Genomic DNA, 144,179 nt, shown 5'->3' on the forward strand with positions numbered 1-144,179 from the left:
TTAGAAGGGGAGGGGAGATGTAGGCCCCTTAAGGGAGAGTAAATGCTTATTAGGAAAGATGAATGGGCCCTGAGAAGTATAGGTAAAAGATATGATAGTTAGTGACAAAGTTGGTCAGGGTGTGGACTTCTAGTCCCCTCTCCTATGATAAGAGTCAATCTTCCCTGGTTGAAGAAACTCCCAGGGAGGGGATTGGTAACAACTGACTTCTTTTAGGGGATCTGTTTTCAGGCAGATAAGAGAGATCAGAGACAGCCTCTCCCCCATTTGCTGTCTTTTAAGTGCCTCCAGCTCAAGACAATCAATACACCACAGAGACATATTTTGTGGTGGCAATTTCTGAACACCTGCAGTCATATTTTTGGGTGACACATTCTGCTATCCTTCAACACCCAAGTTTGAGACTGCAGTTTATCAGTTCTTCCCCAACTGGTCCCTATGGTTGAGGTTTTTCTTCACTTCTACAGAACACTTGTATTAATAGTAGGACCTGCATTAGCTGCTGAGCAGCAGCTCTGTGTTCAATCTCATTACCCATTTCTACTCATGGAACATTTAACACTGGAGTGTCATAGTTGGGTGTGTAGCCTTGGATACTTGCAGACACAATTTGCTGCACTGAATTTAATTTGGTAAATAATACAGCAAGCACCCAGTGAAGTCTACTATTTGCCTGGCACTGGCTTAGCCATGGTGAATAAGCCCTGAAGAATAGGATAATAATCATCATTATATCCCCTTCATCTATTTTGATAGAAGAAACTGAACCTTTTCCGAAAAAAGTAACTAACATATTTATTTAGCTCTATTTTAAGGGCAAGGTGCTCAGGAAGGTATAATCAAGTCTTTTACCTTTTAGAGATTTATCATGTTGTAGGCAAGATGATATATATGGAAATTAATAGACAACTGAATTGATAACAACAGTTTATCCTGGCAGCGTGTTTCTTCTTCCTTTTTCCAAAAAAGAAGAAATAGAAGCTCAATCTCTTCTTTGTTTTCCTTCCAGAGCTGATCCTGCAGTGGGCCCTGTTTCCACCACTCCCTCCATGGCTTGATATTTCACAGTTCCTTTATAAATTTAGGGACTTATGTTAATATTATAAAGATTTTCCTCATCATTAATATCCCTGGCATATAATCGTGCCTGATGCAAAGAATACGCTTGATACTTTTTTTTTAAGTGAATGAAGAATTAAAAACAAGATAACAGACCCATAAGGGAGTCACTTATGCTAAGCTCCACATCACCAAACTGAGACTTAATTATAGTTTTGGCTTTCCTAGAAATGACATCTTAAACCAGGAATCAGGAATTACCTGATTAACAGTAATTAGATAATGCACTTGAAAACCCCTGTCATGCCCTAAAGGAAAGTGACTTTGCCATAACCAATCTATCTTTTTTGTCTAATATAACATCTTTGTTCTCTCTTCCTTCTTTCTATGAAAATCTTTCATTTTGTACAGCTCCTAGGAGCGGCTTTCTATCTGCTAAATTGAGCGCTTCCCAATTTATGAAGTATTGAATAAAGCCAGTGAGATTAAATTTTGAATTTTTGCATTTTAGTAGAAGGTAACAAACTTTTAAAAAGAGATTTACAAAACATAAGAAATAAGATGTAGCTGGGGTGCCTGGGTAGCTCAGTGTATTGAGTATCCAACTTTGGCTCAGGTCATGATCTCAAGGCTGGTGAGTTCTGTGCTCACCAGAGTCCTTGAACTCTGTGCTGACAGTGCAAAGCCTGCTTGGGATTCTCTCTCCTTTTGTCTCTGTCCCTCCCCTGCTTCTGCTCTCTCTCTCTCTCTCCCTTCCTCTTTCTCTCTCTCAAAAAAAAAAAAAAAAAAAAAACATTAAAAAATGGAGATTTTATAGGGAGGCAAGAAAATTACTGGCAAAAGAGAAGATTGTTTCAGACAAGACCACCTTCCTTTATGGGGAAAGAAGGAGATCTTATTATAGGGCAGATTAATATTTTGATGGGATGGTTTCTAACACTACTATCAAAAGACTTTAGAAGAAGCAATGTGAAAGTAAGTCCTGACCTATAAACCTGTAGCTCTATTTCTATTTCAATATCCATAGTCAGTAGTTAAAGGATTATGATTCTTTACCAAAAATGACACAGACTCCAGCCCAGGCTCACTTCCTGGATATTAAAACTGGTCAGATCTTCCAAAGTTCTTACATCCCAAGAAATAAACAAAATAGGAAAAAAAAAATGCAAATTTTGAGATACCCAGACTGGATTCAAAGGTTTACTCTTTCAACTAAATAGTGTAAGGATACAGTACTCACATTATAGGATTATTGTAAGGGTAGGAGAGATGAAATGAAATATATTTTATTTTCACAGCTCAATTACTTGTGTTAAATTCATTTCATGTGTTTTATCGTCCTCTTTTGGACACTGGAGGGCAATACTTTTTGATTAATTCAGAAAAAAAAGAATGTGTCATTTGCTGACTTATGTGTCCTGGTGTGCTGGCTTTCCACATGCATTGTTTTGTATTTTACTAATCTTGTGAGAAGGTAATTTGGTGTCCATTTGATAGATGGATACTGAGTTTCAGGGCGCATTAGGTAAATTGTCCTGAGTTATATAGTGAACACATGGCAGAGATGATTGAATCAAATGTTTTACCTGTTGTGTGTGGGTGCTCAAAAAGGCATCGACATACATACAAAAAGGCCCAGTCCCTATCTTTAGTCTTCACTCTAAAAATCTTTACTCTTTGATTGTATGCCTAGAAGTATATTCACCCACTAGACCCAAGCTCAGGGATCAGCATGAAGAGATAACAGAGGTAGAACAATAAACCGACCATAGACTTAAAGGAAGAATTTGCATTTATGAAGATTTTGAGGCTAAATTTCCACTTTATCTTCAAACTCTCTTCCTTGATTGTCTTGTTAACTAAACTGAAAATCTAGAAGGTGTGTGTGTGTGTGTCTGTGTGTGTGTGTGTGTGTGTGTGTGTGTGTGTGTTTAATGCACCTATTGGGCAATAAAGTATATTCTAGAATTGAGAACCTATTTTAAACTTGTGACTAAAAATGTTAATCTGTTAAATGTCAAACTCTGCCTTCAGACTAGAAACTCACAATGCAATTGATCACCGGGCGTGGCCTCAAAAGCCAAGTTTCCTTTATTTTGAGACTTGGGAAAGAATTTCTCTCCCGTCCTTATTAGTGTATTCCAGAGCCCAAACCAAGAAGAAATGCGAATTTTGGAATTTAGCTCCAGAGCAAACTCATTGGTATGACTTACACACCAACAAGGTTACTCTATTTACTCAGTAGGATCATTATAGGATATAGTTTTTTTGCCCAAAGTTCTAAGGAGTTGGAAGGCAAAGAAGTGTTTAGAGTTTAGTGTTTAGAGCGGCTTAGAGGACAAAGTCCTAAATAAGCCCCTCCTGTTTGAAAGAGAGAGCAAGAGCCGCCTGTTGCTTAGGTGTTTGTCAGTGACTGGAGATTTACTATCAGTTTAGAAAAAGGGGGAGGAACTAAAGTTAGCTCACAAATTCCCCACAGGTTTTTGTCTATGCAGAAGTGCCCGGAGTTTCTCACCCTGAGTTCTGACCTGTAAATCTGCAAGGAAATCTTGAGAGTTTTTCTTCTTCCTTTTCTTTCTTTCTTTCTTTTTTTTAAAGGAGGCAGGGAGCTGTGGATCCATCCCATCATCGGAATCCTAGCTGGTAAGCACAGAGACACAGATAATACACTCTACACAAATATATAGTCAGTGATTTTTTTCTAAAGGAAAGTTCTTTCTGCTAGAATCCTTGCTACACTGTGTTAGTGGTTTCTTCTGCCAGGCTCTTTCTTCTCTTTTTATTTCTCCAAATTATCTTTATAAAAATGACACAGTCCCCTAATGCCCTCCCCTCCTTTAAAATTTTCGCTTAAATAAAGAGATCTTTACCAATGTAGTGAAAAAGAACTGTTGTCAATAGTACTGTGCAATTCATTTACTAAAAGATAATTACATTTGACTAATTAAAGTACTTCTGCAGTTACTTGAGTTGAAGTGGTAAGATTAGATAAAAATTCACATCTTTAAAGAAGCATGAAGTCCTCTGTTTTCTGGTAATTCTAGTTGTCTTGTGGTGCCATTAGTCATATTAAATATTTATTTGGGGAAGTGAAAACGTCTATTTCATGAGCAGGGTTTCTTCCCCTTTCATTTTATGAAATATTTTCCTAAGAATGGAGAGTTGGTACACTTTTTTTTTAATCGGTAAGAAAGTTTTGTTTTGTTTCTTTCTTTCCTGCTTTTCTTTTGAGAGGGGTGGGGTGTTTTTTTAGGTAATAGCATTGGAGCAAATGCATTGATCTTATTAATGTGAAATTCAGCATGTAACTCATATAATCCTTGATATGAAACATGCAGTTGTGACAATGATGTCACTCATTTCTCAAACAATGATGTGTTTAAAGAACGTTGCTCTGTGCACATATGTTAAGTAATACTTTCTTTCTCAATTAAACGCTATGAACTTTCTTTATAATTTGCTTTGTCAGCTTCTAAACTTTGAACTCATGTGTTTAATTGGCTCATTTCAGGCATGAAACCTGAAGTTGTATAAAGATTAACCACTGAGTATTCAATAGTCATTTATTTAACTATTTGACCTTAGTCCCATGGGTGACTGGAGGATCCTGAATTCCATGATTCCTTAAAAGCAGTCCATTTTTTTTTATTTAAAAAAATTTTAAATGTTTTATTTATTCTTGAAAGCAGAGAGAGACAGAGCATGAGTGGGGAGGGGCAGAGAGAGACCCAGAATTGGAAGCAGGCTCCAGGCTCTGAGCTGTCAGCACAGAGCCCAACGCATGGCTCGAACCCACGGACTTCGAGATCATGACCTGAGCTAAAGTCAGACACCTAACTGACTGAGCCACCGAGAATCCCCAAAACAATCATTTTTTATTAAAGTTTTAGCCTTGAAGTTGTAGCTGTCCAAATAAAATTGGCAAAATGCAATTTTCAAAATTTCAAAAGCTAAAGTGAGGGTAAAATGGCAATTTTCATCATAGGGTATTAATACTTAAACATACCATGAGCACATCTTGTATCTCTTTATAAAGAAATTTACCTACTTAATTTCATTCACTCTTAATCATGATCTTCTGAAGAAAGTAAACTTAAATTAGTTTTATATAGCATTGCAGAACAGAAAAGTTAGGTGACTTGCCCAAGACCAAATGCATATACATCTCCACTTTCTTAATAACATCATTATTAAAAATGTGACATATACAATTTGGGGTTTTTAAATTGGATTGAATTTTTTTATTTCACAATAAGGGCATATTTATTTGAAAATGATAAACCTACACAAGGCATAAAATTATGGCTTGTGAAGCACTAATTGTCTTAGATGGCAGGATGAGTGCAGAATGAAGCAGCAACTGTTATGAGTTAATAAACCGCTTCCTTGGAGTGAGGGCACTGTGGTATTGTGGGCACTGAGGACTGTATTAACTTCTGGTGGTGGCTGTGCCTGTTGGCAGGGTGAAACCAGGTGTGTTCTCCCAGAAAGATTATTTTGCCAGCAGGTATCTCACTGTCAGTGCAGGTGGGGTTGTGACATTTGGGCTGTGACAGGCCCAGAAGAGGAACCAGCTGCTTTAACCTCTGCCTGGCTGGGACTGGACTGGAAGGACTGATTAAAAAGAGTAGATAGATTCATTGCCTGCAGTATTTTGCAGACTGAGTACAAAGCTGGAAAAAATAATGAAGGGGGGAAAAAAGAATGAGCGAAAGAAACATTTTTTAAAAGTCATAAAACAAGATGAAAGGAAAAATAAATTTAGAGGGCCAGGAATCCTGCTCTGTACATTCTACCTGCATGCCATCCCAAAGACAAGCACGATTGACTAAGTTCCTCAAGTGAAGTACAGTCCCAAACAGTGAACTAGAGAGTCCTCATACCTTTTTCTTTCTTCTCTATTGATTCCAGAGTTTGGTCTGGAAATGGGAGAGTTATTCTGATCCCTCAGAATTGTCACAAGGATTAAATAAGAAACAAATATAAACTAGCTAATGAATGAATATGAATATCTTTTTTGTTTTAAACAAAGAAAGTTGGATTTTACTGGGAATATAATGGTAGCAAACTAATCTGTCAATTTATTTAGGTAACCCAGTTAGAGTTTACAGTCAACTCCAATGAACCATCAAAGCGTTGACTTATGGAACCTGGGTGGCTCAGTCGGTTAAGCATCCGACTTCTGCTCAGGTCATGGTCTCACAGCTCGAGAGTTTGAACCCTGTGTGGGACTCTGTGCTGACAGCTCAGAGCCTGGAGCCTGCTTTAGATTCTGTGTCTCCCTCTCTCTCTGCCCCTGCCCCACTCATGCTCAGTCTCTCTGTCTCTCAAAAAAAAAAAAAATAAAAATAAATTAAAATAAATAAAAATAAAAGAGTGCTCACTCTCCAAAGACATTCTTAAATGTAAGACAAGCTCTCTTGATTCTTAGTCTCATTGAAAATGTTTTTAATTTCCATGTGATTGTAATAAGAATGGTATCCTCTGTGAACAGTCATTAATCATGTGAAATAATTCAAGCTATTTTGTGCATCTTTGTTCAACTGTCATTTTAGGGGAACACTCTATCTAAAAGCCACTGGTCAGGAATGGAATGGATGCAAAGATGAACAAGATTCAGGCCCCTAGGTAGAATACAGTTCAGTAGTGTAGACTAGCAACTCAATCAAGCCACTGTAAGTAATAGGTTTATAGTAAAGACACCCTTGATAGGCAGAAAGTAGCTCGTGGGATTCTCAGAACAGCCAAGTAGGTGGCCTTCCAGGCCTTACACATAATTTGCTGGATGGAAGGATTCAGTGACTCTCCAGACTGGTTTTTCCTGGACCTTTCAGGAGACATAGCTATTCCATCACCTGCTGTTGCATAATTAAGTTGATTCTTACTTGCTGCTGAAATCACTTCATGCTTTAGCAACCAGTGGCTCTGTTTAACTTTGAAAAAATGAGTCACTCATGACAAGACTCCTACACCCAACCATTTTATCATTGCTTTCTATGGTTTTTTAAAGTTTTTGCTCCTGTTTCTAACTGAATAAATGACTGTATGTCATAGCTATGATTCCTGAAAGAATTTGATTCGATGCTCACCTAAACACAATCATGAATGACTGTTTGGCTAAGGCATTCACAAGTCTCTTGCAGATCATTGACACAACAGGTGATTGTCTCAAGTGGGTCGTGTCCATTAGGGGTCTAATCAAGTGTGACCAAGCAGTTGATACTGTCAAGTGGTAGAGGCACAGTCATCTCCATTCAAAAGGCAGGTTATTTCATCAGAAGGTAATAGGTAGGAACCCACGCAGAATCAAGTTGTAGGCACGGCAACTTGTTTAAGCTTTCCCAAACATATATGCATCTAAATAAATATAGTATCTGACAAGATGCATTATTTATCAATTAGGATGTGCTTCTAAGTGTTACAGGTATCCAGACGAGGAAAACTTACTTTTAGCTGAGGTCTTATAGGATAAAACAAGTAACATTTGAGCTAGGGCTTTGAAGGTGACTAGGATGTGAATGTGTATAAAGGGAAATAGGACATTTTAGGCAAAGGGAATGACATGAGAATGACATGAAAAGTCACATAGAAAACTTCATGAAAAAGACAATAATTTAGTATGGTCACATACTGAAAGAACAATCAACACCAATGTTGAAATCATTGACTTTTGTACAAGCATGGATTGGAGCAATTGGTAATCATTATTGGCATCAAAGCTAAAAACATATTCAGATCAAGATCAGTATCTTTCTTTGAGAATATACAGAACAGCTTATCAAGGAGACCACTGGCAATTGACAAAAGAAGAGCTCAAATAAACAAGCAGAAGAATTTAAGTTTAGAGAATAAGAAGTATGCTTGTTTTACTGGCATTGTACAATATTCAGACATGCAACTGTTTATTGCCTAATACTGGTTGTGTTGGTTGGGGTGGGAGAAGTAAGGGTGGTGAATTAAAGACAGATGATTGAATTGAGATTTGAGAGCTTCCTCTCTGTTAGTTTTAGTTAGTTCTTAGGATTTCTAGGCTTTAAGTATAGTCTATGAGTTGAAAAATATCAAGCTTATATCTTGTGATCTAATTTTCTTCTAAGCTATAGAATGCAACATCCAATGGCCAGTTTGATATTTCTACCTCAAACTTTATGTGTCCTACATAGAACTTTGATTTTCCTTCTCAAAATTTTTCTTCCCCGGGTATTTCTTATTTCACCACTTCCAACATATTTGCCCAGATCCCACACCAGAGAAAATCTATTTGCTTTTCCTCCAAAATATATAATGAATTCACACTTTTCTCTATTTTTCTCTTTTTCACATTTAATCCACCATCACTTTTTCTCTGAACTACTAAAATAGCCTTAATTTGCTTCTCTTTTTTAACTCTTCTAATTCATCAGAGAGCAGAAAAAGTGATTTTTATTTCATGCAAAATTACATCATGTCATTTTCCTACTCAAGATTCTCTGACAATTTCCCATTAAACTTAGAAAAATACCCAAACTCCTTTCTAGCTTCAAAGTTCTTCATAATTAACTTCTGCCTCTGCCTCTGCCTCTTTTATCTCATAGTCTCTCCTTCTGACTACTTCCCTTAGTGCATTAGCTGAACAGGCCAAGACCATCTCCACCACAGGATCTGTGTACTTGTTGTCATCTTCTCTGGTTCTTGGTCCTCACATATTTGACTCCATAAAATGTTCCACATATGCACATATGTCCCTGCCTCTGAGAGATGCACTTACCTGACCCTCTCCCTGAGAAGCCATTCCATACCCCAGTGACTCTCTATCCCATTACTCTGTTCTGTTTACTTGTAGCTGTTGAAACGATCTCAAATTACATTTTTTAAAATTATTTTTTCATTGTCCACTAATTAATTACTTATACACCATCTTTTACACTGTTATTCTATCAGTGCTTGGAACTACATGGCTGGTATTCAACAAGTACTTGTTGGAAAGTAAATAAATGGAGGAATGTATACGTGGAGCCACAAAAGTATAAATTTGTAAATCCAGATAGCCTGAGAAAATGTTTTTTTCTCTAATACCATAGTTGCTCAATTTCAAAAAAAACTAAAACTTTGTGAAATATGAATAAATAAATATAAAGAAAACTTGGGTAAAGTTTAAGAATACGTAGTTAAATTTCCACTGTTATTTTTTCCCTTCCAGAAAATTGAGCTTTTTTTCCAAAATTGTGCGAAATTTAAATGATGATTACACAGACCAGGATATAGTTTCACAAAATACCACAGGGCCCTGTTTCATTCTAAGATGGAACATATAGTTGTGAGAGAAAAGTTTCTCATTATGGCAGCAGAAACAACTCTTTGGTCTTCCTATGGCAAAAGTCAATATTTCGTAAGGTAAACTTACCTTTGGTTTCCATACAACACCCAGTGCTCATCCCAAAAGGTGCCCTCCTTAATACCCATCCCCCACCCTCCCCTCCCTCCCACCCCCATCAACCCTCAGTTTGTTCTCAGTTTTTAAGAGTCTCTTATGCTTTTGCTCTCTCCCACTCTAACCTCTTTTTTTTTTTTTCCTTCCCCTCCCCCATGGGTTTCTGTTAAGTTTCTCAGGATCCACATAAGAGTGAAACCATATGGTATCTGTCTTTCTCTGTATGGCTTATTTCACTTAGCATCACACTCTCCAGTTCCATCCACGTTGCTACAAAGGGCCATATTTCATTCTTTCTCATTGCCATGTAGTACTCCATTGTGTATATAAACCACAATTTCTTTATCCATTCATCAGTTGATGGACATTTAGGCTCTTTCCATAATTTGGCTATTGTTGAGAGTGCTGCTATAAACATTGGGGTACAAGTGCCCCTATGCATCAGTACTCCTGTATCCCTTGGGTAAATTCCTAGCAGTGCTACTGCCGGGTCATAGGGTAGGTCTATTTTTAATTTTCTGAGGAACCTCCACACTGTTTTCCAGAGCGGCTGCACCAGTTTGCATTCCCACCAACAGTGCAAGAGGGTTCCCATTTCTCCACATCCTCTCCAGCATCTATAGTCTCCTGATTTGTTCATTTTGGCCACTCTGACTGGCATGAGGTGATATCTGAGTGTGGTTTTGATTTGTATTTCCCTGATAAGGAGCGACATTGAGCATCTTTTCATGTGCCTGTTGGCCATCCGGATGTCTTCTTTAGAGAAGTGTCTATTCATGTTTTCTGCCCATTTCTTCACTGGGTTATTTGTTTTTCGGGTGTGGAGTTTGGTGAGCTCTTTATAGATTTTGGATACTAGCCCTTTGTCCAATATGTCATTTGCAAATATCTTTTCCCATTCCGTTGGTTGCCTTTTAGTTTTGTTGGTTGTTTCCTTTGCTGTGCAGAAGCTTTTTATCTTCATAAGGTCCCGGTAGTTCATTTTTGCTTTTAATTCCCTTGCCTTTGGGGATGTGTCGAGTAAGAGATTGCTACGGCTGAGGTCAGAGAGGTCTTTTCCTGCTTTCTCCTCTAGGGTTTTGATGGTTTCCTGTCTCACATTCAGGTCCTTTATCCATTTTGAGTTTATTTTTGTGAGTGGTGTGAGAAAGTGGTCTAGTTTCAACCTTCTGCATGTTGCTGTCCAGTTCTCCCAGCACCATTTGTTAAAGAGACTGTCTTTTTTCCATTGGATGTTCTTTCCTGCTTTGTCAAAGATGAGTTGGCCATACGTTTGTGGGTCTAGTTCTGGGGTTTCTATTCTATTCCATTGGTCTATGTGTCTGTTTTTGTGCCAAAACTTACCTTTTTCATTCACAATAAAGACTTTGTTAAGATTTTATTGTATATATGTCCCTAATTTTAAAATTATGATCCAAGGGGCACCTGGGTGGCTCAGTCAGTTGAGTGTCTGACTTTGGCTCAGGTCATGATCCTACAGTTTGTGAGTTTGAGCCCCATGTCGGGCACTGTGCTGACAACTCGGAGCCTGGAGCCTGCTTTGGGTTCTGTGTCTCCATCTTTCTCTGCCCTTCCCCCTTAACTCATGCTCTGTCTCTCTTTCTTTCACAAATAAGTAAATATTTTAAAAAGGTAAAACACAATTTTTTTTAATGTCTATTTATTTATTTTGAGAGAGAAGGAGACAGAGTGGGTGCAGGGGAGGGACAGAGAGAGAGAAGGAGAGAGAGAATCCCAAACAGGCTCTGAGCTGCCAGCACAAAGCCCAATGCAGGGCTTAGTCTTACCAACCATGAGATCATGACCTGACTCCTAATCAAGAGTCCATTGCTTAACCGACTGAGCCACCTTGTTGCCCCACAAAAGCATCTTTACTGTTACCCCCAGTAAGACATCTAGAGGAAAAGGTGGTAAAATTATGTATGTTTGAAAGCCACTAATTTGGACCATTATCCAGAAAATAAAAATGGAAAGAGCTAACATTTATTGAGAGCATACTCTGTCCTGACCACCATTACCTAATTTGTTCCTTTCAACATCCCTAAGTTATTATCATTTTCTTTATTTCATACATGAGAAAAACTCAAGCATGAGGTTTAATGCTGTTTGGTTAATAAAGTTATTCTAAGGTTGGAAAAATAAGAATCTTATTTAAGACAAGATTCTTGGGATGCCTGGGTGGTTCAGACGGTTAAGTGACTGACTTTTGATTTCTGCTCAGGTCATGATCTCACGGTTTTGTGGTTTTATGAGTTTGAGCCCAGCATGGGGCTCTGCATGCTGACTGTGCTTGGGACCTGCTTGGGATTCTCTCTCTCCCTATCTGCCCCACCCCTGCTCACACTCTCTCTGTCTCTCTCAAAAGAAATAAACTTAAAAGAAAAATAAAAGACACGGGGTGCCTGGGTGGCTCAGTTGGTTAAGCATCCGACTTGGGCTCAGGTCATGATCTCATGGTTTGTGGGTTTGAGCCCCACATCGGGCTCTGGGCTGGCAGTTCAGAGCCTGGAGCCTCCTTTGGATTCTGTGTCTCCCTCTATGCCTCTCCCCTCCTCATGCTCTGTCTCTCTCTCTCTCTCTCTCTCAAAAATAAATAAACATTAGGGGTGCCTGGGTGGCTCAGTTGGTTGAGTGTCCGACTTGGGCTCAGGTCATGATCTCACAGTTTGTGAGTTTGAGCCCCACGTTGGGCTCTGTGCTGACAGCTCAGAGCCTGGAGCCTGCTTCAGATTCTGTGTCTCCCCCTCTTTCTGCCCCTTCCCTGCTCATGCTCTGTCTCTCTCTCTGTCAAAAATAAACATTAAAAAAACTAAAATAAATAAATAAACATTAAAAAATTTTTAAAAAAGGAAAGACACAACATTCTTGCCCTAAAAGGCTCATTTTCTACAGAAAAAAAATGATGGTGGCTAAATTATTTTTAATTATTTTTCTTCACTTTTAGAGAACTTGTAATGGAGGCTTCACCTCTTGAGTTACCAGCTGACACATTTCAACGCATCACATCTGAACTTAGATGTCACCTGACAGATGAGAGGGTTGCCCTCCACCTTGATAAGGAAGATAAGCTGAGGCACTTCAGAGAGTATTTTCATATCCCCAAAATGCAGGATCTACCTGCAGGTAAGAACACTGAAAAGAATTCTATTTTTCTTAATTAATTTATTAATTTATTTTTGCTACTACATGAGTTTATCATAAACCTTTGAAATCGTTGTTCTCTTACATAATAGAGCCATTGTAATTATGTCTGAAAAACAGAAAGTTCCTGGTGCTACTAAATCAGCCTGTCAGCCAACCTTAGCCTCAGATTCTTTATGTTCCTTTTCTTCTCCTGAATAAAATACTTGCAGCGTTTTTATACTGTCATCTATTTCTCTGAACAATAGAGTGACTGATTGAAAATTATAGGCAGACGCATTTACTTGTTCTCTAAGCACTTAGAGCTCAAAACAATTTCTTTTCTATACAGTATTAGAATATCTCTTATTTGTGGCACCTAGTTAATGATAGCATGATATTTCTCTTAGAGGAAATATTATTTTGTGATTTGGGCATATTAAGAAGATATTATGTGAATAACCATCTTTGTATGCTGTGAGTAAAGATGGCATGTATAAGAATTACCAAAAATAAGGAAACAATCAGTGACTAAGAAATACATATTGCATTTTTTTTTCTTTTAAATAATATGGTAAGCTGATTCTGTTCTTGGTTTGGGGATGTCCTATTTTAAAAAAATAGGTAGCACAAGTATAAAAATATGAAATTTTTAAAATATTTGACTTTGCTCCATTTTACATCAATGAAAAAAGATTTGTCAAAATAAATATAGGTTTTATTTTCCTTTTCCTAGATGGTTTTTGAGACATTGTTAGAGAAAAGGGTCAAAATTATTTTTACTTAGCTGATGTTGCACTTAGTGTTCAATGTTGTTCTAAAGACCATACCCCAAAATAACACATGCACACATGCATGCACACACACACTCATGCACAAACATATGCACCAAGAAAAAGGAAGAAAGCAAGCAAGGAAGGCATACAAGACATAAATATTGGAAAGACCTGTCTAAATCTCTCTAAATTATTCCTGTTTGGAACATAATTGTTCCTGAATCTCTGAGAGGATACTGGATAGTTCCATAAGATATATTGGTTTTTCAGAGATACAAGACAAAGTTTTTATGACCTACCTATCAAAGTACCAAAATGACTTCCACATTTACATTTGTATTTCCTCCAGAAACAAAAGCACTTGTGTCATGGACATCTTTGCTTATTTGATAATCAAAAATTGTTCCTTCCTTGTTTGAATTTGCAAATCTTGGAACAGTGTTTGAAATTTGTATAAACTCCTTGGCCATTTGCTTTTCTTAAAAAGTTGTAATTTTTTCTTCACGTATAAAGTTTATTGCTTCTAGATATTTTATTTTTCAATTGATTTTAATTTTTTAAGTCTTAGTTATATTAACAACTTGTTCTAAAGAGTTTTAAATTAAAATTTTTTTTAATGTTTATTTATTTTTGAGAGAGAGAGAGTGTGAGCGGCGTGGGGGGGGTAAGGCAGAGAGAGAGGGAAACAGCGATCTGAGGCAGGCTCTCAGCTATCCGCACAGAGCCTAATGAGGGGCTCCAACTCACGAACCATGAGATCATGACCTGAGCTGAAGTCGGACGGTTAACCGACTAGGACACCCAGGCACCCCTGTAAGGAATTTTAAATGAATTTGCCTAGTCCATGTAGCTGTATGATATAACCAGAAATGGATTCCAAATTTTGGGACTCCTTCTCCAGTTGTCTTGACTCAAAGCTATTACTTTTTCAAAGATTACTCTAAGGGAACCTGACTGGCTCAGTCAGTAGAGCATGGGACTTTTGATCTCAGGGTCATGAGCTCAAGCTTCATGTTGGGCATAGAGCTTACTTAAAAAAGAAACTACTGTATTGAGTTGGAATTTATATACCATAGAATCCACTTTGTTTTATGCTCTGCAAGATACCCCCAGGATTTGCTTATCTTATAACTGAGAGTTGGTACCTTTTGACTATTTTTACCTATTTTGCCTACCCCACACCTGACGCCTTTGGCAACCACCACCAATCTGTCTCTGTATCTATCAGTTCATTTTTATTTATTTATTTATTTATTTATTTATTTATTTATTTATTCATTCATTCATTCATTCAATTCTTCATATCAGTGATATCATACAATATTTTCTTTCTTTGTCTGACTTATATCATTTAGTATTTTAAGTGCACAGTTTGGGGCACCTGGGTGGTTCAGTCGGTTAAGTGTCTGCCTTTGGCTCAGGTCATGATCTCATGGTCCATGGGTTCAAGTCCCACATCAGTCTCTATATGCTGACAGCTCAAAGCCTGGAGCCTGCTTCAGATTCTGTGTCTCCCTCTCTCTCTCTGCCCCTCCCTTGCTTCTGTCTCTCTCTCTCATTCTCTCTCTCAAAAAGTAAATAAACATTAAAAAAATGTTTTTAAGTGCATAGTTCAATAGATGCTTATAGTTTGATGATCATCACCACAACCTGAGTCTTTACTCCCTTTTTACATCCCCAGCTCCAAGTGGCCAGTAATCTACCAAACCTGTTACTATTTTGCTCTATATAGATCATTAAATCAGAAAATGCCCTTGCAAGTAACTTGTGTTTGAGAGTAGTTTTACACAAAGAGTTGCTTAAAAATGATAAGGAAGAGAATTTAGATGATACATACCTTATTTAACACTTCCTGAAACTCACAATTTCCATTCCCTAGGGTCCAGGGAACTGCAAAATGGGGTAGGAGGCAGGAAGCTTTTATAGGACAAAGAATAAAGAACAAGGAAGAGAAAAATAGAAAATGTCTGATTTGGTGGGGCCACATAGTAAAACTTGTTTGGGGCAAGAAGGAATAAGGAAATAAGTATAGAGTCCAGAGTTGGCTTGGCATTAGGATTGGCTGACAGTATGTACTGCCTTCCTGGTCAAGCAGAACATTAATAGGGACTAGGAAAGTCACCAAAGTTTCCATGCTGATGTATCATCCTGGGCAGAAGCAGCTCCGTCTTGGACCTAGAAAGTTATTTCAATGGTATTCCTATCACTGTTTCTTTCATCCTCAAATAGTCCCCTCTTTCAATTTTATCATATGTTCAGGAAAGATGAGAAAATTGTCATTCAACTTTAATAAGTTAAATTGAATGCTCTCCAAACAAGATCTACCATTACTATGACTTTGTGATATTATCCTGTTAGATACAATTGGCATAGAAAACTGCCATGCTTGAGTTTGTCTCCAGGGGTTCCATGTAATATAATAGAGCCTCTTCAGTTCAACTATTGTTACGCTCAGAAGTTAGTGACAAGTATGAGGTATCAGTGAATGAAATATGGGAAAGTATGCTTTTTAGCATAACGTATAATCCTTTATTTAATAGTAGCTAACATGTTAAATAAAGGCTTTATCCAGCTATATTTATGACTATAGGATTCTAATGATTTATATATCTAATTTCTATAAGAAAAAAAGTAAGAATATTTCTTAGTTAAAAATTTGATTTCGTAGACATTTTGAATTTCTCATTGTACTTGCATTATGCAATTTTGTGGACTTGTAATCTTTTTAAAAAATTTTTGTACGTTTATTTATTTTTACCAGAGAGAGAGAGAGAGAGAGAGAGAGAGAGAGCGAGAGAGAGAGAATCAGAGCATGAGCAGGGGAGGGGCAGAGAGAGAGGGAGACACAAAAACCTAAGCATGGTCCAGGCTCTGAGCTGTCAGCACAGAGCCCGATGCAGGGCTCGAACTCACCAACCACAAGATCATGACCTGAGCGGAAACCAAGAGTCGGATGCTTTACTGCCTGAGCGACCGAGGCACCCTATGGACCTACTTGTAATTTTGTCTTTCCTTTTGTATTAGACTAATTGTTCCCTGAAAGCAAGGGCTATGTTATTTCTCTTTGTATGAATGGGAGTCATCTAGGCAGACCCTAAGGTGGAGGTGGCCAGTGAGGTCTTATCCCTCAGAAAGAACAGCATTTGTAAACACACAAGCAAGAGAAAGCATAGTTGCTGAAGAATTAGAAAATTTGCGTGTGTGTGTGTGTGTGTGTGTGTTTGCATGTGTGTCTTTCTTTCTTTCTTTCTTTCTTTCTTTCTTTTTCTTTTTTTTTTTTAACTGCCCAGTAATGTTTGAATTTCTGCTGAGTTTATTCATAGCTGTGGAAAATGTTTAAGCTTGGAACCACAAAATTGTATATTAATGTTACTAATATCATTTCATCAAGACTGCAGACTCATATTGAAGAAGGCAAAAGTAGAATTAAGGAAATGAGGTAGAATATTTTTTCAGAAATCCAAAAGGAACTGTAAAAATCAAAGTAAATGCATTGGAGGTGAAAAAAGGGAAGAGATTCAAGAAATATTTTAAATACTGATTGAACAAACCTGAGTTAATTATTCAATGAATAAACTGTTAACTGGGAGAAATAACTCCGGTGTTAGATGCATTCACATTTGAGATTGTTATATCTTATTGAATTGATACATTATCATTATGTAATGTTCTACTTTATCCCTGGTAATTTCTTTACTCTGTAGTCTTCCTTGTCTGATATTAATATACTAATGTAGGTTCATTTTGATCAGTGTTTCCTTAGCATATCTTTTTCCACCTACCCATATCATTGCAATTGAAAAATAGACTGTCTACTTATAGATAGAACAGAGTTGGGTCTCTTTTTAAATTCACTCTGGCAATGAATTTTCATTGGCATATTCAGACTCTTTATGTGTAATGTAATTATTGACAGGTGTAGATTTAGATCTACCATTTTATTATTTGTTTTGTGTCAATTTTCCTTTATTTCTTTCCCCCTTTCTTGCCTTTGCTTTGATGATATCTATATTTTTTTGGTATCACATTAAGTTACATATTAAGTTTTGTATTATATCTTTTTGTGTAGTTTTTGTTGGTTTGATTTACTGGTTGCTCTAGAGATTAAAAATATATAATATAAAATATACATTATATGTAATATATTAATTAATAGTTATTAATATATATTAAATATCTATTTAAACTCATTACTTGATTTAGAAACAATATTTTATCACTTCAAACAGGATGTAGAAAATTAAAATTATATAATTAGCTCTCTTTCTCATCTTTTTTTTTTTAATTTTTTTTTAACATTTATTTATTTTTGAGACACAGAGAGACAGAGAATGAACAGGAGAGGGGCAGAGAGAGAGGGAGACACAGAATCTGAAACAGGCTCCAGGCTCTGAGCTGTTAGCACAGAGCCCGATGCGGGGCTCGAACTCACGGACCGTGAGATCATGACCTGAGCCAAAGTCGGACGCTTAACCAACCAAGCCACCCAGGCGCCCCAGTCTCTTTCTCATCTTTTTATGTCATAGTTGTTATATATATCTTACATCTACAAACTCTGAAAACCCAAACAGATACTGTTTTCATTTTTTCTTTTCAATATGTATAACTGTATATCACGTATATTTAAAAATATTAAAGAAGAGTCTTTTACATTTACCTAGATATCTTCTACTTATGTTGCTCTTCCTTCATTCCTAATGTCCAAACTTCCCTCTAGAATTATTTCTTCTCACCCAAAAGAACTTCCCTTAGTATTTCTTTTAGACAGATCTACAGCTAAAGGTTTTTCTTCATTTTCCTTCCCCTGAAAATGTCTTTATTATGCCTCCATTTCCGAAGAATATTTTTGCCAGACATAGAATTCTGTGCTGACAATTATTTTCTTTCAGTCACTTCTTAAAAATTTTGGTCCATTGGTTTCTGTCCTCCACGTTATTTGATGAGAAATTGTCAGCATTAGAATTATCGGTCCCCAATAGACATAGGACCGATGTCTGTGGTTGCTTTAAAGATTTTTCTTTGTCTTAAATTATCAGCGGTTTGATTATAATGTGTCTGGGCATGCATTTATTTATTTATTTTTTTTAATATATGAAATTTATTGTCAAATTCGTTTCCATACAACACCCAATGCTCATCCCAAAAGATGCCCTCTTCAATACCCATCACCTACCCTCCCCTCCCTCCCACCCCCCATCAACCCTCAGTTTGTTCTCAGTTTTTAAGAGTCTCTTATTCTAACCTCTAACCTCTTTGGGGCATGCATTTATTTGAGTTTATCCTCCTTGGAGTTCACTGAGATTTTTAAGTATGCAAGTTTAAATTTTTGACCAATTTGAGGAATTTTTAACCATTATTTCTTAAAACATTTTTGCATCCCATTCTTCTTCCTTTTCTTCTGATATTCCAATAATACAAATATTATACCTTTTGGTATTGGCTTACATATTCTTGAGGTTGTATTCATTTTCTTACAATTTCTTTTTTTCCCCCCTCTGATGTACAAATTGGATAATTTCTTTGATCTGTCTACAAGTTCAAGAACTCTTTCTTTGTCATGTTCATTCTGCTCTCAAGTCCATTTTGGAATTTCTCAAAAATTTCATGTATTGTATTTTGCAGTTCTAAAGTTTCAGTTTGTTTCTTTTTAAAATATTTTACTTCTCTGCTGAAACTTTTTATTTTTTTTATATTCATTTCAAAAGTACTTTCCCTTACATCTTGGAGTATAGTTATAATAGCTACCTTATGGTCTTTGTCTGATAATTCCAATATCTGTGTTGTTTTGGGTTTGATGTCCATTGATTTTCTTTTCCATTAAGATATGTTGAGACGGTTCTGGTTCATCTTGTGTTGAGTAAATTTATATTGTGTTCTAGACATTTTGGTATTACCCTATAAGTCTTTGTCATTTTAAATTCTATCAAGAATGTTGATATTGTTCATTTCCTTTGGTTTGCTTTAGCAAGCAATCTACTCAGATAAGTTGTTTGCAAGTTCCTACTCACCTTCTGTGGATGGTAGTTCCAATGGTAATTCAGTTTTCAAAGGCTTTGCAGTATTATTTGGATCTTTCCTGTATATATGACACTCAAACACCAATTTAGAATCTAGGTTCAATTCTCAAATTTTGTTGAATCACTTAGACTTAGATCCATTCAGGCACAGTACATGGGTGAGCTCAAAAGTTCATGTACAAAGGTATATGATCATTTTCTTAAGCTCTCTCTTTGCAATAGGCCTAACAATTTCTTGCTTCCCAGGGTCCATCTTCCTTTTCCTCTGGCTAGAAAATGGGCATTTTAATTGATCCTTTTTGTTATGCATATGACTATGCTTGCTTCTGGGCACCAGAAGCAAGAGGACAGGGAGAAAACAAAACAACTAGAGTTATCCCACATTCTTAGAACCATCCTTCCTCTAGTTAGAGAGAAGGGTTTCCTTTCTCAGTGATTTGGGTTCCTGTGCAACTACTGTTATTATAACTGCTGCCACTGTCACAGAATTGACTAGTGGTTACTGTGGAAGAGAACAGAAATAAATGAAAGAAAAAAGAGAAAAGCCAATGTTATGCCCAGAATTCGTGATCCCCAAAGACCACCAGGGAGCCGAGTCCGATGCAAAAGCAAAAGAGCCTTTATTCGAGCTAGCTCCAGCTCAATCCCCTACCTGCACCGACGCAGCGATGAGATACCAGGGAGAGAGCGAGTTTCAAAAGGACAAAGGTTTTATTGGGGCCTAGGGGCAGTTGGTGAGGTAATGGCTATGGCCTCAGCCAATTGGCTAGGGAAGGGTCCGAGTCCTGTTAGGCAGGTGGGGGGGGGGTTACTCAAGAGGAGGAGGTGTGGTCAAGGTGAAGGACACAAAACAAGATGGAGTCGGCCGGCATAGGCCCGCCCTTTCACCAACAAGATTTCTACCACTCTCACTCTCTCTGTCTCTCTGGCCCTTAGTGATTCTCTTTGTAACTCTTCAGAAATAGGGATAGTGGGCTCTCTTGGAGTTCTTATAGTTCACACTCACTACAAAACTTGGAGTTTCTGGCTCTCTTTGAAAGCAAACCCTGAGAGATTCCTCAGAAGTAGAAAGAAAATGAGAAACTCAATGCCAATTTGGTGGCATTTCAAATTCTGGTTTTCTTCCCCAGTATACTTACTATCATTTATTTTTCAAACTCCTCAGATTCTAAAATGCTACTCAATGTATTTTACTTACATTCAGTGTGTCAGGATGTACTTTCCAATGTCAAATTGTGTCTTAGATTTTTCTAAAATATAGAAGGCCAGAAGTATTTTTCTGTAGTACAAGAAAAAAAAAACATTAAATCTAAAGTATACTTTGAGGAAAAAAACATTTATTCTAAAACTTTTTTGAAGATTATGTTAGCAAACTAGTTTTTTTAATGTTTTTTTTTTTAATTTTATTTTAGAAAGGCAGAGAGTGAGTGGGGGAAGGGCAGAGAGAGAGAGGGAGATAACAGAATCTGAAGCAGGTTCCATGCTTCAAGCTGTCAGCACAGAGCCGGATGTGGGACTGAAACCCATGAACCATGAGATCATGACCTGAGCCAAAGTCCAAAGTTCAACAAACTGCACCACCCAGGCACCCAGAGCAAGCTAGTTTTTCATTCTGATGACCAGAAGCAGAACTGGTCCTTGGGAATTTTGAGAGGCAGTACCCTAGGTGTCATGTAATAAGAGGGATCAGTCTTGGCCCCCCATTGGTTTTCACCTGGAGATTATTTGTTTTTTGATAAAATTTCGATCTAGTTCCTCAGAGGACTATCATCTCAGAGACTTATAGACTTAAGCATCAATTTCAGTTCAGCAGTATTCCAAATTGCCAAGATTGGATTCAGTACTGCCAACAACTATAACAACCCGAACCCAGTCATATTAGTACCACAAGTATTTAGACTGAGACAATTTTACAATTAGATAGTTCTTATCCAATAAATTCATATCATCTGCTTACAATCTTATTGGTATTACCAGGGTTCCAAATAATCAAAACACGAATGAAACAAACACAGCTTGAATCCCTATGCTTTCCATTAATGATTATAATACAATCAGCAATAATTTCGTGTTCACTAATCTGCAAAAACATTGTATCTCTTTGAGGAGGGTCTTTTTAAAAATTGTTCTTTCTTTCCTTTTTTCTTTTCTTTTTCTTCCTGAATTTGAGAACAGAATTCCTTCTTTAAAATAAATAAAAACTTAGCTCAGATTTGTCAAATAAACAGTCATAGTAGGTTAAAGTTTTTGTAATGCCTGAAGTTCCAAAACCTCCCACAAAAGACCACCAGAGTCGTAAGTCAAAGCCAAGCGGCAAGGGTCGTTTATTGCAGGTTCCAACCTGGTCCTCTGTACACTCGTTGTCGCCGGTGACGCAAGAGGCCACGATCAGGGTTGGTACAGCGTTTTTACAGACAGAGACAAATAGCACAGGGGAGGTTTCAAATTATGAGGGGCCTGATTAGTTGATTTTAAAGTAAGGACATTTGTTGTTCTCTGATTGGGCGTCCTTTGTCCTTTGGCGGGAAGGCTTTGTCCGTTACTTGTGGAGGGAGGAAAAAGGGGGAAGGGGGAAGGGGGGAAGGGGGAAGGGGAGGAATGTGTTGAGCAAGCAGGTTTACAGAAGCGAGAAATGCCGGTTAGTTCATGTACAATCACTCATTCCATTACATATCAGACTACATTTAGGAAGTTTTACAACCCATTCTACTACACAGCGGGTTACATTCAGGAAAGGCCTCACAATGCTCGTGGCAAACAGCAAGCAAAACAGACTTTTCAGCAATTGTATTTCTTATCAAAGATCCATAATAAGCAGAAAAGAGAACCTAGCTTTAAACTAAGGCAGGGCTGTCATAATGCCCATAAACCTACCTATCTAATGTCCCTTTGCTAGGTAAAGGGTTTCATTTTTTCATACACATATGGAGGAAACAAACTCTTAAATATAAAGTCTTTCAAAACAAATAAACAAATCTATTTCTGGTGCGTGTTAACTTTCACAGAGATGTTTCTTTCTTTTTTTTTCCCATTACTGCAGACAAAAAGAAAAATTTATGATGAAAATCTATCAGTCACAGGAGCCAACCTAGGAGTTCAAGAGAAAAGCATCAATTAAAACTAGCTATATTTAAAAAGAGTGAAATTTATTATTTGAAAAAATTAGGGCAGAATATGTTACCAAACTAGTATTTTATTCCAATCAATAAGTATCTAATAATATTCTGATAATAAACATTAACATTATACAGAATTAACTAACAAAATTTGCAATGCTGAAAGGAAATATTTAGATTTACTTCACACACTGACACTCTCAGTTTATGTCGGTTTACATGCATATAGTATCCCCTGGTATACATAACAAAGATACACACTGTCACCTTAGAAACAAAACCATTAACGCTTAACTTCCTTTTTATATAAAATTTACTTTAGAAAATATTCTTTACAAAAACTAGTCATTTTTTAAATCTTTGGAATTTATTTCTGTTTTTCAGTTACTTCTAGGTTTCCTCTTTAATTTATAATAAGGAAAATATTAAAATTCCTTTATAATTAACCTTGCTTTAGAATGATTTCACATGTATTTTACTTTAAGTGGACTAATAAAATTGTAAATTATAATAATGACATACTACATTAAGTTAAAAGTTAGGTATCTTCTGTGACCTGAAGAAATCAGTTAAACTTGGGAAATCTCAGTTTTGGTTTTGTTTTGTTTTTAACATGGGGGCTAATGCCAGGACTTTTGAAATGTGGCCATATAATGAATTATTTGGAAAGATTTTAAAATAGTGTCTACCTCCAGGCCCCATACAGACCAATTAAATTGGAGTCTCTGTATCAAGCTTAGGCGTTGTATTTTTGTAAAGTTCCTGATGTGATAAATTAGTACATAAATCCAAATAAAATATATAAAGATCATAAATGTCTAGTTTTATATTTGTCTTTTAAAAATTATCATTTCATGAATAGATTATCTTAACTAGTTTAAAAAGTATTATACCTATGTATATATGGTTGTAAGATAATAATACTTCATTTCTTTCAAAGAGAACAGCTAGTACTGTTATCCGACAGTATATTTACAATTAGATCAATATTTGGCCAACTTTGATAACATTAACTGGATGCTCCAAACATACTGAGTATTTGTTGAAAGGCATTGCAATAGGAAATTCATTTATGAATTTCTCCTCTCCAATGCATCCCCCCTCTCTGACCTACCATAGCTACTGTTTCTCGTAGTTGGTTACAGGCTAGTGAACAGGGGAGGGCCATGGTTGTACAGTACATATGTATGAAGGTGGGAGGTGGTTCTTCCCAAACTTAGGTCCTAATAGTCCTTCTCCCATTGCTAGCTTTATTCTCCCTTTTCTCCAAGAATACAAACCATTATGGCAGTGCTGAGAGAAAGAGAGAGAGAGAGAGAGAGAGAGAGAGAGAGAGGGAGAGAGAAGAAAATGCATCTGTAATACCTACAAGTGTGAGACCTGTAGGAGATATCACACAGGGAGATGAATGCATCTTAAGTAAAACTTGTTTGAAGGGCAGCGGTGTGAGAAAAATAAAGTGAGTTTATAATTATTCTACAGAATCCAACTAGGAAAATAAGCTAGTTCCCAAGGTTCATTAGACTTAAGAGGAATGAGAGATCACTATGAGAAGGAGGATCTTTTATTTGGTGCAATTAAAAAGTCATTCTAGGGGGCGCCTGGGTGGCTTAGTCAGTTAAGTGTCTGACTTCAGCTCAGGCCATGATCTCACAGTCCGTGAGTTCAAGCCCCTCACCGAGCTCTGTGCTGACAGCTCCGAGCCTGGAGCCTGCTTCTGATTCTGTATCTCCCTCTCTTTGCCCCTCCCCTGCTCGCACTCTGTCTTTGTCTCTCTCTCTCTCTCTCTCTCTCTCTCTCAAAAATAAACAAACATTAAAAATTTTTTTTAAAAAAAAGTCATTCTTGGAGCACTTAGCTGGTTCAGTCAGTTAAGTGTCCAGCTTGTGATTTCGGCTCATGGTTCCTGACATTGGAATTCGCTCTCTCCCTCTCTCTGCCCCTCTTCTGCTTGTACTTTCTCTCTTTCTCTTTGTCTCTCTCTCTCTCTCTGTCTCTCTCTAAATAAGTAAATACATATTGTTTTCCCTAAAAAAAGTCATCCTTATTAATATCCTCCCAATGGTCTGGATTACTGTACTTATTTGAATACTTAGTTGAAATTTGAGCCATGGTACATCAATTAAAATATATAGCAAGGGATATAATTTGCAGTCTCACACTGGAGGTACAAAAATGGTATAGGTTTTCATTTTTGAAAATGGTATAGTTTTTCATTTTTCACTTTTTGAAAATGGAATCAAATTTGACACCTACAAGATTTGATGGAAAATCTTGGTTCCTTTATTTGGGAATTTGCCTTCGCTCTTCCTAGGGGTCCAGAAATTTGTGGAGGCCTCTTGCTATTCCTAGGAACAGGTCTATGGTGAACTGTCTTCATCCCCCTTGCCCCGCATCTATGGCCATTTGAGAGCAAGTGGCTTCACTGGCAGCAGCCTCTCCTTTCCATCAATCTGGGGACACCTGGGGACTAGACCAAGTTTCTGTCATGCCTGGGATCTTTAGTGGAGCCACTTGCAGAGGATACATTCCTTCCTTCTCTCAGTCTTATGGAAAGCAGTTTCACCAAGTTGGTTCACCTGCTTTTCCTTCAACCCTTGGAGGCCTTGTCCTTTTTCTGTTAGCACCCTATGCTGCTGTAGGAAAGGAAGAATATCTTTTTCCTTTACCCTTTTAAGTTCGAGGCCAAAGCCCTGTAACAAAAGACAAATTAACACAATAAAAGCATACATTTTTTTTAATTACAAGTTTTACATGACAGAGGAGACTTCAACAGGAAATGCAGATCTGAAGAAGCAGTTAAACCTGAGTTTTTAATGCTAGGTTTGATGAAGACTGAAAGGTCATGGGGGAATGTGACAAGATAATGAAGGGTATGAGCTAAGAGTAGTAAACTGGGGGAACAGTAAGGCCTATTTCTTTTAATTCCTCTCAGTGTCTTGGAGATAAAGATATATAGGGAGGGCACCTCTCACAGGAGGGTTTTATGACCTCCTTAGGGGAAAGTCAGAAGGTCTTTCCATTTCTCAAATTCTCTCAGCTGAAAATATTTAGTATGCCCAGGTGCCATATTTTGGTGTAAAATGCGCAGTTTTGAATCCCATCACTGCCAAGAACACCAGTGTTTAATAACAAACATGTTTAACATTTTTCTGGCACAAGAGAAGCCTAGGCCCCAAGGATTAAAGTTCTGCTTGTCTTTCATGTTGCACAGATCCAATGCGACTCAGGTGGAGAGTGGTAGGCAATCTATTGTTGTGGGTTTTTATAAAATATATTTCCTGGATATTCTATTCTGCCACATTACACAATGCCAATTGAATTCTCAAAGCCATTTGATGTGTTTTGAGACTTTTTAAACAACCAACTCAACAAAGATGGGGAAAGGAGATGGGGAAGCTACTTTTGTCTGGCAGGGGACAAGATAATTTCGTTTATAATTCTGTTTTTCTCTCACATTGAGCACACTAAACATGACTGTCTAGATATGAGCAGCCCACTATTTATTTGTGTGTAAAAGCATCAGCAATGAAAGAACAAGACAAGACAATGGGAACAGAGATATGCGTGATTGGCTACTCATGCTGGGTCATTGCTGAGGCCGACCTGCATGGAACACGTTGAGTCTTCAGACATGAATTGGTTTGCTAGTGAAACTGCATTTGTTGCAGTCAAAGGAGAGTTGTAAGATAGACAAATCACTAAAATTCTGATTTATTTGAATGAGACATAGATACAGAGAACAATCTTTGCATATGTATATATAAATATATGCATATAGATATATAGAGTGACAAAATGTATAAATCTAATATATCTACTTCAGGTATGTAAGTACTCCTTTAATTTTTTTTAATTTGTCTTATCTACAACACCAGTTATTGAAGAGGGTGAGTACTTGCTTAGACTCTGGTAAATTTCTAGTATGACTAGATGGGCTGATATACTTCCTATAAAAATTCTGCTTCTAACATTTTTTCTTTGCCTTCGTCCATTTATGATCGGGTATAGTTGCTAATTTAGACTTCCTTGTGGAGCACAATAAATATGAGAGCTCTCAATAAAATCTATACGTTTAAATTATATTTTAAAATATAAATGTAAAAGAATAATTATTTTCCTGAGAATGTGATATTATCTTTGGGAAGAATTATAAGTTATTTATTATCCTTATTGGAGTTAATTACATTAATTATTAGTACTGGATTAACAATGCCAAATGGAAGAAAGTTAATTAATTGAATACGCATTTTTTTCATTTCTTTCTGTTTCAGTTGATTTATCTTTAGTGAATAAGGATGAAAATGCCATCTATTTCTTGGGCAATTCTCTTGGCCTGCAACCAAAAATGGTTAAAGCATATCTGGAAGAAGAACTAGATAAGTGGGCCAAAATGTAAGTATTATTTCAAAAGCTATCATTTGACATCTCACACAAGGACTTTATTTTTTTTTCTACAAATTTTTATTTAAATTTCAGTTGGTTACCATGCAGTGTAATACGGGTTTCTGGTGTTGAATTTAGTGATTCATCACTTACATATATATAACACCCAGTGCTCATCACAAGTGCCCTCCTTAATCCCCATCACCTATTTAACCCACTCCCCTGTCCCCCTCCCCTCCAGTAACCGGCAGTTTGTTCTTTACAGTCAAGAGTTTGTTTCTTGGTTTGCCTCTTTTTTCCCCCCTACTATGTTAATCTATTTTATTGCTTTTTTTTAAGATTTTTTTTTTATGGTTTATTTATTTTTGAGACAGAGAGAGACAGATCATGAACGGGGGAGGGTCAGAGAGAGAGAGGGAGACACAGAATCGAAACAGGCTCCAGGCTCTGAGCTGTTAGCACAGAGCCCGACGCGGGGCTTGAACTCACGAACCGCAAGATCATGACCTGAGCCGAAGTCAGATGCTTAACTGACTGAGCCACCCAGGCGCCCCTCTATTTTATTTCTTTTTTTTAAAAAATTTTTTTTTCCAACGTTTATTTATTTTTTGGGACAGAGAGAGACAGAGCATGAACGGGGGAGGGGCAGAGAGAGAGGGAGACAGAATCGGAAACAGGCTCCAGGCTCTGAGCCATCAGCCCAGAGCCCGACGCGGGGCTTGAACTCACGGACTGCGAGATCGTGACCTGGCTGAAGTCGGACGCTTAACCGACTGCGCCACCCAGGCGCCCCTATTTCTTAAATTCTACATATGAGCGAAATCATATGGAATTCTTTGACTGACTTACTTCGTTTAGCATAATATATTCAAGTTCCATCCACATTGTTGCAAATGACAAAAATTCCTCCTTTTTATAGACGAGTAGATTTCCATTGCATCTATATCCTCTTCATTATAGATGGACAGTTGGGTTGTTGCCATAATTTGGCTATCGTTAATAATGCTGCTATAAACATCAGGGTGCATGTATCTCTTCGAATTAGTAAGAGCTTTAAAAATCACACTAGGTTATCTAATATTTAGAAAGGTATACAATAGACTCCAGGAAGTTTAGGATACAGAGGGACCTTAGGAATCATGTCATTCAATACTCTTATTTTATTAATGACATAACTAAGGATCAGTAAATAAGGTCAGATGACAAGTTAGTGGCAGAGTCAAGAATAACACTTTTACAATATTAGAAAAAAAGTCCCTCTCCCAAGTTGATATATCTAAATCATATGTAATCATTTTATTTTATTTTGTGACTAATTAAAGGAGTTAATATTTAGAATTCAATTCAGTATTTTCATGAGTCATTCCAGCTAAATTCTATCACACTGATTTTTATAAATAAGAAAGTAAAAATTATCGAGAGGGAGAAAATAGTGGAGCAGAAGGTACTGCTATCCCCAAACTGAGCGTGCTTACTAAAAAGATACTCTGGGCTTAGTTAAGTAGGTTTGCTCCAACCATGTGGGAATCTGAAATCATATCTTTTTTTTCCCCCTCCATCTCTTCTGTTCTATTTTTACTCTTCTGCCTATGAAACCCTTCATACCTTCTGCTTCCCTGGATGCTTACCTTTCTTAATCTCAACCTTCTCAATCATGCAGATGATCTCTTCTCCCCAACTGCCCATTGCATTAATAATCACTGCTCTGGGATAAGTAGTTTAGAGGTATCTATTTTCATTGGCTTCATATTCTCAGCCATATTATAAATTCCTTTAGGGAAATAACTTAATCCTATGTGCTTCTTATCCTTCCTCAGTAGTTACTAATAAAGCTGAAACTGAAAATACTTTAAAAATACTTTTAGCTATAAAAAATGTAACATTCTTTTTACAGCTTATTTATTTAGTTTTGAGAGAGAGAGAGCACGAGTGGGGCAGGGACAGAGAAAGGGAGAGAGAGAATCCCAAATGGGCTCCACACTGTCAGTGCGGAGCTGATGCGGGGCTTGAACCCATGTACCATATCATGACCTGAGCTAAAGTTGGACACTTAACTAACTGAGCCACCCAGGAGCCCCCCAAATTTTAATATTATTTTTAAATTGTTTAATATTTACACTATTAAAAACAAGACCTGTGAAAAGGTGCTCAATATCACTCATCGTCAGGGAAATGCAAATTAAAACCACAGTGAGATATCACCTCTTACCTGTCAGAGTGGCTTGAATAAAAAACATAAGAAATAACAAGTGTTGGCAATGATGTGGAGAAAAAGGACCCTTCACGCACTGCTAGTGGGAATGCAAACTGTTGCAGCCACTGTGGAAAACAGTGCAAGGGTTCCTCAAAAAATTTAAACTAGAATTACTGTATGATCCAGTAATTCCACTATTGAATATTTGCCCAAACAAAACAAAAACACTAGTTTGAAAAGATGTGTGCATCCCTATGTTTATTGCAGCGTTGCGTACAATAGCCAAGATACGGAAGCAACTCATGTGTCCATCCATAGATAAATGGATAAAGATAAAGATGATGTTTATATATATATATATATATATATATATATATATAGTCCATTTTTAATATTTTTCTTCATTTTTAAAAAAATTCAAGTATAAATAACATATGGAGTTCATTAGTTTCAGGTATACAATATAGTGATTCAACAATTCTATATTTTAGTCAGTGCTCATCACTATAAATGTGCTCTTAATCCTCCTCACGTATTTCAGTCATCCCCCCACCATCTCCCTCTGGTAACCATCAGTTTTTTTCTCTTTAGTTAAGAGTTTGGTTTTTTGGGTCTCTTTTATTTTCCTTTGTTCATTTGTTTCTTAAATTCCACAACTGATTGAAATCGTGTGGTATTTGTCTTTCTCTGACTGACTTATTTTACTCAGCATTGTACTGTCTAGAGCCACCCACATTGTTGTAAAGAACAAGATTTCATTCTTTTTTAGGATGATGAATCATCCTAAGCGATTCAGTGAATCGCTTTTTTGTTGAGTACTTTTGCGTGCCCATGAAAGAAACTTTTCCTGTTAATCTATCTCATATCAATCAACCTGCAGGCCCTCAACCAAAAGGATGTAAACTAATAGAGGAAAAGTTTTCATCCCAACAGAAACTTAGCTGGAAAAGTCCAGAGTAAAATTTTAAGCTAAACATTTAGGACCAAAGAAATAATGAACACTTTTGAGATCAAAGATGGGCAGTGAGATAGGATAGAACACGATTTTGATCATGGCCCTCAAACACCACTGACATCCACAGGGCAACAGGGACCCTGATGTTGACTGGGCCACCACAATTTAAAGCAAAAAGACCAGGACCACCTGGATGGCTCAGTCGCTTGAGCGTCTGACTCTTGGATTTGGCTCAAGTCATGATCTTGCAGTTTGTGGGTTTGAGCTCCACAACAGGCTCTGCACTGATAGCATGCAGCCTGCTTGGGCTTTTCTCTGCCCCTCCCCTGCTCCTTCTCTCTCTCTCACTCTCTCAAAATAAACAAAATAATTTAAAAAATAATAAAGCAAGAAGGCTAAATAAAACAAAACAAAGACAAAATAAAACAAACTAGCTACCTCATCTTTTACTCAGAAGTCTTTTTAAAATTTAGTTGACATTGCTTGAAGCATTAATAATGCACCTCCTTTCTGAATCATCTGTCTAATGAAAAATAGGTAGAAGGGCTTAAGAATATGTAATTTTCCATTGTCACAAGGTAAAATATAAAATTTAAAATCAACAACAATAGAAGGGTGTTATGACATAAAGACACTTCCCTGGAATACAACTTTAAAGTCTTGAAAACAATCAACCAGTCTCCTAGTAAAGTACGGTAATCATAGCAGATGAACAGGACAGCAGGGCAGAATCTTTTTTAAATTCCTAAAGGATAAAAATGCACAGCCTTGCTGAATGAATATCCAGGGGGCAAGGACACTCTAAAGTTCAAATCCAATCTAATTCTCTGCTCTCTTTTATATTAGGGCCAAAAATGAATATTAACCATTTTTATTAACTATGACCCTCATTTTTTAAATACTAAACCCTGCTAGTGCAAAATGCTTCCAAATGTGGTGATATTTACTTTTCAATTTATGCATACAAGTTATGCAGATAAAGTTATACAGGCTTAATAAATTATGTAAGCCTCTATGATTTTTGCATTGAGTTGTGAATTTATATTCTTAACCACTGAAATTAAGAACTTTGCAATGTTATGGGGTGCCTGGGTGGCTCAGTAGGTTAAGCGTCTGACTCTTGGTTTCAGCTCAGATAGTGATCTCTTGGGTTTGTGAGTTCGAGCCCCACATTGGGCTCTGTGCTGGCAGCACGGAGCCTGTTTGGGATTCTCTCTCTCTACCTGTCTCTCTGCCCCTTATACACTCACACTGTCTCTGTCTCTATCAAAATAAATAAATAAACTTAAGAAAAAAAAAAGAACTTTGCAGTGTTATCTAATGCCTGTGGTACTAGCACAGGCAGTGTTAAAATAAACTTGAAACAGAGGCACTGTTACCAATATGAAGGACCAGTGGCATGAAAACTGAAGAAAGAAGAAGACAGAGTTTCCATGAGAGCCAAATGTCTTGCTCAGAATTCTTATCTGATTTGGTTTCGTTTTCCTGCATTTTTTTCCCTGACTTTCAGGTTTGGCTTCCCTTCATATCTATTTTGAGATTCTAATAATCAGAATATATTTTTTAAATATTTCTAATCATTTTCAGAATGTTCTCCCTAAGTCTAGTGTTTCTTAGGCTGCTGTTTGTTCACATGCTTTTAATTTAAGTAATCTTCTTGCCACTATGGTGGGCTGTTGGTCTATTCACTTGTCTGGCTTCTGCTTGTGTTTTTGTACTAAATACCCCCACATATGTTTGGTTTGCCTCTAGGTCCAGGGCCTCCCATTATTGTGGTGAGTTTTTCTGATTATCTGTTTCTCTTCACCTTCTCCAACCCCACTTCAGCCCTACTTCTTAGCTGATAACCAAATCAGGCCAGTGCCTTCCTCTCTTCTTGACCAGTGGAAGACTTCAAGAAGGACTGAGTCAAAGAGAGCTACACAGTTCCTAAATAATGCAAAGTGAAATTAGTTTCTTAACAGGAAAAAATATATTAAAAAATTATAATCTTAGCAGTAACTAAAAATTACAGTACTTAGCCTAAGTGAAATATTGCTCTGGGATATTGATACCAAGTCTGACTGGCCATTTATGACATATAAGGTAGGAAATGCCACTTGGCTTATGGCTATTATTGTCCGTATCTCTATCTTTTACATCCTATCACAGACTTAGTACCTACCTATCTACAAAATAAACCATCGCTGGCGATAAGGCAGACTGATTTTTATAATTCATAGGGCTACCATCTTTGATTAATTCAGCTAAAGGAAAGTCAAGAATAGAGGCACACTTAGAAATATTTTTGGACCAGGGTGCCTGGGTGGCTCAGTCGGTTAAGCATCCGACTTCGGCTCAGGTCCGACTTCGGCTCAGGTCATGATCTTGCGGTCGGTAGGTTCGAGCCCCGCGTCGGGCTCTGTGCTGACAGCTCAGAGCCTGGAGCCTGTTTCAGATTCTGTGTCTCCCTCTTTCTCTGACCCTCCCCTGTTCGTGCTCTCTCTCTGTCTCAAAAATAAATAAATGTTAAAAAAATTTTTTTTTAAAGAAATATTTTTGGACCTAACTGATTTCTTCTAAAATTTTAAGTTATTCAAGACAAAACAATGAAAATAATGCACTTACCTCTGTGGATTTTGTTTAACTTCTCATTATGGCTATTTTCAACTGCATGCGATTTTTAAAGTAGATTAATAACACTTTACTTGGGAGAATTATTTCTGCTTTGTGAAATGACAGCATTTAGATATTTTCAATATTCTGAAATAGAAAATTTTTATGATTATTTGACTCATTTCACATATGATAATTTATTATCAGAAATGGGGCTATAACCATAAGAAACAGCATTAATATGCTTGAATACTGTGGATTGGCCAGAATTTTTTTAGAAATTTAAAATGACATATTTATGTATTATGGATTTACTAATGGCCCAGATTAAAGGAGAGTAACATGGGTTAATAATCATAGTGGGAAAGTTTGGCTACACGAGAAAGATATATCCGTCCCAAAGAGCACACTGTAAGTTGAGAAATGTATATTAGGTCTCTAAGATATAATCACAATACTTTAGGTTTTTTTTCATTGTCATATCTACTAGGTATATGGTTTTCTTTCTTTTTCATAGGTGCAAAGACTTGACCCAGTTTGTATCTTTACGGGGATTCTTCTAAGACCTGTGACATTTTAGGTCGACTTATTTAAGAAAATGGCCCACTGAATTTCACATTAGGAACAAACCGCCTAGTGTTCAGACAATGCATGACTTGACATGGCAATGTGTACAGGGAGGGTGCTGGTGACACACGTGGGAGAGGCATGCTCCTGCTGACACTACAGTTTCATTCAATTCAAGTGTTTCTGTAAAAAAAAAAAAAAAAGTGTATTCTAGGAGAGAAAAATGCTCCCTCTACCCCCTACGTTCAACAACTGATCTATAAAATAAACTGACAACACACAGATTAATAAGAAATAATAATTAATATTTATTAATTGTTAATATTATATGCATGAGAGCATGGCAGGAAAAAAAGTGAAAACCAAAAAAAAATTGGTGACATTTGAGAGCTTATATATCATTTTAAGAGGGGAAGAGGAGGAAAATGTAGGCCACATAGAGGAGAATAAATTATTTTTAGGAAGGATGTAAAGCACTTAGAAGAATAGATGGGAGACCTGAGAGTTTGTGACAAAGTCATCTAGGTGTGGTGTTGACTTGTAGGCTCCTCTCTGGAAAAAGAGTCAATCTTCCCTGGTTGATGAAATTCCTGGGGAAGGATTGATGATAGTTGAGTTCCCTTGGAGGACCTGTCTTCAGGCAGATGGGGGAGTTCAGAGGAATCTAGTCCCTGCACCTGCTGTTCATCAGGTGCCTTCAGCTCAAGGTATTCTTTATGCCAAAGAGGCAAATTTTAGTGTGGCATAGTCTGCCAGCCTTCAGCATGAATAAGAAAGTACATGGAATTACATGTTACAAAGATTTTCCTGACATCTGTGTTGGCCAATCATTAATGTCTTATTTATTTACTCATGGGCGGGGCTGGGAGGAGCTTTAAAAAGCTGGGCTAATTTTTATTTTGTAGGATGGTTAAAGCATGGTCCTATTTCAAAGAGGATCCACTATTAACTTCCTAATAGGCTTTTATGTCCTGAGATCTAATTTCGTGAGCAGATAGCACTCCATAGACATCTCAGAGAGCACCTCACTCAGGGAGAATGATTTATGCCTCAATGGGGAGTGAACTGTTTGCCACGCTCTTTTCCTTTCCAGCACTTGTAAAAGAACATTCCAACTGTGCTGCAAGTATTTTAGGCAGTTTTGAATGAGAGCAATACCATCGTTTTCTCTGATACATATGTTTAAACTTGCACTGTAATCTACATCAACTCTTTATAAAGACAGGCCACTTTAGTTGGAGTTTATTGGGGTAACAACTTCCTAAATACATTTCACTACCCCAGGCTAGTAGACTGACAAAATGAAGAAGCAGACTCTGTGTGTGATATTTTAAAGGGGGGGAGATGGCAAATGCATTGCAAGAAGAAACATACTCTTAAAGATTATTGCCACGGTGTCTACCAGAGTGAGAAGTAGGTGGCATAATATTCTGAGATATAAATTCTCTGAGGCAGAACATAGAATTTTACTACCTAAATGTAATAAGATGTATTGTGCTATCAGCAAGGCCACGGAGCTCTGTGTGATTAAAATAAAAAAGGATCCAAATATCTGCCTTTAACTACCATTTAATGATAATGATTTTTGTCTTTAGCATTTATATTGGAAGTCAAGAAGAGGCAAGCTGCAGGCTACCTAATAATAATATGAATAATAATAGCTAGCAATTGCCCTTCTCTTCCTCCTCAGTTCTTACAGTCTCTGTTTATCCTCAAAGAAAGTCCTCTTCCCTCATGTCAGTTTATACGGTAATCAAAATATTAGTTTAAAAACTGCATTGTAACCCACATGCCCAAGAAGGGAGTTGTAGCATTAGATTTACGTTAGGGAATAGTCAGAAAAAAGGTGTTACATGTTATTCCATTGCAATCCTTTAAGGTACATATTGCCACCCATTTACTTTTGCTTTTACAGGCCTTATCAGCTTCTAATACATATAGTGTCATAACCAGTGGTGACCTGGAATTGGCTGTGACCAGGCAATAAAAACCAGTCATTAAATATTCAGGAATATTGTGGATGCCAAGAAATGGACCACAGGGAATATTCACACCGTCAAATCAACAAAAGCTAAAAACAGGGGTCCTTTCCTCTTGTTACCTCACTGCTCTCTCAGGGAGAAAAAAAAATTCCCCATATCCTTCTGAATTCTTAGCTGAGACCCCTATAATAAAAGATCAGCAAGAGAAAAAAACCCCACATTTATTAGCATGTATACCTTAGGTACACATGGGAGACACGTGCGGGGGAAAAGAGCTCCTCGCAATGACTTAGAATTCAGGCTTAAATCCTATCTTAATAGGGAAAGAGGAGGAGGATAAGAGGAGAGGCCACAGAGGAGAGAATAAGTGATTTTCAGGAAAGACGAAAGAGCCCTTAGGAGAATAGATAAAAGATAGAATAGATTGTGACAAAGCCCAACTGGATGTGGTGTTGACTTCTAGTCCCCTTTCCTGTGACAAGAGTCAATCTTTTCTGGTTGATGAAACTCCCAGGGAGGGGATTGATGACAGCTGAATTCCTTTTGGGGATCTGTCTTCAGGCAGATAAGGGAGTTCAGGGACAACCTCTCCCTGTATTAGCAGTTTTTTTTTAAGCCTGCAGCTCAAGATAATCAATACACCACAGCGACATGTTTCGGGGTGACATATTCTGCCCCCCTTCACCTCTGACAGCAGGTTTACCACGTCACCACTGCCAGCTCACTGGATTTCAAGTATAGATCCAGGCACAGACCGCACTACACAAAACATACATGCTTATGCCTTTCCTACAACTTTATGCAGTCTTTAGATTCCTAAAGAATTAAGGACAGTCTAATTCAGAGTTCCCTAAGGCACAAGTTTGAAACAGCACATGAAGTCACTCCCCACCTTGATTCTTTTTCAATTCTTTTCTGCGTATTTCAAAAGTATTTGCCTTCCTCATGTAATGGAAACTTCTTGAAAGTTAAAGTTCTCTTAGGCATTTTGTGTTTTGTCATTTTGCCTAACGGGGATATTTACTTACTAGAAGAATAAAATTGAGCTATAATATGGTAGATGTAATTGCTAGAAAACAGGTCAAGATACAGTGTTTGCTTTGATTATTGCCAAGTTTATTTATCTACTTAAAATGTCATCATGAGTGTAGTCATGTTATATAAACTCTTATTTAGTTTACAGATTGTACCTGTATTTAAAAACTGAATTCGTAATCATTTTAATCTTTAGCCTCAAAAAATAGTAGCTATGTTTTAGTGTAGATACTACTTACTATATACTTACAGGTATACAAGTAGAATGTTCAAATAGTCTTGAAATTTTCAAAATAAAGAAGAAAAAGGAACATCTTAGATGCTAAAATAGAGAAAAAAAATGGAATAGTACATGGGCAGTCTCAAGTACCCTCCAAGAAACTAGTAATGTTTATGTCCCTTTCCAATTTCAGGGGAGCCTACGGTCATGAGATAGGGAAACGTCCTTGGATTACAGGAGATGAGACTATTTTAGGCCTTATGAATGACATTGTAGGTAAGTACAAAATGGATTTTTCCCAAAAGAATCATAAAGGCATTACCATTTAGATATAAACCTGGATTATAAAGTAAAAATCTTATTGAAGAACATCCTGATTTTCTATTTTAACCCAATAACGTAAAGAATGAGGATACCTTTGAGACCTGGTGGCTATAGAGAACATAACTGGGTTATTTAGTACAGAAGTAAAATAGTTTATTATTTTTTCTTGTGTATTTTAACAGTAACATTTACTCTCTAATAAAAAACACATGCATTGTATTTATTTGTAATTAAATAAATCTCATAAAAATCAACTTAAATTTTCTAATACTTCATTATACTTGATAAAGTAAACACTAACCTTTACATGCTAAAATCCTAAAATGCCAAGCAGGGTTTGGCTTGTTTCAGTTTGATCCATGGTGATAAATTTCAAGTTAAGCTGAGAATTATTAGAAATAATACGGTTGATGCTGTTCTTTGGTTTATGTGTTTCCTAAAATGAGTTGTATGTACTCTAGGTAATATTCAAGGAAAGTTTTAGATGGTGAATATGTTGACATTTTGAAAAAAGTTATTTAATTGGGGGGGGGGGATGCCTGGGTGGGTCAGTCAGCTGAGCATCTGACTTTAGCTCAGGTCATCTCCTGATTCACAAATTTGAGCCCCTCATCAGGCTCTGTGCTGACAGCTCAGAGCCTGGAGCCTGCTTCAGATTCTGTGTCTCCCTCTCTCTCTGCCCTTGCCCTGTTCATGCTCTGTCTCTTTCTCTCTCAAAAATAAATAAAATTTTTAAAAAATTAAAAAAAATATTTAATTGGGTTAAATATTCAGCATTGCTTGAAATCTTGTATGATATTTACGGCATTGAACAAAAAATTAATGATATTTAAACAATTGGAGTGCTATTATTTGGAACTATTTGGAGGAAACCTCAAACTTCCATACTGCCTTTTCAAACCTCACTCCTCTACAGACAAGTATAAAAATATCTTTATTGCCTCATTCCAATTGTATCTTGGTCAGTGATCAGAAAACCAAAGCAATGTGAGCTGGGACAAAGTAGAATTAGAGTGAAGAAAGTAAGACTTACACCTGAAAGAATTATGGCAATTGGCACACCATGTAAACCTGAGGAATAGTTTGTCTGTTCAAAAAATAATTATTGAGCCTCTGCTGATGTCTGTCAGGATTTGTGATAGGCACTGAGGACAAATGGTGAGTAAGTAAAAGAGTGAGTAAGAATACTCAACACCCTTATCCCATGAGGTGTCCTCATGGGACTCCCATTAAAGGAAGATACCAAAAAAAAAAAAAAAGTAAAATTAATATATATATACATAATCTATACATAACACAAATAAATACAAAACAAAACAAAACAAACATTGGGACTAGTGCTTCAAAACAGAGGTAATTTCCAGTTAAAGATAGAGGACTGAACATGCATTTAAGTGTTCTTTTTACTGAATTCTCACTAAAAACTTGTAATGAAATTAAAAAAAAATAATAAAAAAGTGTAAACCCTGAAGAACAAATAGAATAGCAAAGGAGATTATAGCAACATTTTGGGAGTTGGATAGCAGGTGGACAAATGGTAACTGCTTTTGCAAAATAAAATTAAATTAACCAAATCTTAATCTCTCAATGACAAAAAATGGAAAGCCACCTGCTTTACACTGCAGAGCCTTCAAATGTTTGGGAATTACAATAAGCATCTCTAAAAGTGTGAGTAAAATAGGATGAAAACAGAGAGATGTGTCGTAAGTCTGTTTAAAATTCAGTTAGAGTGCCAGCTCCCTTTGCCCACTCCATGCTGTCAGGTGAGTCCTCCCTCCCCCCCCACCCCCCAGGACTGCTGGGTGAGTCTCTGGCGAAGGGAAAAGCAGGTTCCAAAGGGAGGATATGTATACTATATTACTCTGCTCAGGCTGCCATAACAAAATACCATAGACTGGGTGGTTTAAACAACAGACATTTTCTCACAGTTCAAGACAGAGACCAGAAGTCCAAGATCCAAGCATTGGTTTCTGGTTGGACTCTCTTCCTGGCTTGTGTGTGGCTGCCTTTTGTGTCCTCCTCAGTTGGCCCTTCCTCTGTGCACACTCATTGAGAAAGAGATCTCTGGTGTCTCTCTTCTTGTAGGGACATCAGTCCTGTTGGATTAAGACCTCACCTTTATGAGTTCATTTAAACTTTATTACCTCCTTTAGGCCCTGTCTCCAAATACAGTCACACTGGAGGTTAAGGCCTGAACATAGGAATTTCAGCAGGACACAGTTTAGTCTATAACAAATTCCTTGGTGAAAACAAAAGAGTTAAATAAATGTTTACCTGCCTCTGTTCTAACTTAGCATCCATTATCTATGCAGGAAACTACTAACGTCTTCTCTGTGATATTTGGACAACCTAAAGATTCTGACATGAGTTTTCCCAATACAGTGGCTCAATAGGGTCACCTTACAGCAAACCCCATCACATGCACAGTGGAAAAGACACTCAAGTGTGATGTAGCCCAAATTACCAGACTTCTAAGGAAAATCTATTTTTAGTTTTGTGTTAAATAGTGTTACATATTCATAAAGTTGAAAACAAATAGAAGGGTTGCAAGCAAAAGCAAGTGCTATTTCCTGCTAGCCATTGTTGAGTAATCATTATACCATATACATTTCTGTTTTTTGTGGTTATATTATAGGATCAGAATATTGACTTCTCATTTAAAATAACAGATTTAAGTACAAACTGAAAGGGATCCCTTCTATTCCTAACACATAGAAATGATAGGAAAAACATTAGATTTACAGACTTATAGCAGCACTAAAAAAAAAAAAAATCAATAGAAATCTCTATAGACCAGAAATACCTCCACTGCTCAACAAAGTAGCAGTTGGAAGCCTGGAAACACAGTTTGGAGGCAGCACAAGGAGACAGGCTGAGTGTGCAGGGCTTGAATCCAGACCTTTGCAAGGAGCCCTGGGGTGAATCTGCATAGCTCTCAATGCCTGAGGCTGGGACCCATGGGCAGAATATTGGTCAGCCAGGGCAGGTATGAAAACCTAACATCTCCTACCAGACCAATCAGGTCCTTGAGAACACAGAGCACTTGATCAGGTGTCAGCATTATCCAGAGGAGTGTATATTCTGATGGAGGAAAGTCCTTGATTATATTTAAGGATGTGTTAAATCGTTGTTCAATAATGCTTCCATATGGGTTCATTTTTTTTAGAAGCTAATTATATTCATTCAAATGTCTAACATAGAAATAAAAAAAAACCTGAAGAAATCCTGGATTAATTTGACCTGAGCATATATGTTTTCTTTAGCTGTGGATTGTTTTTTTCTTTACGAGGTTTGCTTTCAGAACATACACTGCATTCTAATCCTGTTGTTTTGTGCTTAATATTTATCATCCTCTAAAGACAAGTTAGGATATTTATATACAGGCCAGGCAAGTGGGAAGGTAATATTATTTTGTGAGATTTATTTATGAAGCCAATAAACCCTGCAAAAAGATTTCCTTTGACCATTTAAAAGTTTATAGCTCTGTTGAAACTTATTAAATATGCAAGTATTTTGTTGCCCAGCAAATGCATCACAGCAATCACTGAAATTTTAAACGAGCCACCTCTCATTATAATTACTAAGGAAAATGAAAAAAAAAAGCCCACTAACTAGTCAGATTTATTTAGACAAGTAAAAGGATTGAATGTATTAAAAAATTAAATATATATATTTATCAACTCTACTTTTATGGATTTTTCTGTGTCTTTGAAATACCATACAAAGTTATCACACATATGGGACAAACTTCTTTGTTTTTTGTGGTTTTGTTCTTAATGTTGTATTAACTGAATTATAGACAGTTGATCCTAATGATATGGGTTGTAAAAGATAACAATTACTTCTTGAAATGAGCACAGTCACGTTTGTAGACATGGAACTCAAGAAACATTATGTATTTTGTTTATAGATATATGATTGTTAGTATATATCATAAGTAACTATTATATATAGTAAGTATATATATTAAATGATTTACATAAGGTAGATAGTCTTATTGAAGTCTCAAGCCTCATATGACAAATACGTTGTAAAATTTCTTTTGAAATGTCAGTGAATGAAGGTGATCTTTAGTTTAATTGTGATTTTATTACATGTCTGTTTTGTTCTCTACAATTTGTGTTTTATCAGGAGAAATATTTCTACTATTTCTTATTGACCAAAGGAATATGAATTGACTGTGTCTACAAATGTGTATTATAAATGATATTTTTAAAACTTGGTACTTTTTTTTTTTCAACGTTTTTATTTATTTATGGGACAGAGACAGAGCATGAACGGGGGAGGGGCAGAGAGAGAGGGAGACACAGAATCGGAAACAGGCTCCAGGCTCCGAGCCATCAGCCCAGAGCCTGACACGGGGCTCGAACTCACGGACCGTGAGATCGTGACCTGGCTGAAGTCGGACGCTTAACCGACTGCGCCACCCAGGCGCCCTGGTACTTTTTTAAAAAAAGTTTTAGTCACTATTATCCTTCAATTTTCTTTACTTTTTTCAGTTGTATATATTAGAGAAATGGTTCTTAAGACAAGTTGAAAAATGAATAAGTTCACACTGTTTGTTTTATTAGGAATAGATCATTTTAGAAAATGTTTTTACATATATTTGTATTTATCTTGTTTGTTGCAAATCCCACCCAGGTTCCCTTTTTGCCTGGATTCCTAGGAAATTCTGAGGAAATTTGACTGAATTGGAAGTAACAAAAACATTTAACAGTTTTTGTTTGTTTCTCATCTGCATATATTGTACTCTAATGCTATTTTTTATAATGCTCCCTCACTTTGTAACCAAAGAAACCTCAAACCCTGGTTGGAAGTAGATGTTGTATAAATCATGAAATAATTAAAATAATTATATGGTAAGCACAGTAAAGAGCAGCGGAAGTCAAATTTATTTTTGCTAGTTGCCAGCTACCTAAATGTGTTATGAGCAAACAGACAAGTTGTATAGTTGGGGCAATGATAGAATCTTCCAGGTTCTTAAAACCACAGCCTTTATTTCACCATAAAATTTCCCTAAAAGAAGTAGCAGGAGGGTAATAAAAATTATTACGTGTACAAATTGATAGAGTAGTTGGAGAGGAGGAGGAGACAATTAGCACCTACATTTTTTCATAGACATAGAAAAGAATTCCAATTTCAGATGAGCAGAAAAACTATTAATAAAACATTTTATATGGAGCCAACAATTTTGCAAAACATGGAGTAAATTCCCCTTATAATTAATGTCATATTATCAAGATGCTAGAAATAGAATTGCTGAAGAATATTATTAGTATTATTATTAAGCCTACTCTTCCCTGGGTGCATAAAAATTACAAAGGGCTAGATACATGCATTTCAGCTTATAAAAATGTTGTAATGTGGACATAAATTTGCTTTATGAAACTCATGGTTGACCCTCTGAGAAGCAATAATCCCTGGAAGCTGTCTCCAGTTACAAATCCTTAACCATGCACTAGCTACCTACAGAGGCGGCAGGAATTTACTACTTGAAACACAGAATGGAAAGTTCTGAGAGTTAGCCTAACTACAAACCTTATAAATAAGCAAATCCACAATAACATTTGCATCTGCTTAAAAAATTATACAGAACATGGATGGCAGGTAGGAGATCCATCATGAATCCTCTTATTAAACACTAACCAGCTGGGGGCCCTATCATCTTCTCTTGGCAAAATATTTGAAATTAAACTAAAATTAGAAACATGCAGGGAAATGTTGGTAATGAACATCAGCCTCCTATATTTGACTTACAGGGAGTTGATAATGTATGTAGACAATGCTTCCCAATGTAACCTTGAAACTTTCTTTTTTTCTAAGAGAGGGTGATCTTCTAAAGTAAAGATTTTCAAATCTTGATAAGCTTTCAGGAAGTTTAAAAATGTTTTTACCCTGCAATGCGGATAGTTCTTGATGTGTCAACATTAATTCAAAAAAAGCTCTTAGGAAAAAGAAAAAGAACAAGGAAAACCATCTTGAAAGAATTTCAGTTTGTTTAATTTTTAACATTTTCTTATGGCATGATGATGATACTGAAATATCTTAGAAGAACAACTGTTGGTTTCAGAAATGCAGTTTTAATCAAAAGATAGGTCAAATAGGTAAATTTTCCTTTAAAAACATGCTAAAAAAGTCTGATTTGTGGTCCTTTGATGTTAAGAACCCTTGATTCTTCAGTGCTTTTAGGTTATATTTGAAATAAACATTTCCATTAATGTTCTGAAACTTTAATATTTGCACCATCCTCACATATTCCTGCATACATATGCACACACATTAAATAGACTGTCTCCTTCACAAAGTTCACTAGCAGGTGAGGAGATCTTTTTTGTGGAGTACTTGGTTGAATTTGGAGTGTTCTAAGATGAGATAATTTTTGTGCATCCTGACAGATAAATTATTCAAGACAGTGAGGGATTATTTACAAAGAATTGATCCAACCATTAGTATGCCATTGAAAGTGGGGGCTAGGGTGGGCTGGAAGCAGGGTCAAGTGTATGTCTACATTAATTGTGCCTAGCACAAACGGTTCATTACATTCTTTACAAAAAAAAAAAATTAGGTTATCCACAATGAACACTGTATTGTTTAGAGGACTAAAATTTTCAAGAAATCTACAGTCATTTTAATCAGAGTGTAATTGTTAAGCAAAAATAGGATGTCTAAACTTCATCCGAAAGTCTCCCTCCCTTCCTGCCTCTTCTATTTCTTTGTTTTCATTTTGTGGTAACTAACTTATTGAATTCTTTTTTCTTCTCATTACATTCTTTCAGATGCTTCTGTATCTATGAAATCTCCTCTCTCTTTATATTACTTTTCCTTCCTTTTCTCCTTTCACTTTTCCTGCCAAAATATTTTTTGAAATAAATGGTTTTCAGAAATGATGCATGTAATTAGCTTCAGAGAATTAAAGATAATATCACGTTAGATATCTTAGATAATGTTTTGTTTTAGAAATAACAGTAAAAAACCATACCATAATGCAAAGAAACAAATATAGTAAAGCTGGCAGCATTTATCTTACATATTTCCAAAGGATTTTCATATTGTAGGAGAAGACATATGCCACTATATGCAACATAAGGTTATCATATTCATATCTATCTTGTATGTCTAGGACAAATTTTATTTACTGCTAGGAATGTAGAATGAGATTGGTCTCACTGACTTCAGATGCTGTTCACCTTAACAAATGACCAGGGATATTTCTCTAACCAATTGTTTACCAACCTTGCACATCAAATGATCAAATGGAGACATCTATCTGCTAAATGCAACATAAAGTTTTTCTTGACTAGATGACTGTGTTGAAATATAAATTTCTAAGTTATAAACTTATTTCTAGTGGCCTCTCCTCAAGTGAATTTATCCTAAAATCTATCTATAAATTAGATTAATTATTGTACTTATTGTCTCTTCTTTTAAAATGGAACTCTAACAGAAATATCTCTTTGGATATGAAATATGGGATTTGTATTGTACATGTTCTCTAACATCTGATACAGCTTTACAAACATTAAGGCACCCATTTTTGTCAGTGGTGGTTAAGTAGATTTTTCCTATTCCACAGGTCTAATTGCTTTTAAGAGACATCATAAGAACTAAAAATAAGGAAGTATTATTATTGTTGTTGTATTACTCTGAGTTCTTCAGTATCCAATATATGTTTTGTCTCTAGGTCTATTTCTAGCACTCAAACCCTCCTTACTAAGAATGAGATCAGATTATGATTGTGTAGTGGATATATTAATTTTGCATGTGTTCTCCACCAGATGATACCTATCTATATTAATTATCTTGTATCTCGGTGTGTATGAATAAATCCCAGAGCTATTTAGGTCTTTGTATTTTGCTTCCTAGCTCTTTTGTCTTATAAACTACTATATGTCTCACTGCAATAACAGTGAATTATGTTTGGCAAACTAGCTGTCTTTATTAAAGGTGAGTTTTAATTGGACATTTGAAACAACCAGCTTTAAACCTGTGATTGGCCTTGATTTCTTTCGAGATACACTTACCACAAAAATGTACTCTGTGGGAATTTGGTAAACTACCTGATAATAGGATAAATCATTTTTAGTTTACAGGAAAAAGCAAATGCTTCATTATTTTGTTGCTATTATTTACTATATCAAAAAGTATAATTTTAGCTAGCTATGTGCATGTGAGTCCAGATATCATTTGGCAAAATGAGTCAAGCGGGAAAACTTCCATTTCTTTGTGATGACACATCAAATATGTCCTTATCTCTAAAAGCATTAAGCATGAAGGAGCAAAGCCTTCCTACTTTGTTTTTCCAAGTAACTTTAGCATGAATACAAAAATCTAAATTATGATATGTTTACTCTGCAGGAGCCAATGAGAAAGAAATAGCCCTAATGAATGGTTTGACTGTTAATTTACATCTTCTACTGGTAAGTTTCCTTTCCCACCAATGTTTAGTATACACTCATTTGTAGAATCTGACATTTTTCTATCTTTAATTCATGAGCATCTGGTGGTTTACTTATTTAAAAATAAGTTGTGAGGTTATTTTCATTTTTACCAGGAAATGCTGGACTGTGATAGAAAGGCTTCTTCATAATCATGGGAGAGTTGACTCTTGCTAAGAGCTTTAAAATGATGAACAGTTCTTATCTCAGAACATAAGGAATAAAAGTCACAGTGGGTTAAAAGCAAAACTGCTTGCAAGCACACAAAACAATGATGTGCAAATGCCAGCAAACACTGAGGTTTTCAGAAAGAGTTTTCCAGTATGCTGGACATTAGCAGGGTGGGATTATGGATCAGTTATGTTTTTGTATATTAATTTTGGAGGAGTAGGTTAAAAAAGAATTAAAAAATAAAACTAGCTTGGAGTGGGGCGCCTGGGTGGCGCAGTCGGTTAAGCGTCCGACTTCAGCCAGGTCACGATCTCGCGGTGCATGAGTTCGAGCCCCGCGTCAGGCTCTGGGCTGATGGCTCAGCCCGGAGCCTGTTTCCGATTCTGTGTCTCCCTCTCTCTCTGCCCCTCCCCCGTTCATGCTCTGTCTCTCTCTGTCCCCAAAATAAATAAACGTTGAAAAAAAATTAAAAAAAAAAAAAAAACTAGCTTGGAGAAAAGGGATCTAATACCTTAAATGAGTTACTGTATTTAAAGTGTTTCATAATGCCTAAGTACTTAATAAATATGTATACCTTAAGATGTCAAATATATTCTTGATTTGGAATATGGTGCCTATAGTAACTGCTTGATGCTTTGAAAAATATTTTCATTTTTAAGCAAGTTTTTGGAAACATGTCTATGTAACCAAGGTACACAATGACTATATTAATATTTTATTTTAATGAAATGAAGAAATGATTATGAAATATCCCCAGAGGGACATGTTCATGAATTATGTTAAACATGATGGTAAATAGCATAGTTTTAAGTCAGACGCCCTGGGGTTTGATTCTTAGCTAAGTAACTTAATGTCTGTTTGACCTTGGACAAGATTTTAGTGATTTCTAAATCTTCATTTTCTCCTTTGTGAAAATGAGAACAAGAGTACCTACCTTGCAGGTATACACGGAGGGTGAAATGTGATATGTGAAAATTGCTTTAGCACTTGGCCAATGATTAACACTGAGTTAACAGCAGCAATCATTCCATTGCTATTGTTGTTATTGTTATCTTCTAGGAACTGTGGGCGGGAAAGAAAGGCCCCCTGAACAAATAAGCCACTTCTCCCTGGTGCCTCCAAAATGCCAAATGTCTCATGTCAGGCCTGAGGTACTTTTAGTTGGACCTAAAATAAAATCTTATAAAATCATAAAGCAGTGGAAATATTATGTACCAGAAACCAAATCAACAGCCTAAGATAAATCAATATCAATAAGATTTATATAGAACATGATATTTCAGCCTCATGATAGAGAAATCACCATTAAAAGCACTAGGAAGATAATTTATCAATTAAAATTTAAGTAAAGTTTGAGAATTTGTTTTTATCTGATTCACATTGTCTCCCAAATTTGCTTTTCCATTGATAAATGTAATGAACCAATACCTTTATCTTTTTTGTAATTCATTGGAAATAAGGCTAATTGGCAGAGGTACCCTTGATAGACATGCAGACGTGTAATTAAGTAATGCTGGAGATGTGTAATTAAGTAATGTGGTATACAATGAACACAGGTATAAATTGTGCATTAATGCTTTTCTCAATAAATCCATTTCATTGCAGCTATCATTTTTTAAGCCTACACCAAAACGGTATAAGATTCTTTTGGAAGCGAAAGCCTTCCCTTCAGATCATGTAAGGATTCTTCAAATTATATTTATATTCTTTCTACTCTTCCTAGAGGAGCACACCATTTGCCTGCTTTGAATGTTTATTCACTAATCTCTTCCAAGTAACCTTACAATAAAAACATCTGTCAAGTGCTTTTGATTAGGCATTTTTAAAATATAGACTGTAGTTTTTTTTTTTTTCCTCCTGTTCAAGTAAAACATGTGTTAGGGGAGGAAAGGATTGAATAGGAACATTGATTTATTAGTCTTTTTAAAAACATTGAGTGAACTGCTGGTTTAAATCAAGTGCAGTTATAAATGTTTTATTAACTCTTGTTGCTGTTTTATTTTATGAAATCAAATCAATACATACCCCAGTGCTTAACCCTTCAGCTACATAGAATAAGGGTATAAACTTTTATTTGTCGATAGCATGCTAGCATAATTATTGCTGCTTTATTATTGAAAAAAATATTTATTAAAGATTAAAAGTTTTTTTTGTTGTTCATTAAATCTTGCTACTTTAAGAAATTTGATTGTTCCAGACAGAGACACAACTAAAAGTGTATTGCGTGTTTCAGATTTAGTGCTAGACAAATTTGATTTCTGTCTTTCTGTTATCACTGCTAACTATTCTAACCCACATCTTGTAATTTTAAGTCATTTAATCATATTAATAGCCATTACTTCACTAAAAAGGATGAAAACCCTAATATTAATTATTGCTTAATAATTATATATTATTGACATTATTAATCAAATTAATAGCCATTACTTCACTAAAAAGGATGAAAACCCTAATATTGAGAAAAATTCAGGATCCCTGTAATTTCCTGTTCCCATTCATATCCTGTAGGCTCAGGGAAGGGAAATTTCTGATCTTCTTTCCTTTTATTAGTTACTCTTTTTAGGGTAAAGCCTTTCTTTTTAGGGTAAGCCCTTTTTATACTCTAGTTCAAACATAGCAAGTCCACAGTACTCACTCTGGTTATTTTGTAAGCTCCATTTTTGACTTGTTAGGTGACAAGACATCTTCTAAAAATCACTTGGAACACCCTAAAGTCTAGATGAAAAATGTAGTGCTTCAAGGAATGTTCATATTCCTGTGTATAAACTATATTAAGCAGTTCTTCTCTGATGTGTTCTGTTTAGTCACTTTTAACCTTGACCTTAAAGTTAATATAATAGTGTGCTTTTATTGTCATTTTATTATCTCTTTTTGGAGTTATTTTAATGTATTTCTGTGCATTGGACTTGATTTAATAAATCATTCTTCTTTTCCAGTATGCTGTTGAGTCACAGCTTCAACTACATGGACTTAACATTGAGAAGAGTATGCGGATTGTAAAGCCAAGAGAGGTATGAGAGAAAGATAAATAAATATTCATTATGCTTTTTATTTGGGATTGATTTTTTTTCTTCAGTTTCCTCAGAAGTTTATTATCTTCATTACTTTAATAGAACTTTCAAGAAAATATAAAAGACCTATACTTCTGTTACTGTTAGCTAATTTTGCTTACAATGGAGAATTAACTAAGAGGTGTATTTATTTTCATGTTTCAAGGGATAGTCATGTTACAAGCAAACTATTTTCCTTTGAATACCACTAGAGTCTCTCATATTCTTCAGTGAGATGGAAAGGATGGCAAATTACATATATCATTTTCAGTTTCAAGCGCCATAGCTTATGGATGCCTTTAAAATTATATTGTTGAAATATCTCTTTTTACTCTAAGTATCAGATGTTGTCCTTTGTGCTTGACTCAAAGCAGGTGTAGAGAGGGATATGGTTTAGTGGAAAGGACTTGGGCTTTTCAGCCTGGCTAATACACTCCACAGAAATCCCAGACCCATCAACTTATTGGGCAAGGGACTTTGAGATAGTTACTTTATCTCTCTGCAATACCTTCATATTTAAACAGGTAACAAAGGAAATACCTAATCAGGTTTGACATATGTTTACGATCTAAAATACTGTGTACTTTACATTAATAGAGATGTATGTAAGGCTAAGTTGCACAGACTTTGACATATGAACCTTGTAGCTTGTGTAATTTGGCATCAAGAGATCTACACAGAATAAATTGTAGGTCTCACAAATGATGCTCCCAGGCTATTAAGCCAATGTTGAACAATTATTTCTTTCAATTCAGAATACTTTGAGAAATTAAAATCTACTCCATTTAGTTCTATTTGCCAACATGCAATAAATTAATGGAATGGAAAGTTCTCATACCTGTGACAGCATATCTATTTCATACCTCATATAAAAATTGCTAATTTCTACTAAAAATGAATATAGCCACTAATTTACCAGACGTTTTAATGTTAAGAGAGACAAGTGTTGTGGAACCTCATGAGTTAATCATAATCTTGGGAACATTCTTTAGCATTACGAGATTAGAGAAATTCAACATCAGAGAGAACCACATTCTGCCATTAAAAATATATTTCTTATTTGCTTTATACTGAATCCTCAAATATATAGATTGTTAATATATAATACTTCTATTAATCTTCTTTTTGAAATTATGGTGGACAAATATATTGGATTCTTCCCAGAAAAAGGTTTTGGATTACCATGCTATTAATTTTACTTAGAATTTTTCTTACAATTACTGAAATCATTCTTTTTACATATAAAGTATACATCAGTTAACAATTTAGAGATTTCAGCATCGATACCATTTTTATAGATTTCAATTTTGTAAACAAGTTCCAACCTTCTAGTAGAAATTAAAGTGTGTGCTGTATTTGTGATATATATGTGCCTAACATGGGACATAGTAATGGACAAATAGCAACAGTTACCAAAAATTAAAATAACTGAAGGAAAATTTATGAATACCTTAAGGAGTTTCCCTCAGATATTAATGGAGTTAATTATACTTTGACTTCAAAACTATGTCAGATTTAGCACAGTAGAAAATTCATAAAAACTTTATGAATGATTAAGAATGATTAGGACAAGTAGATACTTTGTATTTATTTAGCTGATTTCTTTTTGCTCAAGTTGTTTGCAAGACCAAATCTAAATTAATTAGCCATTTTCTCTAAGTAAGCAATAATTAGTCTTAGCTGGGGATAAGTAGGGAAAACTAACCTTGATAATATTGACTTTTATTGATATTTCCCTTGATTTTTGGATCTTGATCCTTAGATCAATGTGGAGGAGAGTTTCTCCTTAAAGTAACAGAAAATATTGATTAGGTTATATTCAGATGAAAGATCTATAAGGATTTTTTATCCTGGAAAAAATTGTGATAGGTTGATAAATGAAATAATAATTTTCAAGAAATTTTCGCCATTTAATATTTCATGGACTTCTAGTACTTTCTGATACTTTACTGGATGGGAAGGAGGAGAAAACAATTCGTAGGTATGGAGATACTGAAGATTAATTGAAAAACTGAAGAAAAAACTCAAGTGAGTAGGGTTTTGCAAAGACTTTACTTTATAAACATTTTTTTTACTATTTTATTATCATTTCTTATAACAAAAAACCATACCAAAATTCTGCTCTCTTGTCAGATTTTTGACGACCATTAATCTGAAAAAAAAATTGTCTTTGATTGTTCTTAGGTGGGAAAAGTTCAAGGTGAATTTTATTTTTTTTTATGTTTATTTGTTTTGAGAAAGAGCCTGCATACTCACACATGTAGGAGAGGGGTAGAGAGAGAGAGGGAGAGAGAGAGAGAATCTGAAGAATGCTCCACACTCAGTGCAGAACCTATCATGGGGCTTGATCCCAGGACCATGAGATCATGACCTGAGCCAAAGTCAAGAGTCTGACGCTTAACTGATTGAGCCACCAGGTGCTCCATCAAAGTGAATTTTAGATTGGAAAATTTAAAGTGATAAATTTATTATTGTGGATTTGGTGTAATTTGTGTCTAACTTGACTTTAGGGGGAAGAAACATTGAGAACAGAGGATATCCTTGAAGTAATTGAGAAGGAAGGAGACTCAATTGCAGTGATCCTGTTCAGTGGGGTACATTTTTACACTGGACAGCTCTTTAATATACCTGCCATCACAAAAGCTGGACAAGCAAAGGTATGCACATCATTTTCTCCTTCCCACATTGCCCAAAAAAATCACTCTACTGAGAAGTATGCTTACTGCACATTGTAGTGAAATCTTTTTGTTTGCACCCATGTAAAATTATTTCAACAGTTAAAAGCAAAACAAAACAACACAGTCTTACATTTAAAAAAAAATCTGTAGTCTTTTGCTTGAGGCATCTCTTTTTAAACCTCTTTTTGTCACTTCTATGGCCTCACTTCCTTACTACCTTCTGCTCTCCTAAAGTTTGCCTCTAATCAGTAAGACAGGTGAGGTTTCTGCATGCAGGTGATGTCATTTGTACTGAGTTATGCCATCACCAGGCACCAGACAGAATACTTCAGAAAATAACTGCATATGCCAGGATTGTTCAAAACACAACGCTACTACTTTGTCATGCTATAACTCATTCTAAATATAACTCAGTTCTCACTTAACCCTAGGTGCTCAAAGAAAGGGAGATGCAGAATAAAAATTAACCGTCGATTTTTACACAGTGTACTTTTAAAAAGCCACTTTGTTCTTAAGAATGTTGAGAAATTATTGGGGCGCCTGGGTGGCGCAGTCGGTTGAGCGTCCGACTTCAGCCAGGTCACGATCAAGCGGTCCGTGGGTTCGAGCCCCGCGTCAGGCTCTGGGCTGATGGCTCAGAGCCTGGAGCCTGTTTCCGATTCTGTGTCTCCCTCTCTCTCTGCCCCTCCCCCGTTCATGCTCTGTCTCTCTCTGTCCCAAAAATAAATAAATGTTGAAAAAAAAAAAAATTAAAAAAAAAAAAAAAAAAAAAAGAATGTTGAGAAATTATTATCCTGCCAATAACGAGAATTTTTCCATACGTATTACTAAATCACACTTAAATTGCTTACTATTTTGAAGCTGCATCTTTTTATATAAGTGTTTATAAAAAAGTGTTTTTAGTGTTTGTTTGCCTGAAAAAGGAAATCAGAGGATCAATGTTCAACAGTTACAATTTGTATTTAAAATCCTTACATAACAGTTCTATGTGATTCAACGATGAAATTATGCATTTAAAAAGGTGACAATCGAATTTTCTTCTGAACATTAACAAGTTATGGGATTAATATATGTGTGAGGTCTAGTTAATATATTCAGTTATTGAAGCTAATGAATAGAACTAATGAAAAGAAATTTAGCACCGTTATCCGCTGTCTCTAGGAATTTCCAACCACGGCTTCCAACTGGTTTGATGGATAACTGTGAAGGTGGTGCATTACGAAAGATATAAAGATAATGTCTTCTTAATTTAGGCTTTAAATGTTAAACACCAAAATAAAGAGAGGTCAATAAAAAATTATATTTTTCAGTGCTATGCGAGTAACCAGCAGTCCCTGATCCCCTTAGTGTACATGCATGTCTCATTAACCTTCATTGAAATGAGGCAGGAAGATAGAGAAGAAAGACCACGGGCTTTGGAATCACAGTCTGAGCTTTAAACCTTAACTAGGTCATTTAATTGTTATATGATCTCAGGCAAATCACTTGACTTTTCTGAGCCTCTTTCACAAGTGTTAATTTGGGACAACAGGACCCACTTTATAAATCCAGTGTTGAGAAGGAAGAATGTAAAGTATCCACTGTATTGCACACATTCCACTGTTTAGTTAGGGAACCCTCACACCTTCTACTGACCTCAACAAATACAAAGCTATGGAGTGTGGCTCAGATATCTATTTTCTTTTATTTCCCATGTAAAAGCAAAATAAATTTGTTTGCTTAGGTGCCACAGGTAATTCTCATTCTTAACTACTTTGGTTGCTAAAACCGTTCTCTTGGTATTTTTCAGGCTTTCTTTTACTTAAAAAGTATAATAAATGCCTGCCACATGAAATTCTCATTGAGCTTTCAGTCAAATGAAGGTAGGAATGAGCAGTTCCATCTAAATGTAACTGCACAGAAGTGACAGAGACTATGCGAGTGAAATGGTGACAGAGTAGACTTCAATTTATCCATTATCAAAATTATTCTAACACTCATTTATACTCTTTCTTGCTAGACAATTTCCCACATTCCCAATGGATGTTGAGAAAAGTTATTTGAAATGTACACTTACATAGCTCTCTTGGGTGGTCTATGAAGATAAAGCTGAAGACAAAGGCAGAGAGAAAATTAAAGGTGTCAGTCAAAAACGAGTTAGGAAATCCTGGGGAGAAAATGGCATAAAAGAGTCACTGTGAGAAATGGCTAAATAAGATTTAAAAAAGAAGAAAGTTTCCAGAAATGAAGTATGGCAGGAACCAAAATGATCTTGGGATGGAACAATGAAAGTCAACAAGAATAGTTTTTATTTCAAAATCATGTGAAAGGAAAGTTAGGACAGGAATTGCACATATACCAAAATGAGCACACATCATAACTAAGTGGCTTGTTGAGTTATTCTGAACCCTTATAATCATCATCCACTTTAAGAAACTTCTAGAACATTTATGCCACTCAGAATTCTTAGTTGTGCCTTTTTCCAAAGGTACCACCAAAGGTACCACTCCTGACTTGCAGCCATTTATATTAACTTTGTCCATCTATAAACATGTTAATATATCCTCTTTTGTATCTGTCTTATTTGCTCACTATTATGTTTCTGAAATTCACTCGTGTTGTATGTAACAGTAATTTTGTGGAGATTTTGGTACCAGTAGTTTTGTTTTTCTTTTCATTTCAGTATATTGTTATAGTGTATGAAATAGATCACAATATTTTTGTTTTCCATTCCTTTTTTTAAAAAAACTTTTTTTTAATGTTTATTCATTTTTGAAAGACCAAGAGAGAGCACAAACAGGGTTGGGACGGAGAGAGAGGGGGACACAGAATCTGAAGCAGTCTCCAGGCTCCCAGCTGTCAGCACAAAGCCCAACACAGGGCTCTGACTCACAAACTGTGAGATCATGACCTGAACCAAAGTCAGACGCTTAACCAAGCCACCCAGGAGCCCCTGTTTTCCATTCTAATCAAGACAGATATTTGCAGTTTATTTCTACTTGAGAGCCATTGCAATAAATGCTATACTGAACATTCTCGTATATTTTTTTAGGTAATCATTCACACCGATTTCTGTTAAGTATATATACTTAGAATTGAAAATCTTGGAAATATGGTATACATATGTTCCATCCTAATCAATAAAACCAACTTTCCAAAGGGTTGTATCAATTTGGTATATATGCCTATCAGTAGGTATGAGAGTGTCTGCTGCTTTATATCCTCACCAATAGCCAATCTGATTAGTTTGTAATGGTAATGCATTGTAGTGTTAATTTGCACTTCCCTGACTATTGATGAGGTTGGGATCTTTCAAATGTGTTTTTGCATGAGTACTATCTTTTATGAAATACTTGTTCAAGTGTCTTGCCCAATTTTATATTTGGTTATGTCTTTTTTATTTGGTTGTAGGTGGTATAGAAATTGATTTTGAAGCATAGAAAAAATACAAGATTTCTAGTGATCATCTAAAAATTAAAAATAACTAATGAATCAAAAGAACAGTTGATACTATAGTTTTGATTCATGTAACAAATTTCAGATGCTGAGGTTTTTCTTAAATGAGAAGGCCTGAGGTGGTGACAAGTGGGGCAGGCCAAGGAAAATTAAACATAGCATCAGGTTAGAGAATCACATTATAAGGGAAGGTCAGCATACAAAAATAGATCTTAATTTGAAGATACATTTTTATTTTTTCTTTGAAGCCATCTACTTTATTTCATATTATTGGCCAACCCGCTATTTTGGAGCTCTGCCTTACGTCTCTACTTCTAAATTTTCATATTCTGTTACTTGTTTCTGCTAATCATTTCTTCTTTTCTACACCCACTGAATGTAATTGTTCCCCATTGTCCTTTGAATTACTATCCCTAGAGATTTTAACCACTGCCAAGATTCCATTCTCACTGCCAAGTGAAACTACAGGGTACTCCCACACTCAAAAATGGTTATTTATGCTCATCTGTGTCTTAAACCTGGAAATCCTACATGCACTTTGAAGTCAGCATGCTCTAGTTTGTATCCCCCTAAAATGTCCCTACTATTTCATGCCACCACCCTTCTGGACCTTTACAGGCAACTCTAACATGCTCCTCTTCTGTGCCTTTTCAACCAATCACTTCTTAATTCCATCCTCTCAGGTTTGGTCTTTTTTTTTTTTCCAGTTTTTTTTTTTTTTTTTTTTTTAATGTTTATTTATTTCTGAGACAGAGAGAGACAGAGCATGAGTGGGGGAGGGGCAGAGAGAGGGAGACAGAATCAGAAGCAGGCTCCAGGCTCTGAGCTGTCAGCACAGAGCCCAACACGGGGCTTGAACTCACACACTGTGAGATCATGACCTGAGCCGAAGTCGGTCGCTCAACCGACAGCCACCCAGATGCCCCTGGTCTTTTCTTTAATATTCCTAAATCAATTATGAAGTTTTTACACTTTAAGAAACAAAATGCCTGTGGGAAATTAGCCAAAAATTAGGAACTTCTTTTTCCCATCATTAAAGATTTGAATTAGAAGCCTTCTGGGATGCAGTAAGCAGTTGAGTAACGTCTAAATGGCATCTCCAGGGCTCTCTTGTTTTTCTTCTTAGGCTTCTCACATCACGGTCACAAGACAGTTGTCCCAAATCCAGATATCACAATTCTATTTAAGGCAGAGAGAAGGAAGGAAGGAGAAGTAGCAGTGCAGCTTAATCTATCCCTTTCATCCAAAGTGCAAAATTATTCCCAGAAAAAGCTAGCAGATTTCTGCTTATGATTCATTGCCTTCTGAAGTGGTAGCTTCAAAAGAGCATGAGTAAAGAAATTTTTAACCTTTATGGTCTTATAGTAGAAAGAAGTTAAGGAAAAGGGGTTGGGAAAGAGTTTGAGTTACCAACCCACAGTATTTCCCATTTTGACCCTCATGGGGCATTTTTTTTTTAAACTTATTTCCTCTTTCCTCTTCCATCCCTTCCTAATTTTTCATTTTTTGCTTCCTTTCTTTTATTTCTTTCTTACTTTATTTTCTACCTCATTTCACAAAGCATTTGAAAATGATTCACAGGAAACTGATTAGGCAACTAATGAAATATAAAGAGAGAGAATAAAGGGAGAATCTCTGGATCATCTGGAGAAATGAATGGACTCCCCATAAATTGTAATTTCTTAATTTGGATTAGGATTAAAAAAAAGGTAACAAATAGAGGTTATTTTCAGTGGAAATTCTTGGTATATTAGGTAGACTGGGTCTTGATAACAAATAAATAAAGCCATAAATGCTTTCACTGTGATAGATGTCCTTTTATTGTCATGCAGCGGCCAGGAATTCACTTTCTCTCATGAAGTGATCCAGGTTTCCAATGACTCAAGTTTGTGTCTGAAGCGGTAGCTTGGAAAGAGCATGAGTAAAGAAATTTTTAACTTTTATGGTCTTATAGTAGAGACTTGTATACCCTGGAGCCTCCGTCTGGATTCAGCCAAAGGAATGGTATAAAAGGATGTGAATGGAGCATACGAACTTCTTAAAAGCACTAACCATGACAAAATTTATTTCCTCTTATATTACATTGGCTAGCACATGGACATTTCTGGGAAATGAGCTATATTTGTGCACTCAAGAATAAGAGCTATTAGTTTTGCCACACCTGGAACTGGGGTGTTTTGTCTTGCTGATGGAGTAGGATACTTATTCTGAGGTGCAGGGTAGCATTTGCATTAATAAAAAGTTTAGATAGTGGAGACAGAGTCAGACCTGGTCTTGTGTTTATGTCTCTCCCTTAGTTTATCATAGTTTGGCTGTCTTAATGAACTTACCAATGTCACTTCACTTCTCCATTAATAACTGGGGAAGGTAAGAGTGCCTGTTTCCCAAGAGAATTAAACAAGTTACTATTCTCACAGCACTTAGTATTTAGTGCTTAGTAAGTACTCAAGTAAATGTTAGCAATTACCAATATATGAGAAAAGTCATATTGGAATATCCAATCTACCAGAAAAAGAAATAATGGATCCTTAGACAGAAACTGAAATATTCAGAATTTTAAACTAAAGACTCTCACTGGACACTTCCATACTGGAATACAAAACAGTAATCTAAACAACATGGCTAAAACTCAAGAGATTAGATTGAAATTTTATAAGATTAGGTAATGGAATAATAGAAATTGTAATAATCGTATCCTTAAAAAAACTCAATGCTAACTGGTTATACTCCACCTTCTCTCTTCCATGCCATATAAAATGGCCTACAACATACTGGAACTCATGGTGCCGGGCAGACAGTGGGTGCCAATAAATAATTGTTCAGTGAATGATTGATCCCCTTATTTATCACATTTTTACACTATATTTCACTATACTTCTATGCATTCTAGCATGTTAGTTTTCTTTTAGCCTACTGAAAATTGAAATGCAAATGATGGCTAAAAAAATCTAAATCTTGCAAACCTGCACTTTAATTTATTAGCTTCTACCTTGTCCTGTGTCACTTTCCACTGAGGATGAGTACAAACATCTCTTAGACCTAATCATAAGCTGCTTAAATTATTAATAAATAATAATCACTAGTAGAGCCCAAACAATTTGAATAAAAAGGAATTAATTTTGGATCCAGAATAATGTAAGACAAAAGCCGGAATATAAGTGAAAACACCATTCCTAAAAAGAAAGACATAGTCTAGCTTTAACATCACTTAGTAAAATCTGAAACATCTAAACAACACTCTCACATATAAATGATCACCTTATCAAACTATCCATTTATCTTTAAGGAAGGGCTAAATTCTTTTTTTTTTTTTAACGTTTATTTATTTTTGAGACAGAGAGAGACAGAGCATGAACGGGGGAGGGTCAGAGAGAGAGGGAGACACAGAATCTGAAACAGGCTCCAGGCTCTGAGTGGTCAGCACAGAGCCGGACACAGGTCTTGAACTCATGGACCGCGAGATCATGACCTGAGCCGAAGTCGGCCGCCCAACCGACTGAGCCACCCAGGCGCCCCAGGAAGGGCTAAATTCTTATTAAAAACAATTTTCAGGAGACAAATGATTGACCAAGCCTCAAAATTCTGCAGAAAGCTTGGCTGAGATGCTTCTATTATTAGAGATTGGGCATCAACTCTGTAAAGGACAATTATGATAGAATAATATCAACAATACTTGCATGGGATTTGAGCAATGGATCAGCTAGGAAAAATTAGTACCAAATATGTTTGTATATATAACTATAATATAAATTGGCATGTTGTATGAATTTTTATGCATAAAAATTAACCTTTTCCAAAACGGTTTAATATTAGAATGTTAAATATTAATTAATCTTTACTAGAAATGGTAATGAATACAACTATTCTATTAAAGTCACTGTGAGCTCACCTAATATGATCTTCTCATTAGTGCATAAGGAGAATCATGTCTCTATACTCTCTACAGTAGAATGACATGCATTTGGTTCTTGTATTCACTCTTTTTCTCAGTAAATATTTAAGTAGTAACTTATAGTAATGGAGGTCCAAATAGAAACACCTAATTTAGGGGCGCCTGGGTGGCGCAGTCGGTTAAGCGTCCGACTTCAGCCAGGTCACGATCTCGCAGTCCGTGAGTTCGAGCCCCGCGTCGGGCTCTGGGCTGATGGCTCAGAGCCTGGAGCCTGTTTCCGATTCTGTGCCTCCGTCTCTCTCTGCCCCTCCCCTGTTCATGCTCTGTCTCTCTCTGTCCCAAAAATAAATAAACGTTGAAGAAAAAAATTAAAAAAAAAAAAAAAAGAAACACCTAATTTATCCTGGAGTGTCAAAGTGATGACCTTCTGGGAGAAGATGAGACCCGAGCCAATTTTAGAATTATGGATAGGAATTAACCAGGTCAAATCCCCTCCAGGTACCTAGCTTTGTGTCAGGGCCATTCCAGACAACTAAACAAAAAAAAAAAAAAAAAAAGAAAAAGAAAAAAAATTGATTAGATTGCCAGAAAGCAAATACTTTAGTATAAGTTGATTGTACAAAAGATTGGACAGTTAGAAAGGGTATGATAAGAAAGGAATCTATAAGACAGGCAAAGGTAAAGAAGGGCTTACTGAGCTTTATTATACATCTTGAGCTTCTCCCTGAAGACCCACAGAGAGCCACTGAAAGCTTCTAGACAGTAAAGAAACTAGAATTTGTTTTAATTTTAAAAAGAAATTTCCTGCTTACAGGAATCGGTAGGAATGCGATAAGCATGGACAGAAGTTAAGAGGCAATTGCAGTTGCTTATACAAGAATTTGAAAAATCTCTATCATGATACAGTTCAACACGGGGGTACCAGATACCAGACTTATTTCATGCTACATGAAATATTTTTCAGATCTCTCATAGAAATCATTTTTATTTAACTTTATTCTCTCAGTCATGTTAAAAACAGGTTTTATATAAATATCAGAAATCAAGCGTCTGTACTGAGCTCCTGCTGTTTCACCCAGATTTGGTTCTATTCACAGAATCCAAGGATAAAAGAAAGACGTTAGTGTAGATATACACATAGAAATAGAGAAAAGGGGAAAAAGGCCAGAGATGAGATGAAATGTCCCATTAACTAAACATCCGTTACTTTGAGAATAATGAAGGATTATTCTACTCAGAAATACATAGTAAACTGTCTCTGTAGTCTTAAATTCATCCAGGTTGTATCCTGCAAACAAGAAGTCAAAATATATTGATGAGGATCAGGACCCAAGAATCTAAAATTTTTGAGTTCTTTCTAAGAAGTTTTCATCAGAGGTTTTAAGTTTTTCATTAGATGGGTCGTGTGAGAAAGACAGATTAATTCTCAAAAAAAAAGGGGGGCGGTATTTTGGATTCAAGACATTATTTTAGAATTACAGATCTGGGAAAAAGCAAGCCTCCTCATTGCCAATCAGGATTGTTGCCTCTGTGGCCACTCCCATCAAAGCCATGGTAGATAACTATTTCTCTGGATGTAGCTTTATTCAAACATTTTGCCCCCTCCCCCCCAACTCCAAATGAGATACTACACTTAGGGTTTTGTTTTTTCTTTTTTGTAGATGATATGCATTTTATAAAATACTTCAGTTGTCTAAAACCTAGGCTATTTTCTCCAATATCCCATTGTTCACACCACTTGATTAATCAAAGGAAGAGTAATGTAAGTTTGTTAAACTGGAAAATGGAAGTGTTTCAACATGAAATATATACACTAGTTCTAATTTATTTACTGACCACTGTAAGAATGGAAAGGCAATTTTGTGCCTCACAGCAAGGAAAGTGCAATTTCAAAATACCTTTAAGCAGAAAAAGAAAAAAAAGTCCTCAACAAAATATGAGAGATTTCCCTTAATGTCCTCTTCACTGCTCCCTCCTTTAATCACTTAAATTATTTATGCAAACAAGATTAAAAATATCTAGCCTCGGGGCGCCTGGGTGGCGCAGTCGGTTAAGCGTCCGACTTCAGCCAGGTCACTATCTTGCGGTCCGTGAGTTCGAGCCCCGCGTCGGGCTCTGGGCTGATGGCTCGGAGCCTGGAGCCTGTTTCCGATTCTGTGTCTCCCTCTCTCTATGCCCCTCCCCCGTTCATGCTCTGTCTCTCTCTGTCCCAAAAATAAATAAATAAACGTTGAAAAAAAAAATTAAAAAAAAAAATATCTAGCCTCAGGGCCCCTGGGTGGCTCAGTCGGTTGAGCATCGGACTTCAGCTCAGGTCATGATCTCGCAGTTTGTGGGTTTGAACCCTGATTCTGGCCCTGTGCTGGCAGCTCAGAGCCTGGAGCCTGCTTTGGATTATGTGTCTCCCTCTTTCTCTGCCCCACTCCTGCTCACACTCTGTCTCTGTCTCTCTCAAGAGTAAATAAACATTAAAAAAAAAAAAAAAAAGAATATCAAACCTCAGTTGAGTGAAGACAAAATGTTCATTTTCTTAGCAAATAATCTATCTTAAGTAAGGTGGTGAACAAAGAATATTACTATCATATTGTCCGTAAAAATAAGCTTCAAGGGAAGAAATTAAGGATGATATCTTCAAGAATTATCCTATGGACTCCTCTGAAATATTATCAAGTTCAGTATATAAGTAAATTTACATATATAAGTAAATCTAGTTGAGAAATTTGCCATGTAAATTGACATACCAATCACTGGAAAATACTTTATGAAAAATCGTATTTTCATTTCACATCTAAATGGGGCTCTAATATAGGTATTATTACCTTGTGATGGATAAATTAAAGAGTTGCTTCAAATCCACTTTGTAACAGGATGGGTAGATAAAGAGAAAAGTAAATGTTAAAAGTCACCATGCCTTTGAAAAGACAACTGCCCGTGTTTGGGAATGCTGTGATTAGATCCATGTGTCTGATAGATCTATGTATCTATTAGATGCCCTGCCTCATGTTTGTCCCACATGATGACCACCACACTTCTGCCATTTGTGGAATAAAATCCAAATCACTTGAGCCTTTTATGATTTTGCATATACCTAAATTATCAGTATCACATTTGCCTCTGTTCTCCTTCATGTTAACTTTTTTCAGATAAACCAAATGTTTCATAGGTTTCTTGCCCAGTTGTCATACTTTCTGTTTCCATGCCTTTATTCTTAGCTTTTCCTCCTCTTAGAATTCCCACATGTGAATTCTGTTCTTCCAGCTTAACCACTACTTGCTTTACAGGTTACAACCTGTCCTAAAGATTTGTGTTGTTTAGCCTTTATACATGCATTCATGGTATATCTATTTTTTCAATGTTTATTTATTTTTGAGAGAGAGAGAAAGACAGATCATGAGTAGGGAAGGGGCAGAGCGAGAGGGAGACATAGAATCCGAAGCAAACTCCAACTTCTGAGCTGTCAGCACTGAGCCCTATGCGGGTCTTGAACCCATGAACTGTGAAGTCATGACCTGGGCTGAAGTCAGATACTTACCTAACTGAGCCACCCAGGTGTCCCACAAACATGGTATATTTAAAAAAAAAAAATCATCACGTGTTAACAATAAAAAGTCAAGAGGTTTTATATAAAAATTCCTAGTTTCAAATATCTCCTGAGAAATAAAAAGGTTGGCAATACTGGATCATCATTTGTGTAGAATAAGTGGCAAGGCTGGGTAATAGCTCTGCCCATTAAATGGGGTTTGAGCTCTTCAGCACAACTCTTATCTGTAGCTATTGACCCTGGCACTGAAGCCGTGACAGCTGGCATATGTATTTATGCTTATATTACAAGAAAGGGTAAAGTGAAATATTTCTTATAGGCCCAACTCATATACTTCTTGACTACCTCCTATAGAAAAATGAGTGTGCAGGGGCGCCTGGGTGGCGCAGTCGGTTAAGCGTCCGACTTCAACCAGGTCACGATCTCACGGTCCGTGAGTTCGAGCCCCGCGTCGGGCTCTGGGCTGATGGCTCAGAGCCTGGAGCCTGTTTCCGAATCTGTGTCTCCCTCTCTCTCTGCCCCTTGCCCGTTCATGCTCTGTCTCTCTCTGTCCCAAAAATAAATAAACGTTGGAAAAAAATATTTAAAAAAAAAGAAAAATGAGTGTGCAAACCTTTACCTCCATCATCAAAATTTTCTTGCTTCCCTGTGTCAGGCTAGATCTGTCTTTATATTGTATTTTCATAGCATGATGGAAAATGTATTATTGACCACCTTTTGCACTATCTTGTAATTATTTCTATGCTTATCTTAAGTCTCAAATTTAGGAAGCTTATGTCAGCAGAGTGTTCAATGACTGATTGAAAGTGGACCCTATAAACTTCACAGACACATGCTAGTGCTTTGCATATAATCTCTTATCTTTCTTTAAATAAATACCTATTTGGCCAGTGGATGAATAAGTGTGTACACATCAGCAAGGATGGGTCAAGCTAATTTTATGGATCACATGCTGTATAAAAAGCACAACTGTGCCCCCATTTAAGTAGAATCAGAACATTTGGAAGAATTAGGCAACTATCCTAAAAATCAGAATATGTTTTGTAAATTTTGAGCTCTTTTTCAAATTCCATTTCTATTCTTTGACACACTTAGGACATGCAGACTGCTCCATTAACTCATTAAATATTAAATGAACTAAATTAAGCTTGAAAAATTACCTTGAGCTATTTTTCTCATCTTGGGTATCTGAAATAAATCAAACAAAGTATTTTGTGTGAGGTCCTTGCCAGCTGGAGAAAGACTCTAAAAGAGAACACTGCCACTCAATTTGTTTTATTTTTTTTCCCTTCAGTTTTATACTTACTTCCAACAATATATAGAGACAACAATCACTGCTTTTTTTTTGGTAAAAGAAATAGCAGAAATTTACTCTTGAAAGCACACTCTTTGTTAGAGTAAGACATTTTTACCTGCAAATTACACAACACTTAGGAGTCTCAAGACTTTTTTTTTTTTTTTTTTGCCTTTTCTGTCTCCTAAATCCCTTTTTCTCTCCATAAGCTGTTGGCTCTGTCTCATACCTTCTTAACTGACACATTTCTCTTAAATTTCAGTAGCAAATTGACTCCATGCTCCCCACCTCTGACTACTCATCTATGGATTTGTCAGTGTCATCAATATGTACTTTAAGCAGGGGCGCCTGGGTGGTGCAGTCGGTTAAGCGTCCGACTTCAGCCAGGTCACGATCTCGCGGTCCGTGAGTTCGAGCCCCGCGTCAGGCTCTGGGCTGATGGCTCAGAGCCTGGAGCCTGTTTCCGATTCTGTGTCTCCCTCTCTCTCTGCCCCTCCCCGTTCATGCTCTGTCTCTCTCTGTCCCAAAAATAAATAAAAACGTTGAGAAAAAAAAAAATATGTACTTTAAGCAAGTCCAACTAAAAGGATTAATTTAAGTTTCTACAATAGCACTTTATACAAATGTGAATATTAATAGGCACTGTTGAGGAGGAAAATTTTCCTCTACCCTCAAAGATTGTTCTGGGTGGTCTAACAAGTTGACCTGAGACAGGTTAGCAGGAGAAAATAAAATTTGATTTTGTACATATGAGAACCCTATATACATAAGCGATTCAAAGATAGAAAAGTAAACTGAGGTATATATCCCATCCACAGCTAAGGAATTGGATAGAGGCCTGGAGTTCAATGGGGAGGTGGGCAATTCACCTGGCAACAGGAAGAATGGATGTTTGGTATTTAAATGTCTGAACTTCCACAGAGTTGGGCCATTCAGATAAAATTTATCTCTGCTAATAACTCTTATTCTGAGAAAAACTAATTTAGATTCTCTTAGGTAGTAACTAGGGTAAATATTTCTCTTAAGTTTGCAGAGTCTTGATTGCCTTCAGCTCAAAATATTCCACATGCCAAAGTGGCACGTTTTGGGGACACTTGCTCTAAACTCTTTCATAGTAGAATAAATGAAAAGAAATTGGAGAACATAATAAACTCAGGCTGGATGAAAGACTTTCAGAATAAAAACTGACTCTGAAATGAGATAGTAACAGAGATGATAGAGGCACCTTTTACAGAGATCTTTATTGAGTATTATAATTATTATTATTATTTAGCATTTGTGTATGCTTTTGAATCATAGGACTTGAATCCATTTTGGAAAATTAAGTGCTTCAAGACTATGGCAGAGGGGCACCTGAGTGGCTTAGTTGGATAAGCATCCAACTCTTGATTTAGGCTCAGGTCATGATCTCACAGCTCATGAGTTTGAGTCCCATGTCAAGCTCTGCGCTGACACTGTGGAACCTGCTTGGAATTTTCTCTGTCTCTCTCTGTCTCTCTCTGTCTCTTTCTGTCTCTCTCTGTCTCTCTCAAAATAAATAAATAAACTTAAAAAAAATAAAAGACTATGGCAAGAAGACTTACTAGCTTTCATCTTCTTCCCCTTCATTCCTACCTTCCTCCAATACTATCCAATTACTCCCTAATTATGAACTTCTTTGGAGAATCCCAAGATCAGAGATAACTGGTTAACCTATTACTGTTAATCCACCATTTATTTTTACCATCTATATAGAGTTGACCAACATGCACACACACACACACACACACACACACACGAACTCACATATACTATAACTTTTTCTTTTTTTGTTGTTCACTTTCCTCAAAGTTTGCCATCAGTTTTTCTTTTTAAGGTAATGTTGTCCAGATTTATAACACTGCAGTTCTTTGATTGTTTCCTATGATTTTTATACCAAATCAGGAATGATATTCACAATATTTAAAGACCTGATTGATATGGTGTAGAAGCTGTAGTTCCCCCAACAGCCATGGAAATGTCACATTTTCGTTAATAGTACTCTTTACTAGCCTCGAAGGGACTTATAGGCATCTGTAATTTACCCACCATGATGTTAATGCCACTGCCTTGGGCATCCACTGGTGTTTGGACATGCACTATAGAGGGAACATGAAGAGACTGGTATGTATGAATGGCCACAAGCTAGCTGGAAAGCATCCCTGCAGTTATCTCCTAGGGATCATGGGACCTATCACTATGGGTGATTACTCAAGTGGATCAGGACAAACATTTCAAGTATTTTATTACTTTAGCAATTATATGAGCATCCCAATGCATACCAGCTGACTATCAGCTCTCTGTATACCCACTAATATCTTGTATAATTACCTTTTCACACTAAAATCTGTTGCTTATTGATGGTCTTAATAATTTATAGGGGTTTTTTTTGGTGAAGAAGAAACAAAATAGTTTCAGTCGAAAGTCAATTTGAATGAATCAATAAACTTATCAGGAAAAAAATTAAGTTGTACTATCCCATATTTTACTTTAATAAATAGACAAATAATGAATCAAACTTGAGAGACAGTGAGCTACCCCTTCACCTGGAAATCTCAGAACAGCCCTTGTGTGTATTAGTCCACTGGTTAGAAAAATGTTCATATTGAGCTAGTGAAGATGGCAAGGAAAAAAACACATAATATTCCTTGTTTTATTGGAGGGATTTTGAATGTATTTTTAACTACTATTAATTGTCCAAGAAACTTCATTTTAAAAGATGTAGGTCTGAATAAATTGCTATGACATAAAATTGCCACAAGAACAAAGGGCTTCAAATAATATTGTTTTAAAATTTAGTATCAGTTTAGAGAACATCTACTGACAATTGTATGACTTTTTATTCATTTACTTATTCAACAATTATTTAAGTTCATGCATATTGTGTAAAAGTAGAAGACAATATGATTGGAAATTTACTGCAAGAGAGCTATGCAAACAGGGCTGTCAGATGGGATAGAAGAGAGAGTGTGGCAAAATAATCTTTCACAGAGGTTACCTTGTCATCAAAACCTGAGCTACCCATGCAAAGTGAGACTGAGAAAGGTTTTTGCAAATAGAGGGAGGTAGGTAAAGGGCACAGGAGACGTGAAGACTGAACCAGATGACAAAGGTCTTTAAAAGCCATACCGAGCAAAGTGAGTTATATTCTGAAACCAATGGGGGTTCTTTGAAGTGACACAGGGAATCTTGCACTCAAAACTGTGATTTAGCAAGCTTAATGCATGTGGCTGTGTCAATATCAGTGTGAGCTCTTTGGATAATTTTATAGAAATCTGTTGAAAAATATTTTATTTTTATTTAAAAAATTGCATTAAGTAGGCACTCAAATGAGCAGTTTCTGTTTTCACCTATTCATATTGTTTTTCTACCTACTCTTAAGAGGTAAAATAACGAAAATATTAACTGGATGAGTATGGAGAGGGTTTGGAGAACTATGTGTTTTTTCTTTATTTTTAAGATGCTGCCATCTAGTGAAACTTTTGAAAGATCACTTTTTGGTGGTCTAATTCAAGTTTGTATCTTCTGGTCCTTTCCTCAAAACAGTTACATGTTAATAATTTATGTTTCTGCCATCCATGGGGAAAGAATTGTACATACATTAAAACATATTGTAAGAGCCTCAAGTGATTTTTTTAATGTGGTACCACAGATGTGACTACAGGGCTTTTAATAATGGGATATGGTAGGTGAAGTTTCATTGTTTCTTCATTGTGACATTCTTTATAAATAATTGATAATAAAATAAAAATGCTGCCTTTCCTGTTTCTTAAGTTTTTGAAGAAAAGTTGAGTTTTAAAAATATATATATATAAAACTGAGTTGTAAATACTGTTTCACAAAAAAAGAGAAAAAAAAACCCTGGTTTTAATTAGAAATGTTGGCAAGAAAAAAGAGGATGTCAAGTTCAAACCTTTTTTTTTTCTAAATTTAATTTCAATATTAAAATGTATCTTAAAATACAAACAAAAAAATCTGTGTGTGTGTGTGTGTGTGTGTGTGTGTGTACTGAATTTAAACATTAGTCTGCAAACCCAGATTTTGACCATCTTTAAATCTTGATAGAGATTAATTGTGTTTCTTTTCTATCATTCTCTAAATTTATGACATGAATTGCCTTTTTTTTTTTTCTGAGAGAAACAAAGTACAAATCCATCTCCTCCCCCACAACAAAACAAAACAAAATCAGATATATAATACTGGTAAAAAACTTTTTCTTCTATGAGATACCAGTTCTGGCCACTTTATAATCAGTAAAGTTGCTAATTGACTCTTCAATATATTGAGTTTTCTTTATGAAACTAATTCTATATGTTAGGGGTCAGCAAATCTTTTCTTTAATGGGCAAGATAGTAAATATTTGAGATTTGTGACCCATGTGGTTTCTGTTGAAACCACTCAATTCTGCTTGCAAAAGTAGTCATAGACAAAATTTAAACACTGAGGGGCATCTGGGTGGCTCAGTTGATTAAGTATCTGACTTTGGCTCAAGTCACCATCTCATTGTGAGTTTGAACCTCGTGTCGGGCTCTGTGCTCACAGGTCAGAACCTGGAGCCTACTTTGAATTCTGTGTCTCCTTCTCTCTCTGCTCCTCCCCAACTCGTGCTGTCTCTCTCAAAAATAAATAAACATTTAAAATAATAAAAAAATAAATGAATAAACAAATGAAACTAATTGTGTTCAAATACAAGGTTACCTTCAAAAACAGGTCATAGTTTGCATCCCTCTGTTCAGGGAAAGTACCTGTAATAGCAGTTTGAAGTTATTCTTTTTTTAAAAAAAAAAATTTATTTATTTTGAGAAAGAGAGAGACCAGAAGAGGGGCAGAAAGAAAGGGACAGAGAGAGTCCCAAGCAGGTTCTGCACTGTCAACAGGGAGCCAGACGCAGGACTCAGTCTCATGAACTGTGGTATCATGACCTCAGCTGAAACCAAGAGTCAGACACTTAACCGACTGAGCCACCCAGGATCCTGAACATTAGTTATTTTTAAAAGGTGTTAGAAAAATCTAAAATTGGCCCCTCTGAAATTATTTACTGCAATAATTTCTATAGATAGATGTGTTTCTTCAAAGTTGCAGGAAATCTAAAGTTTTGAAAACATAGTTATATATGTACTTAGTAAGCTAAAAATAAAAAAACTCACAGGTAAAACATTTTTGCAGAGTGAACTATTACCCCCATTTAATGATCAGGGATTTTTTTAAAATTCATGTTTATATACAATATTGTCTTAATGTGGAAAGAATCACTATATTCTCAAAGTAAAACTTTTAACATTTTGATTTATAGGAAGTTAAAGGTTTTGATGTTAAGCCATTAAAATGAACTTATTGTTTGGGTACAGTCTGGGTAATATAATTCATTGCTTCAGATTTTCCTTCTGGGAACTCAGTAGAAACAGAGGGTTAGTTTCTAAAACAGTGAATTCTGCTAGGCAGACATACAGAACGCTTGGACAATGTAAACAAGTAAACAAGGCAAAGTCAAATAGTAAGAGGCTATTAGGGTCTCAAGTAAATGTATAGGGAGAACACAGTGTTGAGTCATAAAAACAGCACCATTTCTATTGGTCATCTTTGTGTCAACTGATCTAGGCATTACTTAGTCATAGAGATCCTGCTAAATCTCAACTGAACTCACTCTTGCATCTCTTGGCCTACTAAGGAGAGGTGGGGAGAGCAGCTGATCCAAGCTGAGCTCAGGTGAGGAAGACTCTGAGCCAGCAGGTTGGCTAAGCAGGTCCTTGTTACAGAGATGGCAGAGAACAAGAGAAAACAAGCCCAATCTAATCACTCTAGTGCTTTGGACTCTCCTTGTATTACATGTGCTAACATTCCATTGGTCAAAATCTGTAACTTGTCTAATCCCAGTGCAGAGAATTACATTCTGCCCACAGTGAGAAGAACTGAAAAATTACATGGCAAAGAAGATGGATACAAGGATGGACAAAGAATGAAAGCCATTAAGGCAATTTATCATATCATATATATACTTGAATTAATTAAATTAAATGTGGGCATGATGTGGGATTCAGTGACAAACTGAAAACTACTATTAACTCCATCAGGTTAGAGGATATACTAAAGCAGAGGTTCTCAAACTTTAAAAAATTTTTGAAATGTTTATTTTTGAGAGAGAGAGAGCAAGCATGCAAGCAGAGGTGGAGGGGCAGAGAAAGAGGGAGACACAGAATCTGAAGCAGGCTCCAAGCTCCAAGCTGTTAGCACAGAGCCTGACGCAGAGCTTGAACTCACAAACCAGGAGATCATGACCTGAGCCGAAATCAAGAGTCAGACACTCAATAGACTGAGCCACCCAGGTGCCTCTCAAACTTTTTAGTAATGCACACATTTTACACTCTTAAAAACCATTGAAGACCTCAAAGAGGTTTTGATATTGTGTTTATATCTATATTTACTATATTTTAATTAAACACATTTATTCATTCATTTATTTTAGAGTAATAATAACAAATAGATTACATATATTTTTTAAATTTTTTTATTTGAGAGAGAGAGAGAGAGAGAGAACATGAGGGGGGAGAGGGGCAGAGGCAGAGAGAGAGAGAGAGAGAGAGTGAATTCTAAGCATCTCTCCATGCTGAGCATGTATCCTGACATGGGACCTGATCTATGACCCTGGGATCATGATGTGAGCCAAGTAAAGAGCCAGTTGCTCGATGGACTGAGCCACCCTGGTATCCCAAACACATTACATATTAACATAAATAATATGCCGTTAGGGAAACAAAGCTATGTTTTCTTTTTTTTTTTTTTTTAATTTTTTTTTAACGTTTATTTATTTTTTTGGGACAGAGAGAGACAGAGCATGAACGGGGGAGGGGCAGAGAGAGAGGGAGACACAGAATCAGAAACAGGCTCCAGGCTCTGAGCCATCAGCCCAGAGCCCGACGCGGGGCTCGAACTCACGGACCGCGAGATCGTGACCTGGCTGAAGTCGGACGCTTAACCGACTGCGCCACCCAGGCGCCCCCAAAGCTATGTTTTCTAAAACAAAATAAGAATGTTGTACACTTGGCAAATCTCTTTAATTTGGCTTAATAGAAGACAGCTAGTTTTTTATCTCTGCTTCTGCATTCAATCTCTTGCTTTATTTCCTTCATGAAGCATATTAAGAAAATCAGTCCTCATGCAGATAGATAGTTGGAAAAAGCAAAAGTATTTTAATAGTCTTTTCTCAGTTAGTTACGACTATTCTTTGATACTGTACCAGAATTTGACAAGTTGTGGTATGCAATGTGAAACCAAATTACTAACTTTCTCTGCTTGGTTACATTAAAATCCATTGTATGGTTTTGTACTTTGAAGAGGTCTTTATCCATGCTTGATATGTAATATCAAACATTGGTTGTTTGAAAAATATTGGTTCATATTTTCCAAACACCTACATATTTCATTATTATTATATTATTTTTATTATATTATTTTATTTTATTATTTTAAAAAGCACATGTTACTACTAAACTCGTTAGAAATATCTTAAATATTGGGAAGTGGTCATATTCATAGAAGTGGATACAAGTTTTCAAAATCCTAATTTCTCTTAGAAACTTTTTTCATTGGCAGCAAATACTATGACTTGTTTTCCTTGATTTGACACTCATTTCATTCATTTCCAAAAGAATGTCTATCAAATGCCCAAGTATGAATTACTGTTGTTTGTCTCTCAGTTGCTTTTTCATTAAAAAAAAATTGTTCTCTGTGGAGTAAAGGTGGCTAGTTCAGCTTGCAACTCAAATAATTGCATAAGTGCATTACTTTGAGGTAACCCTCTTACTTCAGAATGTGGTCAAATGTTTTATGCATACTTCTCATGTTAAGCCCTAAAAATATGAGAACTAAGGCATTGAGATTTAAAATTAACTTTATCATTTTTACAGATGTCTCAAGGAGTTTTTTTACTGTTTATTTATTTTGAGAGAGAGAGCATGAGCAGGGGAGAGGCAGAGAGAGAGAGGGAGAGCCCGACACGGGGCTCGATCTCAAGATTGAAAAATCACAACCTGAGCCTCAGGAGTCAGACACTTTACCAACTAAGCCACCCAGGCATCCCTTTCAAGGAGATTTTTAAGCAAAATTATCTTCTTATTTCCCCCTACAACTAAATGGTTTCAGCATGCAGTGACTGCTAGTATAATCTGGTGCCACTGCCTTGATTGTGCTAATATGCCAGCACTGTTTTTCCCATATTATGTTATGTTTTCCCATAACTGTTTTTAAAGTATCATTGCAAATGTCAACACAGTGAAGAAGGCAAAAATGTCTTCATATTTTGAAAACAATTTTGACCTAGAAGGATCTTGGGAATGCCCAGTGTTTTGTGGTTTACATGTTGTGAACCACTGTACCAAAGGATAAACCATATTTATAGTACAGCAGTTTGTCAAAGATTTTTTTAGAGATATTTGTACTTATTATTTCTAATCATTAAGCAAATTCAAAACTTGTTATTATGTTCTTCCCCAGGGTTGTTTTGTTGGCTTTGATCTAGCACATGCAGTTGGAAATGTCGAACTCCGCTTACATGACTGGGGAGTTGATTTTGCCTGCTGGTGCTCCTACAAGGTACAAATTAGTTAATATGTTCATATCCTTTTATTACACATTGATTGTTATCTAAATGAATAACTGGATTGGTGGCCAGTTTTAACTATTTGATTTACTTTCCTCCATTTCTTTTGTTACTGTTTTTTTCTGACTTTAGTTAATTATAAAGTCATGTGATAGAATAGTATAATAAACAATTAAAATTGGGTATTTCCATCCACTATAGAGTACTAATTCCTTTACTTGCCTGGCTACTATAGAAAAATCATGAGATTTTAGGAAAAAATCTCCACCCTTAGAACTTAATTCAAATTGATTAGGTTCTTAGGTTTTGGTGATATGCTGTGTCATTTCTACATACATAAAGATAATTCTTATGGAATCAACTTGATATTGATATTTGAAGACAATTTCATTGACAGGGATTATGGAAATGAAACTAATTTTATTTTAATGTAGGTGTTTTAAAAATAGATGCTTTATTATTATGGAAATATTTTTGTAACAAAATAATTGAAATGAATAGGGTTTAAAATTAGATAGACTTCATTGGAACTGTTACCTATTTAGTTGATGCAAAATTTGGCCAAAAATGTAATAGGTATTTAGTCTCAATTAATAATGCTTATGTTTATTTTTTTTCTTTGAGTTAGGTAATGTAAAATTATGTTTTATTATAAAAGCTCAAATATTCACATTTTGAGCTGGTCAAAGTTGGTTTCATAACAAAAAAGTCAAGTGATTTTATTGTTCATTTTTATCATATGCTCATACATTTTAATTTCTTTTCTATCCAGTATTTAAACTCAGGAGCGGGAGGTCTTGCTGGTGCCTTTGTCCATGAAAAACATGCTCATACAATTAAACCTGCGTGAGTACCATCTTCAGATTCTTCTCTGGTGATGAATAAATTAATTTGCATTAATGATATGCTAAATTTACATGAGCTCTTGAAGGTGCTATCCAATAAGAATCTGGATTGATTATAATTATATTACCATTCTATTAACAATGATGCACTTTATTAGAAATAAATGCTTTTTGAAGAGTTCAGTTGGTTGAACATGAATCACAAAAGGGGAAGCTCAATGCTAAAAATGAGTCACTATAATCATGTAGAGCAGATGGTTTAATGCAAAGAGATGACTTATTTTTTTTCAAAATTAGACTTCAGAAAATTTCAGATTCCTCACATTGATGAATAAATCAAAGGCAACCAGAGCTGTGCCTAATAGAGCCTTAAATGTGGTATGTTATTATTAAAATTACATCTACCTTTAAAGCTAGAAACATTATATGATGGTTTTGTAAGGATTATCTTCTGTCCTAAAAGATTTTATAATCCATGAAAACTGAAGAAGCTGAACACTGAACAACACAGACTGCATAAAAAGCAATACTTTTCTACTTTATATAACTTTCTCATTTTTTAGAGCAAGTATAAATGCAAATGTGATACATTAACAAATTTATACATTTTTATTTGACTAGGGAACTTGTAAGTTTGTTTTTATCTGTATGGAGATAAAGAAATAATTTTCTGAAAAAACTCCTTTCAGAGTTTTGTATCAAAGTATGTGTGATGAGGAGACTGTCTAGACTCATAATAGGTAATATAATAATGTTTGATTAGTTTTCTGAATCCTCTCAGCCACTAGCTGAGTGGTGTAATCTTTACAAGAATTGAAGCTGAATTAGTAATAAAACTTGGAGCACCTCACATTTCTGAGGTTCTATGCATATAAATCCAAGAAATTGAAGATGATTTTCTACAGTTCATTTAATCATGTCTAAAATTTCTTCAAGATTTTAAAGTTTTAAAATTAAATAGAGCGTTTTCTTTAGACAGGTATTTTGTCAGGCAGATGTCTTCCCCAAATATATTGTCAGTATATTAGATTTCTCCCCATGTCCCAAATTCTCTGAAAAGAATATAAAGCATTATTATGTTACAGGAATACTATGCATATTTTAAATGGTCTCTTTTGCATTTTTAGCAAAACCCATTGATAGTGTTTTACCTAACATAATTGGTTTCCCTGTAGACAGTATATAAGATACTGCTTGCTTTTGTGTGGAGACTCACTACTCTGATCATTTCCCACTCTCCACTTAATTAAATTGTAATAGAGGATCTGGTGTATCATACCAATCCAAAGACAAGCTGGTGGGTTGGTGAGGGATATGTTAAGTAATCTACACAAATTTTCAAGAATTTAAGCGTTAGCAGCTAAGCTCTGATCTTACAGCACATGTCTGTTGCACTTGAAATTTCTTTTGTCACTATTTGTCCTTCATGGATGAGAAACAGGAGGGGTCGAAGCCGTCATAGTGTGCTCACATGCACTTCGTCTTGTAGAATCCCAACATCCTCTAGACCACTCTAATTGTTACATCTTTGGTCCCAGGAGAAAGACTGTATAGACAGGCCAAATTCACATTCCAGCATGATCACTCGCTGGTCCATAACCTGAAGAATGTTCCTTGACCTCTCAGTGTTCTAGCCTCTATATAAAGATAATATCAGCATCTACCTCATAAGCAATGATTCTGAGAATAAAATGAGACGGTGCATGTAAAGCACTAAGCACAATTGTGAAAGAATTACATGTTGTCCATACATCTAGGCTAAATACTTTGTCGCTTCACTGTGAAGTTGTATGTCACCTCTTAGACTTCTGACTAGCAGAGATAATTTCTCTCAAATAGAAAACATAACCTCAGAGTCTGTGGCTTGTAATTTGTAGAACATGGCACAGTTTTGTGTCTGTTACCAAGTTCGTTTCAGCAGGCCTTTGAAAAGCTGTGTAAGTTTCCATTCCTTGAATGCTCTTTTACAGGCCTTACATTCCTTACCGTCTGACTGGTTCCTCGCTAATTAATGAGTTGAATGAGATCTTTATTGATCTTCACTTCATACTTATAGGAGAGACATGCTTTTAACATTTTGAAAATTATATGTTATTATCTCTTGTGGCATTTTAACCATCCGGCTTTGGTCTCCAAAGACTCAAATCAGGCTTGACTCATGAAGCCCTCTTTACAGGAAACCCTGTTTGTTGTTAAAGCTTCTTTTTACATCATGTCAGAATGACTAATTCCAACGGTGCCAACTTCCACCCAATAGTGGAATGTAACAGCAATTGATGTAGCAAACGTTGGGAAGTAAACTCTGTTGCTTTTTTAAAGGGTGACATCTAGTGGCTAAGCGTGTTATTTCAAACAAGTAGTATACAAGTGGTATTTTCTTTTATGTCATTTATTCTTTCTTAAGAATTTTTAAAGTATATATATTTAAATTGGTTTTTCTTGTACTATTTGACTGTATTTATACTGTGATACTTGTGTAGTCAAAACCTTCAAAAAAAAAAGTAAAACAGGATGAAGGTCAAAGTTAAATTAGGGGCATTCTAAGTGTGTGGTTAAACAGAATGCATAAATGTTTATCAAGGGTGGGAAAAAGGGCATTATGGGAGTGACTGACCCACCTGGTGTAGACAGTGGATACCAGAATATGTAACCCTGAATTCTAAAGTTTAATATTCAGTATATAACTTTGAAATATATTTTATATGTTTCCATTAGCAACTGGTAAATTACATCTGTACCAAGAAGTTGCACTTCTGTTTTTTTTTGTTGTTGTTGTTGTTGTTTAAATAGGCATTTTGGCCATTTTTCAGAACATATGACCTAAGACTTTTTCCAAAAACCTTTTGCCAATAAAGAGAAAGAGTACAGACTATCGTCAATCCACTGCATTAAGCATCATAACTCAAGCCGTTATTCAAGTAAAACTTGACCTTGTCCTAGTTTATCATCACCTTTTCTCATTCCAGTGTCATATTCTAAACTTTGTCTATAGCTAAGAATTATTCTAAGTTAGAACTAGTTTTGAGTAAATGCCATCTTGTTGGGTTTTTTTTCCTTCAAGGCTGACTTCAACTCAGTCTATAAAATTAATAATTATTGCTCTGAGATATAAAGTGCAACACTTTTAACTATAAGAATTTAAAGATCAGGGGCGCCTGGGTGGCTCAGTCAGTTAAGCGTCCGACTTCGGCTCAGGTCATGATCTCACGGTCTGTGAGTTCGAGCCCCGTGTCAGGCTCTGTGCTGACAGCTCAGAGCCTGGAGCCTATTTCCAATTCTGTGTCTCCCTCTCTCTCTGACCCTCCCCTGTTCATGCTCTGTCTCTCTCTGTCTCAAAAATAAATAAACGTTAAAAAAAAAAGAATGAAAAAGAAAGAATTTGAAGATCAGAAATGCATCACTAAAAAAGGACTTAAATACATTGAATTTTTTTAACTTTATAAATGTTGACTTTTTTGGTACACTTTAGATCAGTAACTAACCTTTTGATTTTATGGGATTCAAAAATATCTGAAGCTCATAAAATGATTCTTCTGTAGGAGCCCATAGACTGCAATTCAACACCCCAGCCACACATACATACACATATATATGTGCATGTGTATATATACTTTTTTTTTTTTTTTTGAGAAAGAGACTCTAGCATGAAAACAGAACAAGCCTGGATCATAAGAGCTCTTTTTTAAAAATGTGTTTTTATTTATTTTGAGAGAGAGAGGAAGGAGAGAAAATAATATGGGGAGGGCAGAGACAGAGGGAAAGAGAGAATCCTAAGCAGACTCTGTACAGATGCTTAACTGACTAAGCCACCCAGGAGCCCCATATTAAGATTCCTTCTGTCACTTGCTTTTTTACCCCATCCAGTAAGACCATTCATACTAGAAAATTGCTGTTCCTCACTTTCCATAATAAAGCTTTATTATTTCCATAATAAAGGACATAATAAAGCTCCAAATGCTCCAATGTATTAGATTTATTGAAATGTTCATTTCCCTTAGGTTTTTTAAGTTTTTTGAGTGACCAAGAATGAGACCTACTGATAATTTTGATGAAAATGCTAGAATTTCAAATCGTGTTAGCACATTCCCATAATCAGCTAGAAGTGTGTGATTGAAGCCTAGAAATAGAGATGACATTTTTAAGGCTTTTTAAAGGGATTGAGTCATCTTCTTTATTATAATAAGTAATTTCCAGGTTAAGAAGAACCAGCTGAAGAGACTGGCCAACTTCAGTGCATGGTTAGGGCAAATTTTAGAACTCAGCAATGTAGGTTATTATTATTTTTATTTGGGAAAAAAAAAAAAAAGACAAGCCAAACAATATTCAGGAAAGTCTAAAAAAGGATAAAAAGAGGCATAAAGAAAATTTAGCAAAACCACTTAAGAAAAGTTCATGCCATGCTTGGCCCAACTGTACAATTAATGTTATATGGGAAGACCATCTAATACACATTTGTTCCAGGGAATGCTGACTTGACACATTGATTCTATATACTTCTCCAGGCAATGCTGGAGAATGCCATCATCTAAAACTTATCTATAATTTAAACCTGGTTTTAGTTTCTTAGTGATCCTTTTGGACTTAGGTATCGTATTCTTGTCTACTACCTGCATAAGTTCTCCTGGTTAAAGGCTAGAGAACGAGGAAGTGTAGGGGACACCAGCAAGGTGTGTAAATTCATAAAACTCCAGGTCCTTTGAAATGCAGTAGGCCAATATCAATAGATTTCTCCGTTTTCAGAGAATCTTAAGTTGAAATGTGACCTCCACTTCCTAGGTCATCTGTTAGCCTGTTTCTCATGTTCAGTGTTTACTATTAACTTGGATGACTTCTCAGCCACAACTTTTTGACTTCTCAGTTATATTAGATATCCTTCACCATCCCCTTTGTCATTGATGTTTCCCTCCCACAGCCCTAGGCTTCAGGGCGCCATTTTCTCTTGCTTCAGCTCCAATTTATGTGATGACTCTTCTAAATTTTACAAAGTTTACTCTTTCACCTTTTCACTCTCAGTGCCTCAACTTTGGTCCCTGAGTCCAGAAATATCCACAGTCTTGGTTTCAATAATAGACATTTGTAGAGGACACCAATTTGCATTTCCAGCTTTATCACTTGCTTAATTTTTAGCCCTTCTTTTAATCTGATTGTAAATTACAAGAGTTTCTGATTACCAAGGCATTATCCCAGTTCCCAAAGACACATAGTAATGTTAGAAAGCAAAGATTGCCATAATAGAAAATATTCCCTAATGAACTACTCACAAAATTAGCCTTTACTGAACACCCTTTCCCAATTAGTATTAGCATCTATCTCTACGACTTATAAAATGTCTTGGTCTCTTGCTGGTTATAAAATTTATAACTGTCAGGTAACACAATAAAAACATAATGAAAATGGATTGTAAAGTAAAATTTTTCAAGAGATTCAAGATTTCCTGATGCAAGTGATACTGAAGAATTGCTGAATCACAAAATTATGGGCAGTGAGAATCTGTCAGAGTTAGAACCAATAACAGATGAAGTAGAAGAAATTAGACACGGTACTTCAAAAGCAAATGACTTGAATATCAAGGATTGAAAGGAAATGATGAATGCTTCAAAAATTTTTATAGAAATGATCATTTCTATGGTCATGCTGAAAAAGTTAAATGTAATATGAAAGAGATTGTATTTTTCTATCCCAACATTTTTTGAAATACACCAAAAAAATCAACACTCGATTTATTATTTACTCCTTTTAATAATTAGCACATTATACTTCTAACTTGTTTTATCAAATTTTGTGTACATTTGTATATAATTTTAAACTTTACCTTTTAAAAGCATCTCAATCAAATTTCAAAAACTTCCATTAATTACTATAAAAATATGGTTATTTCTTTAAAATGGATTTTATTTTAAATGACCTTTTCCCAGTATTCCGTTGGTCATCAAATAATGAAGAATTCCATTACGTCCATATTTCTTTCTAATCTCAGGGTGTAAACAGAGTGAAACTTCCATTTTATCTTACTTCAGCAGAAGTATCCTTTTTAAGGTACTCATCTTTGTCATGTAAAGAAACTGATCCTGGGACGCCTGGGTGTCTCAGTCGGTTAAGCATCCGACTTCAGCCCAGGTCATGATCTCATGGCTCCTGAGTTTAAGCCCCAGGTCAGGCTCTGTGCTGACAGCTCAGAGCCTGGAGCCTGCTTCAGTTTCTGTGTCTCCCTATCTTCCTGCCCCTCCCCCACTCATGCTCTGTCTCTGTCTCTCTCTCAAAAATAAATAAACATTAAAAATTTTTATTAAAAAAAAAGAGAGAACGATCCTGAGTCAATTAAGAAGACATGAACAAATATAACCAATGCATATTTTTGTACAAGTAACTTTCACAGATGAAAATAAATATAAGAGGGGCGCCTGGGTGGCGCAGTCGGTTAAGCGTCCGACTTCAGCCAGGTCACGATCTAGCGGTCCGGGAGTTCGAGCCCCGCGTCAGGCTCTGGGCTGATGGCTCAGAGCCTGGAGCCTGTTTCCGATTCTGTGTCTCCCTCTCTCTCTGCCCCTCCCCCATTCATGCTCTGTCTCTCTCTGTCCCAAAAATAAATAAACGTTGAAAAAAAAATTAAAAAAAAAAATAAATAAATATAAGATACTGCCTATGATTTTAACTTATAATCCACTATAGAGATAATATTTTAATAACTGAATAGATGATTTAGATGACAGGTAACACAAGTTAGAATATGTGTTTTATATGTTTTATATGTTTATATGTTTTTATGTTTTATAGTTGCTAAGTGAATTCTCAGACCTTGCCATAGGAGCTGTGGATAGATATCTTTAACTCAGGTGCTTTGGAAAAGCTTGGTGGGGAAATTCACAGTTACAAATCCTCTGCTGAATGGAATGCTACATTAACTAAGTGAATAAATTTACTCTTTGTTACTTTGAGAGCTGAAATTGTTGCCTATGAGAAAGATTTCACTTGGTTAGTTTCACACATTTGAGAAAGTATAAAGAAGAAGAAAGAATTACTTAAATGACATTTCTTAAAGGAATATGTCAAGTGATAATTTTCTTTTAATACTTTTCACTAGAATTTTTATGGAACCTGAGTTATTGACCTAACATTTAAAATTCTGCCTATTATCATGAAATTGCTCGTTATCCCTATTCTACAATATTTTAGAAATTATAAACACTGGTGAAATCAAGTTTGCTTCATGCTCACACTTAATTTCAGAGCCAAGTTCATGGAGGACATTAAACTTGTTCTAAGTTTTAGTCCCTAAATCCTCACTGTAAGGAGCCCAAAAGATGGCACATTGATTGAAGAAAATCAATGGAATCATGACGTATAACCTATACCTATCTTCATTTGGAAACCATGTTAGATCAGTAACTCTAAAAGGATCCCTTATCTTCTTGGCTTGAAATAATTTTAACTATGCATAATCATCTAGATGATTTTTGTGTGTTGTGAATTTAAGCAGTAATCATAAAAATAACATTTATTCTCTGGGGTGTGATCACAATTAGAAATAAGTTCACTAAATAATCTGATTTTTTCAACTCAGGAGATAAAGCAATCCTGGCTCTTAAAGGGAAGCCAAAATAGTAATTATCAGTATAAAAAGATATATTAAAGCCATTGTTACTTGCAAATCACTACTCTCAGATAATGGTGACATAATCATTAACTCGGGAAAATTGTGGAGTCCTTTGAAATCTCAAAATTTATTTTTTCTTCTAACGTTGCAGTTAAGTGTCTCTGAAGATATATAAGGTCAGTGAACCTTTCAGACACCAAAAGTAAAACTTGTCAAAGAGCTTCAGCTCTTGTTTTAATTACTTCAAGTTTTGCCCCTAAAGTGACCTTTGGAATCTTCAGGGTAGTTTTATATATATGTATATGAAGAACCAGTGCTAAAACTTTTACTTGTTAGTATTGAGAAAAATACATGTATCTATTTGGCTCCTTATGATGGCCAAAACAGCCATGGTGCAGTGATACCTGTGTGTGGGCCACACACAGACCCACTGGATCCTGGTGTTTTCAAAAGACTGGGCTGGGCTAACTTCACCAACCACAAGAACATTTGTAATAAAATACATTGTTCAGAACAAAGTTCTGAACTCATGTGATCTGTTTTTTTTTTTTTTTCTTTGCATACTTGTTTTTACTCAACTACAAAGGAGAAGATTTGATTGGGTGGAAATGATCTTTTTTCTCTAGTGTTGAGGTCTGCCTTGGTCATGACTAGTTCATGTATAGATATTTTGCTTTGGTTCCCATATCAATCTCTGCTCTAATCAGCTTTGGACAAGATTTTAGAAGATTTGGTAGAAGTCATAGAAATTTAGGCTGAAAATGGTCTTTTTTTTTTTTTAAGGGGCCTGTGATACTTGTGAGAAATCATCTTTACATGTTCAATATGATTGTTTGAATATTGGTTATAAATTAATTCTACCTTTCTTGAGTACAAGGACATTGTCTTGTGATATTTCTTTCTTTCATAATCTGCAGTGTCCCAAAAAAATACTTTTTAAAAAATTTTGTTGTTGAATATATGGTTTTCTTTACTCTCAGCATAATAGACAAACCATCTTCTAGCATATGAAAGCATTTCTACTTTGCAAGTTATTCTGAAGGGGGCATGATTTGCAAAATACTGTCAAATTAAATATACATTTCCATATGCTTCTACAAAGACCAAATATATCCAGGAAAGCTAGCTATAGACAACTTAAAAAAAATCCTTCATGAGTATTTTAATCAACATTGCAGCAAGTCCTTTAGAAAGTCCTAAATTCATACATCTCTGTTTTTGTGCTTTTAACATCAATATTACCTCAAAGGATTATAAATCAATATTTCAAAATAATAATTCAAGAAAGCATATATAGAAAATTTTCAAAGGGTTTATTTGTTAACAAAGCTTTCACACCAGGAAAATATTGACTTAGTTCTTTTAAAGACACCATATTATTCTGAAACTTCAGGAAATAATTGTCATTAATCAAAAGTCATCATATCAGGAAGTGCTTTTTTATAACTACACTTGTCACACTGTCAGACTCCTGGACATACTTGAACAAACCACCCCTTGAATAAGATTTGAAGATGTAATTGGGGTGCCTGGGTGGCTCAGTTGGTTAAATGTCAGACTTCAGCTCAGGTCATGAACTCTCCGTTTATGGGTTTGTGCCCTGCGTCGGTCTCTGTGCTGACAGCTCAGAGCCTGGAGCCTGCATGGGATTCTGTGTCTCCCTCTCTGCTTCTGTCCCTCCCCCACTCACACTCGGTCTCTCTGTCTCTCTCAAAAATAAATAAGCATTAAAAATTTTTTTAAAAAGAAGATTTGAAGATGTAGTGAATATGTAACAGAACCAGGTGGAGTACTCTAAACAATATTTATAGGTGAGTGAGCAAATGAGAGGAGGAAAAGGAGTTGAGTTTCGTGATACCTTCTCACACTGTTTTCCAGAGCAGTGTTAAATTGGTAGACTTAGAATAGAGAAGAGCAATTGGGAAGAGATGAATATATATATATGTGTGTGTGTGTGTGTGTGTGTGTGTGTGTGTGTGTATACATATATATATATATTTTTTTTTTTTCTTTTTTAGAAAATAAGATTTGATAGAGATTTTCTTTACTAACTAGGAGTGAGTTGGTAATATCTTACCTGTCCAGGGTCATGGAGATGTCAAGCCTTATCATAGTCCTGCTTGGGGACTCTTTGTTGGCACCACGGGATAAATGTACAATTTATAAGCTAATGCAACCTGTTTTGTCAGTTTTCGAGATTTTTTTGTTTGTCATTGACACTTTTGAATCTTCTGCTGTCACTTAGCCATGATTTTACTTTTCCTGCAAATGTGCTGGTCTCCAACTGCCTAGAATTAGACTCTCCTTGCTTTTTCTCTTTTATTTTTTTTAACTTCTTATTATAGTTTATATCTACTGCTTTCCTTATTCCTATACACTAACTAGTTCCACCTTCTTTATACACTGATACTCTGTTATTTCTGGATTCCAATGTCTCCTTAAATGATAGCAATAGTGTTTCTGTTTCCAAGTCTCTCTTCTTAGTTGGCAAAGTGGTTTAGCAGAGTTAGTGGGATGCTGTGAGGAATGGCCTAAGAATGGGACTAGGAGCCTTAGGTACCCATGAGACCATGCCCAAATCCTACCAAACATATCTTCCCTGAGGGCAGAGTTTTAGTATGCTTAAACCCTTCCTTGTTTGCATTTGGTCTTTCAAACTGGATTGATTGGCTAGAAGAGACAGTCAGTGGAGGCTGGAAGAAACACTTTGGCTAATGATAGATGAATAGAGCTTGGAACAACTAAAAATGAAGAGCCCAAAAAGTCTATAATTGTTCATGAAAAGAAGTTTAATATATTCACTGAACACTGTGGAAAAAATTTGACTTCTAGTTGTATAATGTCCTTGTAATACATTTGTAGTCATTGAATAAATATTTAGTGAGCATCATATACATATATATATATTCCAGGCAGTTTTTAAAGTGTTTGGATGTATGTACAAACAAAGCAAAAATCCCTGTCCTCAAAGAGTTTGCATTCGAGCCAGAGAAGACAAACTATACATATAATAAGTAGCAAATTATATAATGCATTTGAAGTTGATCAGTCCTATGGACAATTGGAAAAGTAGGACAGGAAAAGGAGATATAAAAATACTGTATGTGGGATCCTTGGCAATGTGCAGTATTTAAAAGACATTCAGAAAAGCCCACATTGAGAAAATAAGATGTGGATGAAGAAGTGAAGGAGACAGAGCAGTTATCTGGTCAAGAAAGTTCCAGGCAGAGGGAGTATCTAAACGTAAGACAGGAACGTGTCTTGAATATTTTAGGAATAGTTAGGAGGCTAGCCTGGCTGGAATAGAATGAGCCAACAGGAGATGAGTAGATGAAATTTAGAGAGCTAGAAAGGTCCATAACATGTAGACCCTTAGAAAATTATATAAAGACATGGCATCCATTCCCATTTTGCCAGAAATGCAACATGGCATAGCAATTTTCAAAATGATCCCTCTGGTGGCTTTGTTGGGAATAGACTATAGGAAGGTAAGGATGGTCTTCAGAAGACCTGCTGGGGAACCATTAGAGAAAGCAGGCAAGAGGTGGTCACAATTGAAAGCAGAGGAGTAGCAGAGGAGGTGATGAGAAATTGTAGGATTAGGGATCTATTATAAAAGATAGGTGGCAGCATTCTGAAAGAGGTCAAGAATAGAAACATGTATTCCAGTTAAGGGATGTTTGCAATCATACAGAAGTGAGCTGCTCACTATCTAAAATATGGTCACAGATAATAGGATGACAAAAACAGGATAGGGTTAAAAGCTATTAGAAAATTGAATCAATAGGATAGGGAAAAGTTTGGATAGACAGGAAAGATTAATTTGATGTTTGGGCAAAAGAATGCTAAATCATTAATCGAATGTCATGTGGTTATTTCATTTATCAACTGAAAAATATTTCTTGATATCTATTATAGGCAAAGCAGTATGCAGGGCATAGGGGATACAGACGTGAATGAGCCCCATTGTCCCAATGTGAGCAGAGAAAGGAAAGAGGGAGGTTGGAGAAACCTTTGTTGAGGAGGTGATATTTGAGCTGACTGGAGAAATTCTCCTAACTGGTACTGAGGCTGGAGAGGAACAGGCAGTGGAGGGGTGTTCCAGGCAGGGTGTTTTTACACGCATCCCAGTCAGGGACCAGAATATTGAGGTCCTTGAATTCCAAGTAAGTAATTTTCATCTTTAGCTTAGAAACAGTGGGGAGCCATCGACTGTTTGATTACAAATTCAGGTCTCTTCACCTCTCCAGGTATTGGTTTGCTCAGGGGAAAAATAAATAGTTAGGCCTGGGGGATTGCTAAGATTTCTTCCAGCCTTTAAACTCTGCTTGTAAGCAATAAAAATGAACCATCAGAATAAGGTGAACCACCTTTATGGGTAGTTGAGAAACTAAAACCAGCTTGATGGAAATCTGTGTGTCATCAACTATATTGATGGTTTTGGTGACCCTCTTCCCCTCTACTTTTTTGTAGTAGGTGAATGCAATCAAGCAGACTTAGGTTCAGACAAATTTGTAACAAACTTTACTATCACCTTCCCATCTTTTTCCTTTTCTCAAGTATAAAAGAGTACTATATGCATATTTCTGAAAGTTCATCTGCCAGAATTTTATTATGAAAATTAAGAATATATAAAAGCTATTTGAATGAATAAATTTCTCATTACTTTCTGAATAAAACAACCTTTGTGGAACTTTTTGATTCTGTGAAACATAATTATTTCATGAGGAATTTAAGTAATATACTTTTACTTGAGGTTAGGTTATAGAGGATATTAGGTTATAAGATGGCAGGCATTCGAACTTATCCCCAGTTGCTATTACAGATTTTTAAGAATAAATAATTATGCTGTACCCCAAATGTTCCATATTTTTTTGCAACGTTGTATCAATTTGTCTGATTCAACACATTTTTTGAAGCCATGAAAGAAGTAAGACAATTGTATTTAGTTCTCAGTTGTGACCTTAAGTAAGACAAAGAGAGAGAGAGGTCGGGAGGAGAGGGTGTGGAGTGGGGGGAAGAAAATGGGGGAGAGGATGAGGAAAAGGAAAAGAAACAAAAAATTTATTCTGGTGAGGTTCATATTTCTAAACACAGATGAAAATTATTAAATGTATGGTAATAAATTGTCAAATTAAAGGACATTATGTAAACAATCTTTTATGCAAATATACTTTCTTAGAGCAGATTGTGATCTGATCTCTTTATTTGTTGAATTTTGCCCCAGCGATGAACTGCATTTTTAACACAGACTAATAAAACTGGGAAAAGTTGTTTTGTTTTGTCTTGTTTTGGTGTGATATGGGATAGGAGAGATAAGGGGTTTGCAGAACAAGTTAAATTAATTCAGTGCATGAAATATTCAGGGATTCATAGTGGAGATTCTGCCATTAAAGGCTTGCTAAGGGGATCAAGGAGAGTTTGGTTTTTCATTTCATAGCTCTTAGCATCCAAAATCATATTCAGGGGATCCCTGGTGGCTTTCTCTTACTGAATCTGAATATCATGCCTCAAAGATGTCTTTATAATAAGTGATACTTTCCATTTGATAATACTTACTTGAAACTCCTTTCAGGAAATTTATGATGTTCAAAGAACACAAAGCATATTAAAATCTTTACTTTTTACTATTTATCAGATCTCTTCCAACAACTTCTCTCAAAATTCTATTAATATCTTCATTCTCAGTGAATGAACTCCCTGCTTGAGTTTTAATTTTTGGTGGGAAAAGATTCAAATTTCTGGCCCAAGTGAGATGAAATTGCATCTTAATTGTTATTGTTCATATTCAGTTTGTCAAAATGATTTATGAGCTTGTTGTGATAGTAGCTACTTATAAACTAATTTAATGGTTTTTAACTTTTCTTCATTAGCTTTAGAATATTTGCTTTTTAGAATTCATGCCAAGATTCCATTTAGATTACATTTCTTTTGTATTTTATTTTATCTTTCCTATGCTCCAAGTGGTAGAGCCTTAAAATGAATTTACCTTTCCCTTAGGTTTTTTTGTGATGTATTTTGTGTTTGAATGAAAAATTTTTTTAAATGATCATTCTTTATTTGACTTTAAACAACCCCCATTCCATCTGTAAAGGCTTCAAGGTGTGATGTATGAGCAATATGAACAATATGTTTATCCAAGTTTACTAAATTAGATGCTTCAGTCAGTGCCCTTGAAGAAGAGGAATTGATTACAGAGATTATAAAAGAACAGAGAAAGTAAAAAAAAAAAAAGTTTTTCAAGGAAAAAATTGTGTATTTCTGCCAGCTCAGAACTCTAAGTGCATTTTTTAAGTAATCTGGGGAATATTACTTTTACAGAATCTTTGATTCATTTTTTTAAAAAATCTACCTCAGGTGATTGTGTATTTTGCTAGAGAAAGAGAGAGGGAGAGACACAGAGAAAGAGAGAGAGAGAGAGAGAGAGAGAGAGAGAGAGAGGGAAACCAGAGAGGTGAATGAGAGGGTTGGGGCAGAGGATATGGGAAAGAAAGAGAATCACAAGCTGACTCCATGCCCAGTATGGAACCCAGTGCAGGGCTTGACTTGGGGCTCGATCTCAGGAATAAGATCAAGACTTGAGCCTAAATCAAGAGTTGGATGGTTAGCTGATTGTGCCATCCAGGCACCCTGTTTGTGAATATTCTTGATCATAATGGTCTATATCTACATTTAGGCTTCAACAAATAACACTTGTGTTATTGTAGACTATTGAGAGTCTCGGAACCTCAATTTTTTCATCTGTATAGTGAGCATAATAATAGCATCTAGGTTATAAGATTATTTTAAAGATATTGCTTAGAACTGTGGCTCATAGGGGCATCTGGGTGGCTCAGTCGATTGAGTGTCCAACTTCAGCTGGGGTCATGATCTCGCGGTTTGAGTTCAAGCCCCACACTGGGCTCGCTGCTGTCACCCTGTCAGCACAGAGCCTGCTTCAGGTCTTCTGTCCCCCTCTCTCGGCCCCGCCCCTGCTTGCTTTGCCCTCCTCAAAATAAATAAATATGTAAAAAAAAAAAAAAAAAGAACCGTGGCTCATAATGAAAGCTCGATTAACATTTGTTTCTGTTGCTTCCAAAACTATTAAACAATTACATGAACCTAAATCAGGAAAAACACATGCATCCCTAAATTAAACTTGTTGGACAGTTTTTACAAGACCTTTGCTAAATGGTTGAAGCATCAATCACCTGAGTTCATGTTGTTCAACTGGAAGATAATATGGGGAAAAGACTTTGTCTCTCTTACATATTATTTTACTAAATAGAATTCTTTTTTTCTTTATTATCTTATTTAAATTAACAATGTTTTATTCAAAACTTTAATCTGGTTAGTAGGGTACAGTTATAGTAGCATGGGCTCTTATATTAAAAACATATCTATGTTGTTTTTCCTGAAAATATCCAGAATAACCTGAAAAATGTCAAACATTATAGAAGAGATCTTAGTACTTTTTTACTTCACAAAGAGTTACGGGTAAAAATAAATTTTAATAAGATAAAAATGTCATTTTCCTGTTATACAATCCCATTTAAATGATTAAATTTCTTTTTATCAAGTGAAAGTGTAGAGCAATTAATTTTAGACATTTGAATCATTTCCCTAAGAAATAACATTTAGAATGTCATTAAGATTGAAGATAGATACCCTCCCCCCACCCAGCAATTAAAAGAACATGGTAATTACTAATGCTTTATATCAGAATGAAGATGCAAAGGGAAAAAAAAACATCATATGAACAATCAGTGACAGTGTGAAACAATTCACAACTACTGGACCCAGAACTTAGAAGCACGTACAACATGGAACGTCTCCTCCTGCCGTTTTTTTTATGGCTATGTGGCATAAAACTAAGAGAGTTTGTATTTATGTTTGTTGAGTTGTTTTGATGAATATTTTCATCAAGTAATCACTTTGATAACTGAAATTGATCATGTTATCGATGTGATTACTGTCACATCCAGATATCAGTCATTTTATGTAGATAATATTTATATTATCTTCCTGCTCTGGTGTACTCTTACCCCATTTACTACTACTTGTTGGGGAATGATGGTGTAAATAGCCTTTATGAAGAGCTCTATCCTTCTTCTGTTTCTCTTGTTCTACTTTCCTTCTTTTACTAATTTCAATATTCATGTTGATGAAACTGAACTTAATCTTCATTTCTTTAGGTTTCAATATACTTGATATCTCACTTCTAATGGGATATGTCAATGGCTCTATCTTCCGTAGGCGCTGTTTGTTTGTTTGTTTATTTATTTATTTTTAATGTTTATTTTTGAGAGAGAGGGGAACAGAGGGATCTGAAGTGGGCTCTGTGCTGACAGCAGAGAGATACAGAGCTCAAACTCACACTGACCAAGCCACCCAGGCACCCCACTTAGCAGTTGTTTAATATCAAACATTTAGGCTCCAGTCCATTTGCTTTCTCTCAATTCTTCCCACCTCACTACATCCCCTGGATTCTTGCTTCTTGATGAAGACTCACAGGTCCACCCATAGTTATAAGAGAAGGGGTGACCCAAAGGCATGAATACCAAGAGGCAGGGATGGGGGGGTCACCTGTCCACCCCTTTGTTGAATTAATATCTATTTAATTAGTTCCTGGCCCCAGCCTACCCAAGAGACTTTAAACCTGTGTGCAGGGACATTTCTATTCTAGCTCACTGTACTGTTTCTATCCATAGCTTCCAGCAAAGTGTCTCATTAACTACTTCTGAGGAATTGATGAATGAAATATGGAAAAAGTCTAATAAGCCTCAAAAAGAAAGGTAATTTAATTAGGAGCATAAGTGATAGAAATGAACTCACTAATAACAAGTGTCAACTTCAACTTATATTAAACTATTTTACTTTACCCATGTCTATTTTAGCTACTACTCTTCCACTCAGCTTCTAGGGATTGTGCATCTCAGCTTCTACTTTCTTATTGGTTTAAGACAGTTGCTCTGAACCCTGATCTTCAACTTCCTTCTGATGATGCCATCTCAACCACAGCTTCTTACTTTGGGTCAGTGTTCCTGCTTATAAGTAGGATATGGGCTTACTTAGTTAGGTTCCTTTGGGTAATCACTCAGTCTCTGTAAGCCTTACTTTTCTCAAATCCAAAATGGTGGAAACAATACCTCCTGAGAGTGTTATTGTAAAGATTAAGTAAAATGACATGAAATTGTCTTGTCCATTTCCTAGCAAACGTGTTTTGGTTTTGCTCCTTTTCTCCTTAGCACTTTGCTTGTGAAAGATTTGCTCAGCCATGCCTTTTGAATAAGATTTCCTATTGGCATAAGAAGCAATAATTTGATTAGCTAGACCACTCTTAAATGTACTATGGGATTATATAACTTCCACCCCGGCACAATGTGGGTGTAGTGTCAGAAGATGATGACTGGCAAACAATTAGAATCTCCAATGGGGTCTGGGGGTTGGTTCCCTTCATACTAAGCCCTTGGATAACAAAATACGATTTCTTCAGTAAACTAATGCAAAAGAGGCATGTTATCAAATAATGAGGTAGACCATTCAGAAACAATCAGAATACCATATTTGTACTTTCTCAGATATAAAGTTAAAGTACTTTTTATAGATTCAGTAAATAAAGCATAAAAAATGATGCCTTGACCTCAGTTATGGAATCAGTTCTCAATTTTTGTTTCTCTAGGAAGAACACATTTTTCCCTTCATGTAGTCACTTGTTTCTTTCACATTTAGGTTATGAACATGTCAGTACTTTCAAGCACACACTATTATTCGTCCTCTGATACCATGTTCGCACACTTGGTCTTTGATGTTTCTGTCAGATATTCCCAGCAACCATCATAACTCATGCTCTTGAATTTTTAATATCACTCCACCAACAGAAATGACAAATACCTAGTCTTTTAGCAAATACACAAGAATGAAAGAAAAGTTCCTAAGTAAGAAAAACATATTGAAATACTCTCCCAATTTTTATTTTGATCCTATTGAAAAGTAATGGGAAAAAAAACATGTTGCCATTATTTTCATGACCTCTCTCACAGACACTATATTTTCTTTAGATATTTTAAAATGAAAATGCCAAGAGGTAAATTTGGAATGTTTCTGTAAAAAGCATTATGTGCAATATATTATTTTTCAATATGTAACTACAGAAGAAATAATTCTCTTTAACAAACTGTAGTATTTTTCTTCTCTTTCATAAAATAAAAAATAAAATAATAGTCAATGCCTTTGTTCTAATGGCTGATAAATAGAGCTAATCATTAGACTAGAACTCCTTTCCTAATCCCTCCTTTTTATGCAAATCTAATCCAAGCTTCAATGACAGTGAGTCCCTCAGTATTTACCTCTGTTCCATGCTGCAGAAAGGATGGACTTTCAATAAATATACATCACAATAAACATAAGGAAGGACTTCAAATAAACAACTACTTTGTATAGTGGTTTTGCTTTCCCACTCACTTTAACTCATTGATACAAACCAGTTATATGTTCCAATTAACTTAAGTTAGGTTCTGATTCTGATATTTAGTGTAAAAACATTTCAGAACTTTGATAAATATACTTTTAATTTATTATTATAGTTATCAGATATTTGATAATTTTTAAAGTTATATATGTAAACATCATCAGGTGATAAACTGTGGTGGATAAATAATTTTATTTTTTAAATTTTTATCAACTGAGTTGATGCAGGAAATTCAGTTTTGTTTCTTCTAGTAAACTTAGTGCCCTTTGTGATATTTTTCAGTAACTGCGGAGATTAAGTTCTGTCAGTTCAGACTTTTTTTCTTGTTCTCTTCTTAAGATGGCATCTGAGATTGTTGGGGTGGGTGATGTACAGAACACTCGGCTATAGTTAAGGGAGAAGCATCTGGCCCACCGCCATCTCTAGGAATCCACTAAAATGCACCTGACACCCCCTTGGTCAACTGTTCCTCTTACTGCTGCATCCTCCAAGCTCTCTGTGGAACCACCATGGCCCCATGCCCTTTATTCCAACCCTTTATTTTTTTTTTAATGTTTATTTATTTATTTTGAGAGATGGCGGCAGAGACAGAGGGAGTAAGATAATCCCAAACAGGTTCCACACTGTCAGCACGATGCAGGGCTCAATCCCACCAACCATGAGATCATGCTCTGAGCCAAAATCAAGAGTCAGACACTCAACCGACTGAGCCACCCAGGCACCCCTGTCCCAACCCTTTAGATCCACTGGGGATGCTGAACCTCTCAGTCATTTCTCTTCTCTTCTCTGGAGGCTCAGGAATTTCAGGATTCTCTCTTGGGTCTCTAGGGTTAGAATAATCTTTGTTGGATGTGTTATTATTGTTTCATTCTGCTAATATTTTTACACGAAGACTATGGCACCAAGCTGCCGTGGAGGGATTCAATACAAACCCTCTGGATTGCCTTCAAGGGCTAAGGGAAGATGGTTTAGGCATTTTTTATCATCAGTTCTTCCCAAACATATCTGGAATTCCCAGTGACCTCACAACCATATCAACACCCATCCCCTTGAACTTAACGAAGGGTAGGGAGTCCAGCAGGGCTCAGTATTAGGAATCTGAATCCAATCTTTCTCTTCCCTTTCTGAAGTTTCTCCTTCCTTAGCATGATAAAACTTTGTGAGTTAAGTTCATTTTGTCCTCTATTCTCTTTTTCAATTTTCTGTTTACGGTATTAACTTTACATTAGACTGTATGAGACACATGATGATTAGAATTCTAAAATGCGTATCTATTGCAAACCAGAAGCCGTGACTTTTAAAGACTATTGTCTTTGTTATAAATTTCAAAAAGCTCATTATGGAACTCAAAATCAAAAGAGTTTTGATACTATATACATCCTTTAGTGCTTTCCATTTAACAAGTGAACCCTGAAACAATAAAATTTACTGATTCACCATGGAGAAGAAAGTTGTAGGTAACTGAAAATTATGGGACAAATTCTTAATTAATTTCTTCAGAGTTTTACCACTTCAAACATTTTTTTCCAAACAACAATGTATTGGTAGCTATTCCTTAATCCATAAATTTTCCATGTTGGGAAAATTGGCAATTAATCTGTGATTGAAAATAACACTGGTAGTGGGAATAGAACCCAAACTGGACCATCAGTTTTTTAATCAGATTTAGTATTTTATTCTGGAAAAATAATCTGACAATACTGAAGTTGAATTAGTGTACACCTAGAATTTAGTAAACTTAATTTAAAAAAATCAGAATTCTTTTAAGATTAAATAGCATTAAAAAGACTGGACAAGGGAGGTGGAGAGAAATGGGCCCACATAGTCTATGTGTGTGTTAGAGGTGGAGGACACATCAGGGACATCATGCAAAATGCTCAGTGAGCCAAACAGAATGAATTGGTGTGCGATGATTATTCACAGTGTCAATGTATGCAGCTGAAAATCTCACCAGTTTTCAAATGCTAGAGATTTCATGACCAGTGGCTGGATAAAGAACAAACAGTAACCTCCTAACATTCAAACTCTCTCATGTTCCCCAGAGGCAAAATGACATGCTAAATGTAAACTTAGATATTTGTTCATTTACTTATGTGTGGAATATTCCTTCCTCTTAGCTTTTTTCCCCACTATGTTTTTTTTTTTTTTATTTTGTTTTGTTTGTGGAGATGAAAACTGGCAACATGTAAGATTACTGAAGTATAATGATAGATTTTTGAGCACAGAAATGAGACCATTTAAAATATTTCCCTGCATATTTTTTGTATTTTGGGATGGACAAGAATATGTCATATAAAATTGGAAACTCAGATTTTACTAGCAGTGAATAGTGTCGTTTAGATGGAATGTCAACTTCAAACAATGAGAAATTCATGTATGGGCTCTTTGAATTAAACTCAGTGGCTTGAGGTGAATTTAGAGTAATGCCAAATAAATGGTTTTGTGAAAACTGAGGAATTGGCTTTCCTATTTTCTACATTAAAATATCCTGTACCTTTTGCTTTCTCCCTTCAGACTATGCCAAATTTATCATTTAGCTATCTGTATGATATCAACTTATTCTGGAATATACTTTGCTCCCAAAGTTTACGCTGTTGACATTTTTTGGCAGGTTAACTTTCAAAATAAAGCTTGCCCTAAGACCTTTAAAAGCAAAAGTGGGCATCTATGTGGATAAAGTATTAAGTACTTTACGATCATGTAAAATTTCACAGTTAATGATTATTTCATTTGAAATGAGATGACATGGTCTTCACATCTGAGGCAAGACCTCAGATGCAACCATAATTAAAATTCTTGTTTTTCATAGATACATCTTTCAATATGCGAGTATGTCATTTAGAAAAATATCTGCTTATATTTACTAGGATTATTAAATTCTTCCTTTTATACAATATAAGTTGAAAATTCTTCCTTTTATAACAATGCAAGTTGAAAATTTTCTCAAATATTTCTGTTCCAAATTTTCTGGATTTTATAAATCATCTCCAGAAAAGTCTCAGGTATTTTGTTGTAGCTGACTTTTGAATCATTTCTTAATGCTTTTTGAAATTTTTTAAACGTTTATTCACTTGTTGATAAAGACAGACAGACTGAGCGTGAGCGTGAGCGGGGGGGGGGCCGCCCCCTTAAAGAGAGAGAAGGAGACAAAATCCAAAGCAAGCTCCAGGCTCTGAACTGACAGCACAGAGCCCCATGCGGGACTCGAACTCACAGACATGAGATCATGACTTGAGCTGAAGTCAGATGCTTAACCGACTGAGCCATCCAGGCACTCCTAATGCTTTTTGAAGTAAATATCCATTATGATAAGCTTCAGAATCTCATGTGACCAGTTGTGTCATAAAATTTATTTTCTCTCAGTTTATCCCACAGATGGAGTTCAAAATGTTATATGAACTCATATTTACATTAGATTTGAGAAACTTCTGCCTTGTATTCTAACCATTAAAAAATAACTTCTGATAATTATATATTTTTTCAGTTTGGTTCTAGTTTAAATGAGTGATTTTAAAAGTTGAAAGAAAAGTAGGTTTTTAAAATGTTGGATAAGTTTCAGATAATACCTCTTCATTACATATTGGCTACATCTCAAATAGTTGAGATAATTGTCATTTGGACAACACAGAGTTGTCTGCCTTGGGAAAGTCACTCAACTCCTCAAAAAATCTTGCCCTCTCTTAGCTCTGGTCTTTGCACGTGCGGCTCTGACCATGTGGAACAGTCTTTCCTTCCTCTTTTGCCAGAATATACTAATTCTGCTCAGCTTCCTCTTCAGAGCCTCCCCTGACCATCCCCATACTGGTTCAGCTGCCTTATGCAATGCTTCAATGATTAACTGCTTATCACACATCACATCCCCCACATTACAAACACTCCTCTACAAACTGTAAGAGGCAAGGCCCTCATTTTATCAGCTTATGTGCCAGTTGGGGGCAAAAACAAAACTAAGCAAGTAATTATTTAGTACGTACAAAATATACTCAACATTCTATTCTACATCTTTTGTTTGTTTGTTTCATGTCTCTTATAATCTTCCCCTTTGCAGAACACTGAAGTCTTCCTCAACTACTTTTAATTTGACAATTATATGGCATTTTATTGTACAGGTTTCCCATGGTTTTAAAACCAACTTCCTATTGAAGGGATTTTAGGTTCTTTTCAATATTAAACTATTACCAAAGAGGATGCAATGACTATTACATAATTCACTCCATAGTTGTACAGGTTCTGGTGGGTAAATTCCCAGAAGTGAATTTGTTAGGTCTAAGGGTATATGTATTTAAAACTTTGTAGCTGTTATTCAATTGTTTTCCAGAGGGGTGCATCAATTTACACTCCCACAATAATACATGAGTTACTCATCACCCATGTTAATACCAAGAGAATGTATAATCTAAGTTTTGAATTTTTGCCAATCTAAGAGGTAAACAGTGGTATCTCAGTGTAGTTTTTATTTACATTTTTCTTATCTTTAGTGAGTGGTGGAGAGGTGTTCTTCTTAACATTGAAGAGGCATTTTCCTTTTCTATATGATCAATTCACATCTTTTGGTCGTTTTGGGGGGGTCATTTTTATATTATTGATCTCTAGATATTTTTATACTAGGAGGATTAACTAATCTCTTGTGACATGAGTTACAAATAAATATTTTTAAATAGATTGTTGTTTGATAGAACTTTCTCTTATGATTCATTAGTCTGTGGAGATGATGTTATGACTTTTTCTTTAGCATTATAAATATAGCAAATTTATATTAATTGACTTGTTAACAAAGTACCACATTTTTTTCATTCTGAAATTTTGTGATATAGTAATATTTTATAGAAATATTCTATATTTCTAGAAATACAGAATATTCTATATTTCAATGAAGTAGAAATACTTCATTGCTCTTTTTTTTAGTATGATTTATTTTTCTATATAGCATTAGAACCATCTTGGCATATACCCAATTAACAAAAAAATCTTCAGGGTGCCTGAGTCACCTCTGACTCTTGATTTTGGCTTAGGTCATGACTCCAAGGTCATGGCATTGAGCCCTGCATGGAGCTCTGTATTGAGCTTGGAGCCTGTTTAAGATTCTCTCTCTCTCTGCCCCGCTCGCACTCTCTTTCTCTAAAACAAAAAAATAAAAATGAAAATAAATCCTTCATATTTTTTGCTGGGATCGTACTAAATTGAACATTAATTTGAGGAGAATTAATTTTTTTCTTCATGTTGAATATTATTCAAATATTTTTATTGTTGTTCAGGTTCAGGAGAGTTTTAAATTTTTCTTTATGTAGGTCTGGAACATTTCTTGGTAATAGATTTATTTGTTGTAATTTCATTTTGTAGATATTTATTTTTCATATTAACTTTTTGCCAGACTTCCATATTAAATAAGGTTTTTTGTCCATACCAGATACAAAATCGTAAGTTTGAAAGTAGTGATAATTTCTCTTTTCCAATTTTTATAACTGAAAAATCTTAGTGTTAGTTGAAAGCATGTTTAGTGTTCTCCATTAAATGCAAGTTTGACTTTTAGTATTACAAAGATATTCTAATACGTATTGTAATCATTGTAATATGTATCTTCTTGTTACTATTTTGTTTCTTTAGATTTTCTTTCAATTAACTATAGTTGCAGAAGGTTGCAAATATCTACAGGGTCTATAGAGATGGTCCGATGATTGTCTTTTTAGCTTTATTACTATAATAAATTGCATATTATTAAATTTGCTAATATGAAGCCATTTTTGCATTCCTTAAATAAACTCTACTGTTCATAACACACTATTATTTTAATGTGCTATTTGAATCTCTATGATTTTAGTATTAAATATTCTTAAGTCAGATTGGCTTCCGCTTTTATGTGTGCAGTTCTAATCTGGTTTGATATTAATGTTATATTTGTTCCCCCCCAAAAGTGGAAATCTCTTTCATACTCCCTCCCTCCCTTCCTTCCTTCCTTCCTTCCTTCCTTCCTTCCTTCCATCCTTCCTTCCGTCTTTTCTTTCTTTCTTTTCTTTCTTCCTTCCTTCCTTCCTTCCTTTCTTTCTTTCTTTCTTTCTTTCTTTCTTTTTTTATAGCTACACTTGTCTTGTGTTTACTCAGTTCATTGATGTCTCGCACCCTCACCAAAATTGATTTTTTATTTATGTAACATTGTAACTTATGTTTTCTAACCATTAATTCCATATTTTATCTTTATTAATTTTACATTACAGGTTTATTTCAGTTTATTTTCTTGTTCTCTATGATTTTTTTAGTATTATTATTGACTTATTTGCTTCATTTAAAAATGTTTCTATTGATCTGAATTTGAAGCTATGAATTTTTCTCTATGCATTATTCTATCAATATCCAAAAGATATTGATCTATAGTGTTTTCATTATTTTTTAAAGAAATTCTACCATTTCAATTTGATCATAAAAATAACTTGAGATAAATTTTATTTTAATTTCCCAAGTAATTGAGTCTTCTGGTTTTTTGAATTTCTTATTAATTGCTATTTTTATTGGATTGTAACCAGAAGATATAGTCAGCAATATAACCACTTTGGAAATATTACATTTTTCGTAGTTAATTTTAGTCAATATTTTATAAGCACTTCTTAGAAAGCTATAATCTTTATTTCAGAGCAAAGCATTAAATATTTATAGATAAGATTTACCTCTTCATTGATAGTTTGTTTACTTGGTCTGTCATAGACTCAAAGAAGTCAATAAAACGTTACTGAAACCACAAAATATTTCTATTTCTGTGATGTTGCTGTCCTGTTGTGTGATGTCTAGAAATTCATAACTGTTTTGTCTTTATTGTGAATATTTTAATTCATAAGCATTATAAAATGTCCTTTTCCAAAACATTTAACTCTTTTGGTCTGAATTTCATCTTGTCTAATATAAAGATTCATCTACCCTTGCTTCATTTGTGCATTTTTTATTTATACCTGTGCTCATCCTTTTAGTCTATTTTTTTCTGAATCACTCATTTTAATTGATTCTCTTTGATTTATGGTACAATCTTTGTATGATACAATCTGATAACGTTGTCTTTCAGTACTTAAATCAAACTCATTGACTTTCATTGCCTTGATGGCTATGTCTAGTCTTAATTCAATGCCACTTAATGTCATATTTTCTGTTTCCAGATTTTTTTAATGTTTATTTATTTAAAGAGAGAGAGAGTGGAGGTGAAGAGGGGCAAAGAGAGAGGGAGAGAGAGAATCCCAAGCAGGCACCATGCTGTTAGCACAGAGCCCCATGCTGGGCATGAACTCATAAACCATGAAATTGACCTAAGCTGAAATCAAGAGTCAGATGCTTAACCAACTGAGCCATCCAAGCACCCCTGTTTCTAGATCTTTTTAGTCTTTCAACATGATATATGTTTTCCTTTTTGGTTCATTATTTTTCAGCTAATACTTCTGATATTTCAGATTTTAATTTAAAATTCTAATCTTTCTTGTTTTCTTCTATTAGTTCTCTTCCATGAACAATGAAAGATTTAGCAGATGTCCTTTTCCTTCTGCCCAAACACTCATCACCCCATGACTTAGTCAATTTTGACTTTCTTGGTGTTTAATGTGTGTTCTTAGATCTAATTATACTTCTATTACTTCATTTATCAAGTTTAAATATGGATGATCAGTGAAATTTATTCTCCCTCATTTTGCCAGTTGTCCATTTTCACATTGTCATATAGCATTCTCTTTCATTATGTTCTGTCACCTTCATCCCCACATTTGTTTAATCGTAGTCCTATAATTAAATACACTCAATAACCACCACATATCTTTTTGTCATAATGCCCTCAGGCATCTCTTGGTTGACTAAATTCACCTTCAGGTAGATTTTCATGAAGAATTCACGGGGAAAATATCAGCTGATCTCTTGCTTAATCGACGTCAGTAATCTTTATACAATTTGGCTTATCCACACATAATATTCATGCATTACATTTTCTTTCTATTTGGAGGATATTATATAGATATTTCTACATTATTTTCTTCATTGAAGTGTGGCATTTGATGAATTTGAAACAAATCTAATATTTTTTCCTTTATTCTGTCTTACCACTTTTGCCTGAAATCTCAGTATTTTTCTTCACCCCCAAAATTCAGTAACTAACAAAGTTTAAATAAAATTGACCAATCTTGAATAATTCTCCCCAATTCAATGTTGCATTTTTTCAGTATGGTTGATTCAATGCATTTTTTAATTTAATATAGTTGTCTTGAATTATAACTTTTTAAAAAGTTTTTTCTTTTTTTTATTGCTTTTTGTCTTCAGAAATTTACTTTGGTTATGATAGAGATCATTTGCTAATTACATTTATTACTTTCTTTCTTGGCTATTTCAAATTTTTCTTATTTTCTTTTTTGTTTTGTTCATTTTCTCTCACAGCTTTCCTCTGACACTTGCTGTCTTTTCCTTAGTTTCCTAACTTCCTTGCATTCTTTCCTTTTTTTTTTCAAAATTTCTTTTACATGTTTTATTTTATTTTTTTTTTTGAATTTTTCTTGATTTCTGCAAGCTATCCCTCCTATTGTCAAGCTATATCAATCCTATTCCTGCATTTCTACTTGGTAGTTTTCCATCATATGGAAAATTTCCTCTTTCAGTTTCTATTGTTTTATTAATTCACTCACTTGCTTTACATTTTCATCAGCTTTCTGGCAACCTTTTCCTGGTGCATGTTTTATATCTGTGGGTAGATTTTTCTCCTTTTACATTTTTCATGTAAAATCTTTGTGACAGTGCAATATCCAGTTCCTTTTCACACTGCTCATCAGTGAATGAGTTGAATTTTCCTGGGTCAGCAATCTGGGGAGATGACTAAACCGGAGGTTAGGTCAGGCAACAGGGTAGCCTTTCAGGTATCTTCTTCTCTGACTACTTCCAACTATTAGAGCTCCTCTTGTTTCTTTATATATAAATGCTCTCTCTTCTTTTCTTTTTTAGTATAGCAGCTATTCTGAAAATAATCCTGCTCATCCCTGTACTTTACCTATGGTTTTACGAAGGGTGTAGCTTTTGAAATTAAAATAAGAAAACCTTGCCTCCACTTCAGAAAATAGGTTTTTACTGGAGTTTCCTCAGGTACTATATCACTTCGGCTTTCACCGCTCTGCCCTGATTCTTTTCTTTCATTGCTCCTACACAGCTTCTACCCATGTAAGCATTTCAGGAAGAAAACCTGTGGTGTTCGGGTGAGGTGGGGAGAGGTGTTTGATAGGTTTTGAGAATGAATTATTTGAAATGAGAAAAGAAATATTATATATAAGGTTTGAAAGTTATGCTTGGGCTAATAGACTGTGAATTGTTCCCTTCAACTAAAGGGAAGCCATATGATATTTTTAAGTGGTAGGATAAAAGCATTAGTTATCTTGCATAATTAATCTTTGTTGACTAATTCTACATAAGTATATGTTATATATACATAGAAAAATATATGTATGTATATGCAAAATTATGTATATACATAATTTTTAAAATTAAAAAATTTTGAACTAATGAATATGGATTAAAATGATAATTATAGTTTTTCTCTGATGCAATAACAATACATGCTCTTTAGAAAATTCTGGAAAACAGAAGTACAAATAAATCAGAAATTAAAAATTTTAAATTTTGACCAGAATTACAAATGAATGCATACGTTATATTTTTTTATTGTTGTTGTTTTTAATATATGATTATTCTAAAATTGGAGTAATAGTCTAAATATTGTGATCTCCACTTTATTCTTTTTGCATACATATTCTTTTAAATAAGATCTTTATAATGGATTCAATAGTATTCCATTGTATGAAAGTAGTATAATTCATGTTATTAAGTCTCTATTCTGAGATAGGTGTTTTGACCCTGTAAATAGTATTGTACTCATTGTACGAGCGCATAAATTTTAGCATACTTCAAGTAGTACGATCTAAATAGTACTTTTAATGGATTGGAAAGAACAAAAGTCCTGGGACAGGAAATTCTACATATTTGTCACATATATTCTCAAACTGTACTCTATAAAGGTTTTATTACTTACTATTCTCATGATTAGACAAACTACTAATTTCTTTTTCTTTGAATCCTTGGTGAAAATAGGATTCATACTTTTTGACTGACTTGCCAGTTTGGTATATGGAGTTTGTAGAATATATGTAGAATTAAAAAAAATTATTAATGTTTATTTACTTTTGAGAGAGAGGGACAGAGACAGAGAGAGAGCATGAGCATGAGCAGGGGAGGGGGCCGAGAGAAAGGGAGACAGAATCTGAAGCAGGCTTCAGGCTCCAGGCTGCAAGCTGTCAGTCAGCACAGAGCCCGATGTAGGGCTTGAACTCATGAACAAGGAGATCATGACCTGAGCCTAAGTCAGATGCTTAACCAACTGAACCACCCAAGCATCCCTCCTATGGTCTCATCTTAATGTTATTTCACATTTTAAAAATTATTACAGAGATTAAGGGATTTTTCCCCCTGAATTTGTGGTACATTTGCATTTCTGCTTTTATAATACCCTGTTCATGCTCTATGGTTGGGTAGCTTTGGGCGCATTGCCCTTTTCTGGCAAGAAACCAAAAACAAAAACAAAAAACTTGATGAAAACTCATACATGGCAAGTAGCAACCTTTTCCACATCATTGGTTTGCCTTTTAATTTTATTTGTCATTTCAGTATAGAATTTTAAGTGTTTATAAACGTATTGATATTTCCTTCTATATTTTCTTTTGTTTTTAAAGTCAAAAAGAAATTTTTCTTTTGAAAACTATAAAATGTGGATATCTTTTATTCATCCTTGCATTCTTTTGAAATGTGACAATTATCACTTCTTTTATTTTATATTTATTTACTTATTTATTTTTAAATATAATTTATTATTAAGTTAGCTAACATACAGTATATACAGAGTGCTCTTGGCTTAGGGAGTAGATTCCCATGATTCATTGCTTACATACGACACCCAGTGCTCACGCCAACAAGTGCCCTACTCAATGCCCATCACCCATTTTCTCCTCTCTCCCTGCCGCCAATCAACCCTTAGTTTTTTCTCTTATTTAAGAGTCTTTGATGGTTTGCCTTCCTCTCTGAACTTATTCTTTCCCCTTCCTTCCCCCATGGTCTTCTGTTAAGTTTCTCAAATTCCACATATGAGTGACAACATATGACATCTGTCTTTGACTGACTTATTTCACTTAGCATAATGCCCTCCAGTTCCATCCACATTGTTGCAAATGGCCAGACTTCATTTTTTTCTCATTGCCAGGTAACATTCCATTGTATATATAAACCACATCTTCTTTACCTATTCATCAGTTGATGGACATTTGGGCTCTTTCTATAATTTGGCTATTGTTGAAAGTGCTGCTATAAACATTGGGTCTTTTGTGGTTCCATTCAAATTTTAGGATTGTTTGTTCTAGTTCTGGGAAGAATGCCGGTGCAATTTTGATTGGGATTGCATTGAATGTGTAGATTGCTTTGGGTAGTATTGACATTTTAACAATGTTAGTTCTTCCAATCCATGAACATGGAATATTTTTCTATTTCTTTGTGCCTTCTTCAATTTCTTTCATGAGTTTTCTATAGTTTTCAGCATACAGATCTTTTACATCTTCGGTTAGATTTATTCCTAGGTATTTTATGGTTCTTGGTGCAATTGTAAATGGGATCGATTTCTTGATTTCTCTTTCTGTTGCTTCATTATTGGTGTATAGAACTACAAACAATTTCTGTACATTGATTTTTTTTATCCAGCAACTTTGCTGAATTCATGCGTCAGTTCTAGCAGCTTTTTGGTGGAGTCTTTCAGGTTTTCCATTTAGAGCATCATGTCATCTGCGAAAAGTAAAGTTTGACTTCTTTGCCAATTTGGATGCTTTTATTTCATTTGTTGTCTGATTGCTGAGGCTAGGACTTCCAGCAATATGTTAAACAACAGTGGTGAGAGTGGACATCCCTGTCGTGTTCCTGATCTCAGGGGGCGAGCTCTCAGTTTTTCCCCATTGAGGATGATATTAGTTGTAGCTTTTCATATATTGCTCTTATGATGTTTAAGCATGTTCCCTCTATCCTGACTTTCTTGAGGGTTTAATTAAGAAGGGATGCTGTATTTTGCCCAATGCTTTTTTTTGCATCTATTAACAGGATCATATGGCTCTTATCCTTTCTCCTAGTAATATGATGCATTGCACTGATTGATTCGCAAATATTGACCAGCCCTGCAGCCCAGGAATGAATCCCACTTGATCATGGTGAATAATTCTTTTAATATACAGTGGATTGCCTTATGCTAGTATCTTGTTGGGAATTTTTGCATCCATGTTCATCGGGGATATTGGCCTATAATTCTCCTTTTTAGTGGGATCTCTGTCTGGTTTGGGAACCAAAGTAATGCTGGCTTCATAGAATGAGTCTGGAAGTTGTCCTTCCATTTCTATTTTTTGAAACCGCTTGAGAAGGATAGGTATTAACTCTACTTTAAATGTCTGGTAGAATTCCCCTGGGAAGCCATCTGGTCCAGGACTCTTATTTGTTGGGAAATTTTTGATAATTGATTCAATTTCTTCACTGGTTATGGGTCTGTTCAAAATTTCTATGTCTTTCCATTTGAGATTTGGTAGTGTGTGGGTGTCTAGGAATTTGTCTATTTCTTCCAGATTGTCCAGTTTGTTGGCATATAATTTTTCATAGTATTTTTAAATTTTTTTTGTATTTCTGTGGTGTTGGTTGTGATCTCTCCTCTTTCATTGATGATTTTATCTATTTGGGCTCTCTCTCTTTTCTTTTTGAGAAATCTGGCTAGGCGTTTATCAATTTTGTTTATTTTTTCAAAACAAACAGCTCTTAGGGGCGCCTGGGTGGCGCAGTCGGTTAAGCGTCTGACTTCAGCCAGGTCACGATCTCGCGGTCCGTGAGTTCGAGCCCCGCCTTGGGCTCTGGGCTGATGGCTCAGAGCCTGGAGCCTGTTTCTGATTCTGTGTCTCCCTCTCTCTCTGCCCCTCCCCCGTTCATGCTCTGTCTCTCTCTGTCCCAAAAAAATAAATAAACGTTAAAAACAAATTAAAAAAAAAACAAACAGCTCTTAGATTCATTGATCTGTCCTATTTTTTTTAGATTTTATATTATTTATTTCTGCTCTAATCTTTATTATATCTCTTCTTCTGCTGACTTTGGGCTTTCTTTGCTGTTCTGCTTCTAGTTCCTTTAGGTGTGTGGTTAGGTTTTGTTTTTGGGATTTTTCTTGTTTCTTGAGGTAGGCCTGGATTACAGTGTATTTTCCTATTCAGACTGCCTTTGCTGCATCCCAAAGGGTTTGGACTGTCATGTTTTCATTTTCAGTTGCTTCCATATATTCTTCAATTTCTTCTTTAATTTCCTGGTTGACCCATTCATTCTTTAGTAGTATGTTCTTTAACCTCCATGCATTTGGAGGCTTTCCAAATTTTTTTGTAGTTGATTTCAAGTTTCATAGTGTTGTGATCTGAAAATATGCATGGTATGATCTCAATTCTTTTATATTTATTGAGGGCTTTTTTTTGACTCAATGTGTGATCTATCTTGGAGAATGTTCCATGTGCACTTGAGAAGAATGGGTATTCTGCTGCTTTTGAATGAAAAGTTCTGAATATATCTGTCAAGTATTTCTGGTCCAGTGTATCATTCAGGGCCATTGTTTCTTCATTGATTTTCTGCCTAGATGATCTGTCCATTGTTGTAAGTGAAGTATTAAAATCCCTGAAATTACTGTATTCTTTTTTTTTCAGTATATGAAACTTATTGTCAAATTGGTTTCCATACAACACCCAGTGCTCATCCCAAAAGGTGCCCTCCTCAATACCCATCACCCACCCTCCCCTCCCTCCCATCTCCCATCAACCCTCAGTTTGTTCTCAGTTTTTAACAGTCTCTTATGCTTTGGCTCTCTCCTATTCTAACATCTTTTTGAAATTACTGTATTCTTATCAATAAGATTTGCTTATGTTTGTGATTACTTGATTTATATATTTGGGTGTTTCAAGTTGGGGGGCCTAAACATTTATAATTGTTAGCTTTTCTTGATGGATAGACCTTGTAATTATGATATAATGCCCTTCTTCATCTCTTGTTATAGACTTTAGTTTAAAATCTAGTTTGTCTGATATAAGTATGGCTACTCCAGCTTTCTTTTGATTTCCAGTAGCATGATAGATGGTTCTCCATCCCCTCACTTTCAATCTGAAGGTGTCCTCAGGTCTAAAATGAGTCTCTTGTAAACTGCATATAGATGGATCATGTTTTTTTTTTACCCATTCTGATACTGAATGTCTTTGGATTGGAGCATTTAGTCCATTTACATTCAGAGTTATTGAAAGATATGGATTTAGTGTCATTGTGTTATCTCTAGGTTTCATGCTTGTGGTGATGTCTCTGGTCCTTTGTAGTCCTTGCAGCATTCTACTCACAGAGTCCCCCTTAGGATCTCTTGTAGGGCTGGTTTAGTGCCCATGAACGCCTTCAGTTTTCATTTGTCTGGGAAAACTTATATCTTTTACTATTCTGAATGACACCCTTGCTGGTTAAAGGAATCTTGGTTGTACATCTTTTGTATTCAGCACATTGATTATTTCTTGCCACTCCCTTCTGGCCTACCAAGTTTCAGTAGACAGGTCTGCTACTACCCTTATGCATCTATCCTTGTAGGTTAAGGCTTGTTTGTCCCTAGCTGCTTTCAGAATTCTCTCTTAATCTTTGTATTTTGTCAGTTTCACTATGCTATGCCATGGTGAAGACCTATTCTTACTGAATATGAAGGCAGTTCTCTGTGCCTCCTGGATTTGGATGTCTGCTTCCTTCTCCAGATTAGGAATGTTCTCAGCTATAATTTATTCAAGGAAACCTTCTGCTCTTTTCTCTCTCTCTTATTCTTCTGGAACTCCTATGATACAGATATGATTACATTTAACTGAATCACTTAGTTCTCTAATTCTCCCCTTGTGGTCCAGTATTTTCTTATCTCTCTTTCTCAGCTTCGTCATTTTCCATAATTTTATCTTCTATTTCACCTATTCTCCTCTCTGCTTCCTCTATGCTTGCTGTAACTCAATCTAGTTTATTTTGCACCTCACTTACAACATTTCTTCATTCATCATGACTTACTTATTTGTTCCTTGATAGGAACAATTAAACATTGTAGCCTTATATTTCAAAATTTACTATATTCACTCACATATTTTCTGTAAACTTAAAAATATTTTGCCCAGTTCTAACAAAATGCCATGGAATTTTTTATTTTGACAGCATTAAAACTATATATTTATTGGGGCACCTGTGGTTCAGTCAGTTAAGTGTCTGACTCAATCTAGGTTTAGGTCATGATCTCACCATTAATGAGACTGATCTCTACATCCGGCTCTGCATTGACAGTGAGGAGCCTGCTTGGGATTATCTCCCTCACTCGCTCTCTACCCTTCCCCTGCTCACTTGCATGTGCTTGCAGCTTGCTCTTTTTCTCTCTGTCTGTCTCAAAATAAATAAATTAAAAAAAAAAAACTAAAAATTTATTTAGGTAGAACAGATTATCAGAAATATTAAATTCATATTTCCCAAATTGTATACTTTTCTTTAAATTATTTTATAATTCTTTTCCTCTACTATGCACACACAAATGCATGTATATGATTTTTCTAATTTCTTTATCTCACTAAAAGGCAGTCAATTTCCTTAGGAAATTATTCAAAACTTTTCAACAATTATATTGGTTATTTTTACACCATTTTTCTTTAGGGAGCTTGTTGTGAAAAATATATTATTGTATTAATTGTTTTTTTCTTTTTGAGCTTTTACTTTTGTTTCAAAATCTAAAAAAATTTTAAAAACTCAACATTTTTTGTTCATTTTATTTTAAACAATAAAATATCATTAAATATAGATTTTCAGATGGCTTAACTTTACAAAAATTATACAGTTATATGAATAAATTGATTTTATCCTTTTCTTGATAAGGTTATAAATATTAATTGCCTTATGATATCATAACATATATATGCCTGTGTATTTGATGAATCACAACACAAATGACTTTCATATGTAGGGCCCAGATTCCTATATTAATTGCAGTTATTTTTGTAGACCAAAATATCTAATGTTGTTATTTATGTTTTAGGTTAGTGGGATGGTTTGGCCATGAACTCAGCACCAGATTTAAGATGGATAACAGTAAGTGTATTCAGTTTCACTTCACAAGTCATTTTATTTTACCTTTATTTCAATTTTCATCTGTCTTTGTATGGCATGTAATATACATGCCTCATGGAGAGTGCACTTTGAAAATGCCACTGAGAATTCTTAAAATAAGAAATGACATTTCCAGAGTGTAAGACTAAGTGTTTGTAGATTTTAGCATCATTTTGAGTCTATCCCTCTGTAGGGAAGTAAGTGGAAATGAGCTGTAATGTATAGGATTCATATCTCATCAATATTGAGTACCCAGAACATCAGGAAGTGAGAGCAGGAAAGAATTTTTGGCTTGTAGTCAGGCCCAGAGAGACTTGGATGTCAATTCTACTTTGCTGCTTAATAATTTTGTGATGCTGCACAAATTATAACTTCTTGGGATTTTTTTGTTTTTTGTTTTATTTTCCTTCTTGCATATCTAATGTGAATAATAATATCCAATTCAGGGGTTGGTTTGAGGGTAAGACAAGTTCAAAGCTGTAAACCAAGCAGCACATAGTAGTGCTATTTAATAAATGTTCACTTTATGTCTCTCTTTTTCCAATTTTTCTTCCTTCTGTGGCTTTTGCCACACACGAAACAATGGCAGTTGAACCCCAGCAGGTAGAAATGAAATTTCAACACGTGCAGGGTTCTCCCAAACTGCCCTGCTTCTTTTTCCTGAGTGACTCCCGTCTTCAATCATGTGGGATACAGAAAGCTTCATAAGCGTTTTGAGAGTCTTCAGTTCAACTTGATCCTTCAGACTACTACTAACCTGAGTTACTATTTTAAATATATTCATATTTGCAAAAACCAAGATGCAAAAGATCAAGATGGGCTCTTCCAGTCAAATCAAGAAACGTGCATTGTATCTTGGCTGCTGGAATAGTTAGCTCTGTTATGTCTGTTGCCTACACTCTTTGTGTTGGCTTTTCTTATCTGTAAATGGGAGAATTGGACTAGATCGAGAGTGGGGAAAGTTTCTCTGTGAAGGGCCAGAGAGGAGACATTTTAAGTTTTGGGGGCTATACTGTCTCTGTGGCAAATGTTCAGTTCTGCCATTGTAGTGCTAAAGCAGTCATAGACATACATAAATGAATGAATGTGGCTACATGTTCCAATGAAACTTTATTTACAAAAACAAGTCAAGGGCCACATTTGGTCCTCAGTACATAGCTTGTTGAGCCCTGGATTAGATGCATCTCTAAAGACCTAGAATATTCTAATGCTCTTTTAGTCAGTTTTAGCTTTAATTTGATCTCCAACGAGCAGTCTTAACGCTATTGGACTTAACTTGCTACTATTCAATCTAATTGATTCTAATTAGGATAATACCTGCTATTAAATTACCTTTTAAATGTATCATACTTAGGCAGATCATTTTTTTAAAAGCCTTTTTATTATTATTTTTTTTTCCCTAGGAGAAGCCACTTGACCTAATAATACTAGTGCTAGAAGTCACCTTCATAGGTCATTTAATTTATATTCCTGCCTTTGGATGACATTACAATTACAAACTATTAAAATTTTGATTTTTTTCCTCTCACTGATACGGTTTCATAGTAGAAAAGCAAAGCATGGGGCAGGTTAAGGAATGCTGGCTTGGGAGTGTGGAAGGACAGAGAATGAGGTACAGAAAATCTTCTTTAAGAGGTCATTTTTATATCTCTAAGGGCTCTAGTATTTGGTAGGCTGCTAAGAAAGTGGGGCAGGGGAGAGAGACATTGCAAGTGAAGGGGAAATATGCCAGTATTCTAGGTCCACAGAGTTTCTCTTAAATATCTCAGAAATCTTAGAAATAAAAGTTTTTAAATCTTATTCTTCTCTCTACTATAGTGTCATAAAAAATCCATGAAGGACACTTTTCAAGGTACATTCTATAAAAATGACATGATGTTAATTTTTCAGAACTGCAATTAATCCCTGGGGTTAGTGGATTTCGAATTTCAAATCCTCCCATTTTGTTGGTCTGTTCCTTACATGCTAGTTTAGAGGTAAGTGAACTATGCTTTACCCTTCTCATATCTTTACCTTTTTCTTTACCTGACTGTGACATGTTGTAGGACCTTCTCTGCTAAAGAGCAAGATTAATGTTCATTATGTATAAACAATGGTCAAAAGCTGGTATTCTCCTTTAGGACAATGACTCTGTGCTAACTGACATCTCTTATCTATGTGTCCAGCCCCAGCACTGTGCTTGGTACATAATAAATGTTGTTGGCACTTAATAAATGTTAATTGGAACTGATTTGGGGATACATATTTTTAGTTCCTCTTAGAATTTGTGTGACCTTAAAGAATTTGCTTAATCTTCTCTTGGTGTCTCTGTGACAAAATAAGCACGCAATATTTAGTTCTTGATTATTTCACTCATTCAACATTTACTTATTAGGAAAGTATTATGTGCCAGATATTGTTGTGATTACTGGAGACGCTGTTTCTTCTGGTTCTGTGAGTCAACGAACTCACCAAGTGCCATATGATAGAACTATAGGAAGACATACTTTAAGGAAAAAAATACAAATAATCCGAGTAAACCAAAGAATGAGAAAGGTTGTCTCATAAGTTAAATGGATTTCTTTTTTTTTACTGGAGTGTTTATTCCATCATAACTTGTATAATCTCTCTACTGTTAGTAGCTCAATATATATTTTTTAGTAAATGAATGTTTTTAGTTAAAATAACATTAGTTTCACCCTAAATAATAATATCCAAAGAATCAATTTGGTTTCCAATATTTATATCTACCTTTCCATCTATTTATATAGATATATAGATACCTACCTTGTCCTTTTATATCTATATTATATTCATATCCATATCAATATAGCTTAATTATTTGATATTAATTAATTTCAGAATGAGACTAACTTGGGACACCTGGGTGGTTCAGTTGATTAAGCATCTGACTTTGGCTCATCTGATCTCACAGCTGGTTCTTTTGAACCCCGTGTAGGCCTTTGGCTGACAGATCAGTGCCTGGAGCCTGCTACGGATTCTGTGTCTCCCTCTCTCTGCCTCTCCCCTGCTTATGCTCTGTCTGTGTCTCTCTCTCTAAAAAATAAATAAAACATTTTAAAAAATTAAATAAAAAGAATGAGACTAAATTTATTTAAGGAAATATATATTGTAAATAATTATATCCTATATAATTAATAATAACATCAATACACATATTAAGTAAATATACTTATATACATACATTAAAGTAAAATATATTTTAGCTAAATGTGTTTTTTTTCTAACAGAGATTTTAAATATATAGGTATTCAAAAAAGAATTTGACTTATTAAATTTAAAGTCTTTTAAAATCATCTGGTTTTTGATATTTTATGAAATTCTATTGTGGAGTGTTCCAGGATGAATGACTAGATAAAGACTTCCAAAATCTCTAAACCTAAATTTTAGGATTCTGCGAACACATATAGCAGTTTCTCACTTTGGCCACTGGATGGCAATGTAAAGCACTTTTTTTTTTAATAGAATTTCACCACTGATAGTGGTAATCAACTCATTTCACTTCATCTCAATTTAAAGACCATCTACTCAATGTGGCCACTAGATGGAGCTTGTGTTGTTTTCACTTTTTGGCAGATTTTTTTTTTTTTTAAAACTGAAAATAGACCCAGTAACAAGATTTTTCAGCCAGTGGGAAAAAAAGTTTTTAAAAATTTTTGGGGGTGAGGAGGGATAGAATCTGCTTAGCAAGTCAGATAATGGTATTTGAATTATTTTTATAATATCTATTCAGAGAAAACTTCTGTTAAACGTTTTAAAATGATACACAGTTTTTCTCACTTTGCAAGTTTGTCTCAGGGAGAAGGTGAGTTACCATAGGAAAAGCACCGAGGTGTACCTTAGGAAGAACTGGTACTTGACGTTTTGTCCTCTGATTTTCCTTACCTTTGCAAATGAGTTCTCAGCCAGATCTGGAAATTTTCTTTTAGACACTCTAACTTTGGTATGTTTTCGCAGTGGGTGGTGTCAAGTACTTACCCCTTCTGCCATGAAAAAGAAGTCACATTCTCAATTTTCCTGCCACTAGTCCCCTAGGCTAGGCTTGAATGATAAAAAGCTTGGAAGTATTTATCACCGTATTACGCTGTATTGTAGCCACCTAGACAAGGTTTTTATTTTCAGCTGGAATCTGAAGATTGATTGAGTTTTTTTTTTTCTTTATCATCTAAACAAATAACAAAAGGATCCCAAAGGCCACAAGAGTGGATATGTACTTCTCTTACCGCTTAAGTATTTTTCTGGAGCCTCTTAGAAGTATCTTAAGTAAATGGTGCTTGGTGGCTCAGTTGGTTAAAGTGTCTGATCTTGATTTCAGCTCAGGTCATGATCTCAGGTTGGTGGGATGGAGCCCAGTGCCAGGCTCTGCACTGTCAGCCTGGAGCCTGCTTGGGATTTTTTCTCTCCCTCTCTCTCTGCCCCTCCCCTGCTCATGCTCTCTCTGTTGCTCAAAATAAATAAATAAAAACTAAAAAAGAAAAAAGAAAGAAATACTGTACTTAAGCTATTCACTGCTAAGCCTACATTCTAACCAAAATTATCATTAGGTAAGCAAAAGTTGTGTTGAAGAAAGTGTTGAAATTTTTCCTCCCCATCATAAATTGCAAAATTCTGAAGTTACAAAACAATGCATGTCATTCTTCTTATTCTTTACCTAACTGTTAAAATGTTCTACTCCCTCGATGCCAAGTGGGTAAGCATCGGTGTAGCAATCATATTGCTACTGTGCTTAAGTTATTGCATTGAAAGAGATAGGTGATTGAAAAAGTTTGAATCAATGAGAGAAATATGCATGAATCACAGTGCCTGTCTTTGTTGTAGCTACTTCTCTTTCAAAAAATATTCTGCATAGTCAAATACCAATTAGAGGAGAGATTCTAAACTTAAGAATCAGTGTACATGGATGGATATGATCTCAGTTTTGCAACACAGTGATTTTTTACAAGTATTAATATGGTTTTGTTTATAATGACATGTGCCTCCAGTTGATTGATAACATGAAAAATAGCACCTTGTAATCAATTTCAAACTGTCCTTTGTTTATATTAGTGGCTCTTAATCATTTGTATTATATATTTATATGGTACAAATGCATATGGTAAAATATGGTACAAATTTTACATATAAAAATATGTGGATCAATAGAAACTAAGGTAGGAACCAGGAGGCATACACTCTATCCCTCACTGAGGCACCAAGTATGACCTTAGACAGGTGACAACTTTCTCTTTACTATATATATACTCTTGAGTTCATTTGTCTCATTTTTAAGATGAAGATGTTTAGACCAGAGTATTTCAGAAGTCTCCTCAATCTTTTCAATAGCTAGCTTGAAATTAAAAATACATCTATTTTATTTTGTAGGGTCATACTTGCATGCAATGATAAGTAGACAATTTTTAGAACATTTCAGTATATGAATTTATAATGAAGTAAATAGCTCCAAAATACAAAATTAGAGTGTTCAATTAAAATACACATCAAGTAGGGCACGTGGGTGGCTCAATCACTTAAGCGTTCAACTTTGGCTCAGGTCATGATCTCACATTTCATGAGTTTGAGCCCCACGTTGGGCTCTGTGCTGATAGTTCAGAGCCTGGAGCCTGTTTCAGATTCTGTGTCTCCCTATCTCTCCGCCCCTCCCTCCCTCATGTGCATACAGGTTCTCTCTCTCTCTACCTCTCTCTCTCCCTCTCAAAAAATGAATAAACATTAAAAAAATTTTAAATACAAATCAAATAAGAAGAAATGTACTATGTGTTTCCTCAGAAAGTTATTAGGCAGCCAATTTTAAGAACTGAAGAGAAAAAAATGCAACAATTGAAAATGTCATGCTATACTTCTTTTTCCGGTTTAAACTTATCTAACTTATCTAGCTTTGTATTCTTTTTGCTCAGTAAGAAAAATAACCCGAGTAGTTGAAACTCTGCCAAGAATTGTTATAAGCTGAATATTTTTAACCTACAGTTTTCATTTTTTTATTTAAAAAAATCGTCCTTTCTCAATACTGAAAGCATAGAAATAATGAGAAGCTAAAAAGAAAAGAAGATATTTATTCTATTCTCCAGTTAACTCCTATTATCCCCTCTTAATATTTTTATGTGATGCCTCAAAAGAGACCTTTACACCCTCTGACAGGATTTTAAGAGTGCCTAACCATGCAGCTGCCCTTACTGTGGTTTAATGATGGAAAATGGTTTCATATTTTAAAGTTATTTCATTATCAAAGAGTAACAGTATGTCAAAATTGAAACCGTCATAAAAAAATTTAACTTTAGTTTCTAGTTATCAGAGAAATCTGCAAGAACAAAATCTCCTTAAAAAAAAACAATAAAGTTAAATAATATTCCCCCAAGTCTTACTAACCTATAAACACAAATGAAATATCATTAAAGGTAGTACTTCGCACATTGCTCTTACCTGTCTCTTATGGGGCTTATAGTAGAACCAGAAAGTTTTTCAGAATTATTTATAAATGAAATTTACCTTGAATTACTATTAATGTCCAAAGAGAAGATTGGAAAAATTTCTCTCCTATTCTTTTATTCCTATCCTGGCAACCAAACCACATGTGGGTGGTGCCTTGCCTGTCCCTGCTCCTGCCCTTTACGAGATTTGGTTCTAGACCCAGGCCCTCTTGATCCAAACAGGCTTCTGTCTTCTGAAGAATGTCTTCTGAAACAGACACCAAACCCTACTTGTAGCAAACTCTCTTCCATAGTCTGCAACATCTGGCTGCAGAGAGACAGATACCATTCTATCCTGTTTCTCTTCTTTTCCTTGGGTACTGTTACCATCAATACAACTCCCTTGGTCTCCTTCAGCCAAATCCATACCTTTCATGCAATATAGGTCATTTGCCCAAATGGTTTGAGTTCTATTAGAATGCCTGCTCACACATGCCACATGTATATACCAAAATAACTATTTTCACAAGCTTCATAAAGTCTAGATGTCACTGAGTGACCCTATCTTAGCTCTGTGGCATAACATGATACAGAAAAGGGATATTAAGTGACATGCCAGTGCATCACGCTCTGTTTGCAGTTCATTCAGTTCTTATATGTAGGATATATTTTTAAACTCTACTTGACCTTAAAAGATAAGCTAGAAAAGCCTGTCTGTTCTGACCTCTAATGTTCCAATACCAGTTATTGTGTGCACTTGTCACTCATCTTAATATGAAACTTCAGGCAGCAAATGGCAGTATTTTCACACCAGTGCTAGAGTTTAGCAGGGGAAAAAAATGATGAAAGAAGGAAAGATAGAAAGGAAGAGAGAGGGAGGAAAAGAGAGACAGAAAGACACACAGAGAGAGAAGCAAACCTAACTGCCTCAGTACTAACATATGTATTATCTAACAGAAAAAAAATGGTTTCATCATAATCAATTGGGACATGTTTTCACTAGTTTTTAGTGGTGAAAGCCCAAATATATATGTTCATTGAATAACTATGGTTTCATGGTTTGTTTCCCTGACTGACAAAACTTAACTTTATTATTTAACTGTTTGTTTGCTTACTGTTATGCTGGGGAGATTTAGGAATGAGTAAAAACAATTATAAATAATGTTGATAACACTTCCTTCCATATATACACGGGTGTTTAACTCTTATTATACTTTGGTGTAGACCAAAATACTTTGTATCAGAATCAAAAAAAAAAGTCTTCTTGATTATGATTGTGTAAAATGGCTTTGGGAAAAGGTTTGACTTTCATTATCTTTAAATGCATTTATTAAGGTATGTTTTACTTGTACTAATTATACTGAGCTAATGTAAAGTAACTGTATAGGAACACTATAGTACCTTACTTTTCCTTCTTCTTTAGCAAGTATTGTTTAAATGACATTTATACAGTTTTTCTGTCACAGAAACCTTTCCATTTGGCTTTTAACGGCCAAGCATTTAACAGAGGATATGTTTTTACAAAGGATAGTCTAAAACGGGATGTTTTTGGAAAGGTCAAAAGTGCGCATTTCCTTTTTTTTTTTTCAGTTAATTTTTGCTTCTTTGCAGATCAACAAGACACTGTTAATCTGATTGTTTCTCATTCTGTAGATCTTTAAGCAAGCGACTATGAAAGCATTGAGGAGAAAATCTGTTTTGCTAACTGGTTATCTGGAATACATGATCAAGCATTACTGTAACAAAGATAAAGCAGATACCAAGAGACCATTTGTGAACATAATTACTCCATCCTGCATAGAGGATCGTGGCTGCCAGCTAACACTAACCTTTTCTATTCCAATAAAATATGTATTCCAAGAACTAGAAAAACGAGGAGTGGTTGTAAGTATACCTCTTGCTTTGCTACCAGGTTTTCTCTCTGGGTGGCACGTTGGGGTTCTTTGGTTAATTCACTGTTGCATGTTATTTCATGAGTCAGTTTGAGAGGATAGATTATGTGTCAGCTAAGCATGTGTCACTGTGTTAATTGAAGGGCATAGAGATCTGTCATTTCTGATAAAAGGGATAAAAGGGAAGAAACCACAAATTTTGGATGAGGAACCAGCCTTCCATAATTTATTCATTCTTTTTATTACAGTTTGAGCAGGAAAAAAAAATGGTTTCATCATAATCAATCAGGACATGTTTTCCCTAGTTTTTAGTAGTGAAAGCCCAAATCATATATGTTCGTTGAATAACTAGAATTACAGAACATAATATGGTGGAAGAGGAGGAAAAAAATCAGTCTTATTTAGTTGTTTGATTGAGCCAAGTCATTTTCAAACCTGTCATTTTAGTAAGAAGAGAGCTGTAAACACATCTCAGGGATGTTAACATTGTGTGAAATATCTTTTTTTTTGAAACGCTTGGACCTAAGTGGTCATTCTATTCTCTTGAAGAAAATAAATGTTAATAGGGTGATTTCAGGAAAAATGGTGGTCGTGTATCTATTTCCAGTAACCATGTAATTTAGGAATTGCTCCACTCATGTCGTCCTCTCTCTCTCTCTCTTTTTTTTTTTAAAAAAGAGCATGAGTTGGGGCAGAGGGAGAGAGAGAATTTTAAGCAAGCTCCATGCTCAACATGGAGCCTAGCCTGATGCAGGGTTTGATACCATGACCCTGGGATCATGACTTGAGCTGAAATCAAGAGTCAGACACTCAACTGACTGAGAAACCCAGGTGTCCTGGTCCACAAACTCTTGAGGAGAGGTTATCTCAGATTCCAGAGGCACAAATCCATATGTTAGTGTTCCAAGTCAATTTCTACCATTTGTAAGCTGTGTGCTCCTGGAAAGTTTGCTCACATCTACTGGCTTGAGTTTTCTCATCTGGATTTTGGGTGCAAATTACTTGTCTCCAAAATTTGTTATGGGATTAAATAGTCCAGCACAAATAAACAATTTATTGTATTGTCTAACCCATAGTGAGGGTTTCTTAAATATTAATAATAGTGATCTTCAGGCTAGACCAAATTATCTGGGTCCATTTCATGACATTTCAGGGATACAGCCAATTCTTTACCTGTGAGATTAAGGATTAGAGGATTATGTAAATATAATTGACTAAAACTCTCTAGGTGTCAAAGAGGTTATCATTCATTTCTTTTTTTCATTTTTATTTATGTATTTTTGATTTTAAAGAGAAAGTGAGAGAGAGCACAAGTGGGGGAGGGAGGCAGGGGGTGGTGGGAATTGAATGTTAAGCAGGGTCCATGCTCAGCAGGGAGCACAATGAGGGGCTCAATCCCAAAACCCTAGGATCGTGACCTGAGCCAAAATCAAGAGTCAGATGCTCAACTGACTGAGCCGCCTAGCACCCCATTTTATTTATCTACTTTTATTTTTAAGGTTCTCATTTATTCTTTTATTTTTTTTTTTATTTTTTAAGTTTTTTATTTATTTTGAGAGAGAGTGAGAGCACAAGGGGAAAGGGCAGAGAGGAGAAACAGAATCCTAAGAGCCTGCGCAGAGCCCAATGTGGGGCTGGAACTCACGAACCGTGAGATCATGACCCAAGCCAAGATCAAGAGTAGGACACTTAGCCGACTGTGCCACCCAAGTGCCCCTAAAGTTCCCATTCATGTAAATGTGCTCAAGGGTTCCAGGCTCTTAGAGTCTCCCCACAGATAAATTGCATACATGACTTACTGGATGCTTCAAGAGGATGAATGCTGAAGGAATGCACTTTGGTGGGATCCTCATGATTTTCACTTATATTTTAACTATTATTAAGAGGACAGTTCAAATAACACAGAAACATTGTATTTTACTAAAATTAACAAAAGGCTTATATATTAAGTTTTAGGGAAATTGGCATGATTGCTTTATGCAGTTTTATCTTGAATGTAGATTTTCATTATGTGAAAAGTGCTAACATTCCTGTGGCTTTATTTTCTCCACCACAGTGTGACAAACGGGATCCAGATGGCATCCGAGTGGCTCCAGTTCCTCTCTACAACTCTTTTCATGATGTTTATAAGTTTATCAATCTACTTGCTTCTGCACTTGACTCTGCAGAAACCAAAAATACCAGTGTTCTCTAGAACAACTTAAGTAGTACTAAGAGCTACTATATTTTATTATTTTTGTTCTTATTTTAATAATTGGAAATTTTTTCAAAACCAATTGCACATAACTGGCAATGAATCATTTAGTTTACAGAAAGATCTGATATATTTTCTCTAAATGTCTGGGGTTCTGAGGTATCCACATGTCTGTTCAATTTCTCCATGTGTGGTGGATCAAAGTTTTCATTGGTCCAAGTATTATGTATACAGTCTTAGCTAGCTGTCACATTTCATGGTCAGTGAATGTTTTATGCTGATTTAATTTATAATTTGACTGACAACTTCATAATATATGTGCAATTTTTTGTGTCAATTTTAGAAATGTCGCTTTAGTTTTAATTTACCAAAGAGGTTCTTATAGTCATTGTAATTTCGCAGTCTGATATATGTATGATTTTGCAGTATTCCATCCAACTCTAATCTAAAGAACAGAAAATACATTTTCTAGGGTAGTAGCTTTCAAATATTTTGACCACAGTCCACACTAAGAAATATGTTTAATATCAGATACCAGTATTTATATGTGTTTATGTCTTATTTTATTGATTCTAATATACAAACTTTTATCATATTTCAACATCTGTGAAAGAAGAATTTTTTCAATTTTCAACCAATGATTCTTACATTGCTACTGACCACTCTTTCATGTTACCATCCTTGACATTAGCACGCTTCTCACAATTAATAGATAGCATCTTAGATATGATATTTTTTAATGGTATATATACCAAAAGCAAAAGTTTCATAAATCATTAGTGCTCTGCTATTTATTATTCATTTTATCTCATCACATCAAATTCTGGTTGAAACTCATTGAACCTATTTGCCCACCGACTCTTGGATCCTAATTCATTTTTCAAGGTTGTCCCTTTTTTTAATGTTATCACTATTGCTTTTTTGTTTGTTTGTTTTAATGGGAACCTCTCTTAATAGAAGGCTATTTTTTAAAGAGTTTATTTATTTATTTTGAGAGAAAGAGATAGACAGTGTGAGTGGAGGAGGGGCAGAGAGAGCGAGCAAGGGAGAGACTCCCAAGCAGGCTCCACACTGTCAGCTCAGCTCCTGATGTGGGGATCGATCTCCCAAACAAGGAGATCATGACCTGAGCCAAAATCAAGAGTCAGGACACTTAATGGACCAAGCCACCCAGGTCAACCCTCCACCCCCCATAGAAAATGTTACTCTGTCTCTGAAACAGTGAAATAAATCACCCCAAGATATTGGCAGTTGAGAATTAGAATTAGCAAATGAGAGCTTCATCTCTCAACCTCTAACCCAAATCTATGGCCCTTTCTTTCCTCCAGGAAAACTACAGTTACACTCAGCCCTGTTGGACTTCCCTGGTTTTCAGTTGTTGATACTGCAACCACTACTCATGAATTGGCAAAACAGTCTACATTTATATACACGGGCAGCAAGAAAGAGTGACTGCAATGTAATCATTGTCCCTGATGAACAAATTTGAATGGAAATAACTTACACAACCGCTAGAGTTAAATAAAAAGATGCAGGACAGACACCAATGCCAGCAACTATTGATATTTATTGAATAGTCACCACGTACCATGTATTGTGCTAATCTAGTTATACATTATCTTACTTATTTGAGTGGTTGCATAACTGCTTTAGCAAAGCTGCCGCCTCCAACTTTTGGCAAAACTCATCTTTGTGGATGGAAAAGTTCTCAAAACCCTAAAATTCGACTATATACAACTTCATGTAGGAGAAATCGTTTTGAAGCTCACAGATGTAAGCAAAACAGACATGGTTTCAGCTCTCAGGGAGCATGTAGCTTAGTGGGAGAAATGGGTAGTAAATATATAAACACCCAAATAAACATATGATTACAAACTGTAAGTTTTATGAAAGAAAAACAGATGATACTGTAAGAAAAATCTCAAGGGTATTAATTAGATGGTCAAGTAAGGGGAGGTATATGGTAGTGCTTATAACTTTAAATTCTAAAATATCAGGCTAATCACATTAAAATTGCATCAAGTTATACATACAAACCATTTAAAGCATACTCAGCACTATGTCATGCGGGTTAAGAAACAAAGCATTAGACATTCCCTTTCTCCCTGCTTGCATTCCCATTTCTCCCCAAATCCAGATATAACCATCAAATCATATTTTGTGTTAACCATTTCCTTACTTCCATTGAAGTATTACACCTATGTACGCACCATAAAATATACATTAGCTGATTTTGCCCGTGTGTGAACTTCATGTAAATTTAATTGTGTTGTTTATATTCTGCCTCCTTTGCTCAGTGTCAGGTTTTTGAGATTTATCCATTTTCATCCATTTTCATTGCTGCTCAGTGTTCTCGTATATATTTGGGGTTATTAGTTTATTCTACTACTAGTGAACATTTGAATTCTTCCCAATATCTTTAATATTGCAACAATGCCGCTACTAACATTCTTGGTACACAGATTCAAAAGTTTGCCCAGGACATAATAACTGTGAAAACGTCAGGTCAAAGGACCCACACCTGTTCAACTTCACTAAGAAGTAGCAAACTCTTTTCCAAACTAGTTGTACCAGTTTCCATTGCAACCAATAGGAAATGGGAGATCTCATCTCTCAATCCTTGCCGATAGTAGCTGTTGATTGATTGCCTTTGTTACATATGCAGACTTACATAGCCAGGGTGATTACTAAAATAACAGAAAGAATGTTATTCAGTAGAACAGAATGAATGTTCTACTTCAACACAAGTAGAAGGAGAAACAGAATGAGGAGATACACATACACTGCTGTTTATGCTTCAGAAACCATCCTTAATCTATGGATTGAGACAAGACTAGAGTATTACCTGACTTTTACCCTTGCTCAGCCCTTTCCCTCCCCATATTCCCTCTTTCATAGTTTTTTCTGATGAGCATTCTTTCAAAAAAAACATATTAATTCAAACATTGCTCTTTATTTCTAGGAAACCCAATTTAACAAAGCATTGCCTTCATCTAGTGCTAATAACCATAAGCCTTTTATAGTCCTATATTCAATGTCTGATAAATTTCAGTTCTGTTTCTGTTGTTTTTCACAAATAATACTTGTTTCCTTGTGTATATTGTGCTTGTTAACTTTAAACTACTCATTTATATTGACTCCTTTGGAATTCTTTGAGAACTGTGTTAAAAGTCTTTCCAAAGATATTCATTTTTGGTTCTGCCAATTTCTCAGGGTCATTTCTGACACCAACACTTAAAATTTTTGTTTTCAGGTTTTTCAGATCACATGGATAGTATGAAATTGGATGTATTAATCCTTTTGAGGGACGATTTATAGTTACAAACTCTCTGAAGATACTAATTTTTCTTGCTGACCTTTTACATGTTGTTTGGTTGCCAGCATTTTAGAGGGCTCTTCCATCAGTTTATTTATGTGGTCGGTTCTAAACTTGTTCAATGTCCCATTTAGTTATCAGCATTGAAGCTCAATCACTCTAGGATGTGGCAGACACTTGTAGGATGCAACACATACTTTTACTTTCTAGGTTTCTGCTTTTATTTTATTTTGAGGTTTTTAAGTTTTCTTACTTTCATGCCATCTCATTTTAAAAGGCTTTTTTTTTGCCATTGATTTTTATTTGTGTTTTCAATAATTTAATCCCCCACGATATGCTCTAAACTGTCATGAAATGTTCTATGACCAAAAAGGAAAAATATTATGCACTTTCTGTTTTCTCCATAGAAAGTGAATTGTGCTTCTTTTTTTTTTTTTAATTTTTTTTTCAACGTTTATTTATTTTTGGGACAGAGAGAGACAGAGCATGAACGGGGGAGGGGCAGAGAGAGAGGGAGACACAGAATCGGAAGCAGGCTCCAGGCTCCGAGCCATCAGCCCAGAGCCAGACGCGGGGCTCGAACTCCCGGACCGCGAGATCGTGACCTGGCTGAAGTCGGACGCTTAACCGTCTGCGCCACCCAGGCGCCCCGAATTGTGCTTCTTAATAACTCATGCACATTTATATAAATACAATTCTTTTACAGTGATGCCCTGGGGAGTTATTGTACTACATAGAGCTGTTTGTGTAGCACTAAATTATACTTATTATACAAAACTGACTGTGGAAAAGGCTGGGTGTGAGGTCAACAACTAAATTTCAAATTAAAGAAGTAAACTTTTTCTACAGTTATTTTTTTCTCAGTAACTTTCTACTTACTGTTGTGTTCAAAATTATGTGAGTTTATATTCAAATTGTGCTATGCGTTTTTTCCATAAATTGAAATTGCTAGAGCATTGATTTTGAAGTAAATGGGTTTTTGCATCATCTAAAGAAGGAAACCTGCAAACACCCTGAAAGCATCATATTATAAAGCACAACATTGGAAATCACTGGATTAAGGCATCCTGTAATTAAACTGATGGTTTTGATGCTTATGTGGGTCATTAGCATCTGTATTCCGTGTTTTCAAAATGTCAAATTTGTTTCCTGCCCTCTAGTAGCATTGTATTTTAATCTCAGCAAGATGTATTTTCTTATTTTTTTTTTTTTAACATTTTAATTCATTTTTGAGAGACAGAGAGAGAACACTAGCGGAGTAAGGGCACAGACAGAGGGAGACACAGAATCTGATTCAGGCTCCAGGCTCTGAGCTGTCAGCACAGAGCCTGACATGGGGGCTAGAACTCATGAACTGCAAGATTATGACCTGAGCTGAAGTTGGACGCTTAACCGACTGGGTCACCCAGGTGTACCAAGATGTATTTTCTTTCTTTTTTTTTTTTTATTTATATATGAAATTTATTGTCAAATTGGTTTCCATACAACACCCAGTGCTCATCCCAAAAGGTGCCCTCCTCAATACCCATCACCCACCCTCTCCTCCCTCCCACCCCCCATCAACCAAGATGTATTTTCAAAGGACAAAATAATAAAGAGGATTATTATGAACAAATTAATTTAAACATTTATGATGTGTTTTGATTTATTGCAATAGTTTTCTTATTAATGCTCTTGTTTTCCAATTTTTGACTAATCAATATGACTCCTGAGTTCTTTTGATATTACCTTAATTGTTTTTTTGATATTTTTATTGCTTTTGGTGTGCAAAGATGCAGGCTTACTTTGTATATTTCCTACCTCAACCTTGACATCACTTATTTCTCTAAGAATATCCAGTTCCTTTGGAGGAAATGGTATTTAGTAGCCATAATCTTAACAGTTAGAGTGCTCATTATAGTCTAGTTAATCATAGTTTCCAGGATTTTCAGTTGACAGAGTTACATAGCTTTAAGAGAAATTATATCTTTATTTCATATTCATATTTTACATTCAATATAAGAAAAATATTTTTTATTTAACTTAAATTTATATTTTTATCTCTTAATGTAGAACATTTTGGTTCTATAATATTAATTACTAGTGTTATATGTAATATATACTATAATTATCATATGTATATGTACATAGTCTTAGAATTAATAATAACAAATTATGAACATTATTAAAGCATTTTAAGTACTTTGAAGCTTTTTTTTTTTAAATATCTTAGCCTACATCTCACCAGGAATAGTAATTCAAATTCCTGTGTTTTAAATGTGTATTATTTTTTGAGACAGAGAGCATGAGCATGGGAAGGGCAGAGAGAAAGGAGGACAGAGAATCTGAAACGGGTTCCGTGCTGACCGCAGCAAGCCTGATGTTGGGCTCAAACTCACAAACCGCGAGGTCATGACCTGAGCTGAAGTCAGACATTCAATCAACTGAGCCACCCAGGTGCCCAACAAATTACTGTGTTTTAGAAGCAATGTAATAACTTCTCTGTATATGGTTATAGCACCAATTGCATTATATAGTTAGGTTCAGTACTTGGGAATTTTTTTTCAGTTTTCTTACATTTTCTTTAAATTTTAAAGTGTAGTTCAAAGTTGTGTAAAATACTTAGATAATATAAACTTCATCTATTCAAAGCAAGATATACTCAGAAAGGCCTGGATTCTGTCCCTAGTCCTCTCACTTTACTCCCTCCCACTATCCATAGTATTTTTTCATGTTTTGATTTATCCTTCTATTACTTTGCATATGCAATAGAAGTCATACTTATATGTAGAATCTAGGTAAATATATGTGTGTATTGCCTATACATAATATATGCCTATAATATGTACATATATTATGTATATGTGTATATAACTATATATGATAAATAAGTATAATAACCAAGTATAATATATAAATAATACCTATATATAATCTCTAGGTATATATACTATAATATTATAATTATAACACACACATTTCTTTCTTAGATAAAAGAAATATAGTAGCATATTATAAATATGATCTAGTTTTGAAAAACATTTCTTTATAGAAAATTATAGTTAATACTTAAGAGGAATAATATAATCAGAAAATAATTATTTTCAACTCTTAATATAATAAGTGATTCAGTCAAAGATCAAACATTAAAGGAAAATTTAACAAAAAAATACGGAGTGGGGCATCAGATTGTCACCATTTGAATTCACTGATTAAAATTGGTACCACTATACTAGACTGTCACTGTATCCCAGGTGTGGTACAATGTGAAGCAGACAGCATCACTTACGAGTTTTCTCAGGGGTTTATAAGCCTGAATCCAATCAAACTTTTAGGGCTATTTTCAAGTCTATAAAAATTGTAGAGCTTAGAGAAACAAGTTAAGTGATCCCACAAAGAAGCAAATATGGGGCTTTCCACCTGACAGCAAATTGGGTTTCCTCAATAAGTCAGTGGCATGAACTGGGGACAGGTGAAGGCGGAGGGACCGGTCTCTTAATTGTGAGACTAAAGTGACATAAGCAAATGTAATTTGTGGACTTTCTTTGGATCTTGACTCAAAGACCAACTACAAAAACACATTGCTGAGTGAATTGACAGCATTTTAATTGGGAAAGAATTTTTATTCAACTTGTTAGCTGTGATAACTGTACTTTGGGTGTAAGAAGATATTAATATTTCTAAATATATATACCCAGTACATGAGAATAAAATGATAATACAAAGTCTGGAGTTTGCCTTGAAATTCCTCTGCCTCTCCTCTCCCCCCCTCCCCCCCCCAAAAAAAGAACACTGACAAATAAGTTACCACAAACTTAGTGGCTTAAATCAATAACACATTCATTATCTTACAGTTCTGTAGGTTACAGAGCTATTTGGTTCACTGGACCAAAGTTGAGGTTTTGGCAGGTTTCCTTCCTGGATGCTCTCAGGGAATTTCCTTGCCTTTTTCAGCTCCTAGAAATTTCCCATATTCCTTGGCTCTGGTCTCCTTCCTCCATCTTCAAAGCCAGCAGGGTTGCATCTTTCTGGTACATTTTTTCATAGTCACACAGGTGCTGACTCTACTTTTCTGTCTCTCTCTTCTGTTTTCAAGGACTTTACTCTTCTGTATCTTCCACTTTCAACGTTTTTTGTTATCACAGTGGGCCCAACTGGATAATCCAGGATTATCCCTCTCCTACAGTCAATAGGTTAATAATCTTAATTCCACCTGCAATCATAATTCTCCTCTGCCATATAATGTGAAATATTCATATGTTCTGGGTATTAAGACCTGAACATTTTTGGGGATCATTATTCTTTGCACCACAGGAAGAAAGGATGGATGGAAGGAAGGAAGGAAGGAAAGAAGGAAGAGAAAAATGTATGACAAAATCTTGATAATTCTGAAGAATTTTAAGATTGTATCTATTTTTGTTAATATTTGAATAATAAGAAGAAACAGTAAGTTGTGATGACTTAGATAAGAATCCAGGACACCTGCCTCAAAATTCATGATTTTAATAGTCATGTATGTAATCTTTTTGACCCTTATTCTTATGATGGAAACAATCTCTTGTGTCTCCACATGTCAAAAAATTTCATCCTTAATTTCCTCATGATGGATTTTGAAAGGAACTTTATATCTTACATCACATTTGTATATAACTTCTTCCTTAATATAACTTGCTTAATTTTTTTTGTATGCCCCTCAGTACTTAAACCACTGTAGGCTGAACACATAATTAGACTTTTTTTAAGGTGTCATTTAAAAATTTTATTTATTTATTTTTTTATTTTGAGGGAGAGAGCATGAGTGAGGGAGCAGCAGAGAGATGGGGACAGAGGATCCAAAGTGGGCTCTGCACTGACAGCACTGAGCCATATGCAGGGCTCTGACTCAGAAACCCTGAGATCATGACCTGAGCTCAAGTCTGACCCTCAACTGACTGAGTTGCCCTGCTGCCCCAAGTTATTATTTATTTATTTTGAGATCGAGTGAGAGCGAGCATGGGCATGAGCTGGGGAGGGGCAGAGAGAGAGGGAGAGAGAATCCCAAGCAGGCTCCACACTCATCACGGGAGCTCCATGCAGGGACTCCATCTCACAACTACAAGATCACGACATGAGCCGATATCAAGAGTTGGTCTGTTAATCAACAGAGCCACCCAGGCACCCCGACTTAGGATCTTGTAAGCAGATAATTAATGAGAAATGTGCAATTATAACAAGTCAAATATGCTATTCCATCTTTACCTTGAGGCCGCCACTGGTTATGTCCAGTTTACTATCACATTGCATATCCTCCTTTGTCTTTAAAGGGCCTCAAAATCCGTCCTCCATTGCCCCACCCAGAACCAAAGTTGAGAACGATTTCATTGTCATAAATCATATGAGAATAATATGTTAAAGCATGACTTCTCTCAGAAGACAAACTAACAATGAATTCCTGGGTCTCAGTTGAAATTTCAATTGCATGTATTCACAATATTATTTTAGGTGAAAAGAACTGCATTTTTGTGCCAATATTTACTAAACAGAGGTCTCAATTTTCTCTTTCCCAGTATGTGGGAGCTTCACTTTATGCAGCTCTCCTTGCATTCTATTGTGTTAAAACAGCAAACTTGTCAAGAATGGAGACATTGCAGTGATATATGCAGAGTCTATGGGAGACATTTTCTCTATGGGTTAAAGTAAGTAGTTGGATCAAAGTCAGGACATAGATGCTACAGCTGGTCTAGGAAAAAATGGCAATTAAGAGGAAAAAAAAGAACAGAAAGAGAGAATCACAGACAGTCTTTTTTTAGGAGGCAACAACAGAACCAGACTGTTTGAAACTGGTAACTGACTCCAAATGTCACATTTTTCACTGAATTCTAAATAATATTGCTATTTTATAACTGTTACTTGGTTGTATTGATGGCCATATTAACTTATTTCATAACAAACTTGCTACATATATTTTTATACACTATATATATTTGTTATCTTTTTCTCATATCCTCTTCTCTCAACAATACTTAGATTAAAAAAAAAAAGTATGTTAAAGGTTAGAGAATATTTCTCTTGAATGGCTTTCAGTTCACCCAAAGCTGACGCATGCATTGTGATCAGCTATGCACTTCTGCTAGTACTTGAGTGATTACTTACATTAGAAAATCTCGTTCTTTAAAGATAAAATGTAAAAATATAAAAATAAGACAACAAGAAAACTGAATGTTTTCAAATACTTCCTCTGGGAAAGTTGAGTAAGTTACAATCATTTTATTCTTTTTTAATGTTTATCTATTTATTTTTGAGAGGGAGACATAGAGAGCAGGGGAAGGGCAGAGAGAGGAGATAGGGCGGAGTCCAATGTGGGGCTCGAACTCACAAACTGTAAGATCATGTCCTGAGCCAAAACCAAGTCAGATGCTTAACCGACTGAGCCACCCAGGTGCCCTTACAATCATTTTATAAGGGAACAAGATTACACAAATCTGTATTTCTGGGTAATATTACACATCTATCTCACTAAAAATAATAGTAAATGAATAAAAGTGGCATAAACATAGACCCCCTAAATGATAAGGGTCAAGAGTGCATGAAAGTGTCAACACACTTTTGAAGCTGGAAAGCAGAGGATACTGGCAGCAGAAACCTCAAATATGATTCCTTGTGTGACAGAGAGGGATATTAAAGAGTGGCAATCTGACTCAGGTCAAAGAACCATTGAAATGGTTACGAACTGGAGGTACCAGTTATTTTGGAAAGCCAGGTGCATGTGGGATGGGAAACGGGTCGTTGAAAGTCTGTAAAATTCTCAGTTGGACCCCGGATTCCTTCCTCCAGCTTGTGCAGTCAGAATATTGGATCTTTCCTGCACCCACAAAGGCAAAGTTTACTTCTAGAGAGGACAAGCTACTGTATTTCTGGGCTTAGGGACATGAGGACAGCTGAGGAGATGGATGAACTATTTAACTGAATATGGAGTGATTCAGTGAAATTTTGCATCCTAAACAGTAAAAGTCCCAATTCACTCCCCCTACTGGCTCCCAAGAAGTCACACATGCACCCCAGATCATATCCTCCATCCCTCCAGCCCGCCTGAGGAATACGATTATAGATATCTCTCTGGGAAAACTGTCCAGTCCACTTGGTAAGAGCTACAAATCCTTATATTGGGTCTCATTGTGGTACAATGCTGCCCACCAATCAAAAAGTTCTGCCCCTACACAAAATGCTTGCACCTGGTTTTTAGAGTTCCAGTTTTAAAAATGAATGAACACAAAGTAGCACCACACGTTCGACAATAACATTTAAAATGCAGGATAGAATCCAAAAGAACAAACAGAAAACAAATAATACAATGGAAAACAAAAAGAAAGGGGAAAGAGTGGGGAAAGTTATCGTTAATATCTTCCAAGAGAAAAGAAAAGCCATGGAACAAGAAACCTATGTACTTAATGAAGACAGAATGCAAGGAAAAGCTCTTGGATCAGAAATTAAATATTCAAGGGAAATTTTGGAATAAAATTTTGAAGCATTATCTCAAAAGTAGAACAAACAAATTATACAATTGTAAGATTACAAAAGGTCAACACCTAAGGATAGTTAAAAATGAGAGAACAGATAAAATAGAAAAGGGAAAATTATTTAAAGAAAAAAAAAAGAAACTCTTCAAGAACTCATCCTAAAATAAAGATATGCTTTCGGAATAAAGAGGCTCATTGAGTGATAAACATAATAAATTAATTTTTTTAGTGTAAATCACAGGGAGCCTGGGTGGCTCAGAGCATCCAACTCTTGGTTTCAGCTTAGGTCATGATCTCACAGCTAATGACATGGAGTGTCGTCAGCATAGAGCCTGCTTGGGATTCTCTCTCTCTCTCTCTCTCTCTCTCTCTCTCTCTCTCTCCCTTCCCCCATTTGCACTCCCTCTCTCTCTCAAAATACATTAATAAACTTTTTGGAAATGTAAATCACATCATAGGAAAAAAGTAAGGCACTGGGTATAATAAGATTCTAAAACTTTACAGAGAAAATTAAATTACACTAAAAATATCAATAATCATAATGATATAGGGATTCTCATCACCAAATTTGGAAGGTAGAGAACCATGAAGGATGCTTTTGAAATTCAGATGAAAAAGTATTTGCACTTTCCGAGCCAAACCATCAATTAAATGTAAAGGTAGAATAAAAATATTTTCAGGTGGGCAAGGTCTTAGGATGTTTCCTTTCCATTTATTATTTCTAAGTATTTACTGAAAAAGATTGAGCCACAAAAAGGAGAAAAGAAAAAAAAATGGCAAGATTCCCAAAATGAGCATGAAGAGAAGTCCCAGGACACAGCTGTCCATCAGCCATAAAGAGGAACCACATCAGACTAGAGCAAATGCTCAGAAGGTTCCACTCTGTGGGATGGATGCCTTCTCTCTTTCTCTCTCTTTCACTTTCCCTCACTCACTCCCCACCCCAGACAGTGATCAAATACCTAATGCTTGTTATAGTTCACTATTCTGAGAAGAGTTTAAATTCTGTCAGAACTAATTTAAAGGTCCAAATTAGTATACAGACCCTACTGAGCAAATTTTTAAAAAGGCAATTATTAATAAAAAATAAGGTGTACACTAAAAGAAACATCATCAGAGTAAACAGTGTAGACAATATCCCTCTATGTCTCAATGCGGTATTACGAAAAAATGCTATGTTCTCAATATGTTTGAACATATGTTCCTATTCTTTTATATATACACAATACTAGCTGTAAATAATATTTATGCAATTGTAAATATGCAAACAATGAGTATTGCTGTAATCTAAATCATGACTGTACCATATTTGGAAGATGAGTGAAGAGAAAGTAAGTTTGTGTATATATGTTTGTGGGCATGGGGAGAAAGAGATCTATAATAACTAAATCCTCAATGTCTGCAGTAGAAAAAAATAATGTTGCAAATATGAAGATACAGAAAATAAATCAATTCCTATTATTTAAAAATATGGAGCTAAAAATAAGTAGAAACAGCTAAAATCATTGAGAGCCATCAGGTCTTGGTTCGCAGAAATTAAAGGTAGGTGTGGATGGGTCAGAAGACTACTGTTTTGGGCATAAAATTTGAAACATGCAAAGAGTATGCTGTAAGAGTGAGGTTCAGAGACTCTGAAATCAAGCTACAGGTTTCAAATATTGGCTCTATCCCTACCATTCACGTGATCCTGTGACTTAAATGCTCAGTGCTTTCATTTCTGTTCATAAAATCTGATAATAATCGTTAGTACTACCTCATAGGGTTGTCCTACAGATTAACTGATTAAACACATGAAATCACTTAAACAGTATGTGGCACACATTGCTAGTACTGGCAGTACTCTGTAACTGTCAACTATTGACATGGATTACTTTAATAAAATTACTTTAAAAAATGAATTACTTAAAAAAATAAAATAAAGCATAATACATTGTGTGATACATAGAAAGCAGTCAAGAAAGAAGAATCATTATATTTAAAAGCTAAAGATTGATGAATAGTCATCAATGAAATAAAGTTGTCTTTAACAACGACAGTATGTTTCTTGTTATCTAATATCTAAACAAGAGCATTCCATTAATTATACTTAATCATGAAAGATTAATTTGTGTCCATTGTAAGCACCATGATATAAACATAATGCTTAAGATATGAATTAAAATAGACTCCTAGAAAATCAGAATCTCATTCACTGAAAGGAATGAACACAGTAAAATTGATTTCAAACTGATAATTGATTGTCTGAAGACTAATTAATACTTAGACTAATATTCTTCTGTTCTGCTGAACATTAGCCCTCTATCTGCTTTTGATATGTTCACACGGCAGTAGGTACACTCTATGTTTGAACTTAATATTAAGAAAATCCTAAATTCTGAACACATTTTAACATGTCTCTACTGTTTAATATGCAGTGAATCCAAAGTTTTAGCAAAAACTGAGGCTGAATTTCTTCCTCCCTAGAAGAGTATAAGGATACAGATTTTTTTTTTTAAAAAATCAACTGTGTTTAAAGAGATGCCGTCACGTGGGGGGGAAAAACAGGTAATGTTTGGATTGTGGTGGTTTATTAATTGCAACATGCCGTAAACCATGCTTGTGTTTTTATTTATATTTTCAACATACAATATAAATAAGAGCACCTCCAGATATTCCTTTGGCAAGCACAAAAGCTGTTTATTTGACAGATGATATAGACAATAATGTATGGCTCATAATTAGGGAGAAAGCTGTAACTTAAGAAGTTCTGATGGCATTCAAACAGTTTGTGTGTAACTAAACTAAGGCTGTTAGTGAATGGCAGCTTTAAAACATTTTTAACATGTGGACAAAAAATTGAATTTTTATTATTGTAAATGAAAAAGGAAGATTTCTGGAGAAGCTAGACAACATACTGTAATCCAGGCTTGAGCAAGTCGAGGAAGAATGGTGTCATATAAATAGAAACCTGCTCTTCTCTCGATGTATTTAACATACATAATCTGAAAAAGAAGAGAGTTTCAGATGACAATGTACAACACCATACATCTAGTGCAGACACAGAAGTGTTTTTATTCTCAATATCAGAAACTCAAGAAAGAATCACAATGGGATATATTTATCTTTGCAAATCTAGGTATATCCTGGAAAATTTGAATTTTATGAGAAAAATTAAAGCCAGTGAGTTTGTGTAGATGTATGTGTTATGACTGAAAGAGAGAATAAGTTACCCAAAGGACAAAGCTTAACCCAGTCATTGCCACCAGACATAGGACAATATTTTAAGACATTTCTAGTAAGGGCAGAGTTTGGATATAGGGAAACTATATAATAAAGAGACAATTATCTTCATAGACCTCTTTCATCCAACTCATTGTAGTTAGCTATTTGCTATGTACAGCTTAGAATATATTTTAAAATCATATACATAGTTTCTTTACAAGAGAGAAAGTGAATAAAGACAAATAATCCAAGAAACAAGGAAGGAAGAATGGATTAGTTGGACTAAGAAGGTAAATTGCTGCTTTTCCTTTGAAACATTTGCCATAAATAAAATTCAATTCATTTTATTTAAATTTTTTAGGACTTTAGAGAAGAATCATTTCTTTGTTTTTTTTCATGTTTATTTTGAGAGAAAGAGAGAGCGTGCAAATGAGGGGGCAGGGGTGGGGTGGGGCAGAGAGAGAGGGAGACAGAATCCCAAGCAGACTCCACAGCTGTCAGCACAGAACCCATCATGGGACTTGAACCCAAAAACCATAAGATCATGACCTGAGCTGAAACCAAGGGTCAGCCGCTTAACTGACTGAGCCATCCAGGCACCCTGAAGAAGCATTTCTTAATATAGAATCCTCAGGGTTGGCTCAGTTGGTTAAGCTTCTGACTCTTGATCTCAGCTCAAGTCTTGATCTCAGGGTCATGAGTTCAAGCCCTGTGTTGGGCTCCATGCTGGGTGTGAAGCTTAGTTAAAAAAAAAAAAAAAAAAGAATCCTGCATACAGTAGATACTTTAAAAATTATACTAAATATTTAGTGACTAGGCTGAGTCACCTATATTAATGCAAAAATATGTATAGAATGACACAAATAAAAAAATAGAGATAATACCAAATTCTGGTAAGAATGCAGAGAAACTGGATCACCTATACATTTCTGGTTATGATGTAAAATGGTATATCGACTCTGCAAAATAGCTTAGCAGTTTCTTCTAAAACCAAAAATATGCTTATAATACAACCCAATAAAGGTACTTTGGGAATTTATACCAGAGAAATGAAAATCTACTTTAATGCAAAAACATGTATACAAATATTCATAATATCTTTACTAAGATAAAAACTGTAAACACTCAAATGTCTTTAAATGGATGAGTGGTTAAGCAAATTGTGGTACATTCATACCGTGCAATATTACTCTTAAATATATATATAAAAAAAACTAGTGATATTTGCAGCAACTTGGGTGGACCTCAAGGGAATGAATTAGATTGAGTGAAAAAAAGTCTATCTTAAAAAGTTACATACTATAAGTTTCAATTTATATAACATTCTTAACATTCTTGAAATAACAAATGTATAGATATAGAGAACAGATTAGTGGCTGTGAGAGTTTAAAGACTGAAAATCAAGAGAGAGAGAGGTCTATAAAGGGTTGATATGAGATAGCTTTGTGGTGATAGATGAGTTCTGTCTGGATTGTTGTGAGAGTCACGTGATGTCACATGTGATAAACTTGGTTAGAACTGCACACACACACACACACACACACACAGAGGAGTATGTATATTACTAACTGGTGAAATGTGAATAAGCTCTGTGGATTGTATCACTGTCAGTTTTCTAGTTTATTATTGTACTGCAATTATGCAAAATTTCAGCATTGGAGGTAGGTGTATGAAACTTGCACCAGACCTTGCTTTTGCCTCTTGGCAATTTCCTGTATTTATTCCAAAGTAAAAAGTTTTAGAAATATGGTAACAAACATTCAAAACTTATTACTTTCTATTCATTTTATTATTATCTATATTTTTGAGTTTATTTATGTCTATTATATGTGAATAGTAGAAATATTATGTAATAGATAGGTGTGTTTCTTTCCAATTCTTCATGCATAAATATTACATTAGTAGGTTGAAATCACCCATGGTGGCAGTATTGATACCATGGGAATTGGCAAACACTGCAAATCAGGCTTTGATTTTATTGTATTTTTTCTGGACTTGACAAAATAATAATAATACAAATATAAGTGTATCATATCTGTAGCTTCTACACTGTGAATATCAAAAAATTGAGGAATGTTCTTTCAAATATTCAAAAACTTTGATGTTTTAGCAAAACGACACACATCATTGAGGAATAGGTTCATTATATCTTTGTTTTCCCCACTTTCAGTTTACACATTATTGTAAATAAATAATCAACTACATTCATACTTGAAGCATACTCAGGTTGCTGGCTGTTGAACATTTGTCAGCACATCATTGCTTAGAATGATCTCACCCCCTTCTATCCATACTTCACACTTACATTTCTATGTGAGCTGGATTCCACAGATGTCCACTGATGAACCATGCCACCTGGCATTTGGGATCTTGTGAAGTCTCTTCCCACACAGAAAAATGGCTTTGTCTTGAACTTGCTTTGGTCAATATGTAGCAAAAGTATCATGTAACCTCCAAAGTTTCATTTTAAGAGATCTTCAGCTTCCACTTTTGCCACTTTGAATGTTTCTCTTTGAAGCCAGCTACCATGCTGTATGAAAACTCAAGCAACCCTATGAAGAGTTCTACATGGAGGTGAACTGAGACCCAACCAATAGCTTAAACTGAGTTCTAGCATATAGCCAGCAGCAATTACCAGCCATAGAAGTAAGACCATTTTGGACTTTTACCCTGTCCCAGTACGTCAACTCATACCATATTAGGCAGAAGAATCATCCAGCCAACTCAGAGAGTTGTGAGAAATAATAAATTGTTGCTGTTTTAAACCACTAACTCTGAGGTACGTCATTACACAGTTATAGATAATTGAAACAATAATCATTACCTAGAATTGAGGTGCTAATGTAACAAAAACTTAAAACATCTGGCATTGGCTTTAAGACCAGAAGTAAGCAAAGCCAGAAGGATTTTAAAAGACGCTTTTTAAAAACTTGTTTTTTTTTAATGTTTATTTACTTTTTAGAGAGAGAGAGAGAGAGAACAGGGGGAGGGGCAGAGAGAGAGAGAGGGGGGCACAGAATCCGAAGCAATCTCTAGGCTCCAAGCTGTAAAAGACTCTTAATGGAAGCAGGAAAGATAGTTGAGTACATTGACACCAGAGGCTTGAAAAAAGTTAACCCATGTTAGTTACAGGTAGAACATTTGGCAAAGTGGTTGCCATGAGGTAACATGAAAAGTAGAAAAAAAATTAATTAATCTATATATTTAGCTGAGGTGTCTTGACAGAATGTTAGAAGTGTTAACAGTTTTATTTTTTTGTTTTTTTTTATGTGCTAAGACCAGATATAGAGACACGAATTAAAGAAAGAATACTGTTCAATTTTCAGTCAGAATAGAAGATATAGAACATTTTTAACCCAGGACTTCCAAGGTGGGGAAATGAAATTGTTGCTCAGTTACAGACTTCTCCATTTTGAAAAAAGATTCTCAAATTCAAATAAAACCTGGTGGTAAATATCAAATTTTTCCATTAAACATGATCTCAGGCTCAAGATCAGATGACAGCTATAGCTGTAAAACCTTTTGTTGAGATTTTGCAAACCTCTCAGCTAGACAAAATTGCTTCTAAGATCTTAACAGTGTTTTTCACAGCATTATAACTCTTAGCCCAATATGGAATGCAATCTCTCTGGGTGCTTTAAATAATGGAGTGGTTTATATGGTTCCATTTACTGCAGTGGATTATAACTTGATACAAAAAAGAATCTACAATTTCTAAAAAACCATATCAATCAGACTTAAAAACCAAAACAAAGACAATTGAACGTGAAAATAGGTTCACTGTGTCCCCAAATGTTGTGTATAGTGTGCAGGTGGCTCATAAGACATTTCCCAATGATCCCTTTATACAATTTCCTCCTCTTGGGTATTGAATAAACTTAGTGACTTGCTTTTAATGAGTAGATTATGGCAAAAGTGATCAGATGTCACTAGAAGACAAGATTGCAGAAAAACTCTGCTTCTGTTTTGCTTACCCCCTCTTGCTCTCTCTCTTGCTCAGTTCGGTGGAGGTTAGATGCTATGTCATTACATGCCCTAAGGAGAACCATGTGTCAGGGAGCTGAAAGATCTCTGTCCAAAAGCCAACAAAGAATGAAGACTTTCAGTCCAATGGCTCATGAGGAATTGAAACAACCCTTGAGTGTGGTTGGAAGAGAATCCGCCCCTGTTTGAAACTTGAGGTAACTGCGGCCTCGGCATACACATTGATCACCATTGTGTAAGCTCCTTTGGTTCAGAGGATCCAGCTAAGCTGTTACTGAATTTCTAAGCCACAGATATTGTAAGATGATAAACATTTAGTTTCAAGCCACTAATTTTTTAGGTAATTTATAACACAGCCATAGGTATGCAAGCAGGAAGCAGGTTGAGAACGCTATTCAGCTTCAAACAGGGTCTATTTCTCATGGAAAAGAAGGGAAGACTCAGAATGTGGAATCAAGAGAACAGAAAGTGAAGCCAAGAACTATAGATGACCACTTCATGGGAATAGAGCTGCACCCTAATATAGGACTGGTGGTTTATTGGTATGGACCAGTGATTGCCTCCATCATTTTCTCTCTCCCTTTTTGAATGAGCATATCTGCTGTGACTTTTCTGGACCTGGCTCACCATATTGTGTTGGGTATGTGGGATTGAATATGTGTCTCTTTTTTATTCACAGGTTTTTAAATGAAGAAGAGCCCTATTTGAGGAGCCTCAACCAAACAAGGACATGATTTGGATAATGACACCCTGAATTTTAGCCTAAGGCCATGATGTAGTGAGTTAGAAGTCTTATAAGTGAGTGTATTTTGCATTTGGAAGAGAATTGTCTGTAATACCTAGTCTCAAGATGATATATCCTGGGTCGCCCGGGTGGCTCAGTCAGTTGAGTGTCTGACTGCAGCTCAGGTTGTGATCTCAAGGTTCATGAGTTCAAGCTCCACATCAGGTTCTGTGCTGACAGCTCAGAGATGTTTGGAACCTGCTTTGGATTCTGTGTCTCCCTCCTTCTCTGCTCCTCCTCAGCTTGTGCTCTGCTTCTCTCTCTCAAAAATAAATAAACATAAAAAAGATTTTTTTAAAGATGATATATCCTGATGTGGACGCCCTTGTGTTATCCATCTCCATATTAAATCTGGGCTTGGCCTAGACTTTCTTTAATCTATAAAATGCAGCAGAGATATCATTCTGCAACTCTCAAGGCAGAGCCTTAAAAGATTAGCAGCTCTACTTTTGCCATTTGGAATCTTTTTTTTTTTATTTATATATGAAATTTATTGTCAAATTGGTTTCCATACAACACCCAGTGCTCATCCCAAAAGGTGCCCTCCTCAATACCCATCACCCACCCTCTCCTCCCTCCCACCCCCCATCAACCTTCAGTTTGCTCTCAGTTCTCAACAGTCTCTTATGCTTTGGCTCTCTCCCACTCTAACCTCTTTTTTTTTTTTCCTTCCCCTCCCCCATGGGTTCCTGTTAAGTTTCTCAGGATCCACATAAGAGTGAAACCATATGGTATCTGTCTTTCTCTGTATGGCTTATTTCACTTAGCATCACACTCTCCAGTTCCATCCACGTTGCTACAAAAGGCCATATTTCATTTTTTCTCATTGCCACGTAGTATTCCATAGTGTATATAAACCACAATTTCTTTATCCATTCATCAGTTGATGGACATTTAGGCTCTTTCCATCATTTGGCTATTGTTGAGAGTGCTGCTATGAACATTGGGGTACAAGTGCCCCTATGCATCAGTACTCCTGTGTCCCTTGGATAAATTCCTAGCAGTGCTATTGCTGGGTCATAGGGTAGGTCTATTTTTAATTTTCTGAGGAACCTCCACACTGCTTTCCAGAGCGGCTGCACCAATTTGCATTCCCACCAACAGTGCAAGAGGGTTCCCGTTTCTCCACATCCTCTCCAGCATCTATAGTCTCCTGATTTGTTCATTTTGGCCACTCTGACTGGCGTGAGGTGATATCTGAGTGTGGTTTTGATTTGTATTTCCCTGATAAGGAGCGACGCTGAACATCTTTTCATGTGCCTGTTGGCCATCCGGATGTCTTCTTTAGAGAAGTGTCTATTCATGTTTTCTGCCCATTTCTTCACTGGGTTATTTGCTTTTCGGGTGTGGAGTTTGGTGAGCTCTTTATAGATTTTGGAGACTAGCCCTTTGTCCGATATGTCATTTGCAAATATCTTTTCCCATTCCGTTGGTTGCCTTTTAGTTTTGTTGGTTGTTTCCTTTGCTGTGCAGAAGCTTTTTATCTTCATAAGGTCCCAGTAATTCACTTTTGCTTTTAATTCCCTTGCCTTTGGGGATGTGTCGAGTAAGAGATTGCTACGGCTGAGGTCAGCGAGGTCTTTTCCTGCTTTCTCCTCTAGGGTTTTGATGGTTTCCTGTCTCACATTCAGGTCCTTGATCCATTTTGAGTTTATTTTTGTGAATGGTGTGAGAAAGTGGTCTAGTTTCAACCTTCTGCATGTTGCTGTCCAGTTCTCCCAGCACCATTTGTTAAAGAGACTGTCTTTTCCATTGGATGTTCTTTCCTGCTTTGTCAAAGATGAGTTGGCCATACGTTTGTGGGTCTAGTTCTGGGGTTTCTATTCTATTCCATTGGTCTATGTGTCTGTTTTTGTGCCAATACCATGCTGTCTTGATGATGACAGCTTTGTAGTAGAGGCTAAAGTCTGGGATTGTGATGCCTCCTGCTTTGGTCTTCTTCTTCAAAATTCCTTTGGCTATTCGGGGCCTTTTGTGGTTCCATATGAATTTTAGGATTGCTTGTTCTAGTTTCGAGAAGAATGCTGGTGCAATTTTGATTGGGATTGCATTGAATGTGTAGATAGCTTTGGGTAGTATTGACATTTTGACAATATTTATTCTTCCAATCCATGAGCAGGGAATGTCTTTCCATTTCTTTAAATCTTCTTCAATGACCTTCATAAGCTTTCTATAGTTTTCAGCATACAAATCCTTTACATCTTTGGTTAGATTTATTCCTAGGTATTTTATGCTTCTTGGTGCAATTGTGAATGGGATCAGTTTCCTTATTTGTCTTTCTGTTGCTTCATTGTTAGTGTATAAGAATGCAACTGATTTCTGTACATTGATTTTGTATCCTGCAACTTTGCTGAATTCATGTATCAGTTCTAGCAGACTTTTGGTGGAGTCTGTCGGATTTTCCATGTATAATATCATGTCATCTGCAAAAAGCGAAAGCTTGACTTCATCTTTGCCAATTTGGATGCCTTTGATTTCCTTTTGTTGTCTGATTGCTGATGCTAGAACTTCCAGCACTATGTTAAACAACAGCGGTGAGAGTGGGCATCCCTGTCGTGTTCCTGATCTCAGGGAAAAAGCTCTCAGTTTTTCCCCATTGAGGATGATGTTAGCTGTGGGCTTTTCATAAATGGCTTTTATGATCTTTAAGTATGTTCCTTCTATCCCGACTTTCTCAAGGGTTTTTATTAAGAAAGGGTGCTGGATTTTGTCAAAGGCCTTTTCTGCATCGATTGACAGGATCATATGGTTTTTCTCTTTTTTTTTGTTAATGTGATGTATCACGTTGATTGATTTGCGAATGTTGAACCAGCCCTGCATCCCAGGAATGAATCCCACTTGATCATGGTGAATAATTCTTTTTATATGCCGTTGAATTCGATTTGCTAGTATCTTATTGAGAATTTTGGCATCCATATTCATCAGGGATATTGGCCTGTAGTTCTCTTTTTTTACTGGGTCTCTGTCTGGTTTAGGAATCAAAGTAATACTGGCTTCATAGAATGAGTCTGGAAGTTTTCCTTCCCTTTCTATTTCTTGGAATAGCTTGAGAAGGATAGGTATTATCTCTGCTTTAAACGTCTGGTAGAACTCCCCTGGGAAGCCATCTGGTCCTGGACTCTTATTTGTTGGGAGATTTTTGATAACCGATTCAATTTCTTCGCTGGTGATGGGTCTGTTCAAGCTTTCTATTTCCTCCTGATTGAGTTTTGGAAGAGTGTGGGTGTTCAGGAATTTGTCCATTTCTTCCAGGTTGTCCAATTTGTTGGCATATAATTTTTCATAGTATTCCCTGATAATTGTTTGTATCTCTGAGGGATTGGTTGTAATCATTCCATTTTCATTCATGATTTTATCTATTTGGGTCATCTCCCGTTTCTTTTTGAGAAGCCTGGCTAGAGGTTTGTCAATTTTGTTTATTTTTTCAAAAAACCAACTCTTGGTTTCGTTGATCTGCTCTACAGTTTTTTTAGATTCTATATTGTTTATTTCTGCTCTGATCTTTATTATTTCTCTTCTTCTGCTGGGTTTAGGCTGCCTTTGCTGTTATGCTTCTAGTTCTTTTAGGTGTGCTGTTAGATTTTGTATTTGGGATTTTTCTTGTTTCTTGAGATAGGCCTGGATTGCAATGTATTTTCCTCTCAGGACTGCCTTCGCTGCGTCCCAAAGCGTTTGGATTGTTGTATTTTCATTTTCGTTTGTTTCCATATATTTTTAAATTTCTTCTCGAATTGCCTGGTTGACCCACTCATTCGTTAGTAGGGTGTTCTTTAACCTCCATGCTTTTGGAGGTTTTCCAGACTTTTTTCTGTGGTTGATTTCAAGCTTCATAGCATTGTGGTCTGAAAGTATGCATGGTATGATTTCAATTCTTGTAAACTTATGAAGGGCTGTTTTGTGACCCAGTATATGATGTATCTTGGAGAATGTTCCATGTGCACTCGAGAAGAAAGTATATTCTGTTGCTTTGGGATGCAGAGTTCTAAATAGATCTGTCAAGTCCATCTGATCCAATGTCTCATTCAGGGCCCTTGTTTCTTTATTGACCGTGTGTCTAGATGATCTATCCATTTCTGTAAGTGGGGTGTTAAAGTCCCCTGCAATTACCACATTCTTATCAATAAGGTTGCTTGTGTTTATGAATAATTGTTTTATATATTTGGGCGCTCCGGTATTCGGCGCATAGACATTTATAATTGTTAGCTCTTCCTGATGGATAGACCCTGTCACTATTATATAATGTCCTTCTTCATCTCTTGTTACAGCCTTTAATTTAAAGTCTAGTTTGTCTGATATAAGTATGGCTACTCCAGCTTTCTTTTGGCTTCCAGTAGCATGATAAATAGTTCTCCATCCCCTCACTCTCAATCTAAAGGTGTCCTCAGGTCTAAAATGAGTCTCTTGTAGACAGCAAATAGATGGGTCTTGTTTTTTTATCCATTCTGATACCCTATGTCTTTTGGTTGGCGCATTTAATCCATTTACATTCAGTGTTATTATAGAAAGATATGGGTTTAGAGTCATTGTGATGTCTGTATGTTTTATGCTTGTAGTGATGTCTCTGGTACTTTGTCTCACAGGGTCCCCCTTAGGATCTCTTGTAGGGCTGGTTTAGTGGTGACAAATTCCTTCAGTTTTTGTTTGTTTGGGAAGACCTTTATCTCTCCTTCTATTCTAAATGACAGGCTTGCTGGATAAAGGATTCTCGGCTGCATATTTTTTCTGTCTAGCACACTGAAAATCTCGTGCCAACTCTTTCTGGCCTGCCAAGTTTCAAAAGAGAGATTAGTCACGAGTCTTACAGGTCTCCCTTTATATGTGAGGGCACGTTTACCCCTTGCTGCTTTCAGAATTTTCTCTTTATCCTTGTATTTTGCCAGTTTCACTATGATATGTCGTGCAGAAGATCGATTCAAGTTACGTCTGAAGGGAGTTCTCTGTGCCTCTTGGATTTCAATGCCTTTTTCCTTCCCCACTTCAGGGAAGTTCTCAGCTATGATTTCTTCAAGTACCCCTTCAGCACCTTTCCCTCTCTCTTCCTCCTCTGGGATACCAATGATGCGTATATTATTTCTTTTTAGTGTATCACTTAGTTCTCTAATTTTCCCCTCATACTCCTGGATTTTTTTATCTCTCTTTTTCTCAGCTTCCTCTTTTTCCATAACTTTATCTTCTAGTTCACCTATTCTCTCCTCTGCCTCTTCAATCCGAGCTGTGGTGGTTTCCATTTTGTTATGCATTTCATTTAAAGCGTTTTTCAGCTCCTCGTGACTGTTCCTTAGTCCCTTGATCTCTGTAGCAAGAGATTCTCTGCTGTCAGCTATACTGTTTTCAAGCCCAGCGATTAATTTTATGACTATTATTCTAAATTCACTTTCTGTTATATTATTTAAATCCTTTTTGATCAGCTCATTAGCTGTTGTTATTTCCTGGAGATTCTTCTGAGGGGAATTCTTCCACTTGGTCATTTTGGATAGTCCCTGGCGTGGTGAGGACCTGCAGGGCACTTCCCCTGTGCTGTGGTGTATAACTGGAGTTGGTGGGCGGAGCCGCAGTCAGACCCGATGTCTGCCCCCAGCCCACAGCTGGGGCCACAGTCAGACTGGTGCGTGCCTTCTCTTCCCCTCTCCTAGGGGCGGGATTCACTGTGGGGTGGGGTGGCCTGTCTGGGCTACTTGCACACTGCCAGGCTTGTGATGCTGGGGATCTGGCGTCTTAGCTGGGGTGGGTAGGCAAGGTGCACAGGGGCAGGAGGGGCAGGCTTAGCTTGCTTCTCCTTAGGTGATCCACTTCAGGAGGGGCCCTGTGGCAGCAGGAAGGAGTCAGATCCGCTGCCGGAGGTTTGGCTCTGCAGAAGCGCAGAGTTGGGTGTTTGCGGGGAGCGAGCAAGTTCCCTGGCAGGAACTGGTTCTCTTTGGGATTTTGGCTGGGGGATGGGCAGGGAAGATGGCGCTGGCGAGTGCCTTTGTTCCCCACCAAACTGAGCTCTGTCGTCCGGGGGCTCAGCAGCTTTCCTTCCCTTTGTCCTCCAGCCTTCCCGCTTTCTGAGCAGAGCTGTTAACTTATGACCTCCCAGCCGCTAAGTCGCGCTTGCTGTCGGAACACAGTCCGTCAGGCCCCTCCGCTTTGCAAGCCAGACTTGGGGGCTCTGCTTGGCCGGCGAGCCGCCCCTCCTCCCCGGCTCCCTCCCGCCAGTCCGTAGAGCGCGCACCGCCTCGCCGCCCTTCCTACCCTCTTCCGTGGGCCTCTCGTCTGCGCTTGGCTCCGGCGACTCCGTTCTGCTAATCCTCTGGTGGTTTTCTGGGTTATTTAGGCAGGTGTAGGTGGAATCTAAGTGATCAGCAGGACGCGCGGTGAGCCCAGCGTCCTCCTACGCCGCCATCTTCCCTCCTCCTCCTGGAATCCTTTTTGAATTAGACCAACATAGTCTAAGGAGGCCTAATCATGCATGTGGAACTGCCCAAGGCAACTAAGAATATAGCAATACCCACGGTTGAGCTCCTAGACAAAAGTCAGCATAAACCTGGCAAACATATGGGTGAGGCCATATTAAATCTTGTAATCAGTCTAGCATCTTAGTCACCCCCCCATGTGAAGTGGAAGAACCGTTCAGTCAACCTACAGAATCATGGAAGTCATAAATTATTGTTTGAAGCCACTAAGTTTGGGATAGGGTATTGTGTAGAAATAGACAACTGAAATACTTTTTTTTTTAATGTTTATTTTTTTGAGAAAGAGAGAGACAGAGTGTGAGCAGGGGAGGAGCAGAGAGAGAGGGAGACACAGAATCCGAAGCAGGCTCCAGGAACCAAGCTGTAAAAGATTCTTAATGGAAGTAGGAAGGATAATGAGTGCGTTGACATCCGAGGCTTGAAAAACGTTAACCCATGTTAGTTAGAGGTAGAACATTTGGCAAAGTGGTTGCCATGAGGTAACATGAAAAGTAGAAAAAAAATTACTTAATCTATATATTTAGCTAAGGTGTCTTGACAGAATGTTAAAAGTGTTAACAGTTTTGTTTTAACTTTTTTGTTTTTTCATGTAATAAGAATCAGATATAGAGACATGAAGAAAAGAAAAAATACTGTTCAATTTTCAGTCAGAATATAGGCAAAACATTTTTCATCCAGGACTTCTGGCGAGACACAGAATCGGAAGCAGGCTCCAGGCTCTGAGCTGTCAGCACAGAGCCCAATGTGGGGCTCAAACCCATGAGACATAAGATCATGACCTGAGCCGAAGTCGGATGCTTAACCAAGTGAGCCACCCAGGCATCCCTGCAAGTGAAAGAGTTCTAAAATACAAGCCTATAAATTAATTTTTACTTTAAAACTTCCTTCAGTAAATCTGTATTCAGAAAAATATCCAATTCCTTGACATAAAATTCAAAGCTCTTCTAGATATGGTTTTCTGCACATGAGCATTAACCCAACCCCAAACCCCTCTTTGCACTACATGTATCTAACACTATTCTCGTTTCCATGAAATGCTCTTTACCTTTGTCTCTTTTAGTTCATTTCAGTTAACATTCACAAATCAATAGAGACTTGACTTTGCCTGCAAGATTCTATGACCTGCTAGTCAAGCTGAGTATCTTCCACAATGTATTTATACACTTGGGAATACCTTTATTGATGCTTTTATTACACTCTATTGTAATTTGATTCCTGTAACTACTGAATCACGGTTGATTCATCTTCATATCCTTAAAGTTTAACATGCTGCTTAATTTATTACATGAATGAATTAATGATTTTAGGACTGATGACCAAACTCTGAGATATAGAGAACATTTGAAACACTTTAAATATTAAAATTCCACGAGTGAAAAAAAAGTCTTGTGTAACCAAGAATTACTTTTGGTGCTTTTTAATTATTTCAACTGAGTTCTTAGAGGTTAAAAATTTCAAGTATTTCTCTCACAGGTATAATGATAAATACTAGCTCAATAATGATTATAGTTAATTTTTTGCT

At 35.8% G+C, this 144,179-nt stretch overlaps 1 protein-coding gene across 1 annotated transcript; it reads left to right on the forward strand.

The window, feature by feature from the left end:
* The first annotated feature begins 3,454 nt into the window (after nt 1-3,454).
* On the forward strand, nt 3,455-118,046 carry KYNU (kynureninase). Its single transcript, XM_040474973.1, has 15 exons — nt 3,455-3,702; nt 10,232-10,237; nt 12,416-12,592; nt 26,773-26,893; nt 36,626-36,708; nt 45,112-45,173; nt 46,968-47,039; nt 48,299-48,373; nt 50,923-51,069; nt 71,761-71,859; nt 72,639-72,712; nt 106,885-106,937; nt 108,846-108,931; nt 115,013-115,243; nt 117,308-118,046. Exons 3-15 carry the CDS (start codon nt 12,424-12,426, stop codon nt 117,443-117,445), a joined length of 1,410 nt encoding a protein of 469 aa, XP_040330907.1. The 5' UTR covers nt 3,455-3,702; nt 10,232-10,237; nt 12,416-12,423; the 3' UTR covers nt 117,446-118,046.
* Nucleotides 118,047-144,179: the final 26,133 nt, after the last annotated feature.

Source organism: Herpailurus yagouaroundi, unplaced genomic scaffold (assembly GCF_014898765.1).
Source record: "Herpailurus yagouaroundi ecotype Mexico unplaced genomic scaffold, PumYag 140, whole genome shotgun sequence".
In the NCBI taxonomy this organism is placed as follows: domain Eukaryota; kingdom Metazoa; phylum Chordata; class Mammalia; order Carnivora; family Felidae; genus Herpailurus; species Herpailurus yagouaroundi.

Bases quoted from the DNA above. Each gene is read 5' to 3' on its own strand.
- KYNU (XM_040474973.1), top strand. From the start codon at position 12,424: ATGGAGGCTTCACCTCTTGAGTTACCAGCTGACACATTTCAACGCATC. The intron at 36,709-45,111 runs GTAAGTACAAAA...TTTACTCTGCAG, and splicing joins CCTTATGAATGACATTGTAG to GAGCCAATGAGAAAGAAATA. The intron at 106,938-108,845 runs GTAAGTGTATTC...TTAATTTTTCAG, and splicing joins CAGATTTAAGATGGATAACA to AACTGCAATTAATCCCTGGG.